Source organism: Myxine glutinosa, chromosome 8 (genome assembly GCF_964187855.1).
Source record: "Myxine glutinosa chromosome 8, kmMyxGlut1.1, whole genome shotgun sequence".
NCBI lineage: Eukaryota > Metazoa > Chordata > Myxini > Myxiniformes > Myxinidae > Myxine > Myxine glutinosa.
Window position 1 is genome coordinate 63052066 of NC_136268.1, and position 122655 is coordinate 63174720.

At 43.4% G+C, this 122655-nt stretch overlaps 1 protein-coding gene across 7 annotated transcripts; it reads left to right on the top strand.

The window, feature by feature from the left end:
- Window positions 1–25131: 25131 nt before the first annotated feature.
- LOC137432534 (angiomotin-like protein 1) lies at window positions 25132–117913 on the top strand. Of its 7 annotated transcripts, none has more exons than XM_078783330.1 (17): window positions 49360–49575; window positions 50875–50982; window positions 56389–56540; window positions 67355–67665; window positions 67780–67937; window positions 89024–89171; window positions 90668–90960; window positions 97816–98110; window positions 101259–101403; window positions 102769–102861; window positions 106740–106885; window positions 110221–110370; window positions 110620–110810; window positions 115315–115440; window positions 115837–116093; window positions 116344–116658; window positions 116738–117913. In XM_078783330.1, exons 4-17 carry the CDS (start codon window positions 67405–67407, stop codon window positions 116857–116859), a joined length of 2700 nt encoding a protein of 899 aa, XP_078639456.1. In that variant the 5' UTR covers window positions 49360–49575; window positions 50875–50982; window positions 56389–56540; window positions 67355–67404; the 3' UTR covers window positions 116860–117913. The 7 variants fall into 7 exon arrangements, with proteins under 7 accessions (XP_078639458.1, XP_078639456.1, XP_067980658.1 ...); XM_068124557.2 differs by having other exon boundaries at window positions 49368–49575; window positions 67358–67665; XM_078783331.1 differs by lacking the exon at window positions 50875–50982 and adding an exon at window positions 52362–52408 and having other exon boundaries at window positions 49453–49575; window positions 67358–67665.
- Window positions 117914–122655: the final 4742 nt, after the last annotated feature.

Sequence of the window (122655 nt, forward strand, 5' to 3'; positions counted from 1 at the left end):
GACCATCAACACCATTCAAGGCAATAATGCTCATATTGAGTGGTTTTGTCCTCTCACCACCCGGACACGCCTTGGATCTACTGTTGCAATCACCTGAAATCTCATTTCCTTTGTACACTGATAAAAAGTGCTCTGATTTCCCCAGGATTGTAAGAGCTTAGATTCCACAGATTCCAGTAGACATACATCTTATGCAGGGGCAGCAGCTCATGGGGGAGAGCAGTACTTCAACGAGTTATGGAGAAAGGCCTCGTAGGCTCTCATTCCAAGTCTTTCCTTAAAAAATCAGATTTGCTCACAAAGGGTGCTTAGTCTGCAGCTGGCTCTGGAAGCCAAATTTGTATTGTGTTTGGTCCAGGAGAGGTCATTGTGAGAAGGTGCGGCCAAGAAGCTCCATATGTTAAACCTCCACCAGCATCATGTGAGACAGGGCAGCCAGCCCAAAGGAGGAAGCACAATTACCATCAAACTGTGGATGAAGTCCTTGTTGTTAGATCAGATGCGTCAAAGAAGGACTTTTGTGTCAAAACAGGATGCACAATCGGCGACTGGCTTTAGAGGCTGACATTGAAATATGGTTTGCCCAAGAAAGATCATGGCTGACAGTGACCCAGGAGTTTGAGTGACTGAATTTCCTCAAGAGGATTGTTAAGAAAGTAGATGGGAGGGTTTGCCAGATGGTCCTTTCCGAAAGTGAGAGTGAGTGTGTGAGATTTGTCAGGATTGAAAGACATATTCCAAATGTTTGACCAGCTTGTGATTTTGTCAAGGTCTGAAGAGAGGGAAGAGGCTGTAGCCTACCTGTCTGAAGGGTGAATGATGTCATAGCAGAGGGTGGAGTCATCAGTAAATAGATAAAGAGGATTTTCCAGAGAGTCAGATAGATCATTGATGAAGCTCTGGAATAGGACTGGGCCCAGAGCACTGCCTTGGGGTGCTCCAGCCTTGGGAAGCAGAGGAGATGAAAGGATTCTGTTGAGGGCCACATGTTGGTTTCACCAGTAGAGGAAGTCAGTAACCCAAGAGTATAGTTGGCCTTGAATTCCATAGGCAGAGTTTGGAGATCAAGGCAGGATGTCAGACTGAATTGAAAGCTTGATATATGTCTAGAGATATGGCCCTGATCTCACATCTGACATTGAGGGCTCCATCCATTGTTTGGAGAGTAGGAGCAGCATGGCCAAGGTGGAGTGACCCGGTCTGAATCGGAGTTGGTCATATGAGATGAGGTTGTTGGAGAAAAGGAAGGATTTCATCCATTGAGAGTGGGTTTTATCCAGTGAGAGTGGGTATTCAGAACAGGGGAAAGGTCCTTTATGTTGTTGAGGAACAAAACTGTGTCCAAGACACTGTCATGGTGCAGTTCAGCCTGATCCACTGGGAGAGGAGAGGAGAGAGTTCCGATGAAAGCAATGTATTGACTGCATGAGTGGATTAAGTAAGACAGTCAGGTGTTAAGGCAGCCTTGTTTTTATGCGATGGGCTTACCAGTGAGTTGTATTAATGTGATGGTCTTACAGGCTTGGCAATGAGTTTTATGCATTGAGACAGTTCTGACCTTTTATTAGAGAGTTAAGGCATCCAATCATAAGATCAACAGCATATCCAGTGTTGAATTAACAGGCCAGAATCCAAACTGATGGTGAAATATCTGGTTGTTTGAAAAGAGCAAAGACCTGATGTCAGGAGCAATTATGGATTCCCTGACTTTATTTACAATTGAAAGGAAGCTTACTGCTCTATACATTGGATGATCCATATTTGCATCCTTGCTGTTGATGGGAGTGCTTTACTCACCTCCATACAGAAGCGAGGGAGCCAAAACAGGATAGATGGAGGAGAGGCCAGAACAGCAGGATTTGAGAACATGGGCACTGCTGCCACCTGAGCCCATTGCCGAAGCAGCTTCGAGGCCGGACAAATAATTCGGATGAGAAGAACACAGAGTCCAGTGGACAATTATGGGGACAAGATGGGGACATAATCCACATTTAAACATTGTGCCTTAGCCCGAGTAGTGTCTGGGGTGATTTAATTTGAGATGTGAGGGATTGAAAGGAGAGGAAGCGTCCACCAGGAATGGAATGGTGTTTGTCAATGAAACCGAAATTACTGTATTACCATAACGCCACAGATTGACACAATTATTCCCTCAGTCCTTTTAGCATTTCGACAAATCGAGTTGCAAGATCGCAAGTTCCTCGTCACAAGGTTTAGCGTACCAGTGCCGAGATGAACTGAATATCTGCACATGGGATGGGATTAACCAGTGAATGAAAGAGTTAGTGTTCCCAAGTGGAATCACTATCAGATGTTGTGGAGATGGCAGTCTATTCCTTTTATGAAGGACGGTTGCAGCCCCTACCTATGGAAACGCATGGAGAGAAGTCCACACAAATCAACAAGACGACTCTTCGCTGAAACTGGAATTAGTCGCACATAACTGTGCAATTAATTCTGAAGGAAGACATTAGCCTTTCTCCTTACAAAATCCAGCTTTTCCAGGCATTTAATGAGAATGAACTCAGGCGACAGTATGGATTTTGTAACGCTTTTCTGAAGCACTGGAAAATGAAGACCTCAGTATGAAAACCAAAATGGGGGGAAAATGAAGACCACCGAGTGCCATATTTACATTAATAGGATGAGGAATAAACGGAATTGAAAGTTTGGGAAGTAGAAACACCTGCTCTCTAATGGAGCAGCCAGGGGGAGCGTCATATTATTAGCTCTTTGTGGACTTAGTCCGAAAAGGGGGCTTATGGATTGGGTCTCGTCTGTCTGTCGTCCATCCGCAAACATATTTCGGAGATGTATGGACCGATTTTGTTCATACTTGGCACAAAGATAATACATGATGGTGTACTATACGCATCATTTTGTTTTGCAATGGGATCAAAGATGGCTGACTGGCGGCCATTTTAGTTGTAAAAATCCCGATGTTGAACACGTCCTCAACCATTTCTCGGACATGCATTTACCAATCCTGTTCAAACTTGCCACACAGATAATGAATGATGGCTTACATATGCACGTCATTTATTTTTGAGATCAGATCTAACATGGCCGACTGGCGGCCATTTTGTTACTTAAACGTGTCCCAAACCATTACTCGGACATGCATAGATCGATTTTGTTCAAACTTGGCACAAAGACAATACATGAGAGTATACATATGCAGAACTTCTTGTTTTGTAATCCGACCAAAGGTGGCTGACTGACTTGGCGGCCTTTTACTCCATACAGCAGAATTGCTAAAATCACGGGGGCTATGACATTTTATGTCTTTTTCTCCGTGATATCCTAGTTATTACTGTATTGCCAATTATTGTTAGGCTGACAGCTGGAAGCCTATTGTTCTTGTAAAGATTTATATGTTAGGCAAATTTGTGGAGAAGAGGAAGAGAAAACCGTCACAGCCAGCTCTACGTAACTAGTGCATGATAAATTTTGTTTTTGACTTTGGTCGACATATTCAATATAAGGAATTTTATTTTTTCATCTTCTCTGAAACCACTGAACCGGTCAATGCAAAACTTTAAACATGATCGAATACACATAGGGATAAAACTTTAAAAAAGAATGTCATCTGTCATGGTTTGACAGCCATATTGAATCTTAAGTAATTTTTCACAATTGAGTTTTTGTCGAAACTCCATCTATCTTTCGGTGTGTGTACCTATAGTGTGTCTTTAGTAAGATTCTCGGTGTTAATTTTTCATACATGTATACAAAATCGTCGGTTAATTCATTCGCGTATTCTGAGGCCTAGTAGGCGACCGTGTCCGACCTTGAGGCTTTGTTTTTCTCTCAGCGGTTCGTCGATTGCACTGCAATTACTTTCGTTCTCTGTTTTTGTCCCAGTCTTTCACCCCATACTTCCTTGTTTAAAATCTCAACTCAAAAAAATATATATATATTTCCTTCTCTGTTCTTATTCGTTTATTTGTTGTTCTTATTTGTTCGTTCGCTCTTCGATCACGTTGTTCATGATCACGTGATCACGTTGTTAAAAATGTTTAAACTTTCCCCTGAAGAACTGTATTCTGTCGTATATTATAACACCTTTTTCTTCTTCTTCTATAAAAGGATGCTTTCGACTTCCTCACCAAATCTATTCATTCCAAAAAAAAATTCCATCTCTTACAGTTCCTCTTTTCTACATTCCCGAAACTCTACTGCACTCCACCCCTCCTTCAGCGTCCTCAAACGTATTTTTGACTCGAAGGTCTCAAGAAACTCATTTTGCAATAAATGTTCGTTTCCCATTAATCGTACACTTTTCAAAATCCAATCTCACCCCTCCCCTCCAAATCTTCCCCATCACCCCTTCCCTCCAAAACTTCCCCATCACCCCTCCCCTAAAAAACTTCCCCATCACCCCTCCCCTCCAAATATACCCCCTTGCCCCTCCCCTCCAAATCTTCCCCATCACCCATCTCTTTCAAATATTCCCCCTTGCTCCTCCCCTCCAAATCTTCCCCATCACCCATCCCTTTAAAATCTTCACCCTTGCCCCTCCCCTCCAAATCTTCCCCAACACCCATCTCTTTCAAATCTTCCCCCTTGCCCCTCCCCTCCAAATCTTCCCCATCACCCATCCCTTTCAAATCTGCCCCCTTGCCCCTTCCCTCCTAAACTCCCCCCACACCCATCCCCTCCGGGACTCTCCCTCGCTCCTCCCCTCCTATACTCCCCTCTGACCCCTCCTCCTCAAAGCGTCCGCCCCGCTTATTCCCCCTTCCAACTTTCACCTTCATCTGCCCCAACCTGCTGCCTCGCTCTTCCCCCTCCTCAAATAACACCTCACTGTGCCACACCCAATCACCATCAAACCTTTTGTCCACCCCATTCTTCCTTTTCTCCAAGCTATTCTGAAATCTCTGACACACCTTCAGCAGCTCTCCCTACCTCTTCCTCCTCTTCCACATCTTACCATACCCCTCCCACCCCCTGTTCTGTATCCGATGCTCCCCCTTCCTCTTCATTAACGGTATGGACCTCAAACATCCGGGGCCTTCGCTCAAACTTGACTGATCTCTCCATACGCATACAGGTTGCTTCTGACAAACCAGACGTGATCTGCTTAACAGAAACTTTCCTCCTTCATGATGTCTCTGATTCCTTGGTATCTCTCCCAGGTTACTCCCTCCTCCGGTATGATAGACCTGAGCCTCGTCCTGGAGGTGGGGTTGCTATCTTTATTAAAAAACTCTCTTCCTCACACTCCCTGCACTGCCCTCTCTCCACCTCACCCCCAGGAATACCTTTGGCTACAGCTTCCCCTTCGCTACCACCTTTTGTTCATATGTGTGTTGTACTGTTCACCAAACAGTGATGACTCCATATACATCTCGCTGTCTGATAATATGGACCAACTTCTATCTACCCATCCTAACTCTCTCTTCCTCATATGTGGTGATTTCAATTGTCACCATGCCAGTTGGCTGGGTGTGGGTACCTCTCTCACCAGTCACCAGCCATGGCTCTTCAGTAAAGGACTTCTGCGACTCACTGGGACTGACACAATCTGTCAATTTCCTGACCCGGATCTCAGTCAATGGAGCATCTTCTCTTCTGGACTTGGTTATGACTAACTTCCCTGAACATGTCTGCTGCTCTTCTTCTGCTCCAATCGGCTCATCTTATCATGTACTTGTTAAAGTGGACATCTCTCTGACCATTCTCAGAGAGCCTCCTCAGCGTTGGCGAGTCTGGCATTTCACTCAGGCCAACTGGCACGGTCTTCAAGCAGCCATCAATCATCTGGACTGGACTCCTATCTCTACCGCCTCTGACATCAACTCATCCTGGGAATTCTTCCAAAGTAAATTGCTCTCTCTCATGCACAGATTTATCCCATCTCGTCTTCAGTTGTCATACCCTTCCTCCCGTCCATGGTACACAGAATCTTGTGGTGAGGCTGTTGCCCAGAAACAACTTGCTTTCGTCTCCTGGAAAGCAAATCCAACGGCAGGAAATCTTATTTCCTTTCACAAAGCCCGAAACAAGTGTGTGTCCACCCTCAGGAGAGCCAGGAAACAATATCTCTCCGTTCTCAAGACCGAACTCTCTTATCTGTCTCCCTCTTCCAAATCCTGGTGGCATCTGGTCAAATCTGTTTCTGGTGTTTGTTCCCCCTCCATCCCCTCCCTCACCTCAAACGGCTACACGGCTGACTCCGCACGTGAAAAAGCTGAATGCATCAACTCTGTGTTTGCCTCTAAATCTTGTGTCCCAAACCCATCCCTCTCTGTACCCACCATACCCAGTCATACCCAGTTGCTCCTGGACTCTGTGTCCTTTCCTCCTGACAAGGTGGAAAAGTTTATGTCAACCCTCGACTCTGATTCTGCAACTGGACCTGTCGGCATCAGCCCACGTGTCCTAAAATCCTGTTCTTCCGCTCATTCACTCCCTCTCTCTGTTCTCTTCACCCTCTCTTTCGCTCAAGGTCATCTGCCATCTGCTTGGGAATCAGCCAACATCACCGCTTTACACAAAAAATGTGCAAAAACAGATCCTAGCAACTACAGACCAATCAGCCTTCTCCCAATTATCAGCAAAGTCATGGAATCCATCATTGCTTCAGATATGAAATCTTTCCTCTTCTCCAATGGCTTGATCTCTGATCATCAATTTGGTTTCAGACCTGGTCACTCTACTCTGGACATGCTGCTTCTGCTTTCTCAACAATGGATGGAGGTCCTCAATGCCAAACAGGAAATTAGAGCTGTCTCCCTTGACATATCACATGCCTTCGATAGGGTCTGGCACCCTGCTCTGCTCACCAAACCTCCTCCTTTGGTATCCATGGAAATCTCCACGCATGGCTGGTGGACTTCCTCTCTAGTCGTAGTGAACGTGTGGCCCTGAATGGGTTTCTCTCATCTCCTCTTCCTGTTCAGGCTGGAGTTCCCCAAGGCAGTGTTCTGGGCCCTGTGCTTTTTCTGGTCTTCATCAATGATCTCTCTGACTCTCTTGAAAATCCTCTCTATCTCTTTGCTGATGACTCTACTCTCTGTCGCTCCATTCCTCATCCCTCAGATCGGCAGTCTGCAGCCTCCTCACTCTCTGCAGACCTGGACAAAATCACAGACTGGGCAAACAAGTCGAACATGTCTTTCAATCCTGACAAATCTCACACTCTTACGATGTCTCTCCGAAAAGACCGACTGGACAACCCTCCCATCCACTTTCTGAATAATCCTCTCCAAGAAGTTCTGTCACTCAAGCTTTTGGGTCTCACTATCTGCCATGATCTTTCCTGGGAAAACCACATTTCAAATCTGGCCTCCAAAGCCAGTCGCCGACTGGGCGTCCTCCGTCGTGCGAAGTCCTTCCTTGGCACACCTGAGCTCCTCACCACATACAAGGCTTTCATCCGCAGCTCAATGGAATACTGCTCTCCCCTCTGGGCTGGTGCTCCTGCTTCACACCTAGCTCGTCTTCACGCTGTTGAAACCAAAGCGTTCAGAATCATTGGAATCTCCCGCGATGAAGCTAACTCGAAGGGCCTTTCTCTCACTCACCGCAGGCAGGTTGGTGGTCTTTCCGTCTTCTACCGACTCCTCTCTGGCCTTGCCCCCCCCCCCCCCAGCTCTCTCTGGGCTCTGTCCCCCAAATATTCCTACAGGTCGCACAAGATCTGCCTGCAACCCTCTTATGGTTAAACTGCCAAAATCAAGACCCTCTGCTCACCTACACTCCTTCATTCCTCTTTTCTCCCGCCTCTGGAACAAACTCCCTCACTCTCTTCAATCCCACTCCACCCTCCAGGTCTTTAAAACAGCTGTTCACCACCATCTCTTATCTTCCCCCATCCAAAACCTTGATCTTTTCTATTTTTTGAAATACCAACTTCTGTCCTGGAAGTCCTTGGTGTCCTTGTGTTTTATACTTCTCCCACCCCCCCACCCCCACCCCCACCTCCCTTCCCACGCCTCCTCCCCCCAAGCCCTATCCCTCCAGAACATCTCCCTGCTCTCAAATGTTGTGTTTGTGTGCTTCCCCTTCTCTCTTCATCTTGTCTTCCGCTCCCTCTTTTTATATATTTTGTTTGTCTGGTTGATTTGTTTGTGAAATAAATGTTAGCTCTTTCACGAGCCTCGATTCAGTATTTAAAAAAAAAAAAAAGTGACAACATTTTAAACCCCTCTTTTCTGAAACCTCTTAACCGATCAATGTAAATTTGAAGATATGATTGGGTAACCATGGGAAAAAAGGTTTGACAATGATGATGCCAACAGTCATGTGGTTTGGCAGCCATATTGGATTGAAGGAAAAACTTAAAAAAAATTTATACAAGCACAGATACATTCAAAGTACACCGCCCCCATGCCAAATAAGCAAATATCCTCTCGTGCGGCATTGCAGGAGTGCCTTCGGTGCCCGGCAATACCACCGTGCAGCTCATAGAGACTGCATTGGGAGGGAGAGGTGTACAATAATTAATTGATTAATTGCATAATTAAAATCAACAAATAATGATCATACAATATTTTCTTAATCAATTGGCCAATAGCATACCTAAACCACCGGTGCTTCATCCAAAGCTGCAACTTTTTGATAATGAATTAAATGAGTCATTAATCGAAAAAATTAAATAATTAATTGATTAATCAATAAATAATTAATCGATTAATTGATTAATCAATAAATCTAAAATATCCTTTATAACCACATCACTTGGTCACTGTCATGTCCAAATATCAGCTTCCTAGCTCAAAAGGTGCCTGAGATATTGCCCAGATGAGAAAGAAAATAAATATATGATTAATAATGAAAATAAATAAATTATAATCATAAAAGAATTAAATAATTAATCAATTGGCTAATAGAATAACTAAACCACCACTGTTTAATCCGAATCTGTAACGTAAAAAAAAAAAATTTAGTCATTAATGCAACAATTAAATAATTAATCGATTAATTGATTAATCAATAAATCAAAAATAACCTTTACAGCTAAATCACTTGGTCATTGTCGTGTCCAAATATCAGCTTCCTAGCTCAAAAGGTGCCTGGGATAATGCTGCCCAGAAGAGAAAGGAAATAAATAAGTACGTACTTAATTAAACGATAAGAATTAAGAAACTAATCAATTAGTTGATTAATCAAAAAACAAAAAATACTATTTTTGACAAAGTACTTGCTCACTATTGTGCCGAAAATTCATAATTTCATAATTTCTAGTGTCATAATTTCAGCTTCCTAGCTCAAAGGATGACTGACATATCGCCTGGACAAACAAACAAACAAACAAGAAAACAAACAAGAAACCGGAGTGAAAAATGAGTACTCGCTTTAAGTGCGCATCATTGCCGGGCCCCCTTCGGTGCCCGGCGATGACGTCATGCAGCGTCTCGAGATGGCATAGGAAAGGAGAGTTGTACAATATTTTCCCAGTGTACATTTTGGAAAAAGAACGTTGATTTATTTATTGGATCATTTTTCTGACCTCCAAGCTTTCATTAGCACAGCAAGGATGATTATACAACACCCTAATGATTTACAGTTCAGCGATCCTCACAGCAGTAGATTGAACAAAACACGTCACTATAGCTAACAAAGATATGGGAATGATTTATATCCTACTGGCAGCACCAAATTATATCCTAAATCGTCTTTCACCATATAAACAGTAATGGTCGAGTAAGTACTGTATTCACGGAAAGTTCTTATGTTTATTACCACCGCCACCAAAGGTGGATAGAGGTTATGTTTTTACCCCTGTCTGTCTGTCTGTCGGTTGGTCTGTCTGTTTGTTTGTCTGTCTGTCTTTTTTCTGTTTGTTTTTCTGTGTGTTTGTCTCTCTGGTTGTTTGTCTGTTTGTCTGTCTGTTTCTGAAAAATATATCTGAAAAAGTTGTGGACGGATTTGGACGAAATTTGGTGGAGGGGTTGGGTGTGTGACAAGGACGAAATGATTAGATTTTGGTAAAGATCCGGATCTGTATCTGTATTTTTTTTTAAATCCTTATAAGTGATTTTTCACTATTGAGTGATAGGGCAAAAACCAATATATAGCACGACATCTCAAAAAGTTATGGACGGCCTCGGACGAACCTTGGTGGACAGGTTGGGTGTGTGACAAGGACTAATCGGTTCGATTTTGTTGAAGATCCGGTTCCGGATACGAGGATTTTTTTAATGTTCAGGTGATTTTTTTTTTACCATACAGAGAGATACGACCAAAAACGATATATTGCATGATATTTCAAAAAGTTGTGGACGGATTATGACGAAACAAGGTGGATGAGTTGGGTAAGTGACAAGAACAAGCAGATTCGATTTTGGTTCAGGTCCGAATCCAGATCTGGACTATCAGTGGGATAAAAAATGTAAACTGTACAGCCTGGCGGAGGTATGCTCTCTACCGAGTACCATTCTAGTTTTCCCACTGCTATATGCAGAATACGGCTGCACCATAACTATCCACCCCTTCCTATCTTGCACTAGACTTTGTGATTCTTCCATATTCACTTCCCGATGTCCCTGCTCTCTAATGTTGTGTTTGTGTGCTTCCCCCTCTTTCCCCATCTTGTCTACCGCTCCCCTTATTATATACTTTGTGTGTCTGTTTTGATTTTTTATGTGCTAAATGTTAGCTCTTTCACGAGCCTCGATCCTGTATACAAAAAAAAAATAAAAATTACAGCTTCTATTAGATTCTTCTTCGCAGATGCTTTCACTTTGTTATTGGCCTACCCATTGACCTTCTGTTGTTCATCCTGCTTTGGTATACGGTATTCTTTTCACTTGCCTTTCCTCCTCCATTCTTTCAATACCTCCAAACCACTTCTGTCTCGATCTATGTATTCTCACACTCACTGAAATGTGTTCAAGTCTTTCACTGATATCTTCATCACTCACTAAATCATTCATTACCCTGCGCTCGTGAAGCGAAAATGAGGTTAAGCACTCTCCTGCGTGCATACGTGTGGCGTACTTACGTACGTATATGTCTGCATTTTTAAAATTCATTTTCTTGACAACGTTGGTCCGATTGACACAATTTTCACCATAGGAGTGACTCCACCTGTATAATTTTTTAATGATAATTATGTCATAGGTCATGTTGTATGGGCACCATCTTGGAAAAAGCGAAAAACGTTGCACATCTATATCTCTGAAACTGCTCAATGGAAAAAATTGAAACATGGTTCATTGTCAAGTACTCCCCATGTGGAATAAGATATGTTAGTGATTATGTAATCGGTGCCTTCATTATGATGACATAATTCAACAAGTATAACGCTTGATCTTTGATCAGTATGATTTTTTTGGTCCGCAACTGTTGTCCAATGAACACACAATTTTCACCGTAAGAGCGCCTCCTCCTGTAGAATTTTTAATGATAATTATGTCATAGGTTACGTGGTATAAGCACCATCTTAGAAAAACCGAAAAACGTTGCACATCTATATCTCTGAAACCACTTAATGGAAAAAACTGAAACATGGCTCATTGTAAAGAAGGCCGCATGGGGAATAAGTGTTTCTAACAATGACGTCATTGGTGTCTTAATTATGATGTCAAATTCGATAGGGACAACGCTTAGTCTGATCAGTTTGAAATTTCTTGAGCATGATCTATGACGCAACCATTATATTAGAGAATGTAAGTTTATGATCTCATCACTCACGTGATCTGGCAGCCATGTTGGATCAAAGAAAAAACCATTCAACAGAAGAGTTGGCTCGCACCAAGTTGACTGCACGGAGTAAGTAAGTATTCTATGAATACCATCTAGTTTTATATTTGTCATGTTTCTAAACAAGTACATTTCATAGAAATTTTTCCTCTCATTTTTTTTTTGTAAGGGTCCACATGGATCATCCATATATCCAAATCAGTGTAACTAGTACTAACTATTCATATTGCATTGAATATCAAGTATAATAACTAGTACTAAATATCCCCATTTTTACCTTTTTCTGATATGTCTCTCCTTTTCCACAAAAGTGACTAAGTTATAGGTTGTTGCAGCTCCCACTTTTCTTCCTTTGTCTTTTGTTATTTTTTAATCAGCTGTTTCAATGGACCCAATATATTGAACTCATTTACTTGTTTTATTTAAATTATGCCTTCTTCTTTGTGTGGGGAATTTGTTCTTCGTGTCTGATCATGAACATTATTTCAGTTTTTTCTTTACTAATTTTTAAACCAAAATATTGGATCATTTTTTCAATATTTAATACTACATAAGAAGCCTGTGGTAAAAATATCACGATAGAAAAAAGGAGGCCTTTTATTCTTGCGTTGATTGAAAAAGCTCAAAAATAGGAGGTTCAATAAGGAATATCTTGAGTTGTTGTATGGACCTGTCACTTCAAGAAACTAAATATTCATAGAATACTTACCCTGCACAGTCAACGAGGTGCGAGCCAACTCTTCTGTTTTTGAAGGGTTTTTATGGCGTAGCCCATAGGGCAAAGCCATCTAGAACAGTGTTTGTCCACCTGTATGTATGTCCTCTCAAACGTATACCAATTAGAGCTGAGGATATAGTTACATGACAGGGTGATGTGATTACATCTGATGTCATTACTGCGGTACGGCGGTTGACTCTCCACACTGGCATTTTGATTCCAATTTTTTCAGGCCGACATATCGTCAAACCTGCCATATATCACAATCGCCATGCTCTACCTTTAATTGTTTCATTCTGTGTGAAACACAAACAAACCGATTGTTAAAATGACCATCAAATATCGAAAGCATGGCATTGCGTCTCTTCCAACAAAATGGTACGTATAGGCCTTAGGCTTCATGCCTCACCTTAGGGCCGTTTCGGACAAATTAAGCTCAGGTTTCTTAATACTGTAGTGTATCATTTCAGTAGTATCGTTTTCATAATAGTAATAATAATAATAATTTAGTAAATATGACCATAACACTTTAATCCCAATGTCGTGAATACAAAGTTAATGGATTGAAGCGGTGTATGGTTCATGAATCCATGATAAGCGGTGTACGGTACTAACAACCGTGGAAGTAAGGAATTCACCTCGGTTTTTTGATAGCATGTTATTAACCCAATCCTTGTGGGGTATATAGATTACAGTAGATCTTCCCTCAGTTCTGTAAGTAAAACCTACCTCACGGATGTTGGGATTCCTCCAAATTTCTTTGTTTAATGTTATAAACAGCATAGCGACTGTTTAAAAAGTTAATCATATGTGTTTGTGGTTTATAATATTTTACAAGCCCAGCTACACCGCTGTTAGACGTTCGGTCTTGTTTTTATTTGATCCATTGTGGTTGCCAGACCATGTGAGTGATGACATCATAAATTTATATTCTCTAATATAATTGTTGTGTAGATCATGCTCAAGAAATTTTAAACTGATCAGGCTAAGCGTCCTCTCTGTCAAATTATGACATCATAATTAAGGCACCAATGATGTCATCATTAACAACACTTATTCCCCATGCAGAGTTCTTTACAATGAGCCACGGGTCAATTTTTCCATGGAGTGGGTTTGGAGATATAGAGGTGCAACCTTTTTCGACTTTTCTAAGATGGTGGCTGTACCACGTTACCGATGATGTCATAATCTTCTTCTATATATATATAAAAGAAAGTTTTTGTTTGTTTGTTTGTTTGTCTGCACGCGCTAATCTCCTGAACAGTGAAAGATAGGAGGAAACCTCTGAAACAAAAAATGTCGGGACTGGCCCAGGGAAGGTTATAGGCTTGGTGGCGAGGCCGGTCGAGGCCGCTTCGGCCGGGCTGGGCCCATTTCGCAATTAAAACCTGAGCTGAATTATAGTAGTCAATCTTCTATGGCCGCGAGTAAAAGCTGAATTATCGTAGTAAATGAACGAAATGCGGCCGCGGCCGGATAGTCAACCTCCGCTGCTTCGCAAGATCGTGTTTTATTCCTTTTTTAGTACAGAAGATTAAATTCTTTCAAAAAGAACCCGGCAACGCCGGGTGCATTCAGCTAGTTATCAATAAAAATTCCACTGGAGGAGGCACTCCTATGGTCAAAATTTGAGGTTTATCGTACGAAAAGTTGCAAAGAATTTTTTTTTCATACTGATGAGATCAAGCATTGTACTTGTCGAAATATGACGTCATAATGAAGGCACCAATGACATCGTCATGAACATATATTATTCCCCATGTACTTGACAATGAGCCATGTTTCATTTTGTGTCAATCGGACCAACGGTTGCTGAGAAAATGGATTTTTAAAATGCAGACACGCACGCACGTGCGTAATGCGTATGCCACACGTACGCAACCGAATGGCTAACCCTGCTTTTAGCTTCACGAGCGCAGGGTAAAGAAGATAGTGACATGAGTTGAACGACTTATTGATCTATTCAAAAACTTTGATTGGGTAAACTTACCATGGAATACTGAAAGAGGGGAGAGAGAGAGAGAGAGAGAAAGAAAGAAAGAAAGAAAGAAAGAGAGAGAGACAGACACACACTGATTTGACTTGGCTTTTAAGGTCTTTTATTACAAAAGTATAAAAAAGCACAACAAACCAAGTAATTCAATAGCAGTCAACAAAATAATTAAATCAAGGAATTGAAAAACATGACATTAATTATAATTAGAGCAGCAAAAAAAGTTCATCTCCCTCCACCTTACACAGGATTTCAGCTTTGCACCATTTTTGAACAAAGTGATCAAGCCGAGAAGTCTCTCGGTAAAAATTAAATTAAATTTTAAGGCGGGCAGCCACAAGGCCTTTAAAGGCTAACAAAATACTGCATTCCGGTGAGCTTGTCCCAGAGACCCGACTCTTCCGCGTAATATATATCGCGAGTTTCGCCTCGGCAAGTAAAAAATTAACGATTTGAGAACCGATATTCTCGTTAGACACAGGCATGTAGTACACAAAAAGATAAGAAGAAAAACAAAAACCGAAATTCTGGAAGACATATTTCAGGAGTTGAAAAAGTGGAGCCAGCCTTTGGCATCCGACATATGCATGGAAAGTGTCCTCGGAGTGATGGCAAAAGGGGCAGTCATCAGATATCACGAGGTTCAGTCGTTTAAGAAACGCGTTGGAAGGCAAAGAATAGTGTGCAAGCCTCCACTGTATATCACCGGCACGTTTGGACACAGGTAACGCGTACATCGACGACCAGGTAGGAGAGGCTGGAGCCCCTGCAGGTAGAAGCTCTTTCCAGTGGGTGGTCAGTGGGCTATTGGAGAGAGAGAGAGAGAGAGAGAGAGAGAGAGAGAGAGAGAGAGAGAGAGAGAGAGAAAGAGAGAGAGAGAAGTGTGGAAGAGCGAGAGAAGTGTGGAAGAGCGACGCCTCATGACCCGTCACTATACTCTACACTCTGAGAGGGAGGAGGTGTGAAGAGGTGGGCGGGAGCAAGATAGAGAGAGAGAGGAGGGAGATGGGAGGAGACAGTGAGGAGGGGAGGGAGGAGTAAGAAGGCTAAGGTGGGAGAGGGAGGGAGAGCGAGGAGGGGTCGAGGAGCGAGGGGGGGGATTTTGTTGACATCATCCGTTAGCAATGGAAGAGAGCTAGGAAGAGGGGGGGGAGAGAAAGAGGCGAGAGAGAGAGAGAGAGAGAGAGAGAGAGAGAGAGAGAGAGAGAGGTGTGGGTGAGTGGGAAGAGAGAGGGGGGAAGTAGGTCCTCGATCTCCCCTCTCATCCCTGAGGCTTTAATAGACTCCCCACTCCAAGGCTTGGAACCCCCTCCCCTCCCCAACAACCCCCCACCCACCACAACTCAGCCTTCACGGCCTCATCCACCACCTCCGACGTGACCAATACAGAAACCGCGATTGAAACAACAACAGCATGGCTCCTACATGTCATGGCCTTTCATGGTCGCCTGTCCAACTTACAATCTCGCGAGCTATGCAGAAACCCCGTGGAATTGCAGCTCCCAAGTGACCATGAGCAGCCTAATTGTGCCAATAGACAATCCTTTTATCATCTTCCTGATGTATAAGTAAGTCATCGGTTTACGTCGAGTCTATTTACGTCGTTTCAATAGAGCATAGTTAACACACTATGGAACAATAGTCGATTCCGTTCATCCGATACCTGAGTGCGTATCTTTGTGAATAAACTGCAGAAAAATGCTTTTCTGTCCTTTGTTCTCCCTCCCAGTTTACTTCTTAAATACACACATGAAGTCACTTGTCCTCTGAGTGATTTGACTTGCCCTGATTGCACGTGGCTTTAGTTATTGAATCATCCATTAAAGGATAGATTGGGATTGGGACAATTAGCATCCATATGGAAAACGCCCTTTATCTGGCGCGGTGACCGCTTGAACCACCATTTTGGTGCTGGATGTGCACGGAGTAGGCCTACCAGCACATCACTTAGTCGGCTCAGACATTCCACCGACGCACGGTAACACCTTCCTCTTCCTCCTCAGGGTGACCAAAATTGTTTACCTAACAATGCATCCCTTCATTATAACACTTTTAGGAACGTTTCGTATGCTTTCCTTCACAATGTCGCGAGATTCCCGCAACTCTTCAAACAAAGGCCTTTATAATGACGGAGTCGTTTAAGAGAATATATTCAGAAACAGACCGCGCTCTCGATCGCTCCCGAAAATAAAAGGAAACCCAGATTTGAAGCAAAAACATGCCCAATGCCTGTGTTCCTATACTAGATATCATGTCTATATACAACAACAACAACAACAACATGCATTTTAAGGCCATTTTCCCTGCTAGAGCGGGGGTTAGCCTTGCGGTCCCCATGACAATCTTCTCCATTTTGCCCTATTTTCTGCATCTCTCCTTGTTAACCCCCTTGCCCGCATTTCTTCTTCCACCATCTTTAGCCAAGTCTTTCTCGGTCTTCCCCGTCCTCTACTTCCTTCTACATTAATTTCCATCACTCTTCTCAACCAGTCACTTTCATCCTTCCTCAACACATGACCAAACCATCTCAACCTGTTCCTCTTCACAGCATCAATCACAGGCAATATTACCATCATCTTTCGCAATTCATCATTTGTCTTCCTCTCTCTCAACGATACTCCGCACATCCATCGAACCATTCGCATTTCCACCCTTTCCAGCCTTCGTTGCTGCTCTACGTTCATTACCCATGTCTCGCTCCCATAAATCATAACACACCTCACACATGCAGCATACACCTTTCCCTTCAGCTTCAGCGACACTCTCCTCCTCATCAGCACGCCACTCAGTTCCCGAAACTTCTTCCATGCACATGTCTATATACCTTGGATATATTCCAATTGCACTTCCTCAGAGGCCTGAAGCCTAAGCACTAATCAGGCATATATGGTCTTCACAAGGCCATGACGCCTATCGGCTCCAACCTTTCGATATTTGAAAAAAAAATTAACAGTCGATTTGGTCGTTTTACACTGAAGGGAAAACTTATAGGGAGGGCATGGCGAGTGTGAATATGACAGCTCCAAAGAGGTCTTTAGCTTTGCAGAGCACCAATAGGGTGGCCGCATGATTTTTTTTTTTTTCATTTTGAAATTGTGGGTGGAGACAGGCCAGCTGTCCAACCAATGGCTGGAGCGGAATGTTACACACACATAGACGGCCAAACCTATTATTATATGGACAGATGTAGAGAGCATGGTCAAATTCCAAAATAATCTTATGTCTTAACAGCAAAGGATATCGCAGCATATTTTCTAACAGCAAAGAAAAATGGATTACAGGAGCGTTCGAGGAGTGGTCATGTTGCCTATACACCGCGCAGGTTCAGTTTTATTTGTGTAATTGAAAATATTATAATTTTCCTGTAGATTTGGATTAATTTGAAACGACTTATACTTCTTTTTTTCTCTCTCTCTCTCTCTGAGGAGTGTTTCCGTGTTTTAAGGTGGGACACGACAGACAAACAGATTGATGGAATTAGCCTATTATGCATATTCTCCTAGATTTGTAGTAAGGATTTCTACTGTATCTGCCAACAGTACAATATAATCATTGAAATCCAGATCTTTCACAGTTTCTTCACCAACTGTTACACCTTCATGTACATGCTCCATTACCTTTATTACTTGCAAAATCGAAGATTTTTTAAAAGTAGATTGGTCGGTTGTGTTTGTTATTCTGTCTGCCTGTCTGTCTGTTTGTTTGTTTGTCTGTTTGTTTGTTACTTGCAAAATCGAAGATCATCAAAATCGAAGAAACCGATCATCATGAAACTTCACCAAGTTGCAGAAGTCATCACAATTGAGAAGCCTATTGATTTTTAGGTGAAAGGTCATCTGGAGGTCAAATTTCTAAAATCGCCATTTTCATCCGATTTATTGGAAAATTGAACAGCATTTGTATATTGAGTCACTAAATTGGAAAACAAACTATTTTTGAGGTCAAAAGGTCAACTCAAGGTCAAACTTCCAAAATCATAAATTGTCATCTGAAAACCCGTCAATTTTCATCCGATTGACTTGAAAATTTAACAGCATTTGCATAGTGCCTCACTGAATTGGGAAACCAACTATTTTTGAGGTCAAAAGGTCAAAGGTCAACTCAAGGTCAAATTTCTGAAATCAATTTTCATCTGAAAAATCGTCACTTTTCATCCTATTGACCTGACCTTTGATCAAGATCGTCAATTATAATATTGATGAAACGGACAATTTGATGGATCAATGGTAACCTTTTTTGGGGGAGGGGGGGTGGATTTTGCAAGTATCGTGCCCTGCATGATGTCTTCTTGTTTTTTTTCTTTTATGTTTCCTATTTTATTTATTTATTTTTTGTATGTATACTAGGTCGAGGCTCGTGTTCCTTGCACATAATGTCATCCATAAATATGTTAAACAATTCCGGTGACATAACGCATCATTGTTTTACTTCTATCTTTGTTTCAAAGCATTCTCCAATTTTTTCATACATATTGCAACTACATTCCCCTTCATATAACTTCTTCAGTGGTCTTACTATCCCCATGGAATTTTAAAGTGTTCTTACATACTCTCCCCTGATCTTCTATTCAAACTGAGTCGTCAGGTTAATCAAGATATTTCAAAGTGATGAACAAGGGTTTTGCATACTCCCACTTTTTAATAACACTAATTTTCACCCTCTGCAGGCGTTTTCCCAAGACTTGGTTAAGGGTGACCTTGATTGCCTAGAGTTTATTGACAACTAGCAGAGTTACCCGGCGTTGACTGGAAAATAAATAGTCAGTCGCGTGTGTGTAGTGGATTTTTTATAGTCAGAGGAAGCCACGCCCCAGTGCCACGCCCCTTGGGCACGCCCCTAGTCTAAATCTGATGTGCCCATGTTTTTTGTCATGAAAAGTTACCCCCCCCCACCCTCCCATGGATCCCCTCTTCCCTCTCTAAGTCACTTCCTTAGCCTGTCCATGAGGCACAACCGAACAAACAGACGTTCACAAATAGGGTGATAGATAACACAACTAATTCTGTGAGATTCAGTGTTGCCAAAGGAGCCTCACTGCAAGGATTATACAATTGTAGAGCAGGACACCATACTGTGTGAAATGCCAAAATTGTTAGTTGTTTGCATGAGATGGCCACCCAGCAGTCTCACTGAAAAAAATGGATAAAATGTGCTGAGAAGGATATAGGTTGGTCATGATGACACACATGGGTTATCCTCTTCCAAAATGGCAGTTGTGCCAGGACTTGCTTGCAGCACTTGCTCTCACCCCCACAGGCCCACACAAGGTAATGTGCGCCTCCCGCAGTCCTTGTACTGGCTTGCTCCGCATTGGCATCGCATATAAACCAGCCATCCTGATCCAGCCATGTCGCGAAGACACCATGGCCGGTTACATTGAAAAGCATGGATATTTTGAAATGTCAGCAGCCAAGGACCTGGCTTACAAATCCTGCACCGGTTGCCATTTCTGGTTGTATTTGAACTTGTGTGTTGAGACTCATTTTTTAAAGCATTTCTCCGGTGGCAACCTGCAGTCACAGTGGAGCTCCTGCCGCTAGTGCTCAGCAACGTAGCACACACAGGCCTCTCCATGGCTATGTGATCCCCTCACTGTTCACATCTCACTCTCAACTACTGACCTGTAACACACACAGACCTCGTCATGGCTGTGTGATCTCCTCAATGTTCACATCTCACTCTCAGCTACTGACCTGTAACACACACAGACCTTGTCATGGCTGTGTGATCTCCTTACTGTTCACACCTCACTCTCAACTACTGACCTGTAGCACACACAGACCTCGTCATGGCTGTGTGATCTCCTCTCTGTTCACATCTCACTCTCAGCTACTGACCTGCAGCACACACAGACCTCGTCATGGCTGTATGATCTCCTCACTGTTCACATCTCACTCTCAACTACTGACCTGTAGCACACACAGGCCTCGTAATGGCTGTGTGATCTCCTTACTGTTCACACCTCACTCTCAACTACTGACCTGTAGCATACACAGATGTCGTAATGGCTGTGTGATCTCCTTACTGTTCACATCTCACTCTCAACTACTGACCTGCAGCACACACAGGCCTCGTCATGGCTGTATGATCTCCTCACTGTTCACATCTCACTCTCAGCTACTGACCTGCAGCACACACAGACCTCGTCATGGCTGTATGATCTCCTCACTGTTCACATCTCACTCTCAACTACTGACCTGTAGCACACACAGGCCTCGTAATGGCTGTGTGATCTCCTTACTGTTCACACCTCACTCTCAACTACTGACCTGCAGCACACACAGGCCTCGTAATGGCTGTGTGATCTCCTTACTGTTCACACCTCACTCTCAACTACTGACCTGTAGCACACACAGGCCTCGTCATGGCTGTGTGATCTCCTTACTGTTCACATCTCACTCTCAACTACTGACCTGCAGCACACACAGGCCTCGTCATGGCTGTATGATCTCCTCACTGTTCACATCTCACTCTCAGCTACTGACCTGCAGCACACACAGACCTCGTCATGGCTGTATGATCTCCTCACTGTTCACATCTTACTCTGAACTACTGACCTGTCGCACACACAGGCCTCGTAATGGCTGTGTGATCTCCTTACTGTTCACACCTCACTCTCAACTACTGACCTGTAGCACACACAGGCCTCGTCATGGCTGTGTGATCTCCTTACTGTTCACACCTCACTCTCAACTACTGACCTGTAGCATACACAGATGTCGTAATGGCTGTGTGATCTCCTTACTGTTCACATCTCACTCTCAACTACTGACCTGCAGCACACACAGGCCTCGTCATGGCTGTATGATCTCCTCACTGTTCACATCTCACTCTCAGCTACTGACCTGCAGCACACACAGACCTCGTCATGGCTGTATGATCTCCTCACTGTTCACATCTCACTCTCAACTACTGACCTGTAGCACACACAGGCCTCGTAATGGCTGTGTGATCTCCTTACTGTTCACACCTCACTCTCAACTACTGACCTGCAGCACACACAGGCCTCGTAATGGCTGTGTGATCTCCTTACTGTTCACACCTCACTCTCAACTACTGACCTGTAGCACACACAGGCCTCGTCATGGCTGTGTGATCTCCTTACTGTTCACATCTCACTCTCAACTACTGACTTGCAGCACACACAGGCCTCGTCATGGCTGTATGATCTCCTCACTGTTCACATCTCACTCTCAGCTACTGACCTGCAGCACACACAGACCTCGTCATGGCTGTATGATCTCCTCACTGTTCACATCTCACTCTGAACTACTGACCTGTAGCACACACTGGCCTCGTAATGGCTGTGTGATCTCCTTACTGTTCACACCTCACTCTCAACTACTGACCTGTAGCACACAGGCCTCACCATGGCTGTGTGATCCCCTCACTGTTGATCTGTATCTGTGATCTATATCTCTATCTCTATGTCTGTCTGTCTGTCTCTCTCTCCATTTGTCTGTCTCTCTCTCTCTCTCCCCTCTGCATATTTAGAGGATCTGACATCCTCCAACACCTTGTCAATCTTGTGTCGAGGATCCAGCATTTGGACACTGACTTACTTGACACGTTTGTGCTCCATGTTTATATGGCCGCACTGCTCCCATCACGTTTCACCTCTTCTCTAGAGCTTTTCTAGTGTGCCCCTGGCACCTGTACCGTCGCCTTCCCCAACACTCTTTTCGTTCACCACGTAGTCCTGTTTGTGCCACCCCCGTACATGAGCCGTGCCACTTGTTCACCATGTTGCCACGTACGTGCCATCCACTACACCTGTATCGAACGAAAAAATATTTTCACTATTATTAACGGAAATTCCATGTGCACTGGCACAATAAAGAAATAAAACAAAGAATATTGCTCCACTTCGATCAATAAATGAATGCATTGTGCAATTGGAAGTGTAATAATGACTCCGGTATGATCTGCATCGAACATCATTTCAAGGAATGCAACAAGTAGTTCGTAATTTTGACGTTTTCTTTACTTACGCGGAGGCCGATTGATCTTGCCGTGGATTCCATGTCAAGATGTCTGGAAGCCAAAGGAAAGTGAGCAGCGACAACGTCGAGCATTAATCCTAGGCAAAGCCATTCCTTGTGGGATTTCGTTGTGAGGTCCGCGCGCGAGGCCCAGGCTCTCAAAAAGCTCGGTTAAGAACATTTTCTGGTCCTTGATGCTATCGGTAAATCACTTTGATGCTCAAGGTATTTAGGTAACTCATTTAAGTGGAAATGAGGTTTTTTTGGTCGGGAGAGCCAGGGAACGATTTGTGTTTTACATCAAATCTAAAATGCAAGGACATTTGTCGGTGGAGCGCCTCTCTCTCTCTCTCTCTCTCTCTCTCTCTCTCTCTCTCTCTCTCTCTCTCTCTCTCTCTCCACCGAGCCAATTCTCTCACCGAAAATTGGACTCCTCTTCTGTCGAAGTTCAAAACAATGTCGGCCCTCTCCGCGCTCCCGAGCCCTATTGTGTCTGGGAGGGACGATAACAAGCGAAAGGCTTTTCTTGTCGAAGGCTGTTGGGAAATGAGGACGATAGCACGGGAAGAAAGAGAGAAGGAATAGATTTTACTTTCCTTTTCTGGCCGTCGCGCATGTGACGCCCGAGCCTGGGAGACGGAGCTCGATGCGGATAGATTACAAGGACGGAGGACACGGTGGTGGGTGGAGGAGTTGCGAGTGGGAAGCGGAGGGTGCGGGGCCCCTATCGGGTAGGGTGGGGCAGCACGTAGCACTGGGCCGTGACCGACCAAATCGGTTCCGACTCACTGAACCGTTCAGCTTCCCTTCACTGCCGACGCGCACAAAAGCTGACCCACAGCTCCCTAGCAATAATCGTTCACTGTCGACGCTTTTTATTCCTCCTTTTTACACTCGCGAATAATCGGCCGCCATCGCGTCCTATTATGAGACATTATATTGTCGCAAAACACACGCGAGTGGCTGGAAAGTTTACCGAGTGCATCATATTTCAATTTGAATTAGCGTTACAAGAGGTGAGATTGATTTGGGCTTCTTTTATTTTTAGCTCACCTGGAACGAAGTTCAAGGGAGCTTATGCGATGGCGCGTCGTCATTCAGTCAGTCCGTCAGTCCGTCAGTCAGTCAGTCAGTTCGTCAGTCAGTCCGTCAGTCAGTCAGCCAGTCCGTCAGTCAGTCAGTCCGTCAGTCAGTCAGCCAGTCAGTCAGTCAGTCAGTCAGCCAGTCCATCAGTCAGTCAGTCCGTCAGTCAGTCAGTCCGTCAGTCAGTCCGTCAGTCAGTCAGTCAGTCCGTCAGTCCGTCAGTCAGCCAGTCCGTCAGTCAGTCAGTCAGTCAGTCCGTCAGTCAGTCAGTCCGTCAGTCAGTCAGTCAGTCCGTCAGTCAGTCAGTCCGTCAGTCAGTCAGTCAGTCCGTCAGTCCGTCAGTCAGCCAGTCCGTCAGCCAGTCAGTCCGTCAGCCAGTCCGTCAGTCAGTCAGTCCGTCAGTCAGTCAGTCAGTCTGTCTGTCCATAAACACTTGAAACTTCTTCTCCAAAACCGCTGATGAGATTGCGACCAAATTTGGCACAAATTATATTTGTTGTGTTGTAACTAAAGTTTGTTCACGACATTAAAAAAAATTGGGGTCTAAGGGGGTTTACCGGGGTCAAAGTGGATCCAGGTTTGACCCCCCGAAATAGGAATTTGCTTTTTCTCTCTGAAACTACACACTATTTCGATGAAACTTTACCACAACCTTCACCACTCGTCATGTACCAAAGTTTGTTCACGGCATTAAAAAATCTGCCCCTGTGGGGATTTACGGGGGCACTGCACCCTAAAATAGGTATTTGCTTTCTTCTCAGAAACTACACACGCAATTTTAATGAAACTTCACCACAACCTTAATCACCCACGATGTACCAATGTTTGTTCAAGACATTAGAAAAATTGGGGTCTTAGGAGGTATATGGGGTTGGGGGGGAGGGGGGTTTCCCCCCCCCCCCAAAATAGGTATTTTTTTGTTTGTTTGTTCAAAGTATTATGATTATGTTTGTATGATTGATTCTACATGCTGCCCGTCTTCTAGAAACCATTGAAATTGGTTTAAAATACCTTTAGTCGGTGCAGTATACTGTTTATTCTAACAGGTGAGCGCCACGGGTATTGCCCCTATGTTTCTTTTTACACCTCTTTAGAAAAATGTTTTCTCTCATTTTTCGTTCACCATACCATGAAAGCGTATCCCACGTGTTTCATGCATGCTACTTCTGATAGTGATAATTTACTGCAAAGGCCATGTTTTTGTACCTCCATTCACGTATTTATTTAAACCATATAGACCTGTAATGTGTTGTTGTGACCTTGTGGGAATGCCTTGTAGGGGGTAACTTTCCATACTATAGGGTAGTTTTCTCCCGTATTGCATGTATTCGCATAATTGTGATACAAGATTTGTGTCGTTTTATGCGTATAAACCTGAAATCTTCCCTATTTTGATATAATATGATATGACAGCTCCTTTATTGATATAACTTGTTCGAAGCCCATTAAAGGTGGGGTGCTCCATGATAGATGACCGGAATGCCAATAAGAGCAGGGTGGCCAACATGGAGCTCCACTTCATGGGGTGGAGCGAAGCCAGGTGGGATAAAGGTGGAGGCAATTTGGAGCGAAAAGAGTGGGACCTTGGAAAAGAGTGGGTAAAGGGCCGTGTGGGTTTTGTGCATAGTTGGCATGATAGGCACACCCCCGGCTACTCGGTGCTTATCCCCCGCCCCATCCAAAACTCCACTACCGCCCTCGCCCACCTCCTAGCGAGGCCTCTGGAACTTGCCGCGATTGTCTGAGCTCCCATATCATCTTACCAGAACGATCCAGCCATGCCAAGGTTGCTTCGGCCATGTTACACTTGCTGCATCCTGCGCCGAGCACAGCCTGGGTATTTCCACCTTGTCCATTCTATCTCCTATCTATCTCCTGTGGTATGATAAAGGCCTTAAAGACTATTTTTGTTCGGGAATACACCATTTGTGTGTTGGCCCGTGGGCACGTACTTTGGTTTTTGGGGTTCATTAATTGTGTTGCTTCTTTTTTGTACACCCACCCCATGTGCCAATACATTTTAAAAACAATCTGTGCTTTCGAGGGTTCCTGATCACGATTATAATTATACATGTCCGTTAAAGTAGAAATTCGGTTCAGGTAAATGGCGCCCAGAAGAAGGCCATGCCTGCACCCAGCAACTCTGCTCTGTCGCTCTTAGAGAATGGGAGTACAGCACCGATCACCGTGACACATCGACTGGCTTGATTGTTCCAATTGGTACGGTATCATGGCAGACAGGCCAGTGATCCAACCCAGAAGGACAGAAACAGTCCACTGCTGTGACAGCTTTGACACAGTTCATCAAGATTCGAACCGGGTAACGCAACAAACCCAACGGCTGTAACAGTATGTTGAACTTGTCCATGCTGTATGTGACGGTCTTTATGTATGATGTCATGTGACGAGTTCAAAAACATGATCTATATTATAAAACAGGAGTGTCTGTCTGTCCCCAAACTACTCCCTCAGTTTTGGGGCTTGCTGCGCAAAACCTCATGTGGAACGTTTTGGGGTCCCAAACCCGTTTGGGGTCCCGTTTTGGGGTTTTGGTTTTTGGGGCTGTCATTTAAAACATTATTTTGTTAAAGTATCAATTTTGGAATGACGTTTGGAATTGAGTGAATACAATTACGATTTTAAATTCGTACTTTTATTCACCCAACCATGTGGAACTACTTCACATCCGGATTTAAATATTTGTTTATATTCACATCACGAATGTTGGTAAGAGTTTATTTTTTATATTAATGCTATTTAATTTGTGATTGGAGTTATACTGTTTGGAATGAAAATGAAGATATTGAGTTCAAGTGAATGACGAAATGCCGTGAGGTTTCTACTTTCTAAGCATGCCATTCGCGGATCGCCATATGCAGATTCGCCATTAACTGGGTATGGACCATTCAAACAGGTACGTTTTTCGTGGAAGTCCTTCACGAACCTGCTGTCCATGCTTGATGTTCGACTACAGATGGCACAAGAATGTGGAATTTATTGGTTCCATGGTTTCACATTCGTCTTTTTTTTTTAACCTACGTCAATCTTGAACCTGCTGTCCATGTCTGACGTGCAACTGAAGGTGCGACAGGAATTTGGAACTTATTGGTTTCATGCTTTGGCATTAACCGTTTTTGCATTGTCTGCTTGCTTATGGCCTCCCACCCATGCGTAGCAGGAGCATCTCGCTAGTACATATATATATATACAGTCACGTGAAAAAGTAAGTACACCCCATGTAAAGTTTTGACTTTTTCGACATACTTCAACATACAGCTATTTGATCTTCATTTCAACAATATTGATAGATAAAGGTGATATAATACAACAAATACCATGAAACATTTACATTTTGTAATCCATTGTATAATTTAAATAAACATAAATGCAAATTTCGCATGTGGAAAAAGTAAGTACACCCTTGGCTCTAATAGGTGGTATTGCCCCCTTTGGCAGAAACAACCTCAAGTAGGCGTTTCTTATAACTGTCTACCAGTCTCTGACATCGACTGGGAGAAATTTTTGCCCACTCCTCCATGCAGAATTCTTTCAGCTGTGCGATGTTTGAGGGGTTTCCTGCATGCACAGCTCGTTTCAAATCCCCCCACAACATCTCGATGGGATTTAGATCCGGGCTTTGACTTGGCCATTCCAGAACCCTCCATTTCTTTCTTTTCAGCCATTCCTTGGTGGATTTACTGGTATGTTTAGGGTCATTGTCATGTTGCAAGGTCCACCCTCGGTTGAGCTTCAACTCTCTGACAGATGGCCTCACATTATCCTCAAGCACCCTCTGGTACAATGAAGAATTCATAGTGGATTCTATGATGGTGAGCTGCCCAGGCCCTGATGCAGCAAACCTGCCCCAAACGATAATATTTCCACCACCATGCTTTACAGTTGGTATCAGGTTCATGTGGTCAAATGCCGTCTTTGGTTTTCGCCAAAGATGTCTTATGGTACTGTGGCCAAATAGCTCTACCTTTGACTCATCTGTCCAGAGCACATTGTTCCAGAAGTGCTGGTCTTTGCCTAGGTGTTCATTGGCAAATTTTAGTCTTGCCCTGATGTTCTTTCTGGACAGCAAATGTTTCCTCCTGGCACACCTCCCATGTAGATCAAATTTGTGCAGCCTCTTTCTAATGGTAGACTCGTGCACTTTGACATCATCAGTGGCAAGAGCTACCTGTAGGTCCCGTGATGACATTCTGGGGTTCTTAGAAACTTCTTTCAGCATCTTGTGGTCTGCTCTCGGGCTGAACTTGCTGGGGCGGCCTGGCCTGAACAAGTTGGCAGTTGTTTGGAATCTTCTCCACTTGTAGATGATCTTCCGGACAGTCGAATGATTGATTTCAAATTGTTTAGAGATCTTTCTAAATCCCTTCCCAGACTCGTAGGCATCTATAAGCTTCTTTCTGAAGGCCTCAGAGAGCTCTTTTGATCGAGGCATGGTGACGCCGCACACTTCAACAACAAAGAGCAAACCAAACTAAATGTCTGAGGTTTAAATAAGACAGGTTCCTCCAAGATCCTCTCTAACGATGTTCTAATCATTTGCACCTGAGTTGGTGCACCTGATTGTTATTTTAGGTATTTGAAGTAGTGATAAATGTAAGGGTGTACTTACTTTTTCTACATGCGAAATTTGCATTTATGTTTATTTAAATAATACAATGGACTACAAAATGTAAATGTTTCATGATATTTGTTATATTATATCACCTTTATCTTTTAATATTGTTGAAATGAAGATCAAATAGCTGTATGTTGAAATATGTTGAAAAAGTCAAAACTTTACATGGGGTGTACTTACTTTTTCACGAGACTGTATATATATAGGTAGTCAGCGTATGTTTTTGCTTCAAACCAAGGTTATTTATTATTTTCGTGAGCGATCGAGGCAGCGGTGTGTTTCCGACTATTTTCTCTTCATGACTCAACCAAGGACCATAAAACCCATGTCATTATAAAGTTATTTGTCCGAGGCGTTCCGGGAATCTCGCAACATTGTGAAATAAAAGATCCGTCATTATTTACTTTTAACAATGTGTATAAAGCAAGTCCCCGACTTACGTCGTGGATTCGTTCCTAAAAACTGCGACGTTATCCGAGACCTATATAATGTTGCGGTTTTGAGTTTGTACAGTGAGTTTAATAAAAGTTAAAATTTGCCCCTCATAGTTATTCACACAAGCAACATGTAGCCTCGCGATAGTATAGTTATATCTTAGTATTTGTGAGCTTAGTTCCTTTCCATTTGTTAGTTCTGCGTTGAGTAGAGCCAAGAGAATAGGCCCTACTGTCACCAACAATCCAGCGTCTGTAGCCTCATGCCCTTTTGCGCTAACGTTGGTTCATTTTGGACCAGTTAATACGAGGCAGGCTAGGAGGACCGGGGCGGAGCCGAGGGCGGAGCGGCAGAAGCGCTGACGGTAAGCACGAGCCGCCAATCAGAGCTGAGAGGTGGTGGCGGTGGTGTGGCGTCACAGGGCATGGTGAGAGGGTTCGAGAGGGATCCAGAAGGTTCGGAGGGGGGGGGGGGCGTAGCTATAAAACCCGCTGCGCAAAGCCCTCGAAAGGACTAGCGCGGGAACACTTAATGAGAAGGACTTGCGTCAGGACTGCTGCCTGAAAGGACTCGCAAGGGGAGAGTGTCAAAGTACATGCGCGAAACGGATTGGCGAAAGGGCGCGCTAAAGAACTCGCGCGCACTCACCAGCTCAGAGGATCGAGGAAGAAGAGTTGGCAGCGAACTGTGAAAGACACGCGGGCGCAGCCAGACGCGCATGATCCGATATGCAGTGCATTTAAGACGCGCGAGTGAGGAAAACGGCTGTGTAATCGCCAGCCGTGCTGAAAGTCCCACCCTTTGCGTTCCACCTCGTCATTTGCCTTGTTCGGGAGACGCGCTACGACTTCCTGCCATCGCCTGCTACCATCTTCACGGGACGTGCTGGGGCCATGGAGGGCCGGACGGGGACCGTCTCTGGACGACCACGTCGACGCGTTGGGGAACATCAACCCATCTGCAATTCCCTGTGTGAGTGTGTGACGGGCCCGAGTCCAAGGGATAAGTTAAGATTGTCTAAGGCTGCTCTGTGTCTCTGCGTCCATGATCATTGTACATACGTGTGGGAATAATTAAACCTGTGTTCTTCCTTTCTTCCATTCGATAATTTCAGTGGTTTCTTGATTGGCTAAGCATGGTACGAATAGGATCACTCGAATCGGGTTCCACTAATTAAGACTGCACGGACCACATGGTACTCAATCCGCTCGGCGTACTCAAACCACACGTGGTTCGTGTGCGGCTTGCTTCCTCGCTTCCAGGGCAGCGCGGGGACTTAGGTATGAGCGAGAAGTGGTCCCGAGACCCTACTCCGCATTTGTCCGGAAGGGACGTTGCAAGTCTCGGTTCCGCCAGGCCCAGAAAGAACGAGGGGATTAATCCCCCCTTTGTAAGGGGATGTAGGGCGGCGTAGAACCGCAACAATTGGTGTCAGGAGTGTGGATTGGACCTGGAGTGCGCTTCACGCACTTGAAATTGCGAGTGGATGAAATTTAGTTTCTAAAATCAAAATTTTAAATTCGTGCCATGGCTAGCCAAGACGGTCGAATGCCGGTGGGGGTAGAAAATGAGGTAGATGAGGAGGAATTAATGGCCCAGGACCCACGGGAAGAATTGGGAGAAGAGGAGGACATTGATGAGGGGCCGGCAGTAGGGGTAGAAAATGGCGGCGCCTCGCACGCGGCAGCGAGAGCCGAGCCTGCGGCACCAGCGGGTTGGGACCTGTATTTACTCGTAGAGCAACTACGAGCATCTATAGAAATGCAGAGGGACGAAGCAAGGCGTAACGGGGACAAATCCACCAAAGAAATGAAAGAAATGAGGGACGAAGCAAGGTGTAACGGGGACAAATCCACCAAAGAATTAAAAGAAATAATGGACGCCCAAGGTGACAAATCCACCCGGGAATTGGAAGAGGTAAAAAAGGGGCTGGAAAACAAAATGGACACCCAAAGGAACGAATTGGAAAAAATGAGGGTGGCGTCAAAGAAAGAAATAAAAGACATGGGGAAGGACATAAGGCGCAAGCTGAGCGAGGAGGTCGCATTAGGACGCAACGAGGTAACGTGGTGTGAGGAACGTGTGCAGAGCGAGGTAGAGCAAAGCGCGGCTAAATTGACCGAGGGAATAGAAATCGCGACTCGGGGTGTAGAAAAGCCGACGGCCACCGAATTGGACAGAAAAATTTTACGCGCGCCGGCGGTCGTCGAGGAAATAATTCAAATAGAAGAAATAAAAGAAATGATTATAATTGAAATTGGGGCCGAAGAGACAGTAGAGTTGGGAAATGAATCGCAGGAGGAAGTGATGGAATATGTGCAAAGTTCGTGTTTGCATCGTGATGTCGGGCTTGCTAACCCCAATAAAAGTTTGCAGGTGCTGCTGCCGGAGAAGAAGGTCCCTAAGGTGAGCGGGAATGTGTTTGGCGGGAAAAGATTTTTGGCGCGCTTGGGATCGAGACGAAACCCGGGCGGTCGTGGAAGGTCCGTGGTGCGGTGTACGAGGGTGACTGGTGCGCGTGTGCGAGAGAAGTGTGCACCGGAGCGCGAGTATATGACGGAATGTGCACGAGAAGGGTGTATGGAAAAAGAGTGTGCGATGGCCGAGGAGAGTGAGAGAGAATGCACACCAGAGCGTGTTATTGGGTGTGTACCAGGAGAGTGCACACCCATGGACGTTACAGAGTACGTATGAAAGAGTGTGCGGTAAAGGAGTGTGTGGAGGAAAAGTGTGTAACAGAGTGTGTCGAAGGTATGAGTGCGCCTAGGTGTGCAGGTGCAAGTACAGTATGCGAGAAAGAATGCACACCGGACCGAGTGGTCCCGAGACCCTACTCCGCGTTTGTCCGGAAGGGACGTTGCAAGTCTCGGTTCCGCCAGGCCCAGAAAGAATGAGGGGATTAATCCCCCCTTTGTAAGGGGAGGTAGGGCAGCATAGAACCGCAACAATATATAATTATTTTTTTCCATATACTGTTACGGATTCGTCACTTTCGTTGTTGTGGTTCTCATCCACTGTAAACATTTTTGGTTGCATGTACTATTATTGTTATCGTTTAAGTGAAATGGAGATCTGTTTCAAAAGGTAAAATAAGTTAATGTTTTAAAAGAAACCGGAAACCGGATAGAAAACCAGAAGAGGAGGAAAAAAGAGAAAAAGGAGGCGGAGCGAGTGAGGTCGGAGAAGGAGCCGAGCTGCTTGGAGGTCTGGAGCAAACGCTGGCGAACGGGGGTCACGAGCGAACTTTGGGGTTTCCTGGGAAAGGGATTCCTGCGACAGAGTTGTTATCGCTGTGACAGATAAACCTGCGTGACAGGTTTTGCGGTTGATTCCGAAGAGAATCATTGAAGTGCCGTTACGTCTCGAGAACGGACCATTGGCTGTTTTGTCTCGCGCCTGATTTCGCATCGCTCCAGGTTTTTCACCTCGCTCCAACCATTTCAACGCATCCAGCCATTAGCCTGGTTTGCATGTGTGACGTGGATTTCGAGTGGGAATTTGCGGTTCGCCGTGTGGGGGGCCGTTGAATATCCATACCCGAAGGTGTGATTTCCCAGTCGCCTCTTGAGGACACCTTTGCCCATCTTTGGCAGTGTGACTGTCAACTGAATGGGATTCTGGTCTCGATACGACATCGTTCTGACGATCACTGGAGTGTGGATCGACTTTGGCTTGATGCCGGGATAGAGACATTGGGGAATGTTCTTTTCGCTCACTTGGAGCACAGTGAGTTATATTGTACAAAACTGATGGTACCATCATAGGAATGATATATTGGTTGTACAATTGATTAATATTGTTTTTGCTGTTATTCTTGTGTGACCTTAATACAATACTTGTTTATTGGTAACAATTGGTGTGGTTTCACCATTGATCTTTGACATACAGAATAACACATCTTTCTGCCGTGACTCCTCTCGGGGCTCGGAGGTACACCGTGACCGGGGTTTGGGGAGGACCACGTAACAGAAATTGGCGGCCCGTCCGGGATCGAATTCCCAAACGTTCCCAAAATTCCCAAATTTGGAATTTTCTAACATTCCCAAATTTTTTCAAAAATTGGAATTTTTTTGTGTGAAGGTTAACAGGTGCTAACTGATAGTCACCATGGTGTTTGACGCAGAAAACTTTGCGGCGTCCCTAATGAGGCACAGTTCCAGGCGTTAAAAAGATCTGAACTCATGATATTGGCCAAATATTTTAACTTGGAGGTCCGAGTTAGTATGAAGAAAGCAGAGATTCAGACATTGGTGGTGGAGTCTCTAGTGGGACAAGGAACATGGGAAGAGGTAGCCTTGGATTGGTTACCCGAGGAAAAAGGAAATGTGGAGCAGCAGAAAAAGGAGATGCAACTGCAGAGCCAGGAAAGGTTAAAAGAGTTGGAATGGAAAGCTGAGGAAAGAAGAGCAAAGGAAAGAGCAGAACAGGAACGAGAACTCGAGGAAAGAAGAGCAGAGGAAAGAGCAGAGGAAAGGAGAGCTGAAAAGGAAGCCGAGGAAAGAAGAGCAAAGGAAAGAGCAGAACAGGAACGATAACTCGAGGAAAGAAGAGCAGAGGAAAGAGCAGAGGAAAGGAGAGCTGAAAAGGAACTCGATGAGAGAAGAGCCGAGGAAAGAGCCGAGGAAAGGAGAGCCGAAAGGGAGTTAAAGGAACGGGACATGGAGTATCAGAAGGAACTTAAACTCAAGGAGCTGGAATTACTGGGAGAACGGAGAGAAGTAGTATCCATGCCGGCTAATTCGACAACTAGTGAGAACTCTTGGGATGTTGGTAGGCATGTGAGACTCGTTCCACCCTTTAATGAAAAGGAGGTAGCCAAGTTTTTTTTTCATTTTGAGAAGGTGGCTCAAGAATGCCTCGATTGCCTCGAGTGCCTCGATTTAGTATACAAAAAAAAAAAAAAAAATGCTAAAATGGCCTGTGGGGTCCTGGACTATGTTAGTGCAAAGTGTTCTGGTGGGTAAAGCTCAAGATATATTTTCAGCTTTACCGATTGACCAATGTGCAGATTATGAGATAGTGAAGAAAGCCATTTAGTCCAGCGGATAGGTGAATAATCGTGCATTTTATGATTAAAGCATGAAACTTGGTACACTAATACTAGACATTATGGGGAACATTTTAAAGATTGGAGGCATTCTGGATCTGTCCTGTGTCACCCGTGGCGGCCATTTTAAAAATGGCCGCTAGTCAGAATCATTATTTAGCTAGAATAAATTTATATTACATCAGAAAATATCAAATTGTTATTTTAATATCATCTGCACACTAAAGTATCACCAAGGATTATATATGATAACATAAATATTCATTTTTGATTGTTTTGGGGACCTCTATGTGTTACTTTAAGGGCATTTGGAGGGGAAAAATGCAAAATTCCAGGAATAAAGTAACACAAACTGGTTTCGATAAACTAGTTTATTTGTACAAAGTGTTATTTTCCTTTCATTTAGGAAAACACTTCAGAAAATTACACTGTAGTAGTACAAAAGTTTTTTGGTGTGCATGAGATAGAACAATAACGTCCAAGAACACTCATGTTTCAATGTCAACCGTTCTCTTGTCACCCTTCTCGCTCACAACCACCGCACTTGCAGAGTAATGCACAGGGTAGATTTTCTTCCGCACATTTACATCTTCCTCTGCAGCCTTTAATACAGCCACACTTAATAACAGCACGGCATGCTGCACCAGCAGGGGGCAGGTTCCTCCACATCACTTCCCATTCGGCCAAATTGTTCTTTCGCATCCATCCAAACTCTGCTGGGCTGGGCAGGTGAGGTGCTTTTAGCAGGGCCTGACCCCATACATGGCCAGCCTGATAACCAACTCGAAGTAGATGCTGATAGAGAACATCTTGAGTCGGAGGTATGTTTTCAATGCTCCTGCCTTTCTGTGTGAACAGAGTCTTCCATGCCATGTTCACATTATCATCAGAGCTTCCACGGTCGTACATAAGCACAATGTACCTCTCGATGTTTGGGAGAAGCTGGGTTATGCTAGCTGTTGTTGGAGTCTGTGCAAGTCTGCACAAGTCTGGCGTGACATCAACAAACGCATTCCATTATGACCAGGCTGTTCTTTTTCCTATGCCGGTGAAACTGGATGTGGTGTCACACCCTGTCAGTGCATGAAAAGCAAGTATTGCATTGCACTTATCATTTCCCAGCGTCTGTGCCATGTGAGTTGCGTCTTGGTAACGGAACGATTTTCCCATTCCAAATGCTACAGTTAGCTGTGCACTGTCAAGCTTGTGAGCAAGACTGACGGCTAGTACAACTACATCTGTGTCAACAGTTCTAAGCAAGATGTTCTTGCAACCTTGCCTGGCCCCATCTGCTGCATGCAGCAGCATTCTTGTGTCTCCTTCCTCCTGTGTAGAAGGGGACAACCAGTCTGAGTCAATTGTCTCTGAACAACGCAGCTCTTCTCTGTGAGTCATGACCACTATACCAGGAAATGTTTCATTTGTCACTCGTTGACTCAGGAGATTAAAAAGTTCTGTCTTGTTATCATCTTCCCGTAGGAATTGTAAACCGTTTCCAGGCAGCTTCTTGTTTCCTTCCACTCTTATCCGTATGCCCTTCCCTCTCTTCTTTCTTGTGGCGGCCTTCAGACTATCTTCTCTGTATACATCAAATACCACATCAACATGGCAAACAGAGCCTGTGAATTGCCTCCGTACATAGTTCATGACCTTCTTGCCAGATTTTGTGAAAGGTATGCGCATTTGCTCAGTCCCACAATTTTCAGTGTCAGGGTGCTGAAACAAGGAGATGCCCGTTCCATGGAAAGATCCATGCGCACTTGTTGCTGTCGGGTCATGGTCAATGTTGTCGACTGCTGATGTTGTGAATACTCCAATTTGGAGTGCAGGTGGGCACACTGTTCCAATACTTTCAAAGTGGCTAATGGCAGAGTTTCCTAGATCTGCAGACATGCCTAGCACACAGTCGTATGAAACTGACAATCCAAGCCTATAAAGTGTATCAACTAGATCGCGAGATCTTGTCCTTGAGTGGATCAATGATCCGAGAAATAGTGGAAGTGGTGTCTCATGCTGTTCAGTATGTCTTGTTTCCAATGATGGTTGTTGTCGTCGACGCACACAGCTGTTATATGTCATCAATTGTGATACAGACAAAGCTGGCTGTGACAAGTAGTTTTCTTGGTTTTGGATATCTGTCCCATACATGATCATTGTGACCAGCATCAGCAGTGAGTGAGGCACAGAATTTTCTTGACAATCCTCTTTGAATGAACCACTGAATGGTAAGCATTTCATTCTTAACATGTCTCTACGAACAATGTTTGCAGCACGAGAGATGAACACTGCTTCACTGTCACCGTCGAGCTGGCACGAACTTCTTAGCGATTTACCAATATTTGCATTGGCGACAAGAAGCACATCGCGACCTTCATTGTGCGCTTCTAACTCAGGAAAGTAGCTTAGAACTTTATTTTTGAATCGTGTAGAGTGAACTACAGAGGAGCCCTCTCCCAGCTGGTTAACTCTATCAGTATATAGTTTTTTCAATACAGATAGTTTGAAAACAGGGGCAATGTTGTCATCCTCAAGAGCAGTTTGCATGTATGAAATAAGTTCAGCAAATGCAGTGTTATGAGCAATATTTGTGTTGCATTCGTCATGTGATGTTGTTGGTCTATCTCGATCTCTGTTATACAATTACACTAAGCATTGGCTGTGGTACTCAGCCTCTGTAGCGATTAAGTCTCCTTCACTGAGCTTTGCCAACAGACGCTCATCTTGTAGATTAATTGCACACTGTCACACTCGAGTGTCAAGGCCAAACGTTGAGGCTCTATGGAGAGGTAGGGCATCAGATGCGGGCTTCTCACAGATGAAACAATGGGTAACAGCATCACCAGTCCTGGAGACCTTTTGACGTTTGAATTTTTCCTTTTCACCAGAAGAGGAACTCTTGTCCGTTACACATATCTTCCGCTTAGCTGCACGTTTGAGTTCATTTTGCTTGAATTTAAGTCTGCATGTTTTATGAAATTTTGCTTTCCTATTTGAAAAAGTTTTCTCCAGTCCATTACCATCGTCCATTCGAGTCAACTTAAGCTTTGGTGGCAAGCAACCGAGTTCGTTGAATGCTGATAAAGTTTGAACAATAGACGTATACCCAGCTCCTTGGAACCTTTCTGCAAAGTCTGCTGGGCACGTGAGTTTCTCACTGGTGCTTTCCTGGCAGATGAGACACTTATTCCAGTCCATCGGTGTATCGTCCTCATTCACAGACATGGTGATATCACTGCTAGCTTGAACTTGAAAGTTTGAAGACTTTCTTCATGATGATGAGCAGTAGATTAGATTAACACTCACAACAATCTGAAACAGACAGAAGCAATGATTATTAGAAACACAACCACACCAATTCAATAAATTATAGAAAATTATATTTCTTAAATATTGCAAGAATTCTGGATCTGATCTGCAAAAAAAACACCTTAATTAATCTACTTAATTATTTAAAACATGGTTTACTTATAACATATAATGATTAATAACAAATATAACAACTTATATCTAATAATGACTACTAACAATTTCTACTTCTAAACTTATAACTAATAATATAATATGATCCTTATCTTTTAAAAAAAAGAAAGTGATATTAAGGAATTTGTTCATTTTCTTTAATATTTTGACCATCAAAATACCTATATTGGTCCATATATCCATTAAATATATATTCTTAGGGCATATTTATAATTCTTGTGTTTGAGTAAGTTACTATATATATAGCATGAACATATATATTTTATGTTAATAGAGGTATTTTTGTCATTCACTTATCGGCAAAATCTCCTCGATGGCAGCCATTTTGGAAAATGGCCGCTACGGTGGACACAGGACAGATACAGAATGCCTCCAATCTTTAAAATGATCCCCATAATGTCTAGTATTAGTGTACCAAGTTTCATGCTTTAATCATAAAGTGCACAATTTGTTCATTTTTTAGCACCTATCCGCTGGACTAATTCTCAAAGCCTATGAATTGGTCCCTGAAGCTTACCGGCAAAAATTCGGGAATGCCAGGAAGAGGGAGAGTGAGACCCATGTGGAGTTTGCCACAATGAAGGAAACCATGTTTGATAGGTGGTGTGACTCGAAGGAGATTGGGAAAGACTTCAACCTGATACGACAATTGATCTTTGTGGAGGAATTCAAACAGTGTGTCCACGTGGACATTAAAGTACATCTGGATGAAAAAAAAGTACGGAGTTGTATGAGGCAGCAACTGTGGCAGATGACTATGCCTTGACACACAGGATGGGGTTCCACAAACCTAACTCCCCGCCTAGAGTTAGCCAGGGGAGTTATGGTAAATCAGGTTCGGAGAACAAATTTTCATGGAGGCGGCCTAGAGAGGACTATGGGGACAAATCTGATACCGCGACTTTTAGGGGTCAGAAGACTACAGTTCCAAGACAGGCTTATCTTCCGGGGGGCCCGAGGCAGACCACGAGTTTTTCCTCCGGGCCTACTTGCGCTTTTTGCAAGAAACCTGGGCATTTGATGTCCCAATGTTATGCCCTGAAAAGGAAAAATCAGGAGCGGAGTCAAACTAGTGCAACTCCGAATGCATTGGCAAATGCGAGAAATCGTCCTTGGAGGACAGTGTCTTGTGAAGGTTCCCATGCCAAAGTTACGGCATCACAGAACGACCTTGTCCAAGAGGGTTACAAACCTTTTATTTCAGAGGGGCTTGTGTCACTGGATGGAGACTTAATGAACCAGAGACCTGTTAGGGTATTGAGGGACACAGGAGCACATCAATCTTTGATGCTTGAGGGCATTTTGCCATTGTCAGAGAAGACGGCAACTGGTGTTAGTGTTCTTTTACAGCGGGTTGGTGGCTATGTTAAAACTCCTCTTCATGTCATCCATTTGAAGTCTGATTTGGTGTCAGGACCGGTCACCGTAGGTTTACAAGCCACTCTTCCTGTAGGGGGGATCTCTTTTATTATCGGGAATGATTTGGCTGGTGGTCGAGTTTCTGGTAATCCAATGTTGGTTGAAAAGCCCAGTATGGAAAATAACACCGCACAGTTAGAGCAGGAGATTCCGGGTATCTTTCCATCCTGTGCAGTGACTCGTGCGAACCGGGGTCACTAGCGAACTTTGGGGTTTCCTGGGAAAGGGATTCCTGCGACAGAGTTGTTATCGCTGTGACAGATAAACCTGCGTGACAGGTTTTGCGGTTGATTCCGAAGAGAATCATTGGAGTGCCGTTACGTCTCGAGAATGGACCGTTGGCCGTTTTGTCTCGCGCCTGATTTCGCATCGCTCCAGGTTTTTCACCTCGCTCCAGGTTTTTCACCTCGCTCCAACCATTTCAACGCATCCAGCCATTAGCCTGGTTTGCATGTGTGACGTGGATTTCGAGTGGGAATTTGTGATTCGCCGTGTCGGGAGCCGTTGAACATCCATACCCGAAGGTGTGATTTCCCAGTCGCCTCTTGAGGACACCTTTGCCCATCTTTGGCAGTGTGACTGTCAACCGAACAGAATTCTGGTCTTGATATGACATTGTTCTGACGATCACTGGAGTGTGGATCGACTTTGGCTTGATGCCGGGATAGAGACATTGGGGAATGTTCTTTTCGCTCACTTGGAGCACAGTGAGTTATATTGTACAAAACTGATGGTACCATCATAGGAATGATATTGTTCTGGATCTCAGAGACGGCACTCCCCTTAGCAAGGGGGGGTTAATCCCCTTGGCCTGTTGAGCCGGCCGTCTCTGGTCCTGGTACTTGTAATGCTCTTCTGCAGGGTGGGATTGATCAGGGTTATTGGTCCAGGTGTTATCTCGAATACCTTTATCAATCCCTCCGCAAAACAGGGAGACAAGTACCCCTCGAACCACGGACAAGATGGTATTTGCCGAGCGGTTTAGCAATCCGCGATTCGAGCCGTTATCAGCCGACTAAACCCGATTATAAAGCGGTTGACCAAATCGTGCCATCTATCTATAATTCCAGTAATCTCTGTCTGTCTGTACGTTTGTTTGTCTGTGACCGCTGTTTCTCGACAACCACGGGTCCGATATACTTTTAACTTGCCAGGTATATTGCTGGGGACCCGAGGATGTGCCTTTTCAAGGTTTCATATTAATCGGACAATTACTTACCGAGCTATGTCCAAAAAACGATTCAACCAATCAGAGAGCAGCGAACGATCGCGTGTGCCGAACGTGGCGGGCACACTCTGCCTCGGATGGCACATTTGAGAGCGTATTCATTTATTTCACGTTTGCAAACTATGTTGGCGTTAAACTATGTTTTACAACTAATAAAAACGAATTTGCGTTTCATTCGCTTTCCTGCGCGTTTGTGCACGCGATGGCGATTTCTTTACCAAACTCCGGAAGCCGTTCGCTTTGGACCAAACCATTGCATGTAAATAGAGGGGGGGGATTGTCACCACTCGCAAGCCGTTCGCTTTGGACCAAACCATTTCATGTAAATAGAGGGGGCGGGGGGGGATATAATTTTAGATATAGATATAGTACGGGCATGCCCTAGTGTATATTCAAATGAAAGAAGGGACGAAAACGATCGAATGAGAAAGAAACCAAAGGTAAGAAGGAACACGGGTTTATTACTATCTATAAGAGGAAAACGAAAGAAGGGCATTTACAAGGAGAAGAAGAAGAAGATACACAGGGCAGCCTTAAAACAGTCTTAATTATGGAATCCCAGACAACAAAAAGGACAGACACCAGACTTACACGACAAAGGGAATTGCAGGCGGGAATGGCTGGACTAAGGTTCGGAGGAAAAGCTCAGGGAGGAGATCCGCTTCAAATCCACGCTCCGGGCTGGAAAACGAGCAGCCGGCGGCGGCCCCACGTATATGGTTTCAGCGGCGAAAACCCGGCAGGCAGCGCGGTTTATGTTGCCGCTGTCTTGGCGACCCGAGCGCACCGACTCTTGCACCCCAACGATGCTCGTGCTCAAACAAGCTGCTCGGTGCTCCTCTCTCCCTCCTCTCTCGGTTCTTCCTCCTCGGTCCTCTCTCATGAACCTCCTCACGCGTCTCTCCCTAAGCAGTCCCTCGCAGTTGCTTTTATTGCTGTCGGCCGTATCAAGCCGCCAGCCCTGAGAACACGCCTACCGGTTCGCTCACCACGGTGCTGGTTGGCCGGTAAGGGCTTGCTGACTCCACCTCTGATGACGACGACGTGCCACGCCCGTTCTGGTGGCTCCTCCCCCTTCTTCTCTGAGATGGAGCACATGGCAATGGTGTCTTGTGGGGATAGCAAACCACTCGCACCGCTTTTGAAGGGAACGAAAGGGACCTATCTTATTTAATTAATGCAACGCAGATTCAACGATTGGAAACGCAGCCTTACCTGAAACACATAATAATGAAATAACTACGAAGAGGGCCTATGGTTCGCTACGTGTTGTTCATGGACTAACTAGGGGACGACCTTTGACCTTAACAATGAAATGGAGGTATTTACACAGAGAATTACTTGCAAAGGGTATATTTACAACAATTTACTAAGTGCGGGGTTCTCAAAACGTCAACAATATATTGGTTGTACAATTGATTCATATTGTTATTGCTGTTATTCTTGTGTGACCTTAATACAATACTTGTTTGTTGGTAACAATTGGTGTGGTTTCACCATTGATCTTTGACACACAGAATAACACATCTTTCTGCCGTGACTCCTCTCGGGGCTCGGAGGTACACCGTGACCGGGGTTTGGGGAGGAGCACGTAACAATACATCGTGTCATAATAAGGGGATACATCAGCAGGGAAAAACATTTGGTCACCCTAACTTCAGTACATATTCAAAACAGAAATTAAACATAAATACAGAACACGATTGAAATCATGTGCAGTGTACACAAATCGGCCTGAACCCAATCTGTCTTTTAACGGATGATTAATAACTGAAGCTTTTTGTGATCAGGGCAACTCGAATCACTCAGAGGAAAAGTGACCATGTGTGTACTTCATAAGTAAACTGGGAGAGAGAACAAAGGACATAAATCTTTTTTTTTGCACAATTTAATAACAAAGGTACGCACCCAGGGTATGGGATGAATGGAACTGACTATTGTTCCATAATGTGCTAATGACATTCTATCGAAAACGACAGAGATAGACTCAACGTAAATCGCGACTGACTTAAAGGAAAAAGATAATTGGTTTACAGTTCATTGGCGCAATTAAGCTGCTCATTGTCACTTGTGAGTTGTAATTCCAGGGGTTTCCGCATCTCTCACAGGATTGTGAGTTGGACAGGTGACTGTGATGGCCCATGACCTGTAGGAGCCATACCGTTGCAGTCTCAATTGCGGTTGTGGTGGGTGGGGGTTGAGGGGAAGTAGTGGTGGAAGCAAGTTGGATGGAGGGAGGGTTGAAGGCTTGGAGTCGGGGGGAGATTGAAGCCTAAGGATTAGACCCTAAGGTCAGGAGGGGGAGATTGAGCACTTGGGGTTGGTGGCGGATGTTGAGGATGGGTGATTGAGAGATGGAGTTTGAGGACCTGAGGTTTGGGAGGGAGGGTTGATAACGTGGGGCTTGTGAGTGTCACATTTTACATTGCGTTGATGTTCTGTGAGTCCCTGCTATATATATGTATATATATATATATATATATATATATATATATATATATATATATATATATATAAATAAATAAAACACAGTTTGTGTTTGTGTGTGTGTGTGTGTGTGTGTGTGTGTGTGTGTGTGTCCGAGGACAAGATTGATATATATTTATATATATAAAACACAGTTTGTGTGTGTGTAATGTTACCGATAGACTCCTAAACGGAGAGGCGCACGTGCTTGATATTTGGCATAGACATGGCCATTGAGCCTGGGAAGGACATGGCCTACCTAAAAATATTTGACGAGATCCATATTTTTTATTCATATTTACCTCAGCGCATTTCAGCGAGGAACATTATACACGGAATATCAGCATGTGCCAGAGCAGCTCGCTGATTCGCTCATAGCGATCACGTGATGTTCCATCCTCGCCGCCAGACCATTGAACTGAAAATATATAGAATGACCATTGCCATTCACACCACATAGGTGGAGATGCAGCTACCGGGCGCCATCTCGGTTGGCACTCGATGCTGGGCGATGGTGATTTCCGTCATGCGTTTGCACGTAATTCAGAGCGAAAAGCGATTGCGTTTTTTCACCTTTTGTGCGATCGTGTTTTGTGTCGATATTTGTCGATTTTGTGCGATATGAATTAAACGTCTTTGAAACAGCTGTGAAACGTCTTTCCACAACCCTTCCGTAACCAATTGGAGCAGTTTATTGCCGCACAAAATGGCATTTTAACAGTTGTCTGGCTTTTAAAATCTGGGACACGTTCAAAACAAACGAGATCCACGAATGGAGCTGGTCGAGTCGTGCTAACCAAGATGGCGACACGGCGGCTACACTTTTCACGGAGTATGAGCGTTCTATATATTTTCAATTCAGTGTGCCAGACTCGCTCACGTACTTGATTTGTGGCATAGACATGGCCATTGGGCCTTCATGGTGTAATTTGTGTGAGGCTTTTGTCCGAGTGAGCTAGAGTCGAGAGGGCGAATGTACGGGTTTGGAATGTATGGGTCTCCCTTCCCCCGCCCGGCAACGCCGGTACTGGAGGGCGTCATGGGATCGCTGAGTCTCCAAAATCCACTTCGTGCTGTTGTTGCGAAGATGCAGGACGATGTCGCGATTGTTGTGCTGCTCTCCGACCATGAGAACTGCAACGTCATTGTTGACTGGCCCTCCCCTCCCCTTCCTCCCCTCCCCTCCCCTTCCCCCTCCCCCCTCTTCCTCCCCCTCCCTCCCCCCTCTCTCTCCCCCGCTCCCTCCCCTTCCCTCCTCTCCCCCTTCCCCCTCCCCCCTCCCCCCTGCCCCTACACCTCCCCCTTATATTACTTACAATACTAGTACTTACAATAACAAAGGGGACTGCAAGGAGGATGATGGGGTGCATACAGATACAATGACATTGATTATTGAAGTACTGCACAATAAAAGCTGTATATTAAGAGTTTAAGAACGAATGCTTTACTGGGCAGGGGTGAAATTACTTTCAGGCCACTCTATATTATAGGTATATTCATATATTTCAGGTGCTTAATAATTGCCTTTGGTTGGTTCTCAATAATCCACCAGATTTTTATTTACTTATTTAATTTTGCAAATGAAATAATTAATTATTTCCGCCAAAGAATCCCAAATTAATGGTGAATAATGTGTTGGGCCCGTAGCTGTGTCAAATCTTCAATTCAGGAAACTGGAACATTCCAGCAGCTCCTTACAGCAGAAAACAATAGGGGTGGGCAACCAATCTCCCTCAATGAGATAGGTGGTCAGTGATAGGTTATATGTGCTGACACTCCATTTGGCCCCAAATCGAGCTTGTCTGCACCTGCATCGATTCCCACCAAGCTCTTCCTATACATGTCCACAAATATAATAGCCTTGTTCTTCCAAATACTTGCACATGCTGTCTGCTGAATGTGTGCACTCACAGCAGAAGGGTCATGGCTGGAATTAAGAGTATTTGGGAAGGGTGACAAATAAAGCAGGGAATGATGCAGGGTTGGAAAGGTGCAGCAAGTTGAATCAATTGAAAATAATTGTTTTCTAACAGGAAAGCTTCTCACTTGTTTGTTTTCATTATGGTTCTGTAAACATTCCTGCTTAGACTTCTGTGATCCTTCATAATATAAGAAACGATTAGTTTCCATTTTCCTTTTCTGCATGAGACCCATCATATCCACTTTTATGTACATTTACAAACGTAGAAATATTATTTTAAAGAATCTAATGTACATTTACCAAAAGTACATAAATTTACTAAACCTTTTCTTTAAAAAACCAAAACATTTACTGTAGATTCAAATTAAACTGAGATGGAAATTACTGATATAAAAATTACAGAACTTTACAAAATTGTATGCATATTTACAAAACATTCCATAAAGCTCCAAACATTTACACAGATTTACAATAAAGTTATGTAAATCTACAGAAGTGTACATAAATTTGCACAAATTTACAAATTCCATGTTTAAAAAATTCACAAAATATGTAAGTTCAAAAAAATTATGAATGTTAATGTTTTATGTAAGCTTACAAAATTTACAGAATGTAATTGAATTTACAAAAAAGACAGATTTATGAAAATGTATTTACTTAAATATTTTTACATGAATTATCAAGTTTGCAAAATATTTACATGTACTTACAAAAAATACATTCACCAGAATTTACAAGGTATGAGGATTTACAAAATTTCCATAAACTTACAAAATAGCAAATTTACAAAAGTTTATGTATATTTACAAAATCGTACAAAAATTTCTATTTCCAAAAAAATTAACTAGTTTACATGAATTTACAAAAATACACAAAATTTACATAGACTGACAAACATTTATGTACATTTACAACAGTTTTGCAAACATTTATACAAGTTTAGCAAAGTTACCAAAACTACATTTTAATAAATTTACAAATGTATATGCAAATTTATCACATTTTACCAAAACACGTAAATTTACATAATATACATTTCAAAAACGCATTTATAAGAACTAGGGCATGCCCGTACTATATATATATATCTAAAATTATATCCCCCCCCTCTATTTACATGAAATGGTTTGGTCCAAAGCGAACGGCTTGCGAGTGGTGACAATCCCCCCCCTCTATTTACATGAAATGGTTCGGTCCAAAGCGAACGGCTTCCGGAGTTTGGTAAAGAAATCGCCATCGCGTACACAAACGCGCAGGAAAGCGAATGAATCGCAAATTCGTTTTTATTAGTTTTAAAACATCGTTTAACGCCAACATAGCGCCAACATAGTTTGCAAACGTGAAATAAATGAATACGCTCTCAAATGTGCCATCCGAGGCAGAGTGTGCCCGCCACGTTCGGCACACGCGATTGTTCGCTGCTCTCTGATTGGTTGAATCGTTTTTTGGACATAGCTCGGTAAGTAATTGTCCGATTAATATGAAACCTTGAAAAGGCACATCCTCGGGTCCCCAGCAATATACCTGGCAAGTTAAAAGTATATCGGACCCGTGGTTGTCGAGAAACAGCGATCACAGACAAACGTACAGACGTACAGACAGACAGACAGAGATTACTGGAATTATAGATAGACTAGGGCATGCCCGTACTATATATATGCCCGTACTATATATCTATCTAAAATTATATCCCCCCCCCCTCTATTTACATGAAATGGTTTGGTTCATTCGCAACGCCAAAGCGAACGGCGAACGGCTTGCGAGTACAGTGACAATCCCCCCCCTCTATTTACATGAATGGTTTGGTCCATTCGCAACGACCACAGAACCCCCCCCTCATGCAATGGTTTGGTCCAAAGCGAACGGCTTCCGGAGTTTGGTAAAGCAATCGCCATCGCGTGCACAAACGCGCAGGAAAGCGAATGAATCGCAAATTCGTTTTTATTAGTGATACGAATTGAATTGGGAGAAATTGGGAGATGAATGAATTGGGAGAAATAATGCGCATAAGAAATCGAATTACGTACCGTAATGGCGGTCAGCTCGTAACGCGCTCAGCTCCGCTCGTGCTCGTCTCACATCGGCCACGCCTACGCAACAAAGCGTTCTGTGATTGGCTGCCGGAAAGCGTGCTGCCGGACAGTCGTCACTGTCCGGAAGTTCGCAAATCGCAGTTAGGATGAATCGTTTTAATTTAATCGCAGTTTGAATTCGTTTTAAAACATAGTTTAACGGCAACATAGTTTTCCAACGTGAAATAAATGAATACGCTGTCAAATGTGCCGTCCGAGGCAGAGTCCGATCGCCACGTTCGGCACACGTGATAGCTCGCTGCTCTCTGATTGGTTGAAGCGTTTTTTGGACATATCTCGGTAAGTACTTGTCCGATTAATATGAAACCTTGAAAAGGCACATCCTCGGGTCCCCAGCAATATACCTGGCAAGTTTCAAGTATATCGGACCCGTGGTTGTCGAGAAACAGCGGTCACAGACACACAGACACACAGACACACAGACACACAGACACACAGACACACAGACACACAGACACACAGACAGACACACAGAGATTGCTGGAATTATAGATAGATTACAAACATTTATGAAATTCACGGAATTACATGTATTTACATGCATTTACAAATCTATATCATTAGAGAGCTGTATGTGTGTGTCGCCATGTTTCTCAGAGATAGCTGAACAAATCTTCATGAAGCTTTCAGAGGTTCACCAGTGAGTGCTGGGGAGTGTTTGTGGCAAAAAAAAATTGGGGGAAATTTTGAAAAAAAAAGTTCGTTATAAAAAACAACACTTATGCCTTTGTGCTTATGCCTTTGTCGATATGTGAAAGGTAATATTAGGTGATACCTGACCCCCATTCCTTTTGGGTACAACAACAACAACAGGCATTTTAAGGCCATTTTCCCTGCAAGAGCGGGGGTTAGCCTTGCGGTCCGTATGACAATTTTTTGGGTGTAGGGAAGTATTTAGGCACTCACAAAAATGAAAAGAAAAACCAAATTGGTTTCTTCAAAATGCCAACAGGATTAGAACAGCACCGGGCAAAGCCGAGTACTCATGCTAGTATTACATAAATTAACTAGAACAGCACTCGGTAGAGAACATACCTCCACCAGGCTGAACACTTTACGTTTTGTATCCCACTAACAGGTCGGATCTCGATTCAGACCTGCATCAAAATCGAATCGGCTTGTTCTTGTCACCTACCCAACTCATTCACCAAGTTTTGTAATAAGACATCCACAAGTTGTGCAAATATCGTTCTTGGCAATATCACTCAATGGTGAAGAAACACTTTAAAAAACAAAAAAAACAAATTCTTGTATCTGGATCCGGATCATCACCAAATTTGAAACAATTCTTCCTTGTCACACACCCAACCTGTCCACCAAAATTCATCCCAATCCGTCCACAACTTTTTGATATATCGTGCTATAAATAGTATTTTGCCCCTTCTCTCAATGGTGAAGAATCACTTAATAAATTCTCAGATTCAAATCTGGATCCGGAACATCACCACAATCTAATCATTTGCTCCATGTCACATACCAAAGCTTTCCGCCAAATTTCGTCGGAATCTGTCCACAACGTTTTGAGATATCTTGTTCACAGAGAAACGGACAGACAAGGGTGAAAACATAACCTCATCCACCTTCGATGGCGGAGGTAAAGATCTTCCCTTGCAATTATGATATCCTTTGCTAATGCCATATTTCTGCTGGTAGATTTTCCAGATATATGGGGATCTTGGAGTGCGGGAAGAGCAGGAGGAATTTTTAGATTTGATCGAGGATTGTGACTGAAGTCAGTGTATCAATGAGTCTGCATGAGAGTTTAGAGGCTGGGTTGGGGGGTGGGGGTGGACAAGTGGGTAGGTGGAGGATATGGTTGAGGGGCAGTATTAGACCTTTTTAAAGGGGCATTTATCCATACATGGTGAAGCATTGGACATTGACAAGCTATGGGGTTTTCGGCCTTATGGTGGTTACCTTTTGCCTATGGACAGCGCCGGCAGGACTACCTGACACCACATCTCAATATGCACTTTATAGCTCCCTTTGGTGATTTCAAAACGGATGTCAAGGCCAACCTGTGGTCCCTTAAAACCTAACCCTGATTCTGAAGTACCTGCACCCAAAATTTGGGGCCTCTCCGTGCTCTGGTTCGGCGGTGAAAGAATTACGTACAAATCCACAAACAAACACACAAAGTCACAAACAAACACACAAACACTTGAAAATATTTACAATATAATAGTGAAAAATACCGCTTTCACAAAAAGAGCAACAACAAAGTTTTTATTTGTTTATTTATAGATTTTCGTGTTGTGCCAAGTTTCTGTCTGCTTTCAGGTGGTTTCCCTCCGCCAGGATGAACACTGTGTTTTGTATCCCACTGATAGGGATATATTCGATCGGCCAGATCTGGATTCGGACCGGAACCAAAATCGGATCTGCTTGTTCTTGTCACCTACCCAACTCATCCACCAAGTTTTGTCACAATCTATCCACAACTTTTTGAATTGAAATATCATGCTATATGTATACCTCTCTCCGATCATCCCTCTTTCGCTGCCTTTCCCAAACCATATCGTCCATCACAGTTTAAACTCGTGGCACGGCGGCCGTGTGCCTGCGTGTGCCTCACACATCATCGCGAATCTGCAACCTTGAACAAGCGACTGACGAATCGGCCGATCACGATTCACTACTTTAATGCACGTCACGCGCTCTTTTACCTTATTGTATCTCTTCCTAATCTCCCACGTTTCCTCTTTTCTGAATTGTGCTCCTCGATATATACTTTATATGATATATTTTAATCAACGGTGTTTCACTATCCACTCAGAAACGTATGCGGCTTGGCGAACGCGGAAAATCAGGCGGTGTATATAATTTGTATATATAATAGCCGATAATAATTAATGTGGCCAATTGTTTTGGAATTTAAATCCAATCAAAAGATATTAACTCGGTGGTTGTAACTTCGTAAGTGGATGACACATTGTATTGCTTAATATTAATACAAGTTCGATTCCTTTGGCCGTTTCTTGTTTGGTTTTTCAGTGGAAAGTGGAGTGGATGCGTACACAGTCAACCAGTGTACGCTGAAAGATCCTGGACCGTGGTGCTAGTTGAGAAAGAGTAGGCCATGGCCGTATAATAATAATAATGTAAAAATAATTTTGCAGGCCAGCGTCCGCCTTGCGGTTTATGAAGGTCCACCCGCACCCACTCTCGCCGTCTCGCGATTTGTGAAAATAAGCTCCGCCCCCTTTCTTCGCTCGGTGACGTCATTTCCTCTACCTTATATATATATATTTATTTTTTACTCCCTTCTTCTTCTACATCTTCTTCTTCCTCCCCTCCTTCGGCGGACACATCGTTAAAACAAATACGAACCCGGCTTCCATCGTACATGCGATTACTTATTGGTTGTTCTCTACCGGAGGGTTGAGTCTGTAGAGTACTTCACTTAGCTGGGAATCGTGCATGTGAGTTCGAACCGTGCACAGTACACCACAATCCTAAATGTCGTCATTGTGTTAATTCTTTGCATTCCGGCTTCGCTCGTGTTGAACAAATAAATGTTGCTGTGACGCCCATGACTGCATGAGCTCGAATCACTTTTGCCCGTGATTGTCGTGGCCTTAACCTCGATCGCTCCAAGTTGCTCGATTTGATCCGGTGCGGTTTGGGCCGAAGTTACCTCATCGTAATACTAATAGTAATAGCGCCTTTCGTTGCCATGTTACCTCAGTCCCCGTGAAATGAACTGTTAACTGCTGTAAACTTTGCTGGTCGCCACTACTGTTGGCCCATGTTGGCTCTGAGTCTGAGTTCACTACTGTTGGCTTTGCTGGTCAAGCCACATTACACCATGTAATATGTATATTCACCATTTATCACGGCCTTGGAAATTGATGATCAGTTTGACTATAAATTTAATCCGCCAAAAGTAGTGGAGGTGAGATTTCTGTCAACGCTGAATCATTTTGGGGACAACAATAGCTCCTCGACAACAGACGATGTGCAAAAACAACTAGAATGGCACTCAGTAGAGAGCACACCTCCGCCTGGTTGGTCCCATCTCCCAAAGGTGAAGAATCACTGGAAAAATTAAATAATTCTCATCTTCGAATCCATATTCAGATCTTCACCAGAATCGAATCGTCCTTGTGCGATACCCAACCTCTCCACCAAGTTTCGTCCAAATCCGTCCACGACCTTTTGAGATATCCTGCTATGTATCGTTTTTGGCCCGATCTCCCAATGGTGAAGAATCACTTAAAACATTCTAGTAGCTGGATCCGAATCCGGATCTTCATCAAAATCTAATCATTTCGTCCTTGTCACATACGCTACATCTCTGCCAAATTTCATCCGAATCCGGCCACAACGTTTTGAGATATCTTGTTCACAGACAAACAGACAGGGGTGACAACATAACCTCCATCCACCTTTGGTGGCGGAGGTAAATATACAAAGAACCCTATACACTATTTGGGGTCATGCTGATCCCATGTAGCAAGTCTGGATGTGATCAGGCCAGAACTGTAAGAGGAGTAACGTGAGAAACAAACACACGTTAATGCACACACACCGGTCCGTGAATCTTAGTGAGGCTTATTGTGCAAAAGTCTTCAGCTTTGAAAATAAATGTTTTTATTAGCACATTGGCATATTTTGATAAGTAAAAGGTGATTTTGCCACCAAAGGTGGATGAAGGTTGTGTTTTTGTAGAAATTATGTGTGTGTGAATTTCTACTTATGTGTGGTCATACGGTGGTTAGATGCTGAGAATCCTCTGTCTCCGTTACGCTCGACGAACGTGGAGAAACGGGAGTAAAGGTGGATTTTCCACCGCGATGCAGCCAATGCTCTCCAGAAGCTGGTTGAAGGTCTCGTCACGTAAACCCGGTCGTGAAATGTTTTTTTTCAGATGAAAATACCAATGCTTTGGGGGTGACCAGAGGGGTGGTTAAACAAAATGAATATTCCACCGGTAAAAAGCGATCTATAATGGCGGAAGAAAAAAAATAACCCCAGGAAGTAGAAACATTTGTCAGGTTGTCATGAACAGCGAGCAGGTGATGAAGTAGCACTTTGCTGATAGTCGCAAGGGAAACCAAAGAACAGTGAAGTACAGTATTCACTCACTCCACTTTATCATGCCTTTTAGCTCGAAACCCCTCGAGAGGAGAAAGTCCACGTAAAACGAAACCTATTCTTCTTCCTCGTGCTTCGTCATCTCTATGTACTCAGAGTTCATTGGTTGTTCCTGGTTTTAAACCACGCCCCACTAACCGAATGTTTGCTAGCAGCGCGTCACGATGTGAGGAACAAGCTTGGTGAATTGATTCTGCCTGCACTGTGTTTATGTAGAAAATGATGCATGTAAATATAGAAACCACTACATTTTCATCCCTGTCTGTTTGTGAACAACATATCGCAAAAGGTTGTGGACGGCTTCGGACGAAATTTGGTGGATATGTTGGGTATGTGACACGGAAAAAATGATTAGATTTTGCTGAGGATATGAATCTGAGAAGTTTGAAAGTGATTTTTCACCATTCAGGGAGAGGGCAAAAAATAATATGTAGCACGACATCTCAAAAAATTATGGACGGATTTGGATGAAACCTGTTGTGCAGGTTGTGTGTGTGACGAGGAAGAATGGATTCAATTTTGGTTAAGATCCGAATGTGGATCAGGATACGAGAATTTTAAAATTTCTAAGTGAATCTTTACCATTGAGTGATCGGGCCAAAAACGATATACAGCATGATATTTCAAAAAATTGTGTACGACTTGGGTGGAAGAGTTGTTTAGGCGACAAGAACAAGCCAATTAGATTTTGGTTCAGGTCCGAATCCAGATCTGGCCTATCAGTGGATACAAAACACAAACTGTTCAGTCTGGCTCTACCGAGTGCCATTCTAGTGATGATCATGTTTCATTAAAGGCACAAAAACTAGAGCGAAGCCGATGGCACACTATCACAAATCCTCATGTTTCCCACCAAAAGCAAAGTTTGTAGATGGCAAAAAGTTCCTCCAGGAATGACCCAATACCACATTTTGAGTTAAAAAATGTTTTGACCCCTGTGACCCTAAGTTGCCACACCCTGAGGCATGAACCAGGTGTCAAGTCCAAAAAAAGAATGGTTACATATATTTCATGCGTCCCCCATTGTTGATTGCATACACAACGTTTAGTTTTAAAATGTACCCGTAATGACATTTATTTCGGTTTTTTTGTCCTTTTGACCCCGCCCCAGAGCGCGGGGCCATAAAGGATACTGCTATTGCACCGTCTTGCCACGTGGTGATCATAATTACTAAGTTTGGTGAATTTCTGCACAACTGTTTAAGAGGAAATAGCGAGACAGACAGAAAGACGGATGGAGCCGATTGCAATATCCTTTCTTTTTTTTTTTTAAAGTGCGGGGATAATGAATTGAGTTTTGCAATGCTTTTGCAATGCTCAATGCTGATGCATGAAATTTCAGTATTTGGTGTGACCAACGTTTTCATACAAAACAGCAGATATAACTTTTGGAATGCTTTCCTGCAATTTCTGGAGAATTTTCATTGGGATTTTGTTCCATGCATTGTGCAATGTTTCCTGTAATTCGTCAAAATGTGCATGAATCGCTTCGCGGAGTCTGCCAATGGGAACTATTCTCTCTTCGTTGTGCAAACGTCATCCAACAACTCACCTTTCTACATGAGTTCATTTGCCGTGATTTGTGCCCTGTGAGCTTGCGCTACAAACCACCAGTAGATTTGGGATTTCGCTAAGGACATCATCGCACACTTTGGCAGACAAATGCTACGTGCTTTGATTAAAGATGCACATACCGGACGATCCTGTTACAAAACGGAGACAATTTCCTCCAAGCTCAACTGCCAGGCAATCCTCGACAATGACCGCATCAAGCAAATTGAGGAAGTTATCCACGTGACATGTTAAGGACGCCATGGTCAGATAAACCAACTCTCCACCCAATCGGATCGCTTGCATACAACATCATCAACAACAACAACAAAAACAATGGCTTCACAACCTCTGCAACAGATCTCGAACAACAACAGAAGCCCATTTCCGTGAATGCGGCCTCAACTTTGATACAGCCGATGCTGCTGAAAGCACTTTAAAGTCTCCGCCAGGAGAAATCCATCATAATAGTGCCAGCCGACAAAGGCTGTTCCACCATTGTAATGAACCTTGTTTATTACAACCATAAAGCCAAAGCTCTGTACGATGACAACACCTACCATGCAATACCCTGTGACCCCATGCAGACCATCGATAAGCAGGTGACTACCTCCTTACAGGAGCTACATGATATAAACCTCCTCGCAAAACAGGAATGGGATGCCATGAGACATACTGACTCCGTCATTCCACGTTTCTTCGGATTACCAAAGATACACAAGATTGGTGTCCCCCTACGACCCAGTGTCGTCCACCGAGGAGCACCCGCGTACAATGTCTTTTCTGCCGACTCCAGCATTTAACAACCCATTCAGCATAAATCCAAAGAACTTGAAAGATTTTATCGACCAAATCAGAAATGTCCACCACGGGAGTGAGAGATTATGTTCTCGTTTGACGTGCTTTCATTGTTGCATCCACCGTCTGCGACGGACGGAGGTTGGTTTCTCTCACCCCTGTCGTTTGTTTGTGTGCAGGATGTCTCAAAAAGTTGTGATTTTGGTGAAGATCTGGATCCAGATACTGTAATTTTCAAGTGATTCTTTACTTTTTAAAGATAGGGCCAAAAAACGATATATAGCACAATATCTCAAACTGTTGTGGATGGACCCAAATCAGGGCAGCAGAGCTGATTGCTGAATTTGTTTTGCAATGCTTTGAAGAACAAAAGCAACATGGCGACCCTTCCCTGAGGTTGTGCCTATGACCCTTCCCTGTTACGTTGATGATACATTTGTCATCTTGAAGAAGGATGATACGTAATGTAATTTGTTGATTATACATAATGGAGTTGTAATCCTATTCCCAATCTTCATCAATAATCTCTTTGACTCTGGAAAATCCTCTTTAACTCTTTGCTGATGAATCCACTCTCTGCCTTGACATTGCTCATCCATCAGACAGGCAGGCATCAGACAGACAGGCCCTCTCTTCAGACTTTGAAATAAATCACAAACTGGTCCAACACTTGTAATATGTCTTTTAACCCTGAGAAATCCCAGATGCTTACTTACTCTCTCCTTTGAAAGGACAGTACTGCAAATCCTCTCATCTACTTTCTCAACAACCCTCTCAAAGAAGCCCAGTCACTCAAACCTCAGGTCTCACTCTCAACCACAATCATTTTTGGCCAAACCACATTTCAAAGTTGTCATCCTCTGTCGTGCAAAGCCCTTCCTTGGCACACCTGAACTCTTATCCACCTACAAGGCTTTCACCCGCAGCTTGATGGAGTACTGCTCTGTCCTCTGGGCTGGCTCCCATGCCTCACATCATGCTCAGCTTGACGCCATGGACACCAAGGCCTTTACGATTATTGGCATCTGTTACGGATTCGGCCCTAATTATGGTTGTTATTGTTATCATTGTTGGTTCTAGAGATTATGCTTATTGTGGCTTAAGGGAAAGGGTTATGGTGGTTAAAAGGTTTAAAAGCGCTCCTGGTAAAATGTGGCCGGAAATCGGATGGTGACCCGGAAGACAAAGGGAGCGAGGAAGAAGAGCGCGGGAGGCAGAGGTGAAACGAGGCGTTTTGTAAAAGCTCCAGACCCAGCGTGGTCGAGCGTCCATGGAGAGTGAACCTTGAGGCCTGGAAAAGAATCTCGTGCGATCGTTGATATCGCTGGGGTCGTGGAAAAGCCTGCGAAGCCAGGTACAGGTGGGAGATTCCGGAGAATCTTCGCCGAGAGGCTGCGGCCCGAGGAAGAACCGACCGCCATTTCGGGGACCTCGCGCATCGTTCGCGGACCCTTGGTTAGCCGCGTCCGTTGGTCCCGCCCTCCGGTGGTTTTCCGAGGATGTGTGTGCGCGACAGCGGCCTTTGAAGAATACGGTGCGGTTCGCGACTGCACGGTGTATGTGCACGTTTGGATCGCGTCTTTGGGATTCCTCTTTCCACCGCCAATTGGGGGTGGCTGGGACCACGTGACGGTCCCCGCCTGACCTACCTCTCCTTACCCGCCTCATCGCCAGCCCCTCTTCGCCGGGAGCACCGTTGTGTTCTAGAGACATTGAGAAGGGCTCTGCTTCAGTCCCTGGGGGTGCCGTGAGTCTGAGCTAGGGTACCATCTTAAGATTGGATTGCAGGGTTGATTGCCCCCATTGTTGTATGGTGCTTTTTGTGTGCTTTTAATATATTGTTTGTTCATAACCCTTGGTGTGGTTTCATTATTGATTAATTTCCACCAAGGATAACATGTCTTTCTGCCGGGGACCCTCTCGGGGTTCGGAGGTTTACCGAGACCAGGGGATAGGGGAGGACTCCGTAACACATCTCCCACGATGAAACCGAGTCTATGGGCCTATCACTTCACCAACGCCGGCATGTCGGTGGTCTCTCTGTCTTCTTCCGCCTCCTTTCTGGTCTTGCACACTCTGCCCTCTCCATACCTTGTCCCTCACCACCCCCATGCATCTTCAAGCAGCACGCAGTCCCCCAGCAACCCTCTTTAAGTAAAGATCCCAAAATTCAGAATTACTGCTCACCTCCACTCACTTGTTCCTCTTTTTTTTCCTGCCTGTGGAACAAACTTCCACATTCTCTTCAATCTCTTTCTTCCCTCCAGATCTTCAATGCGCTGGTTCACCACCATCTCAGATTAACTCCCATCCCAAACCATGATCTTTCCTACACCTGTTAAACCACCCCTTCCCCCAAACTTTGCTTCCATCTGGTCCACCCCTTGTGTTCTCTTCTACCCCTCATCATAACCTGCATCCCTTGTTTGTCCGTCTCCATCTATTTTCTCTGTTAGCCCTACTGTTGGCATTTCTCCCTTCTCTTTCTGCTGTTCCTTTTGTTATGTTGCATCTTTATCCATTCTGTGTTCCAGCTCTTCTATGAGCCTTGACTATGTATATAAAAAGGCAAATGTCGACCTTTTCCACGCAAACATTAACTCGACATGGCCAGCAATACAGCACATCTGAAGTAGAACAAGCCGGGACTTTTCCATTTCTGGGCGCGCAACTTTCGAGGGTTAAGAAGGGCAAGTTAGACTCGCAAGTGCTCGGTAAACCCACCAACAAGTATTGGACTACCGAAGTTGCCACGACACCTGTCATAAATGTTCTTCTTTTTTTTGCAGCTTACTTGACCACTCAAAGACACTGCAGTGACCGTGAACAACGCCGTCAGGAGATAATGTGCGCGACTCAACTACTGCTAGAAAACCACTGCCCAAGTGCGTTCATCAAATCCTGTCACTGGAAACCCAACTGCAACAGGCCAACACTCAAGGTTGTACTACTATTATACATACAACACACTTTAAAACCACAAGCTGCATACGACATCGGTACAATGTTAACATCACCCACAAATCACAAGCATTCTTGGGGACACATCTGTCAAAACATGACAGAGAGAACATCATCTATATTCTATAACATATCACGTGAAGATTGTGAAGCCAAGTGTTTTGGCCAAACATCCACATGCTTAATCACACGGCTAACTAAATACCATGTTGTAAGGCGACAAGACACACAAACACACGCACACACACGCACACACACGCACACACACGCACAGACACATACACACAGACACACACACACACACACACACACAGACACACAGACACACACACAGACACACAGACACACACACACAGACACACACACACACACACACACACACACACAGATGCACACACAGACATGACAGACACAGACAGACAGACACAGACAGACACAGACAGACACAGACAGACACAGACAGACACAGACAGACGCAGACAGACGCAGACAGACGCAGACAGACGCAGACAGACACAGACAGACACAGACAGACACAGACAGACACAGACAGACAGACACAGACAGACAGACACAGACAGACAGACACAGACAGACAGACACAGACAGACACAGACAGACAGACAGACACAGACAGACACAGACAGACAGACAGACAGACAGACACAGACAGACAGACAGACAGACAGACACAGACAGACACAGACAGACAGACACAGACAGACACAGACAGACAGACAGACAGACAGACACAGACAGACACAGACAGACAGACACAGACAGACAGACACAGACAGACAGACACAGACAGACAGACAGACACAGACAGACAGACACAGACAGACAGACACAGACAGACACAGACAGACAGACACAGACAGACACAGACAGACAGACACAGACAGACACAGACAGACAGACACAGACAGACACAGACAGACACAGACAGACACAGACAAACACAGACACACACACACACACGTAATCAGACCTCTGGCCTTGGCACAGGATTATCAAGGGGAAATTGGAAGACAATCACGGCCTGGTATTCCTGTGAGAAGTCAATCAACAGACACGTCGACTCGCATACCTCATATAAAGCATTTTAAGTAATCAACTACAATGCCACCAAAGGCCGCAATACAAGTTAAACACAGGAAGCACTGTGATTGGCGAGGACTCCAATCAGCATTTCATGACGCAGAACCAACCGTCTCCAATGAAACTTAATGTTGATAGACTTAATGTCACACCGAAGGTGGATGGAGGTTATGTTCTCACCCCGTCTGTCTGTTTGTCTGTCTGAACAAGATATCTCAAAAAGTTGTGGACGGATTCGGACTAAATTTGGCAGAGAGGTAGCGTATGTCACAAGGACGAAATGATTCGATTTTGGTGAAGATCCAGATTCGGATCCGGCTACTTTTTTTTTTTTCTCTTTTTTTTTGTATACATAATCGAGGCCCGTGAAAGAGCTAACATTTATCACACAAACAAATCAAACAGACAAACAAACAAAGTATATTATAAAAAGGGGAGTGGTAGACAAGATGGGGAGAGAAGGGGAAGCACATAAACATAACATTTGTGAGGGACATCGGGAATGTGTGGGAGGGAGAGGGATTGGGGGGAGGCGGCGTGGGAAGGGGGGGGGGGTGGGGGGGTGGGGGGGGGGGTGGGAGAAGTATAAGCACAAGGACACCGAGGACTTCCAGGAAAGATGTTGGTATTTCAAAAAAGAGGATTTGGGGTGAAATTAGCGGGGGTAGAACAGATCAAGGTTTTGGATGGAAGATAAGAGATGGTGGTGAACAGCTGTTTTAAAGACCTGCAGGGAGGAGTGGGATTGAAGGGAGTGGGGGAGTTTGTTCCAGAGGCAGGAGAAAAGAGGAATGAAAGAGAGAAGGTGAGCAGAGAGTCTTGATTTTGGCAGTTTAACCATAAGAGTGTTGCAGGCAGATCTTGTGTGACCTTTAGGAATATTTGGGGGACAGAGCCCAGAGAGAGCTGGAGGAGCAAGGCCGGAGAGGAGTCGGTAGAAGACAGAAAGACCACCAAACTGCCTGCAGTGAGTAAGTGAAAAGCCCTCGGAGGTAGCTTCATCACGGGAGATTCCAATGATTCTGAACGCTTTGGGTTCAACAGCGTGAAGACGAGCTAGGTGTGAGGCAGGAGCACCAGCCCAGAGGGGAGAGCAGTATTCCATTGAGCTGTGGATGAAAGCCTTGTATGTGGTGAGGAGCTCAGGTGTGCCAAGGAAGGACTTCGCACGACGGAGGATGCCCAGTTGGCGACTGGCTTTGGAGGCCAGATTTGAAATGTGGTTTTCCCAGGAAAGATCATGGCAGATAGTGAGACCCAAAAGCTTGAGTGACTTCTTGGAGAGGATTATTCAGAAAGTGGATGGGAGGGTTGTCCAGTCGGTCTTTTCGGAGAGACATCGTAAGAGTGTGAGATTTGTCAGGATTGAAAGACATGTTCCACTTGTTTGCCCAGTCAGTGATTTTGTCCATGTCTGCAGAGAGTGAGGAGGCTGCAGACTGCCGATCTGAGGGATGAGGAATGGAGCGGCAGAGAGTGGAGTCATCAGCAAAGAGACAGAGAGGATTTTCAAGAGAGTCGGAGAGATCATTGACACAACAACAACAACAACATGCATTTTAAGGCCATTTTCCCTGCTAGAGTGGGGGTTAGCCTTGAGGTCCCCATGACAATCTTCTCCATTTTGCCCTATTTTCTGCATCTCTCCTTGTTTAACCCCCTTGCAAGCATTTCTTCTTCCACCATCTTTAGCCAAGTCTTTCTCGGTCTTCCCCGTCCTCTACTTCCTTCTACATTCATTTCCATCACTCTTCTCAACCAGTCACTTTCATCCTTCCTCAACACATGACCAAACCATCTCAACCTGTTCCTCTTCACAGCATCCATCACAGGCTCTATTCCTATCATCTTCGCAAATCTTCATTTGTCTTCCTCTCTGTCAACGATACTCCGCGCATCCACCGAACCATTCGCGTTTCCACCCTTTCCAGCCTTTGTTGCTGCTCTACATTCATGACCCATGTCTCGCTCCCATAAATCATAACACTTCTCACACATGCAGCATACACCTTTTCCCTTCAGCTTCAACGACACTCCCCTCCTCATCAGCACGCCACTCAGTTCCCGAAACTTCTTCCATGCACATCTCACTCTAGCAACCGTTGCCGAGTCTGATCCACCTTCTCCATTCAGCATGTCTCCGAGGTAGCAAAATGTTTTCACACCTTCCAGCTTCATGCCGTCTCCAAGATCCAACTCAACATTTCCTCCATCTGCAGCTCCCTCTGTGCACACCTTACATTTGAATGTAGCTGCCACACTGGTTAATGACCCTCTCAGACCACAACATTTTTGATGAACCCACTCAGCGCACATTGTACATTGAATGGAGTTCACTCCAACACCCTTCCTGCACACAGCACATGGCCACTTCCCAGTTCTTTCCACCTCACCACATGCTTTACCACTTGCCATCACCTTCGTCTTTCCTATATTCACCTTCGGACCTTTTGTCTCCATACATTCCTTCCACTTGTTCATCTTTTCCTTCAGTCCATCCATACTTTCCGCAATCAACACCAGATCATCTGCATACAACAACTTCCACGGTAAACCCTCCTTTACGTTCTGAGCCAGCACCTCCATCATAGCTACAAATAGTAGTGGACTTAGTACCGACCCCTGGTGCACTCCCACCTTCACATCAAACTCACCACTTTACTCGTCCTTCGTCCTTACAGCTGTGCGCGCTCTTTTGTACATTGCCATCACTACTCTGATCAACCATTCCTCCACTCCTAACTTCCTCAATACCCATGTCAATACTTTGCGTGTTAACCCTATCGAATGCTTTCTCCAGATCAACAAACCCAAGAAACAACTTCTTCCTCTTCTCCATGTACTTCTCCTGCAACTGCCTCACAATAAAGAGCGCATCTGTCGTTCCTCTTCCTGGCATAAATCCAAACTGCATTTCATCGATCGTCACCTTCTTCCTTATCCTCCTCTCCAACACCCTTTCCAATACCTTCATTCCATGCTCCAATAACTTTATCGCTCGGTACGAGCCACACTCCAGAGGGTCGCCTTTCCCCGTGTGTCGAGGGACGAGGGTACTCAGTTCCTAATCCACTGGAATGCGGCCTTCTTTCACCACCAGATTACAGATCTCTGTCATTCTCTTCACACCCCCAACTTCCTGCTGCCTTCAACATATCTCCCTACAACTCCCGTCGGCCCTCCCGCTTTTCTTCTCTTCATTGCTTTTATCACTTCCTCAACTTCCTTCTCAGTTATCTTCTCTGCCGGTCCTAAAACTGGGTTACTCTCTATGTTGCCATCCCATTCATTCTCTGTATTCAACAGCATTTCCATATATCTTTTCCATCTTCCTTTAATTCCATCTGGGTCCACAACGATTTGTCCCACTTCATCCTTCAAGCAACTCACCCCCATCACATCACACCTCTCTTTCGCTATCTGCTTTTCAATCCTGAATACCGCTTTCTGACCCTCTTCCGAATCCAAGCGTTCTCCGAACATTTTCCAACATGCCTCCTGCGCCTTTGCTACCTCTTTCTTTGCAGCCTTCTTGGCTGCCTTATAACTTTCATGCTTTGCTTTTTCTGCTCCCGTACCCTTCGCCTTCTGCCACTCCTTGAACTTCTTTTCTCGTCATTCCTCTTTCCAACTTCATCATCCCACCACCATGTTTCCGAGTGCCTCGGTGGTCCTTTTGGCCATCCACATACCTCACCAACGGCTCCCAACAGACTATCTTTCATTGACATCCAACCACGTTCAAGCTCAATCACATCATCCTCTACCCTACTCAGCCTCTCTTTTAATGCCTCCCTTACTGTCACCTCTTTCAACCTCCACACCTTCATTCTCGGTTGGTACTTCATCCGCCGAGCTCTCCTCGCACCTTTCGCCCTTATGTCGCAGACAACCAAGTGGTGCTGTGAAACAGCCTCCTCCCTCGGGATCACCTTTGTGTCCCGGAGGTGCCCCCTATCTCGCCTACGCACCATCAGGTAGTCAGTCAACGGTTGTCGTCGACCCACCTGACGTGTATGTAACAAGCTTATTATCCCCTTTCTGGAACTGAGTATTACAAATCAACAAATCAGCTCCATCAGCAAACTCCAAAATCCTTTCACCTTCTCCATTTCTCACACCATATCCGTAACCCCCATGAACTCCCTCTAAACCGTCCATACTCCTTCCCACATGTCCATTTAGGTCTCCTCCTACCACAACAACTTCCTCATCTTTCACGTTTTCTATCAGCTTCTCTATTGCACACCAGAACTTGTCCTCTTCATCGCTCCGACCAACCTGCGGAGCATATCCCGAGATGACGTTCACCAAGAGCTTTCCAATCATCATTTTCACCATCATCAACCTGTCACTCACTCTCGTCACACTCACCACACTGTCTACAAACTCCTCAGAAAACAGGACACCAACACCATTCATGCCCTCCGGTCACCCATGCCACACAAACTTGTATTTCTGTCCCTGCCTACCCTTCACCATTCTCACACCACTTCTCTTCCATCTCGTCTCTTGCACACAACATATGTCCACTCTTCTTCTGACCAATACTTCCACCACTTCACCTGATCTCCCTGTCATTGTCCCTACATTCCATGTCCCAAACCTCAGAAACCGATCTCCACTTCGGGCTGTACCCTGCTCATATGTCGTGGTAATTGTCATGGTTCTCTTTTTGAGGCAATGTTTTTATGGCCGGATGCCCTTCCTGACGCCAACCCTCTTAGTCGCCTCTTACGACACGCAGGGATACGGTGTACCTATTCTAAACAGGGTACACACCGGGAGAGATCATTGATGAAGACCAGAAAAAGCACTGGGCCCAGAACACTGCCTTGGGGAACTCCAGCCTGAACAGGAAGAGGAGATGAGAGAAACCCATTCAGGGCCACACGTTGACTACGACTAGAGAGGAAGTCCGCCAGCCATGCGTGGATATTTCCATGGATACTTGTATTTCTATGGATACAAGTAGCTCCAAATACTGGAATTTTTAAAGTGATTTTTCACCATTGGGAGATAGGGCCAAAAACTATCTATAGCAGGATATCTCAAAAAGTTATGGAAGGATTTGGACGATACTTGGTGGAGAGGTTGGGTGTGTGACAAGGACTAATCAATTCGATTTTAGTGAAGATCGGAATCTGGATTCGGATACGATAATTATTTAATTATTAAGTGATTCTTCGCCATTGAGAGATAGGGCTAGAAGCGATATATAACATGATACTTAAATAAGTTATGGACGAGTTATGACTAAACTAGGTGAATTGGTTAGGTGACAAGAACAAGCCAATTAGATTTTTGGCTCGGGTCCGAATCCAGATCCAGCCTATCAGTGGGATACAAAACATAAACTGTTCAGCCTGGTGGAGGTATTCGCTCTGCCGAGTTCCGTTCTAGTTACCCTCGCCAGAGGAGAGGGTATTGCATTTGAGTCCGTTTGTCTGTCTGTTTGTTTGTCTGCACAGAATAAATATGATTTTCTCTGCAACCGTTGGTCCGATTGACAGGAAATTGCCACCAAAGGTGCAACTCCACCAGTATAATTTTTTTAAATGATAATTTTGACGTCATAGGTCACGTGGCATGGGCGCCATCTTGGAAAAACCGGAAATATTTGCACCTCTATATCTCCGAAAGCACTGCATAGAAAAAATTGAAACATGGCTCATTCTAAACAACTCTCCATGTGGAATAATATCTGTTAATAATGATGTCATAGGAGCCTCCATTATGACATCATAATTCGACAAGTACAAAACTTTATCCGATCAAGATGAAATTTCTTGAGCGTCATATTGGGATAAATTGGTGGAGAAAAAAGATGACCATCAGTCACGTGGTGCAGCCGCCATATTTGTGTTAACACAAAAGCCTTAAAAACCACTGAAAACACATCCTGGTGATGGTTTGCAATCTCTGATTGCTCTTTATTGTTTGTCGATGTTTTCTTTCTTTTTCCCATGCTGTTCATGGGAATGTTGTAGACTGTTCGTCTCAATACCCTAACTTTTGAAAATATCGGTCATAGAACACCTAGCCCTACGAGCGCCAACATTTTGTCGCCTTTCAAAGTCAGACAAGTTTCTCATTTTGGCAAATTGCATCTCTATAAATCTGAAACAGAAAAGGGCATTTATTATACTTGCATAAACTTTGCAATATTTGTTACACCAATAAACATTATAAATTACATAAAGCAAGTTGCTGTTGGCTGCTATCTCCACACGTGGGTTGGTTTTTGGAGATGAAGCAGAGACCTAACAGGTCTCAAATATCTGCGTGCGGGAAAACAAAAAGGTATATTCAAATCTCATCTGGAAAGATAGTCAATATGCAAGCATACTCACCTTTGACCTTTTTGGATTGTTTGAATGAAGGCTCGGCTATTTAAACTGTCACCCTGGTGTTAAACAGGCAAAGTGCTTCATCAATGTGTGTGCCATCCCTCAAATGGATGTTAAACTGGGTGTCCCATTTGCCAGCATTGGTTGGTGGATGTTAAATATCCCATGGTGTCCTTCCTGAAGAGTCGGCGATCTATTGCCTGGACCTTGAACAAATTACAAATTGTTGCCCCGACTAACTGCTTTGAAGGCAAGAGCAAACAACCCAGAATATAACCCGTGCCAAGAAACTGCTTTGGCAGTACCACGACTGTAAAGAGTATGGGACAATTTATTGGGGCAGCTTAGGTAGTGGATGGGGACATGCCGGATAAAAGCACCAAAATTTTATCAGGCAATCTTCAGGGTCCCAGCTATGATTCTATATCCGGCGCCAAGCGATACGACCACTCTTATCTGAATTTTTTTATTATTTGTGAAAAAAAATTTTGAAAAATTTTGAAACATTTTTTTTTTGGGGTTTTTGGAAAAGAAATGTTTTTATTGCAGAAATGAGAATCTTTTCCGATCATTTTGGTGTAATTGTTTTTAAAATTGAACATCTAGAAGTATTTTAAAACAATATTTGAAAATTAGGTGTCTTGGGTGCATTTCCTCAATTTTTTTTAAACGTTCTAATTAACGTAGAAACATGAAATGAACGTCATTTTAACGGGCTCGGGACAGCGCGTTCAATGCCGTTGGTTTCAGCGCTCTAACCTAATTAGGAAAAATATTATGCCCGAAAAACCTGAAAGTCGGAGCCTGCCCTTAACACATACGAAAATCAAGAAAAATGGATACTCTTTCAGACCGTGCGTATATTCACCCAACATGGTGCAAAATTACTTCTCGGCTAAGCTACTTCTTACATCGGCAGCTGCATAGTTCGAAATTACATGGACATGTGAAGCATGTCCTTCTATCTGCAGTCTGATGAATGACGTGATCTGCCAACTTGGGGCCCTTGTGTGTCACTTGGGGCTCTCTGCTCACGCTTCTTGGTCTTCTTGCAGTTGTAAAGGATGACCTGTGAAGCTGTGAGACAGGCCTGTGAATCCGCTGTGTCCTGGTCTTTCAGATCAGCCCCTTTCATCAGCATGGTTATCAGGGATTTGAGTTGGGTTGGGACAGCCTTCTGCTGGCAGTCACTGGGGAAGGCACCATCAAAGTTGAACCCGCTTGAGCTGAAGATTTCATTTCGTACAATCCTGGCAGCTTTCGCCAAAATCAGAGCATCTCCCTCAAAGTCCTGTTTGAACGCCTGCTTCAGCATTTCCTGCATTCCTTGTTCACACATGAATATCACTTGTTTCCCATCACTTTGCTCTTGGGCGTGGGGGAAGTGATTCAAAACTTGCTCCTTGAAACAGCCCTTGTTGATGTCACTGGTAATACCAAAGTCTGCAAGGCGCTTCTCGTAGAGGTGCCTCAATGAGGCCAACTTGAAGCAAAATGTACCTTCTTCTATCTCGTTTTCAATGTGTGTGAGGAGTTCTACGAAAACTCTTGCTTTGAACTTCTTCACATTCGCAGGTTCATCCTTGGAAGTTTCTCTTTGTCTCACTAGAGACCGATGACGATTCCGAAGACCAACGAGGCAAGCCAGATGATACTTTGCTTCCAGGGCAATAAGGTCACCGGCTCCTTCAATCCTGTCCATTAACTCTGTCTCTTGCAGATCGCTGGCCATAAACATGACGTTATCATCTGCGCCTCGAGTTCTAAATTCATGCAGGAGTCCATCTTGCTTAGTGCAAAATATGCAGATGGTCTTGTCGAGCGATTGGCGCGGCCGCCGGCGCCTGCCTTCAGTAGTGCCACTTTCAGGGGTAACATCTCTCTCCCTCTTTCTTGCTCTTTCCAGTCTGTTTGCATTGAACTGTGAATGACAGGATTTGTGCCACTGTGCACGATTCCTGATGAGGTCATCCACAGTGATATCACTGCCGAAATGCAGCGGCACCGGCAACGAGTTCAGTTCTCTGAAGTGAGCCACATTTTCTAGGAATGATGCATAGGCCGCTGGTGCTGATGTGTCTGCTCCACGTGCATTCAAGGGGCAGCGCAGGGATTCAGGTGTAGTTTGTTGGCAAATTATGCACTGTGTCCATTCCATCTTCATGAAGTCGAGCCCTCGAAACCTGCAACACAAGGAAACACAATACAAGGAAAATTGCAACATATAGCAACATATAGCAGATATAATTTCAACATATAGCAGATTTAATATAATATGCATGTAATTAAATAAAAATATATAAATGTCTATTGTGCATGCATCTTGCTGTTCGGATCGTTTGGTGCCGGTTCTAGAATTGAAGCTTAGATGCTGAGGAAATGCACCCGAGACACCTAATTTTCAAATATTGTTTTAAAATACTTCTAGATGTTCGATTTTAAAAACAATTACACCAAAATGATCGGAAAAGATTCTCATTTCTGCAATAAAAACATTTCTTTTCCAAAAACCCCCAAAAAAAAAAATTCCAAAATTTTCAAAAAAAAAATTCACAAATAATAAAACATTTCAAATAAGAGTGGTCGTATCGCTTGGCGCCGGTTATAGACTCATAGCTGGGACCCTGAAGATTGCCTGATAACAGTTTGGTGCTTTTATCCGGCATGTCCCCATCCCTTTGAAATTCGGTGCTAAGCTGCCCCACTAATTGGGACATCATATCATCATCATTTAAATATCTTGGCGTGCTTTTTTTGGGACCTAATTTGATCGATTAAAGCAACATTTTGTTAATTTATTTTAATGATGTTGAGAGCAGAGTCCTTGTTTTCAAGTGTTTTGAGGTCTCATAATTCATTCTGTGGATTGCTCTTAAGGTTCATTTCTCAGAGACAAACCAAATCTAATTTTGATTCATCGTTGCATGTATGCACATGTATCTGCATGTGTTTTGCAGTGTAGTCATTGAAATGGTTTGTCTTTAAGGGAAACTTTGATAAAATCATGACAAAAAGTTTGTTTTCTTAGCAATTATCTTATCAGAATTTTGTCAAAGGATGTTCTTTTACTGAAAGTCTGGAGTGTACTTTCAGCTGACTCGTTAAGCCAAAAATATACCTTCCATGGCATGTTTGGCAGAAGAATAAATTTGGTATGAGTGGGCTTTTCATGCGCTTTGCGTGAGTCCCTAAAAGCTATTACCTGGCCATAAACCAAACTAGGCTTGTTGTGTTTTCTCAATAAAATTTAATTTTTTGACTTTTGCTGGAAAGTATTTTATGCAAAATATAAATGGATACTCACTCTTTATCTTGTGTCGTTCTTCATTGTGTCTCTACCCAGCAGTGGAGGATCAAGGTTTACTAGACAGACATCTGCATGCCACCTGCAACATGAAGTCATCCAACGAGGGTGCTGGAGGTGTGCTTCAACGGCTTTTGCAGGAGAAGTTGCGCATTGCTGGTCCTGCCGAACAACGCAGCTTGCTCACCCTCCAACACCAAGCTGCGGGGGCTGTGGTACAGGGTGTCACTGGGGTTGCCTCGCAGACATCCACTGTGCCATCCACCACCATACAGCCCGTACTTGCATCTGAACCGTCGGTGTCTTCTAATGAAAGTTTGGCTTATGAGTCCCGCCAAGTAGCAAGACAGGTGAGGGTCAAGGTTATTGGGACTTGAACTTAGAATTAGATATTATAATTACTGTAGCTTGGTAAGTTATTAGCTGCAAAAGAGGGGAGGAAAATATTCCACCTTTGTTTATAGGAGCCACAAGGCCAAGAACATCAAGGAGGGGAGAGTTTGGAGAAACAGTCACAGTGGGGAGCCGCTGCTCCTACTCCAGCACTACTTCAGGAGGAATTGCCTTCATACGAAGAGGCAAAAGCACACTCGCAGCTCTACGGAGGTTTTTCAACTGCAAGGTATGGCACATGATTTCATACCACAGAACTGTATTTAGTGATGGAGCTTTAAATGTCCTGATGATACCAGGTAATATTATTATTACCCTCGCCAGAGGAGAGGGTATTGCATTTGAGTCTGTTTGTCTGTCTGTCTGTTTGTTTGTTTGTCCGCACAGAATAAATATGATTTTCTCTGCAACCCTTGGTCCGATTGACAGGAAATTTTCACCATAGGTGCAACTCCACCTGTATAATTTTAAAATTATAATTATGATGTCATATGTCACGTGGTATGGCCGCCATCTTGGAAAAACCTAAGAACTTTGCACCTCTATCTCCAAAAGCGCTGCATAGAAAAAATAAATTGAGACATGGCCCATTCAAAACAACTCTCCAGTCTCCATGTGGAATAACATGTGTTAATGATGATGTCATAGGTGCCTCCATTATGACGTCATAATTCAACAAGTACAAAACTTCATCCGATCAAGATGAAATTTCTTGAGCGTCATCTTGGGATAAATTGGTGGAGAAAAAAAATAATGACGTCATTGATCACGTGGTTCGGCCGCCATATTTGTTTTTAACACAAAAGCCTTAAAAACCACTGAAAACACATCCTGGTGAGGGTCTGCAAGCTCTGCTCTTTCTTGTTTTGTAATGAAATTGAGCAACTTCGCTGAGCTGAATTAGTTAGTTTGAGAAAATGGCACGAGTGCAAGAAAGCTCTTCAGAAAATATTTTTAATGCATACTGTTACATATTTATGTGAATGTATGTGAATTACCATTCAGGTCTTTGCTTATCCGTGTGTAGTATATTAAGTTGTTGTGTAGTTGTTGTGGTTGGAGGGTCAGGAGCCCTTCTGAGGGAGTGGCCGGAAACGGAAGTGACCGGAAACGGAAGAGGAAAAGACACGAGGAAAAAAAGGACGAGTATTATTCTTCCTCGCCCCGCTCCGACAAAAGGTGGGATCGATCGACCTTGCGCTGCGTGAAACAGCGGCGTTCCGAAGCCTGTCTGGCGAGAGGAATTACCGGAACGTGTACCGGCCCGGTGGAGACGTCAAGTTGACGTGGGGCCGTGCATCGAACCCGCGTCTGGCCTCGTTCGCGGCACCGTCCGAACAGACGCGTGCGGGTCGCACGTTGGGGCCTAACGCGCCTTGCAAGCGGCGTGGGGGTGGCTTGCTCTACCGTATCCGCTTCGCGTGGCCACGAGGGGCTGCAGCCTCGGTGCCTGGTACGATACCTGCCCGGTGGAAAAACGTCCACCCGGGGTTCGTTCTACCGCCCGAGTGCGGTGACGGCGACCATCATCTTGGTCAGGAGGGGCCCAGAGACATTGTGCGGGACCGAGACCAAAAGGGTGTCGTGAGTACTCACCGGGACACACGTATATAAGATGGCCATCTTACTCATAGGAAAGTGCTTGTGAATTGGGAATTGTTGATGGTTGTATATGGTTGATTGCTCGGGGAAAATCTCCGTGGTTGTGTCATTGCAATTGTATGGTCATTCCCATTGAAATATATCCTTGAACGTCAGTTGTCTCCTGGGGTGAAATTCATATGGATTGCGTGGCGAAAGCGCATATTTAATACAGCTTTCTGGCGAAGTTCCTCTCACGGTCCGGGGGTCACCGAGACCAGGTATTCACCGAGGGGACCACGTAACAATACTAAAGAAGTCAAAAAAATTTTACGTACGTTTTCTCCTGCTTTATACGTTATACTTAAAAAAATTATTGACGGAAGTAAAATTTCTTAATTTTTCAGTAGATATCGATTTTTAAAAACTTCATTTCAGTAATAAAGCTGCCGGCATGATAGCGTATGGTCTCGGATGTGAGGAGATGGCTGACAGACTGAATTATTTCTTTTCAGCCAATCAGCCAGCTCTTTATAGTTTGCTGCTTTTGCTTATTGCCATTATGTCAATGGCAGGCATTGTTATATTGAACTAAAACAAAATGGATTATGGCATTAAACACTGGGGAAATGGAAATGACTGAAGAGAGAAATATAAGCTGGTTTTATGATCACATGGGACACCAAAACGTTTCAGATTTTTAGATGAAAACTCCTGTGTACATGTGTACAGTCACGTGAAAAATTAAGTACACCCCATGTAAAGTTTTGACTTTTTCAACATATTTCAACATACAGCTATTTGATCTTCATTTCAACAATATTGATAGATAAAGGTGATATAATATAACAAATATCATGAAACATTTACATTTTGTAGTCCATTGTATAATTTTAATAAACATAAATGCAAATTTCGCATGTGGAAAAAGTAAGTACACCCCAACATTTATCACTACTTCAAATACCTAAAATTAGAATAAGGTGCACCAGCTCAGGTGCAAATGATTGGAACATCGTTCGAGAGGATCTTGGAGGAACCTGTCTTATTTAAACCTCAGACATTTAGTTTGGTTTGCTCTTTGTTGTTGGTGTGCGGCATCACCATGCCTAGATCCAAAGAACTCTCTGAGGCCGTCAGAAAGAAGGTTATAGATGCCTACAAGTCTGGGAAGGGATGTAAAAAGATCTCCAAACAATTTGAAATCAATCATTCGACTGTCCGGAAGATCATCGACAAGTGGAGAAGATTCCAAACAAAAGCCAACTTGTTCAGGCCAGGCTGCCCCAGCAAATTCAGCCCTAGAGCAGACCGCAAGATGCTGAAAGAAGTCTCTAAGAAGCCCAGAATGTCATCACGGGACCTACAGGTAGCTCTTGCCACTGTTGATGTCAAAGTGCACGAGTCTACCATTAGAAAGAGGCTGCACAAATTTGATCTACATGGGAGGTGTGCCAGGAGGAAACCTTTGCTGTCCAGAAAGAACATCAGGACAAGACTAAAGTTTGCCAATGAACACCTAGGCAAAGACCCGCACTTCTGGAACAATGTGCTATGGACAGATGAGTCAAAGGTAGAGCTATTTGGCCACAGTACCAGAAGACATGTTTGGCGAAAACCAAAGACTGCATTTGACCGGAAGAACCTGATACCAACTGTAAAGCATGGTGGTGGAAATATTATGGTTTGGGGCAGCTTTGCTGCATCAGGGCCTGGGCAGCTCACCATCATAGAATCCACTATGAATTCTTCATTGTACCAGAGGGTGCTTGAGGATAATGTGAGGCCATCTGTCGGAAAGTTGAAGCTCAACTGAAGGTGGACCTTGCAACATGACACTGACCCTAAACATACCAGTAAATCCACCAAGGAATGGCTGAAAAGAAAGAAATGGAGGGTTCTGGAATGGCCAGGTCAAAGCCCGGATCTAAATCCCATCGAGATGTTGTGAGCGGATTTGAAACGAGCTGTGCATGCAAGAAACCCCTCAAACATCGCACAGCTGAAATAATTCTGCATGGAGGAGTGGGCAAAAATTTCTCCCAGTCGATGTCAGAGACTGGTAGACAGTTATAAGAAACGCCTACTTGAGGTTTTTTCTGCCAAAGGGGGCAATACCACCTATTAGAGCCAAGGGTGTACTTACTTTTTCCACATGCGAAATTTGCATTTATGTTTATTTAAATTATACAATGGACTACAAAATGTAAATGTTTCATGATATTTGTTATATTATATCACTTTTATCTATCAGTATTGTTGAAATGAAGATCAAATAAGCTGTATGTTGAAATATGCTGAAAAAGTCAAAACTTTACATGGGGTGTACTTACTTTTTTCACATGACTATCTATACTCGTGGGGTATGCTGACACATTGTGGAAGCAATAACAAACCGTGCTTCATAGGTACGTACATAATAAATTGAAGTTTTATGATTATAGGCAAGCATCACCGACCAACCTCCTGCTCGATATCAATTTAGGTTATTTATTTATTAATGTTACACCTTGTTATGTTATGTTATGTTATGTTATGTTACATGTTATGTTATGTTATGTTTAGCGGTTCGGGTGCCGGCTTGGGATCCTAGAATCCTGGGTTCGAATCCCAGTCAATCGCTGAATTAACACCAGGGGGGTTGACTCAGCCTGTCATCCTTCCGAGGTCGGCAAATTGAGTTCACTGGTAATTCCCTGGGTGTCGCAAGAGGTGACTAACAGGGATGGCGGCAGGAAGGGCATCCGGCCATAAAACATTGCTTCAAAAAGGGGACCATGATGCCCGAAAAAGGCCAACCCCTGCTCTGCGGGGAAAAATGGCCTCCAAAGGTGGTTCTTTCTATTTATTTATGTTATGAACGCATTTGTTATTATTATTACACACTTTTATTACATACTTTTATTTAACTTCATCTGAACTTTGTTTGTCCCGTTTCAAATCTTTGAGCCGTTCATTTTCTCGGTTCCGTACGTCATAGAGAGCTGAAATTTGGCCCACAGTCCTGTTTTCTGGTACATTTTCATTTATCAAAATTTAATAAATAAATTTTAAAAATGTAAAATATAAAAATATATAAAAAAGGTTTAAAACTTTAAAAAAGAAAGTGTGTAGCCCGAAAACATGTTTTTTCATTTACTTGTTTTTTACGTAAATTTTAATTGAGATTTTTATTTCACAGTTTCCAGTTATATAAATTAGTTTTCAAATGCTAGATATTGATTGAGGTTTTTATTTTTTTTACAGACGCGTTGACGGTTTTCTACGTAAATCCTCATTCATGGATGTTTTTTCTTTTTTTTCATTTAAGACATTATTGTCATGTTTACTTAACAGTTTACAGTTATATAAATTACAATTTTCAAATGCTAGATTTGATTATTTATTTATTTTTACATATGTGCTTACGGTTTTTTACGTAAATTTTCATTTACAGACGTCTGCCGGCATTAGTTGGTGGATGTTAAAGATCCCACAGTGTCTCACAAAGAGTACGTAAGGTGTCATCGGTACCATGAACAAATTACACATTCCTGCCCGAACCTAGGTCTAACATCGGGCTTGGCCAGCTAGTTCATGAAAGACTTGGGCCAAGCTTCCCACTGGCCAACCCCACAAGAACGTGGAAATAATTGTGGCCATTAAACAATAATAAGAAATTGAGAAAGCATGCTGTTTGACCACAATCGTCTCGCCACAGGATCCACTGTGTCATGGCTGAGAGGATGGATAGCATACCTGCAGAAGAGATGGGAAAACCTATGTAGGAGAGAAAGTAGGCCATTGTGAAAATATTCAGACAGAGCGTTAGGCAGGACAGACAGACAGTGATGAAAACATAATTTCCATCCTTCGGTGGCGGAGGTAGCAATGGCGGCAGGTGTATTTACTCTGGCAGTGCTGCATGTTATAGATTTTCCGCACAGTTTTTATTTTTCATAAAAGCCTTCTCCAGGACAAAGAACACTATAACTAATCATTGTTAAATAGGGCAGCATTAAGCGAGGTATTACTGTATATAGAGGGTCATCATTTGGTGGATCATATCCCACACAGTCAATATATATAATTATATATATATATATATATATATATATATATATATATATATATATATATATATATACATATATATATATATGTGGGGAACAAACTCCTTGATCGTAACAGAAGTTCACCAACAGATTGAGAATGACGAATCTTTATTAAATACCAATTAATACAGATCTGGAGGAAACGGAGACGTCTACAGCACGAACCACCGTCATGCCATGTCCACCTTCCTGAAAACACATTGATTCACAGTTCAGTTATATAGGGACACGCTTTATCAGAGGATCTCCGAGAGGACAAAGGAACTGCCGAGCCCCCACCGTCATCAGTCCTTTCATCTTGGGGGAGTGAAGCACGCACCGTCAGGATCCGGACCAGATGTGGTTTCAAGGCTCCGAGGTGACAGAAAATATAACTCACCGAAGGGGGATTGCATTCTTGGTCCTGATAAGACCATAAAGTGTATGAGGGCGTTCTGATGAGTTCCAGGTGTTGAATGTACCTTCCAGTTCACATTTCTCATTTAAACTTAAATTCAAAGCATATTTATCGTAACTCAAGCGTCACTGTGATTATACAAAATATAGTTAATGTTTTAACAGTTTATCAAAAGGTTTATGTCTACGATCCAAGCATCCTACGTAAAGTTTCACATTCCACGCGCATATAATCCGTTTTCCTGCCCGCGGCTCGAGGCGCCGTCTGCGGAGAAGGGAGAGAGTTTACAACTAGGCTTATCTAGCCTTCAAGGGGCGCACGTATACAACGAGGCCATCTGTTCAGCACAGATGAAGCGAGTATTTTCTCATTTTAAACTATAGCAAGGCGAAAACCCTTTATTAACTTATGAAATAGCATTTTTAAACAGCATTTAAAACATAACATATTAGTCAAACGACATCTATAACAGAGCATTAAGCAGTAACAAATCTGCGACCTGACATCCCTTCCTCTTGTCTCGTCGAGACAAAGTATCTCAAGAGACAACATGCCGCATCGGGCTTTATTGAAAGACAATCGTGTAATGCGGGTATCTCCCAAGGGCATACCGTGCGCCCATAGCGCCTCGCCCGTGCATTTGGGGAACGTGTCGTGTGGTGCGTGCTTGGAACCTGAGGGCTCAGAACATGAAAGTCCATTAACGTTTCGGATCCACAACGAAGGCGTCTGGTCCAGATGAGGTTCTGCCCCGCCAGGGGGCCAACAACCTCCCCTGCGGAACTTGCTCCCCCCACCCTTTGCAGACGCGGTCCTTGCAGATCTTCGAAGTTAATCAACGATCATGCCCATGAGATCTCTCACGTGCTGCTGTTCTGGGGAATACATAATGTTGTCAGTATCTTGTGTCTCATCTTCCTGGTCAGGGTACAGAGCGTTAAAATCCGAATCACTTGAAGCATCTGAACTTAGAACTTTTGAAGCAAAGAGAGGGACTTCCTTTATGTCAAAGTCTCCCATGGACGCCTGGTCGGCTTGCGGGTCTAGGATATCCACGTCGGGTCCCTCGACTGCCAGACCCAGCGTCGCAATCAGATCCATAGTTGGGTCGGAAGGGGGTGTACAGCTGTGAGCTTGTAATACATAAGAGGCGTTAGCCAGTACACGCAAGGGGTTTACAGCACAAGTATCACAGTCATCACAAACATCAATACAGGCAGCAGCCAGTTCCCACATGGGATTTTCAACACAAGTATCACAGTCATCACAAAAATCAATACAATTTTCTGGAGCGCCGGTCACATCTGCCTTGTTGAAGGACCCATTCAGGTCGACGGCCTCTGTGGTCAGAACCATTGTCGTTGTCGGCGGCTTCTTCACTTTCCATCCTGTAAAGTACTTTCTCATACAGAGGAGGACTAAAGATTTCATTAGTGCCCCCCAAATTACTACCCCGATTATCACGGCCAGTGCGGTCAATAACCACTTCACTATGGTGCCCGTCCATCCCCGGAACCAGTCAGTGAGCCAGATAAATTTATAAGAGTTCTCGCGCGCGATCCGATCGATCGTCAGGGCGTGGCTAGTTTCCCTTAGTCTCACTATTGCGGCTGACACTCCTTCGGATGGATCAGGTATGTAAGTGCAACATTTTCCCTCTATTATTCCGCATACCCCTCCTTTCTCTGCCAGGAGCATGTCCAAAGCCACCCGATTCTGCATCACCATTGTACGCATGTGAATTACCGTGTCCAATAGTATGTCATGAGCCCGTAGCGGTGTCGTTTGCCACCTTTTCTAGGGCCAAAGCCAATTTATCTATCCGGAAGCTGTTCATGGCTGTGCCCGCACCTGGGAAGAAGAAACCTAACACCTTTTCCCATAGGCTCCCGTGTAGTTTAGTGGTTCCATCTTCGTTCATGACTGACCTCTTATGTCGCCTGTCCAAGGACTTTGGGTCTAGCTCATCCAGTATCTCAACGTCAGGAAGGACTGAACCAAGATAACATGTGCCCCCTCAATTATTTGGTAAATAGGGGTAAGCCTTGTCGCCGCATATAAACATTGTCCCATGGGGTGGGACCAGGTGGGTGGATAAGCACTGGAGTCCCTTTATCACCCCATTAATCCTACTAACCCCCCTAGAGAATGTTATAGCCGTTATGTTGTGGTTGTGTTTATCTTGCAGTACTATTCGTAATGTAATCCCCGAGCTCCCTTGTCCCAGCTTCCCGGGGAGAGTGTAGGCGCATTCTGATTCTCCCATACGCAAGTGGCCGGAACCCTGGAGGCAGACCGTCCCTTTCTGTGGTTTGACCCAGACGGGGGCAGGCCTCTCGGCCACATGGGCAATCATTGACGGGCGATAATTAAATTGTCGATTGCAACTCTTGCCGTTGCCAACCCCTTCTCTTTCCAGCGTGGTGACTAAACATGGGGAATCTATAGGTTGTGAGCAAAGGTCGTTGAGGGACAGAGGTAGCACTATCATGTGTATTCCTGTGGTGCCTGCTTGGGGAAAGTGCATGCACGACCAGCAGTGTGTCCTATTTTGAATTGTTGCCACCTCCCTTGCCACTTTCCAATATGTGTTTTCACCCTTCTTTGGGGCCTTATCCTGGGGTTGCGGCGTGAGTATGTATTCGATGCATGGTGTGTATTTAGTTTCGCCACTGGCCGCGCCAGGGGTCCAGACGCTGCACCGGACCTGCATAGTCATGCCTTTCTCTAGGCGTGTGCGTGTTTGTAGCTTAAAATCAGGGGTTCCCCATTTGTATCCTGGTTGGGCCAAGGTCTTAATGCTAGCTTGCCCGTCTTCCCGGAACTCTCGTTGCTTTCGTAGTACAATGCCAACGCGTCCAGGCCCTGCCGACAGTGCTAGCCATCTTACGCTTACCCAATTTGTGTGCAGGGCTTTCTGTTCGAAACATGGTAGTGATACTCTTTGTCCCCATGTTACGGTGAGGTGTCGGGTTTCGTTTTCGCATCTATTGGAATCGGAGCTTCCCCTAGCTGCTGTCGCTATCAATAGTATCGTACCTATGATTAGGCCCATCCTTACTGTGGTTGCTGTGGTGTAGTGTCTGGTGCTTGTATGGCCAACTTACAGTGCGTGGCGTGGATCCACGAGGTCTTGCCCTCGCAAAAGACAGCCGTTGGTGTAGTCAGCAATACCTGGACTGGTCCCTTCCACCTTGGTTCCAAGGCGTTCTTGCGGGTGAAGTGCTCCACGAACACCTGGTCTTTTTCCTCTGGTGGAACACCTGGTCACCAATTTCCTAATCCACTTTTTTCCAAGTGGATCCAATTTTATCCAATATTCGATTTTAAATTCAATCCAATTTTCTCTAATCCTTCTCTCAGCATCCCATTTGCCTGTTTCCTACATCAATAATAAATAAAAATAAAAATTAAACGAAAATTATTTCAGCTAGAGTTTCAACTAGAATTACCACAAACAAACCACCATTAACCTCCATTAACACAAACAAACCACCATTAACCTCCATGAACCTCCCCCTATTATTTATTTATTTTCACGAATAAACAAATAATAGAAATAACCTGGTCTAATTCCAATTCCAATTCTGGTCAGTTCTGGTGTCTGGTCACACACAATGTTTTTCTCACCCACTGTGATTCGCTCAAAATAGATTCTCACTGTTATGTCTGAAATTCGTCTCATGAAAACCCATTCAAGAGTCCGGTGTAACAAACAGACAAACACATAGACACGCTGAAGACCCCAGGGTACCCATCAAACAAGCTTGTCCCCAGATCAACAAAACAAAATTTGTAACTTACTCAATTTTTTCTTTTCAATTGTCATCCCAATTGTCATTCCCTGTGCAAATTAGAACACTCCGGACTATGTCAACAACTGAACTTCCAAGACAACAACGATAACACACACCACCTGTCATTCACAGTAGACAACTGCATCTCCTTTCTCTCATTCATCCAAAGCAAAATTGATGACATCTACAACAGCTCAATCACCACAACCCGCTCTATCCTGACAAACTGCATCACTGAAATAAAATCCTGGCTTCAGATCAACAACAACCAACAACGACCTCAACCACCCATAACTCTGCCCTCAACATTGATGGTTTCCCAGTATCCACCTTCCCTCACATCCGGAATCTTGGCATCATCATTGACCAAACCCTCTCCTTTGACAAATACACTAAACAGATCATAAAGACAGCCTGCTTTCACCTTAAAACATCGCCCGTCTCCGTCCATCCCTCTTCTCCATGGCTGCAGAAACCCTCATCCACGCTTTCATCACCTCCGAATCCATCTCCACCGCCTCTTACACTTAAACAGATCACAATTACTCACTCATACACTGTTGCATCATCGAAGCTGACTACTCCCTTCTGAGACCTGCGCTTTCCGATGTTTAATCCACTAATCTGCCACGTCCTCCACTACCGGCAACTCTCCCTCGGCGAGCTTACACTGCCATATTTCCATTACCTATAGCTTATTTATGCTATATTTCACACCTTACCTCCATGGGACAATGACGCCTGAGCACTCAATTAGCCCTCCATAGGATCGTACCACTGACTTACAATCAGACAGACAGACAGACAAATAACAGAGGCATGTCACCAGCCTCAGCACAGGACATCACCTCTCCAGACAGGCACAATATAATCCACAGTATCGAAATGCCAACTTCTACCTGGAGCCTCGCAAAGCCAAAGTCGGGCATGTTCACTGCATTTCACGCAATTGCAACCTCCAACCACACGGGGTGTTCCACCCTGCTCCATGCTCCATGCATGCTCCAAGCTCCACCAAGCTCCATGCTCCATGCATGCTCCAAGCTCCACCAAGCTCCATGCTCCATGCATGCATGCTCCACCATGCAACCCGATCTGTACTTGGTGCGCCCCCCATAATCAGCAAGTTATAATAACCACAATACACCTGGGTACCCACCTCTTGATACCACAACTTAATCCATGTTACTTGCATCTCTTTGCATCCTCCCAAATGTCCTGCATTTAACATGACTATCCCCAGAGCTCGATCAAACACGTCACTGTACTCGGCCCGGTTAAATTAAATTCAAAGCATACTGTACCTGACGCTTCCGGTCGGCACCGGAAATCTGTTTATTTCTTGAGTCCCCTGAATCGAGACGTCAACGACAACCACAACAACAAAAACAGAACTCGATATTCTCTGTTCACTAATTACGTACATGATTTCAGTTTTAACCAACAATATATGCCCTTTCTTTCCAGATTTAAGTTCTATATCCTGCCGTTAAAGCAACACCCAGTAGACTGACTCAGCCTGTCGTTCTTCCAAGGTTAGTGAATTACCTCTGACCTCTTTCCCTTGCATATCTCGAACAAAGGTCAAATAAACTTCAAAAGGTCAAACTTCAAACGGAGAAAGGTGGTACAAACGTCGAATTGGGGTAACCAGCGCTTTCATCCCACAAATAATACAAGTCCGGCGACATTCCGCCCCTGCAAGAACTCCACATCCGGACAGACAAACGACCATTATTGAGGCTCCACATTGCAAAATGCTAACACCCTACGAATCAAACAACCGTCAACAATCCGCCCAGGAACTTCTGTGGGAGACGTGCTCTACCATGCAGCACCCTTACTACCTGGTGCACACCTTTCGCACATCCCTCCTCGTTCGCACACTTCATCAACACACCTCCTCGCGCCCGCTCCCCCTGCACTCTCCTGCGCGCACACACAACTGCAGCCCCCAGTGCCCACCCAGAGTGCCCAATCTGCGACCCACAATCTTCTCGGGGCACACACCTCCTCCTTGAAATCCACGCCTCGGAAATATAACTCCACATACAGACACAGCAATGAAACCACAACCTCCGCTCTCCCTTCAGATCAAAGGTGTGTATTTCGCACCTCTACCATGACATTTCACACCATGACATAATTTCACACCAGCAAACTGTAATCTTTCTCATTACACGACCCATTGACTCCCAAGGTCACATCGGCCTCAGGGATATACTCGTACAATCCACAAGTCACCAATACACAATATAATCGTTAATCGCATAATTCCTGCCATTAAATTCTAGAAACCCTTTGCCAACCATTCACGGACCTCCCACCGTGCGGGGCACATCCTTTTTGAGTAGGCAGGTTATCACCTGCACTCTGAGCAAACTCCGTATTCTAAATTCAACTTCTGAATTCAGTTGAATTGACTGAATTCTTCAATCTGCCATTGAATGAACTCTTCAATTCAAGTCAAACACACATTTCGATTCAAATTCTGAATTTAGTTCAACAAATTCCGAATTTCTGCCCGACTGCCACTCGAAAGACAAAGGCAGCCCATCTTGTAACCATCTCCAAGAAACCGCTTCATATCAACGTTCCTCCGAGTGCTCTCCTGACCCGATTTATATCAAATCGCTCCCAAACACTCCCAAACAAATGAAAATCCGGACTCAGTTAAGGACCTCACCTGGTCCCTCGGATAGACGCTAAAATCGACATTCCCGGCCTGGATTTCCCGCACGTCAAGCAGACCACTTACAAAGCTTCATACCGAAACCCTCTGCTTTGCATATGTCATACAGACAAATACATTGGCCAGATACACACGTCAATTAATATCCCAATATACATTCATTCCTCATTCGTATACCAGTGAGTCTCCCAGACTTCGCGCGAACATCAGATCGACTCAAATCATGCCCCTCCTCCAGCCACTCCCATGTACAATCTTTGTTCATTCATATTACGTCTCTCATTCAAGGAAAAAGGATTTTTGGGACGGGTTGGACGGGGTGGGTTGAGGTGGAAAGGGTATGGCAGGGCGGGGGGTGTTGGGGTGTTGCCTAGAGCCCCGGGACTGAGCTCAGGTCTTGGGGGGGTGGGGGGTCTTGGTCCGGATCTTGGACCAGAGGCATCAGCCGCTGATTTGCTTGTTTAACTACCTCCCTAATTGTTTTGTCCTGAACCTTGTCTGCTTGTTTCTTTTGGCCCTGAAGCTTCAGTACTTCCCCTGCCAAGCTAGCCTGTCTTGAGGCCGCCAGTCGCTTCATCCCTTCCTTTTCCCACCACCCATACACCTTCCAATAATCGGTTGGGAAGTGTTTCCTTTCCTTTTCTAGCTTATCCAAAGCTCCGTACAGCACTTCCAATTTGTCAAGTGCAAACGATCCCTCCTCTGGCCAGGGATTACTTAAATCTTTAGTTAAAACAGCCCAGTCCTTTCCTGGTCTTACCGCGGCAAAATGATGCCTCTTAAACATGAAAGATGCCGGGGTTCCCTTGAGGGGTTCCCCTTCTTTCGTTAGCTTGCTTCCCATCTTATTGCTCTGGGCTGATCCTTCCTGGAAAGTTCTTGGCCACCGGCGCAGCTTTATGGCTGTCCGACCTCACATTTCCCCCTCCTCCTTGTTAACTGTAACGTTATCCTTACTGATATCCTGCGCAAATTCTACCCTTAGCGTTACCCGTTACCCTCTTAACGTTATCCTGGTGAATTTAACAAAGGCTCGTCATTCTAAGGCTGGTAATTAGCCTTTACTTACAATTTTTGTTCGGAGAGCAGGCAGTGCAGATGACAAGGAAACGGACTGTGCCCGTTCGAGGGAGGGAGGTTCGAATTTGGAAAAGTAGCCCTTTAATATAAGACAATGCTCACCTTAAAACAAATCAGCGTGCCGGCGCCGGCCTCAGTCAGCCTCCCTCCGGTCGTTCAGGGTCCACTTCTCTTGTCCCTGCTCTGCTGCAATCCGAGTCATGGCACCATAAAATGTGGGGAACAAACTCCTTGATCGTAACAGAAGTTCACCAACAGATTGAGAATGACGAATCTTTATTAAATACCAATTAATACAGATCTGGAGGAAACGGAGACGTCTACAGCACGAACCACCGTCATGCCATGTCCACCTTCCTGAAAACACATTGATTCACAGTTCAGTTATATAGGGACACGCTTTATCAGAGGATCTCCGAGAGGACAAAGGAACTGCCGAGCCCCCACCGTCATCCGTCCTTTCATCTTGGGGGAGTGAAGCACGCACCGTCAGGATCCGGACCAGATGTGGTTTCAAGGCTCCGAGGTGACAGAAAATATAACTCACCGAAGGGGGATTGCATTCTTGGTCCTGATAAGACCATAAAGTGTATGAGGGCGTTCTGATGAGTTCCAGGTGTTGAATGTACCTTCCAGTTCACATTTCTCATTTAAACTTAAATTCAAAGCATATTTATCGTAACTCAAGCGTCACTGTGATTATACAAAATATAGTTAATGTTTTAACAGTTTATCAAAAGGTTTATGTCTACGATCCAAGCATCCTACGTAAAGTTTCACATTCCACGCGCATATAATCCGTTTTCCTGCCCGCGGCTCGAGGCGCCGTCTGCGGAGAAGGGAGAGAGTTTACAACTAGGCTTATCTAGCCTTCAAGGGGCGCACGTATACAACGAGGCCATCTGTTCAGCACAGATGAAGCGAGTATTTTCTCATTTTAAACTATAGCAAGGCGAAAACCCTTTATTAACTTATGAAATAGCATTTTTAAACAGCATTTATAACATAACATATTAGTCAAACGACATCTATAACAGAGCATTAAGCAGTAACAAATCTGCGACCTGATATATATATATATATATATATATATATATATATATATATATATATATATATATATATATATATATATATATATATATATATATATATATATATTAGGGTGGTGCTCAAAATAATTTTTTTTAAATATTTACTGGGACATGGCTTTATGTTGTTCCTTTTGTTCCAAAATGAAACGACACCAAATATGAAAGCAATCTGATTTTATTTAGGAGTGCCACATCAGCCTTCAAACTAAAGGTGTCTACAAAACTTTTCTATATATGGCTCGAAAGCAAAACCAGAAGTTTGTTTGATGAAAATCCACCCTCCACTCACTTTCTTTGTATTCTAGCAAACACAAGTTACAATAGCTGCACAAATAGCACTATATTGCTATGAAAACTCAAATTCAATGATAACAATCCAAATGTTCAGTTCATAAAATGAAGAGACACCATATCACATAATATTAAAAAACCCAAATATAATGAGAAATGTAACTCCTATTTCTGGGCCTGTTTCACCACTGTTGCCTTCTTGGCATCGGGGTACATCTTCCTGTGAGCAGCAACAACTTGGAGCAGAGCTTGCTTTTGCTCTTCATCCTTTGTAAGGAGCTTATTGTAGTCTTGTATCAATGCGACACCCCTTTCTGCCCTGTCGTTCACCACGACTAAGCCACTGGCGGCTTTCTTTGCTTCCTGAAAGCTGGTTTCTTGCTCCCATGAACCAGGATCCTTATCCATCCAATCAGTTGGGGTCCCTAGGATGCTGAAGAAATGCTTGGTGTGTTTTGTTATGAGGCCAGCGATTGACAGGGCGGTTCCTCGTTTGATAGCTGGTCTCTTTGGAGAGGGGTTTTCACCGTCATTTTTCAATGCTTCAATCATATTGATCTTGCTTTCTTTGTCAATTCTGGTGTCAAAGAATGCAAATGCCACTAGTACTGGGCTCATGTACCACGTGTGGCGGCCAAGTGCCTTCAAGGCTGCCTGAGCCATCTTCTAATTGATTTGTTCAAACTTTTCCAACTTCTTGAAGAGGTTAATGTCATTCAGGGGAGCCTCAATAGCTTGTGGAGCCCGAAACCAAGCCTGTACATACACATACACAAGGCAGACAAAAATGTTGAAGGCTCGGAGTTCTCTCGCCTCTCGAAGTGTCAAGTGGAACTCTGACCGAAACATGAACACCTGTAGTGAATATAGTGCTTTTGCCATCCATCTGGCTCTGTGCATTGCTCCTGGAGCCATGATCCGGATTCCACGAGGTGGGATTCCTCCCATGTAGATGACAGTCAGTTCTAGGAGTTCACGATAATCATCTCGTGGCTGCTGATCTTTCAAACACACAAGAACGTTTTTGCTTCCAACACAGTGTCTACAGATCCCATTGAAGCCTTCCTCTCTGAGAATTGATCGTGAAGAAACTTCCTGTCCTCGGGGTTGGTGATTATGGCCTCCGAATCTGCATGCCTAAGATCAAACGTCTTCTCCAAGGAGGCCTTGAAGGATGCTTCCTTTTTCTCTTGGGTCGCACCACCCCGCTTTGCACCTTTTTTGAGGCTCCTCCATTCTTCATATAGCCTCTCCAAACGATGGATGCAGTGCTGCTTCGTCGTTGTAGGTAGGTGAGCTTTTTCCCAGAACTTCACAACCTCTTCAATGGTGAGGGTTGCACTCTCCCGGGCAGTGCGATTCTCCTTCTTCAGGTGATGGAAAAACAGGACAAGAGATTTATGCACAGTCGGGAGCTTGGCACCTTTGATGGCATCTCCAGAAGTGGACCCAATGAGATACACATTATCCTGAGCCCGAGTTTTCAATGAAACACTGGTACTAGCACATGCCATATCTGCAAAATAAGCAACAATGTGGGTAAAATCCTGTTAATTCTTACTCCACAGGGTCACTCTCTACAAAAGAGCCACAGTGAATAAGTTAGGCCTACATATTACACACTAAAAAAGCGTACCCCTGACCCCGGGAACCTGTACAAAACATGCATGAAAATTGCCCAGATAGTGATCATAGGAAGTCTCAAAACTGTATGTATAATATATTGTATATATATAATGTATAATGTGTATTTATGTATATTTATTATTTAATGTATATTTACTATATATTTATTTTTAATATTAGATTTAATGTATATATATAATTATGTATTTATTTTGTGTATATACAGCCCAAAAAATGGGAATTCCTATTTTTGCATGGGGGAAAATTCATCACTGATGTGGCACCCCTACATATTATTGGATTCCATTCAAATTTGGTGTGGTTTCCTTTGACACCAAAAGGAACAGAAATAGACCATGTCCCGGAGAAAATCTGCATTTTGATTTTTTGAAGCCCACCCTAATATATATATATATATATATATATATATATATATATATATATATATATATATATATATATATATATATATATATATATATATATATATATATATATATATATATATATACACACACGGATAACATGCACAGGTTTGAGCTGGGAGGGGAGGTGGTTCCATCATTGGTGGAGGCCCCTGTGAAGAGTTTGGGAAGATGGTATACAGTGGAGTTGAATGATGTGGGAAGAGTGGAGGTCAGAAAAAAGCTTTTGAGAGGTTTGAAGAGGATTGATGGATGTGGTTTGCCAGGTAAGTTGAAGGTATGGTGTTTGAAGTTTCGATTGATGCCACGAGTATTGTGGCCATTGATGAATGAATGAATGATCGTTTTAAGGCCATTTTCCCCGCTAAAGTGGGGGTTAGCCTTGCGGGCCCCATGACGATCATGGTTCCCTGTTTGAGGCAATGTTTTTTATGGCCGGATGCCCTTCCTGATGCCAACCCCTTGGTCACGCTCTTATGATGCGCAGGGATACGGTGTACCTATTCTAAACCGGGGTACACACCGGGATCATTCATCCCAGCAAGCTGGTACTCAATTTGCCGACCTCGGAAGGATGACAGGCTGAGTCAGCCCCCCTGGCGTTAATTCAGCGATCGACCGGGATTCGAACCCAGGATCCTAGGATCCCAAGCCAGCACCTGAACCGCTAAGCCAACACCAGGCTGGAATGAGAAAAGAAAAAAAAAAAAAAGGAAAGGAGTAAGAAGAAGAGGTGAAGAAAAGAACATGTGGGATTGAGTCAACCCCCCTGGCGTTAATTCAGCGATCGACCGGGATTCGAACCCAGGATCCTAGGATCCCAAGCCAGCACCCTAACTGCTAAGCCAACACCAGGCTGGATGATGATGTATGATATTGCGATTGGGCATGTAGAGAGGATGGAGGTTGTGGTGAGCGGGTTTGTGAGGAGGTGGTTGGGAGTGCCACGCTGTTTGACGAACATTGCCTTTTATGGTCAGGGTGGAAAATTCCAGTTTCCCTTGACATCATTAACCGAGGAGTTTAAGGTGGTGAGGATGCGGAAGTTCATGATGTTGTGGGATTCAAGTGATGCAGTGGTAAAGAATGCTCTCCCAGAGAAGAAGGTAAGTCGGAAGTGGAATGCAAGAGCAGAGGTGGACGAGATGGAGGAGCGGTTGCAACAGGAGGAGGTCATAGGGATGGTACAGCACTGGAAGCATGGCGGTGGATGAAGCATGAGCGATGGGGAAAGGCATGTGTGAAAGAGAGGAGGAAGATGGTTGAGAGGGAGGTGAGAAGAAAGGAAGAGGAGGGGAGATATGTGAAAGCAGTCGGTCAGGCACAGAAAGGTGCTTGGACTAGGTGGGAAGGTCTGCGGGTGAGGATGTTGAAGTGGCAAGAGATTTGGAGGATGGAGCCAATATTGTTTAATTTCCTGTTGCGGGCAACGTATGATGTGCTTCCGTCACCAGTAAACTTGAGATTGTGGGGGTTGTTGCAGGAGGAGAGATGTTATTTGTGTGGAGGTGGGGGAACGGTGCAGCATGCACTGAGTGCATGTTCAGTAGCATTGTCAGCAGGACAATACAGGTGGCGACGTGATCAGGTGCTGGCGGTGGTGGTGCAGATGGTGCAACAAGAGGTGCTGAGGTCGAGAGAGAGGAGTGGAGAAGGAGAATGATGGGGGAGTGGTGTGGTTTGTCAAGGAGGGCCAAGTGGTAAGAGGTGGAAAGAGGAGGGGGTGGAAAGCAAGAGTGCTGTCAGATGCTTGTGATTGGCAGGTGGTGGCAGACCTAAAGCCACAATTGGTATTCCCAGAGGAGATCTGTTTGACAAGGTTGCGGCCTGACATTGTCATTTGGTCAGGTGCAACAAGACAGGTCATCTGAGGGGAATTGTCTGTACCTTGGGAAGAGAACATGGAGGAGGTGCACGAGAGGAAGAGAGGAAAGTTCAGTGAGCTGGAGGCAGAGTGCCGGGAGAAGGGTTGGCGAGTTTCGTGTCAGCCATTTGAGGTGGGGTGTAGAGGGTATATTGGCAATTCCTTTTCTGCATTTCTTGCTCGGCTTAGAGTGTATGTGACAGAAAGAAGGAGGATGTGTGACAAGGTGGCCCAGATTGCCTTGAAAGGCTCATTTTGGATATGGAGGAAGTTTATGGAGGCATGTCGAACGGTGTAGGTTGAGGTTACGGAATAGAAATGGAGGTGTGTGTGTGTGTGTGTGTGTGTGTGTGTGTGTGTGTGTGTGTGTGTGTGTGTGTGTGTGTGTGTGTGTGTGTGTGTTTTGCCGGAGTGGGTCATGAGTGGGTGTGGTTTTGCATGAATGGTTTTGCATGTTTGCATGAGTGGTGCATGTTGGTAAGGGTAGGTGGTTGGTTGTGTGTGGTTTTTTTATTATTAATTTTTGTTACTATTATTATTTCTCATTTTGTGTATGTATGTATGTATGTATGTGAGTGGGTGAGTGGGTGAGGGTGTGTTTTTTTGCATGAATGAATTTTTGCATGAGTGTGTGTGTTTTTGTATGTTGAGTGGTGTATGTTGTAAGGTTTGTGGTTGGTTGGTGTTGTGTGTGTATGTGTGTGGATGTGTGTGGATGTGTGTGTATGAATGATCTGGCGTGTTTTGTTGGTGAGTGGTGAAGGGTATAAAGGTGGGTGTTTGAGTGTTCCACCAAGTTTGTTTGGTGCTGTGGATTCTGGAGGATGTGGAGGTGTTGCTGTTGTATTCTGCGTTCGCACTGGCTGGGGGTGGGGGTATGTACGCATTCAGGTGTAGTTGCTGCATGTGGATGTGTATGTGCCCCTGCTGGCCCACCTCAGCTGACCGTATCGAGGTTGAAGGGCCGAAACGGGATGATGCTGAGGACTTGTGACCAGGTGTGTTTTGAACTTTTATATATATATATATATATATATATATATATATATATATATATATATATATATATATATATATATATATATATATATATATATATATATATATATATATATATAGTATATATATAGTATATATACAGTAAAATATATATATATATATATATATATATATTTTACTGTCACATACATATTCCAGACAGCAAAGAGGGGTGAGTGTGGACAATGGAAAGTGAAGAATGGAGTTCTTAACATAGACAACAACACCACCACTTAGGTGGGTTTTGGGCCTGTCAACAGAGAAGAAAGAAGTCAGGGAGAGATGGAGATGAATCAGAGACATCTTGTGAGAATAACACTTCCGTTCAGAACTGCAACAATAACATGAAAGGAAAGATCAGCTCAATATTAGAACGAATACCTCAAATATTGGTTGACCACTGTTAGGGATGCGGAGGAAGAGATGAGGGAGTATATGAGCGCATGGTGGTGGTGGAGAGATGCTCGGGAGGTGCGGACAGGTAACGGTTACCAGCCACAATTCTCACTGCAGACCAAATTACTTTTCTGGATCCCAAGTTCTACCAAATAGCAACCAGGTTTTGTGGAAAGCACGGAGGAAAGTAGTACTGTAAGATCGCAATAGCGGGACACTGGGCATATATTTGTGAGTTTGCCAGAAAGGAAACAAAATGTGGGAGAAGTAAATTGTCAAACCGTGATACATTTGGAAAGAACAATAAAGGGAGGTGAAGATTTTAATGTCATTTTAAAGGGTTTCAATAGAATTAAGAAGCAATTGGTTTGATAAGTAAGGAAGAAGGAATTAAAAGAAAAGGAAGTAGGAACAGGGGGAGGGTGGCATGGGCAGGTGTGGGATTTGTCTAAAATTAAATGTAAAAAAAACACCTTTTAGCTTTATTTGAGAAGAAAAGGGAGAAGTATCATGGAGAGAACGCACGAGAAGAGGAAGTCCAAGAGCGAAGAGATAGAAAGCATGCAATCAAGTGGAGGCCTTGCCAAACAGTGTGAATAAGACTCGTGAACTGATTCACAGAACGATGAAAAGCACGGAACAAATGATGACCGTTAGACAGGACAGGTCTGATCTGGCATTTGTTGCTTTTGAAGAAGTATTCACATAGCAGAGAGAACTGCATCCACTCCTAGAGAAACCAGAACCAGTTTTGAGACTTTGCCAAAGACTTTCTCTGGACAATTCCACATTAAGGTGGGAATAATTTGGGCTGCTCAAAATGTAGTTATAGTAGATATTTCTATGCACGTATTTTTTATTTTCCTTCTTTATGTGCACATATCTCAAGTACAGAATTGCCTTTTTCTGCACCAGACTTTGTCTTTCTCTGAAATAACAGCCTGCAGGTTCAGCCTGGGAAGGCTATGGGAACAATGGGAACACAAGGCCAAGCAACCTTCTACTTGGCTGGTACGCTTGGTAGCCACAAGGGCCGTACAGAGGGTCGAGCATCACTGCAGAGGAACAGCCCATTGCCAATTGTGCAGGTATACGAAGCTGTGGTACATTGTCAGTTTAGTTTGAGTTATCTACATTTACAGAACATGTGATTGGACACACAAACAGGTCATTTTCTGTTTTTATCATGTGATTATAATTTAATTGTTGCCTTGTTGTATAGTTGCAGGAAATAAAATTAAGACATTCAGATTGTGGGAGCATTTGAAGCTTGTTACACACCTGCCATTTAGCCTGGTGTTGGCTTATCGGTTAAGGTGGCTGGCTTGAGATCTTACGGTCCTGAGTTTGAGCCCCTGTCGTGCCGATGAAATAATACCAGGTGGGTTGACTCAGCCTGCCATCCTTCCGCGGTCGGCAAAATGAGTACCAGATTACTGGTAATGGGGGGTACTGCAGCAGCGGCACAGCCGCGCCCCCAGAAAAATGTTGCAGCCAGCAGCCACGGACTGCATAAGAACCACCACCGCTTGCTATTTACTTTTTTTTGACTGGATTTATTATTTTATTTGAATTCAAATGTGACCCTTTACTGGGAATCAGAATCCCTTGCTGGGAGAGCGCTAAGCATAAAACGGCTCTAATCTGGGCTTTGGACGGATAAGACATACATACGACTGTCGCCATAACATCGTGAACTTTCAAACCCCCCTTGGATGGTCACATGGCATATTCCAAAGCTTTCAGCTCAATTAAAATCATAAATGTCTTGAATGTGCCATTTTTCCTTCTCCTTCACAATTTACATCAGCAGATGGATGTTTGTGCTTTGACTCACTTGCTGCTGCACAATCTGAAATAATCAAATTTAACTAATCTACCACTTGCCTTGAGGACAGACAGATCGGAGTTAATTGCCCTTTCCTTTTTATTAATAGTGTTGCCTGTCACTTTCTCATGGGTGTTGAGATCATTAACAAGGCAATTTGTTCTTCTTGATGTAGTACTCTTTTCATGGTGGTGACCACTCTGCCTTTATTGGCAGATGTGAGCACCAAATCATCCCTCTCACTTAATTCTCTTAAAGTGCTCTGCTCATTCATTGTGAGGTTACACCTTTCATTTTCCGATACCACATGAAGGTATTAAAGGCTTGCAATAGTGTTGTTACCTAACGAATCAGTTTTGATTAACTTAACTGTAGATTTTACACCCGTTAGCATGGATGCATGCCCATTTCAGAATGCGTACTAAGTTTATTTGAAGTCGTGTATCATTTTTGGGGGATTCACCATCTAATGGGGTTACTACTTGAGCTTGCTGTATAATCTATCACAAAAACAGAAGGTGAATGGTAGACGGTTATTCGCTCGGTTATTCCTGTCAGTGATTCTGTTGCGTTCAAAGATGCCAATTTGTGCCAAATTACACCGGGCAGATGTGGACACTTGTTTGTCCCACACCCACTGGGTGGTGTGACGGAATAAATTAGCATATGAAATTAAAACAAATCATAACACTATTTTGATAACAATAGCCTTGCGGTGTATGTGTGATAGCTACCTTCATGCATTTTCATACACAGGATGATGGACTGAAGGATCTCAAGCAGGGGCATGTTAGATCATTGAGTGAACGACTCATGCAAAAAACGCTGCAAAACAGTGGTGCCAAGACCTCTCAGCCACAGCCTGATTCTGTGCCTGAGGTCTATGGTGCATCATTCCGTGGACCACCACCAGACTACCCTTTTATTTGGGGGCCCAATGGCCCTACAACTTCACTCCAAAGCATTTGGAGCTCCCCACCTCTACCTCCTACACCAGCAACGGCAGAGATTGTTCGTTATCAGGCCCCACCTGAGTACAGTGCAACAAGGTAGGCAAAGAAGAGTTGGTTTCCCAGGAATGTTAAAAAAATTTTTTATTTATTTATAACTTTTGGACTAAATGAAGCTCTTTTTAATTAGGTACCTTAACGTGGATCTGATTTTTCTTTTCTTTTTTTGCAAAAAGTCTGCATTTCTTCTTTGTCTGCATTTTGTTGAAATCTTAATACAATATACTATTACATGTTTGACTTTTAAAATGTTGCTATAAGATTTTATCAGCAAGTCTATGAAGTATTCAAATGCAAAAGTAGAAAAAGGTGGATTTGTTCAATAAAATATATATTTTTTCAAAATAATATTGCAAGAAAATATGGTAAAATAGTTTTAAACTAGAACGGCACTCTTCGACGTCATGACGTCGACTGATATGCCTCCCCCCACATTATTACATCATTACAATACTTGTACCAAGTTTGATTTAAATCCCTTTAGCTGTTCACAAGTTATCACATTTTTACCTGACATGACCTCTGACCTTTGGCCTTTGATCTTGGGATCCTTTAATCTTTACATCATTATACATACCTTTACCAAGTTTGAATAAGATCATTTCAGCCATTCTCAAGTTATAGACCTATAACAGACTTTGACCTTTGACCTCTTGAACCCAAAATCTAATCAGTTAATCTTTTCATCATTCTACATAAGTGTACCAAATTTGGTCAGAATCCCATCACTGGTTCACAAGTTATTGCGGTAACAGGATTTTTACCTAATTTGACCTCTGACTTTGGCCTTTGACCTCATGACCCCAAAATCTAATCAGTTCATCTTTACCACATTATACATACCTACACCAGGTTTGACTAAGATTCCTTCAGCTGTTCTCAAGTTATTACGGCAACAAATACCTATCACGGATGGACGGACGGACAACCTGAAAACATAATGCCTCCGGCGACTTCGTGAATACAACAACAACATGCATTTTAAAGGCCATTTTCCCGACTAGAGCGGGGGTTAGCCTTGCGGCCCCCATGACAATCTTCTCCATTTTGCCCTATTTTCTGCATCTCTCCTTGTTAACCCCCTTGCCCGCATTTCTTCTTCCACCATCTTTAGCCAAGTCTTTCTCGATCTTCCCCGTCCTCTACTTCCTTCTACATTCATTTCCATCACTCTTCTCAACCAGTCACTTTCATCCTTCCTCAACACATGACCAAACCATCTCAACCTGTTCCTCTTCACAGCATCAATCACAGGCTCTATTCCCATCATCTTTCGCAATTCATCATTTGTCTTCCTCTCTCTCAACGATACTCCGCACATCCGTCGAACCATTCGCATTTCCACCCTTTCCATCCTTCGTTGCTGCTCTACGTTCATTACCCATGTCTCGCTCCCATAAATCATAACACTTCTCACACATGCAGCATACACCTTTCCCTTCAGCTTCAACGACACTCCCCTCATCATCAGCACGCCACTCAGTTCCCGAAACTTCTTCCATGCACATCTCACTCTAGCAACCGTTGCCGAGTCTGATCCACCTTCTCCATTCAGCATATCTCCGAGGTAGCAAAATGTTTTCACACCTTCCGGCGTCACGCCGTCTCCAAGATCCAACTCAACATTTCCTCCATCTGCAGCTCCTTCTGTGCACACCTTACATTTGAATGTAGCTGCCACACTGGTTAATGACCCTCTCAAACCACTACATTTTTGATGAACCCACTCAGCGCACATTGTACATTGAATGGAGTTCACTCCGACACCCTTCCTACACACAGCACAGGGCCACTTCCCAGTTCTTTCCACCTCACCACATGCTTTACCACTTGCCATCACCTTCGTCTTTCCGATATTCACCTTCAGACGTTTTGTCTCCATACATTCCTTCCACTTGTTCATCTTTTCCTTCAGTCCATCCATACTTTCCGCAATCAACACCAAATCATCTGCATACAACAACTCCCACGGTAAACCCTCCTTTACGTTCTGAGCCAGCACCTCCATCACAGCTACAAATAGTAGTGGACTTAGTACCGACCCCTGATGCACTCCCACCTTCACCTCAAACTCACTACTGTTCCCGTCCTTCGTCCTTACAGCTGTGCGCGCTCTTTTGTACATTGCCACCACTACTCTGATCAACCATTCCTCCACTCCTAACTTCCTCAATGCCCATGTCAATACTTTGCGTGGAACCCTATCGAATGCTTTCTCCAGATAAACAAACCCAAGAAACAACTTCTTCCTCTTCTCCATGTACTTCTCCTGCAACTGCCTCACAATGAAAAGCGCGTCTGTCGTTCCTCTTCCTGGCATAAATCCAAACTGCATTTCGTCGATCTTCACTTTCTTCCTTATCCTCCTCTCCAACACCCTTTCCAATACCTTCATTCCATGCTCCAATAACTTTATCGCTCGGTACGAGCCACACTCCAGAGGGTCACCTTTCCCCTTGTATAGAGGGACAAGGGTACTCAGTTCCCAATCCACTTGAATGCGGCCTTCTTTCACCACCAGATTGCAGATCTCTGCCATTCTCTTCACACCCCAACTTCCTGCTGCCTTCAACATATCTCCCACAACTCCCGTCGGCCCTCCCGCTTTTCTACCCTTCATTGTTTTTTTTTTTTGTTTTTTTTTTTGTTTTTTGTTGTTCTATACTGAATCGAGGCTCGTGAAAGAGCTGACATTTACTTCACAAACGAATCAACCAGACAAACAAAATATATAAAAAGAGGGAGCGGAAGACAAGAGAAGGGGAAGCACACAAACACTTGAGGGCACACAACATTTAAGAGCAGGGAGATGTGTGGGAGGGAGAGGGCTTGGGAGGAGGGGGGTGGCAGAAGTATCAAACACAAGGACACCAAGGACTTCCAGGACAGAAGTTGGTATTTCAAAAAAGTGGAATTGGGGTGAAATTAGCAGGGATAGAAAAGATCAATGTTTTGGATGGGGGAAGATAAGAGATGGTGGTGAACAGCTGTTTTAAAGACCTGGAGGGTGGAGTGGGATTGAAGAGAGTGAGGGAGTTTGTTCCAGAGGCGGGAGAAAAGAGGAATGAAGGAGTGAAGGTGAGCAGAGAGTCTTGATTTTGGCAGTTTAACCATAAGAGGGTTGCATTGCTTTTATCGCTTCCTCAACTTCCTTCTCAGTTATCTTCTCTGCCGGTCCTAAAACTGGGTTACTCTCTATGTTGCCATCCCATTCATTCTCTGTATTCAACAGCATTTCCATATATCTTTTCCATCTTCCTTTAATTCCATCTGGGTCGACAACGATTTGTCACACTTCATCCTTCAAGCAACTCACCCCCATCACATCACACCTCTCTTTCACTATCTGCTTTGCAATCCTGAATACTGCTTTCTGACCCTCTTCCGAATCCAAGCGTTCTCCGAACATTTTCCTACATGCCTCCTGCGCCTTTGCTACCTCTTTCTTTGCAGCCTTCCTGGCTGCCTTATAACTTTCATGCTCTGCTATTTCTGCTCCCGTACCCTTCGCCTTCTGCCACTCCTTGAACTTCTTCCTCTTCTCGTCAATCCTCTTTCCAACTTCATCATCCCACCACCATGTTTCCGAGTGCCTCGGTGGTCCTTTTGTCCATCCACATACCTCACCAACGGCTCCCAACAGACTAGCTTTCATTGACATCCAACCACATTCAAGCTCAACCACATCACCCTCGACCCTACTCAGCCTCTTTTAATGCCTCCCTTACTGTCACCTCTTTCAACCTCCACACCTTCATTCTCGGTTGGTACTTCACCGCCGAGCTCTCCTCGCACCTTTCACCCTTAAGTCGCAGACAACCAAGTGGTGCTGTGAAACAGCCTCCTCCCCGGGGTCACCTTTGTGTCCTTGAGGTGCCCCCTATCTCGCCTTGCAACATCGGGTAGTCAACGGTTGTCGTCGACCCATCTGACGTGTATGTAACAAGCTTATTATCCTCTTTCTGGAACTGAGTATTACAAATCAACAAATCAGCTCCATCAGCAAACTCCAAAATCCTTTCACCTTCTCCATTTCTCACACCATATCCGTAACCCCCCATGAACTCCGTCAAAACCATCCATACACCTTCCCACATGTCCATTTAGGTCTCCTCCTACCACAACAACTTCCTCATCTTTCATGTTTTCCATCAGCTTCTCTATCGCACACCAGAACTTGTCCTTCTCTTCATCGCTTCGACCAACCTGCGGAGCATATCCCTAGATGACTTTCACCAAGAGCTTTCCAATCATCATTTTCACCATCATCAACCTATCACTCACTCTCGTCACACTCACCACACTGTCTACAAACTCCTCAGAAAACAGGACACCAACACCATTCACGCCCTCCGGGCACCCTTGCCACACAAACTTGTATTTCTGTCCCTGCCTACCCTTCACCATTCTCACACCACTTCCCTTCCATCTCGTCTCTTGCACACAACATATGTCCACTCTTCTTCTGACCAATACTTCCACAACTTCTCCTGATCTCCCTGTCATTGTCCCTACATTCCATGTCCCAAACCTCAGAAACCGATCTCCACTTCGGGCTGTACCCTGCCCATATGTAGTTGTAATTGTCATGGTTCTCTTTTTTGTTCTCTTCGTTAATGGAGGCATAAAAAGGCTGTGTAGATAACTAGATGTTTGGTCAATGTCAGATGTATTCACAGTTTACAACAGACCAAAGCTTACCTTTTGGAGGCAGAGCAGTTTTGTCCGATACAGGATTGAAATTAATGGGAGAGTTGAGTTGACAGGCTATAGTTGAGTTGAACTGTCAGTGTGGCAGTGGGCCAACATTGTACACAAGCAAGCGAATGAACAAACAGGAAAGGGGGAGAGAAAACACTTAAGCCTACAAATGGTAGAAAAGCTTCCATGTACGAATTGAGGATGACATGAGATTGAGATGGTAGTGCACTGCCTGCTTGAATCCCTGAAGGGAAAAATAGGTTGCTTCTGGAATACGATTCCACAAAAAGGAGGAAACAGTGGAGTGTTCAATAAGCCTGGCTTGGCTTCAGAGGGAGACCAGTTTGAAAGATCAATCAAGGTTGGACAAATGTTGTTTTCTGGCTCCTATTATATTGCTGGAGAAGTACGGTACCACTTTTCATTTTTACGGCGTAGCCCGTCGGGCAAAGCCGTCTCGAACAATGTTTGTTTGTTTGTCCGTCCATGTGTATGTATGTACGTATGTATGTATGTATGTCTCCTCAAACGTACACCAATTACAGCTAAGGATCTGGTCACATGACGGGGGTGATGTCATGTCATTACGGCGGTACGACGGCTGACCACACACCGGCTGACTCCACACACCGCCATTTTGATTCCTATGCCATTCAGGTTCATATAAATGAACCTGTTATGTATCCCAAGCTGCATGCTCTACCTTTACGGTTTTCATTCAATATGAAACACAAACAAACACGTGAAACACATGGAGTAAAACACATGAAAATAAGGATCTTTTATAACACTCGATTGTTATCGTGGCTGTAGTTGTTGTTGTTTGTGGGTTAATTCTGTGTAGTTTTATATATTTTTCTATTGCTTCATAAAATATCACTACTGTATATATAATTTTGTATGCTTTTCCGTGTCCTTCTAAACAGTTTCTACTGTCGTAGAATAATAAATGTTTCCGTTCAAACTGCTGTGTGAATAAACCATATATTAGCACTTCTTCCTCTTCTTCAAACTAGCAAAGGGGCTTTTAGAAATGGCATATTCGTGATTAAACAAACAATTTTTTATGGCGTAGATGTTTGGTTCCTGTGTTTATAGTGTTTGCCTCTCCTTATGTATGTATGTCCCTCACATATTGATCCTACATATTGGGTGAGTTTTATAGCCGACAATTGTGCTTCTGAAAGGTAGAATGTAATGCCATTTGGCTTTGCCAGTTATGTTTCTTTCAACACCCTTTAGGGAACATTCATATTTAACGTCATGTACCTGGTTGGGGCAAATTATCACACTTGATGATTGGGTGGAACTGAAATTATGACAACAGGGTGATGATATATGACCGGGGTTGGGGGAGGGGGGAGGGGTGCATGCCCCCCAGATCATACATAATTAAAACTTTGATTAAGTGCTCTTCAAACATTGAAGCATTTCTTATGACTGCCTCCAACCACCCGAAGCCTGGTGTTGGCTTAACAGTTAGGGTGGAGGGCTTGGGATCCGAGGGTCCTGGGTTTGAATCCCGGTCAGCTGTTGAATTCACACCAGGTGGGGTAGACTCAGCCTGTCATCCTTCCGAGGTTAGCAAAATGAGTACCAACTCACTGGGTCCTCTTTCATGGAGGTTGGTGGCAGGATTTGCACTGCGGCACCGTAAAACACCTCATTCCGTAACACACACAGTGGTGTGTGTTGGCATGGTGCTGAGGTCACTTTGATGTTGTTGACGAACTGACCAACATATAGAATAAACCAGGGGCTCAATGCAATCTTTTCATTTCCATGGTGACAGACAGCTTGGATCATTAGAGTTCTTCAAAATAATTAATACTTACATTATTTGCAAACTGGTATCTCCACCCAGGTCATACTATCCTCTTCAACTAAAATATCAAACAAGCCCGGCTATGCCACTGTTAGATTTTCAGTCTTGTTTTTAAGGTATTCATACCTGACATAGAGATCTTGACGTAGAGATCATAAACAGGATCTTTTTTTTAATATACCTGACATAGAGATCTTGAAGCTGTACAACCAAATTTCACAATTTTATTCCTTCAGCACTATAAATACTTAATTGAGTTGCATAATATGGAAAACGTAGTCATGTTAACTGTAAGTAAAATATAGCAGGCACACCAGGTCCATTTGGCATGGAGGTTAATTGAATGAGCTGATACTTGTACATTGCAGACAAGCCACATCGACGGTGTCAGCAGCAGCAGCGACAGCACCTCATCTTCAATTCCATAGCCCATCCGGGTCGCAAGGTTCTGTGAGCAGCCTTTCTGGGATGACCGTCCTCTCACCAGCCGGACTACCACCTGTTTGCCCTTACGGCAGCCTGGGGTTCACTGGAGCCTTTGGCATGCATGGCCCCGAAGCTTTGGCTCGGGTCCAACACACAGCCAACATTTTGGCAGAAAATAACAGAGTCTTGCGCTCTGAACTAGATGTGGTGTCTGAAAAGGCCACTCGTGTTCAGAAGGTCAGTTCGACATTGTCATCATTCCCTTTTTTAATATATATTTTTTGTTACTTTAATATTTGTGTAATGTATTGTCATTTTCCTATGCACCATTGTTTCATTGTGTTTAGTTCCATTGAGTTGTCATTCTGATAAACGTGAAAACTATTCTATTAACTGGTAGTCAGTTCAAATGGATGACGTGTGTTTGGCAGGCATTAGAGACTTATGCTGACTCTCAAATATTGACCTATTTTCACCTTTACCTTGTTTGACATTCAGATGAATGCAGAATATATGAAAGAACTAAATTGTCAGGGTGGAGGAGAGGGTGTTGAGGGTAAAAATGAAAGGATGGAAGAGGGTGTGCATTCTCCTTTTTTCAATAAACAAGCTTTCAGTTCTTATTTTTGGAAAAGTATTAACCCTTTTATATATTGTACTTACAAACCAGGATGCTTCTGTTCTTTATTGTTTGTCACTTCAGCATGTTTTGTACAGGAGCAACATGCGAGATTATTACCTCCACCAAAGGTGGATGAAGGTTATGTTTTTACCCTTGTCTGTTTGTCTGTGAGCAGGCTATCTCAGAAATTTATGGATGGATTCAGACGAAATTTAGTGGACATGTTGGATTTGTGAGAAGGACGAATTGATTAGCTTTTGGTGAAATCTGGAATAGTGCGTTTTTTTAAAATTGTCAAAGTGATTCTTCACACTGAGAGATGGGGCTAAAAATGATATTTAGCCTGATATTTCAAAAAGCTGACAAGTTATGACAAAACTAGGTGGATTAGTTGGTTAGGCGACAAGAACATGTTGATTAGATTTTGGTTCGGGTCCAAATCCATCCTATCAGTGGGATACAAAACGTAAACCGTCAGTATTAAGGCATTGTTTTTGGGTGGTCTGTCTTTTCGTTACCGTGATTACTTGAGAATGGCTGAAGGGATCTAAGTTAAACTTGGTACAGGTATGTATGATGATGTAAAGCTGAACTGACTTGATTTTGGGGACACAATGTCAGAGGTCATGTTGGGTAAAAATTCTGTTACTGCACTAACTTCTGAACCATTGATGGGATTTTGTGCCAAACTTGGTACAAGTATATATTATGATGAAAAGATGAATGGATTATATTTCGACGTCAGAGGTCATGTCAGGTAAAAATGTGATACTTGAGAACAGCTGAAGGGATTTAAATCAAACAATGGACAAGTATGTAGAATGATGTAATGTGTGCCGAGGCATATCCGTCGACGTGGAAGAGTGCCGTTCGTGCTTCTTTATTTTATAAATCCATTCATCCCAAAAACAAATAACAAGGAAAAGAGCAATCAGAGATTGCAAACCCTCGCCAGGATGTATTTTCAGTGGTTTTTAAGGCTTTTGTGTTGAAACAAATATGGCGGACGAACCACGTGACCGATGACATCATTATTTTTTTCCTAAACGAATTTATTCCTAGATTATGCTCAAGAAATTTCATCTTGATCGGATGAAGTTTTGTACTTGTCGAATTATAACGTCATAATGGAGGCCTTGGGCCTAGAGAGTTAAAAATTGGACACAGTCTATTCCAGGGCAAGACACGTGTGTGTAAAGTTTGGCGATTCTATGTGCAATGATGTAGACGTAGTACTGCGCACAAACAGACAAACCAACCAACCAACATATTTGCCGGAATCTTTTCCGGCAAGTAACAAACAAGCAGACTCAAATGCAATACCCTCTCCTCAGGTGAGGGTAACTGGAACAGAATTTAGTAGATGGCATACCTCCGCCAGGCTGAACAACTAAGTTTTGTATTGCACTGATTGGCCAGATCTGGATTCGGATCTGAACCAAAATATCTGCTTGTTCTCGTCACCGACCCAACTCATCCACCAAGTTTGGTCATAATCCATCCATAAATTCTTCAAATCCCATGCTATACAGTATTGCATATTGTTTTTGGCCCTATCTTTCAATTATGAAGAATTGCTTTTGAGATTAAAAAAATATTGCATCCGCATCCAATCGTCACCAAAATCTAAGCGATTCCTCCTTTGTGCACACACCCTACCTCCATCAAATTCTGTCCAAATGCATCCATAACTTTGAGATGTCCTGCTCACAGACACACAGACAGGGGTGAAAGCATAACCTCCATCTACCTTCAGTAGCAGAGGTAACAAATGTCGTCCTTACTTTCATGGATACTACGAATAAATAGGACATCACTTGTAGCATATAAGAGTACAGTGTAACACTCAAAACAGTCTTTAATGGGCACTCATTTACTGAATCCTGCACTACATTGTGGCCAAAATAATATCTACATAACAGCTTTTTGCTGTATAACATAAAACATATCATGTTTCATACCAAATACAATAGACAATGGTTGTCTTCAGGTGTAAATGATTTGCTTCCTGACATGAAAAGACGAAAATATAAATTGTAAAGGTTTTGCTGCATTTGGCTGAATATAATTTGGTGGTGGTCAGTTAAATCAGGTTTGACTGCATTAGCATTGAGGAAAACATTGAAAGTGCATTTTAGTTTTGAAATTGGCAAGATTTTCCAAATATTCATTAAATTTTACTTAACCCTTTGAGTACGGATGACGTCCAGTGCCGCAACCCGCGAAAAAGTTTTGTGTAAGGATGATGTTACTACACGTCATCGACTATACCTATAAATAGATCGTCAGTACGTGGTTGCATTCCCGTAATGCCAAATTAATCCCGTACCGGGGGTATTTTTATCAAAAAAAATCCCGTACTCAAAGGGTTAATATATGCAAAATACTTTTATTGGCAGATTGCCATTTCATTGTTGTTTTATTTATTTGTTTTTAGGTGGTCAGCAATGACATAAATTGTCTTTTATTCAGTAATAAATATTCAATAGAATGCAATTTTTAGGAGATCTTTCTTAATGACTGATGATGATGACTTAATCTTAAATAAGTCTAAGTAATTAATAAGTCTTAATTAAGTTTATTAAGTCTTAATGACTGATGTCAGATGTATTTTGTACAACAACTTTTTATTTACGGAAGGGTTGAAAGTTTTTCCCGTTAAATTGCATTCTTAATTAAATCTGAAAAGTTTTTGTTTTTGTGATTACAGGGTTGTTGTAAGAATTATTCTGTTATTAACATGTTGTTTTGTTTGTTTCACAGTTGGAACAGGAAATGCAGCGTATTGTTGAGCACTATGATAGTCTGGTGATGTCTACGTCAAAACGTGAAAACTTGGAGAAGGCTATGCAGATGAAGCTCGAGTCAGAAATCCGACGGCTCCATGAATCCAACAGGGACTTGCGTGGTAGGTGGTAACACATAAAATGCTTATTTTTTTTCGAAGCCAACACAATATTAGTTTGTGTTTTTTGCTGAAGGAATACCAAGCACAAGATGCCTTGACCTTTGCAACAAATTGTAATTGCATTTCTTAGGTGTGCCCACGTCTGTGCATGCGTGTGCTTGTTCCATCCACCTCAAGTCTGCCATCAGAATTTTCTTCTATATGCTGCCATTATTCTCTTGGACTTATTCTGTAGTGTCGTTTTCTCGCACATTGGAGAGAATATTACTTTTCAGATAGTTCTAAAGAACACTGTCGGGTGCCATTTCAATATTTCTTCTGCTCAAGATGTTCCCTCGATACTCAAGAACTGCAAGAAGATGGAGCTTATCAGTACAGACTGTTTTCCACAGATTATGACTGCTTCTAGTTTTTGCAGCAACTTTATCAAACATTACTTGAAATATCGTAGGCAGAGGCATCTCATGAATTGACGTGTTTAGGATTCGAAACATGGTATTTTACATTCGTCAAAAGGACGTCAAATTTCACGTTTCATGCTTTGATGAAAAATGATATCACAAAATTAGTAATCAGCCCATACCTTTTGTTTCCTTCCTCTGATTGGTTGCCCATGTTGCCAGATGGTTGTTTATTTCATGCTGAGCACTTGATAAGCTATCAATCATTACAAAATCAGTCACAATTTGGAGCAGAGCAAGAGACGGTACACAAATATATTTTTTAATGAAATGATGGATGTTTTGCTTTTGGATGATTAAAAACAAAACTAAGTCAGAGTTGTGCAATTGTACAATCGATGGAGCGATTGGAGTAGTGAACGTTTGCCGACTTATCTTTTGGACTTCTGGTATGCACACATGACGCCCGATTCATTTTTATCTCAATATTATAGTTTTAGCACACATTAATGAATCACCTTGCCTGTGAAACATCAGGAGGGTGACCGTTTATAGCTGGGCCAACATTCAAACCCCATGGCGAGACAGCTTAGAGGCGAGTGTGCGTTCCTCGAGGCTATCCTGCCTGCACTGTCCCAATATGTTTCATAATATCACGTATATTCTAAGCATCTACGTTGTAGAGCTATATAGACCAGTTATGGTGAACATTGAATGAGATGAATGTTTTTAAGCTCGACAGCGCTTGCATAACACTCAAACCTTTTGACCGAAGAACATTCATGTGTTCAGCTGTATGTGTGTTGTGGAAGTTTTTCCATTATTTTGTTTCATCAAAAATGTTCACTTCCTTGGAATTTCTTTAGCGTTTTTCATTGATCACATAACCCATTAAACATTCTCTTTCTTAATTTGTATGAACATTTTGGTGATGGACAACCGAAAGTTGACATTTGTGTTGCAGACCGCCTGGAAACTAAGAGCAAGCAATTGTCAAGCAGGGAAAACGATGGTGCGGAAGAGAACAGGCTTGTAATTGCCAAACTCGTTACTCAAAGTGCGTCACTACTGAACTTTTGTGCAAATGTTTTTTTAATGTTTTCTTGCTGTTTTCCATTTGCTATTCACTTCCTTTATTTGAGGATTGTGTCAGTAGATTTTTGATTATAGAGATCTGGAACTGTTTGTCTGGTTTTTTTTTTTCTGGAGAGGGTCTTGCCATCAGTGTTTGTGTTGACACAATTTGTTGGCAGGGTGGTTATGTTTTTGTAACTATAATGTTTGCCATACAACAACAACGACAACAACAGGCATTTTAAGGCCATTTTCCCAAAGCCTGGTGTTGGGCTAGCGGCTAGGGTGACAGCTTAGGATCCCAGGATCCTGGGTTCGAATCCCGGTCGATCGCTGAATTAACGCCACGGGGGTTGACTCAGCCTGTCATCCTTCCGAGGTCGGCTAATTGAGTACCAGTTCACTGGTAATTCCCTGCTTGTCGTAAAAGGCGACAAAAAGGGTTGGCGGCAGGAAGGGCATCCGGCCGCAAAACATTGCTTCAAAAAGGGGACCAAAAAACAACAACAACCACGGTCCCCGAAAAAGGCCAACCCCCGCTTTGCGGGCAAAAATGGCCTCTAAAGGTTTTTTTTTTTTTTTTTTTTTCCCCTGCTAGAGCGGGGGTTAGCCTATGTTTGCCATACCATAAATGATAATGCAAGCAGAATCATTTGTGAGTTTCTTTGAAAGCTGAGTGCAGCTCAAAGTCTTGGCTACGCTGAATAGTAGTGGTGGGCGACACCATCGATTCTTTGTAATCGCGATTACTGATTACTTTTGCAAGGAATAATCGAGAGTAATCGACTACTTGGTCTGATTTTTGTCACTCAGTTTTCCTTTTTGTTTTTGGGGGGGGGGGTGCGGGGGGGGGGGAGCGGGGTTCGAGACGGGTTGCTGTTTGTTGTTAGAGACGGGGACTAGTTATTTATTGTAATCTTTGAGTTGATTTTTTTGAGTCGAGGGTTGACTGCCTTTTCTTATCGTCTTTTTTGGGACAGTTTTTTTTTGAAGATGCTGATTCATGCTCTGCTGGGTGTTTGAGCTTCAAATGTTTGAACAGATTGGACGTATTGTTGGAGTGCTGAAATTTATCTCCGCAAAGTTTGCATTTGGCCTTTGATGGATCATTGATTAGTTTGTCAAAGTAGTCCCAAACAGGGCTTCTTGCCAAGGTGCCATCAGAGTGGGGTCGTTTTGCAGCTCGGGTGGTTTCAGCCATTGCTCTCTTTAATCTGTTGAATAGAAAATAGAAACAGATTTGGTGTCAGAATGAGAAAAATAGAAAAAGAGAAACGGTGTCAGCAATGAAAGCAAAGATACGAAATGCGAGTGAACTCGGTGTACAATGCAGCGAGAACATAAAATTAATTACAATTTAACTAGCTAAATCTAAAATAAATCTATATAAAACAATTTAATAGCTTTTATAACAATTTAATAGAATTTGGAATCTGTCAATCACGAGGACATCGGCGACCATCGACTCATGAAGTAACCGATTACTCCACCATTCTTAACAGTAATCAAAGTAATCGATTACTTGTAATCGATTGCGCCCATTACTACTGAATAGCATATAATGTGTGAAAATATGCCTCACCCCTGCTTTCTCAGCTGTTGATTTAGGATCTAAACTCAACATAACATAAATATTAATGCTTCAAATGATCATCAAATTGTAGTCAAAGCTTATGATATCGTCATTGGCACATTAAGCCATCAGCCAGCTGAACGTCGGAATGTGGCCAAAAAAAGAGCGTTGTTCCTAGCTGTCCATCTACATGTTCTTGGTCACTTTTTGTTGCCAAAAGCGTGCCGGGCTCTATATTATAAGTTATCCATGAGATATCTTGCCAAGACGCATCACCATGAGCTTCAAATGGTCATCGTGGGGTCAAAAATAACATTTGTTGTGCCCGAAGCCATGTTTGTCATTTTGTATCCCTGGAATATATCCCTGGATCCTAGATAATATTTCTGTCAAAGGCCCATGGCACTAGTTTGTATCGATCCTCATATTATAGTGGTTCCGTTTGCACATGGCCACATGATGGGAACTTCAAAATGGCTTTTTTCACATTCCGTTTGAGAAAACGCCCATTCGGTTGGATACAAAACATAAACTGTTCAGCCTGGCGGAGATATGTGCTCGGCGAAGTTCCATTCTAGTTACACTCGCCAGAGGAGAGGGTATTGCATTTGAGTCTGTCTGTTTGTTTGTTTGTTTGTTTGTTTGTTTGCACAGATAAATATGATTTTCTCTGCAACCGTTGGTCCGATTGACAGGAAATTTTCACCATAGGTGCAACTCCACCTGTAGAATTTTTAATGATAATTATGACGTAATGGGTCATGTGGTTCAGCTGCCATCTTGGAAAAAACGAAAGACTTTGCACCTCTATATCTCCGAAAGTGCTGAATAGAAAAAATTGAGACGGCTCATTGTAAAGAACTCTCCATGGGGAATAAAATATGTTAATGATGATTTCATATGTGCCTCCATTATGACGTCATAATTCGACAAGTACAAACCTTCATCCAATCAAGATGAAATTTCTTGAGCGTCATGTCGGCATGAACTGGTGTAGAAAAAAAATAATGATGACGTCATCGGTCACGTGGTTCGGCCGCCATCTTGGAAAAACTGAAAAAAATTGCACCTCTATCCGAAAGCGCTGAATTGAAAAAATTGAGACATGGCTCATTGTAAAGAACTCTCCATGGGGAATAAAATATGTTAATGATGATTTCATATGTGCCTCCATTATGACGTCATAATTCTACAAGTGCAAAACTTCATCCGATCAAGATGAAATTTCTTGAGCATAATCTCGGAATAAATTAGTTTAAAAAAAAAAAATGATGACGTCATCGGTCACGTGGTTCGGCCGCCGTATTTGTTTTAACACAAACGCCTTAAAAACCACTGAAAATACATCCTGGCGAGGGTTTGCAATCTCTGATTGCTCTTTTTTTTATTATTTATGTAACTGGCAGGGTACCATGGATACTGGGGTAATCAAATTTTGGTTGTTTATTACTTGCAAAATCGAAGATTTTTCAAGTATATTGGTCAGTTGCATTTGTTATTCTGTCTGTCTGTTTGTTTATTTGTTTGTCTCTCGCCTACAGGTCACAATTCTAAAACGATCGTCATGAAACTTCACCAAGCTGTAGAGGTCGTCACAATTGAGAAGCCTATTGATTTTGAGGTCAAAGGCCAAAGGTCATCTGGAGGTCACATTTCTAAAATAACCATTTTTCATCCAATTGACTAGAAAATTGAACAGCATTTGCGTATCGAGTCACTAATTTGGTAAACCAACTATTTTTGAGGTCAAAAACCCAACTCAAGGTCAAACTTCCGAAATCATAAATTTTCATCTGAAAAACCATCAATTTTCATCCAATTGACTTGAGAATTGAACAGCAATTGTATATTGAGTCACTAAATTGGGAAACCAGCTATTTTCGAGGTCAAAGGTCAACTCTAGGTCAAACTTCTTGTTAATTTTATTATAAATTGCCTTATAAATACCAAAATATACATTTCGTCGAATTAAATACTTGAACATTATGATGTAAAAAAAAAAAATGCGGGGAAATCCTTCAAATACGAGGTTAAAGGTTAAAATGATAACAGATGTATAATGAAATGAGACATAGCATTGCGTATATTTGGGGCTCTATATTTAAGATCAACTGAGCATACAACTGTCATTTTGTTACAATTTAAGATCGTTTTGTGAGTAGCCTGTTTAACCTCTTTCATTCTTGCAAGACTACTTTCAAGTAATGCTGGATATATATTTGACAAACCACCATAATAAAAGCAAGTGATGGTCTGTATGAGTTCATCTTTTTCATGATTTTTTTTAGACAAGGAGAATCTTGTGGCAAAGGAGAAAATGGATGTAGAGGTTTCAGCTATGCGAACAACCAACAGTGACCAACGTCGGCACATCGAGCTCCTCAATCAAGCACTTAATACTGCTCAAGCCAAGAATGTCAAGTTAGAGGAAGAGGTAAAGTTGTACTCGTGCTTCCATTTTACACAGATGTACAAGGAAATGCTGAAAAACACAATTCTGCGCAGTTTTATACAAAATATAATGCATTTTCGGACATCTACAGCATTGTGCAAAAGTTTGGATTATTCCAATGATGTTCATACTTTCGGGTAAATTCATCAAATTATCAGTGATAACAGTGATGTGTTATTGTAAATTAACAGCCTTCACAAATGCGCCTGAAACAAACTGCTTAAGTAAATAGCTAGAAGTGTCATTTTATAGTAACAGTCAATACTTTGTGTGACCACCCTTTGCCTTCTTGAGTGCCATCATTCGTTATGCCCCTGTCGCCGATGTCGCCGGAGGCATTATGTTTTCGGGTTGTTCATCCATGCATCCGTGATAGGTTTTCATTACTGTGTTAACTTGAGAATGGCTGACGAGATTTAAATCAAACTTGGATAAAGTATGTTCTATGATGTAAAGATTAAGTGATTATATTTTGGGGTCAAGAGGTCAAAGGTCAGAGTCTGTTATAGGTTTTTGCTACCCCGATAACTTAAGAACGGCTTAAGGGAACTGAGTCGAACGTGGTACAAGTAATCAAGTATGTATAATGATGTAAAGATAAACGGATTAGATTATGGGTCAAGAGATCAAAGGCCAGAAGTCCCGCCAGGCAAACATTCTGTTATTGCGCTAACTTGTGAACCAGTGACGGCATCTTGACCAAACTTCGTATAATTAGATATTGTGATGAAAAAAAAATAACTGATTAGATTTCTGCATCAAAGGTCAGAGGTCATGTCAGGTAAAAATGTGGTATTTGAGGAGATCTGAAGGGATTTAAATCAAACTTGGTACAAGTATGTGTAATGATGTAATAATGTGGGTGGAGGCATATCAGTGAAAGTGTTGCATTCTAATTTACCCATACTTCCTGTTTTCGACTGAAACACCCTTCCAATAATATTGTTCCAAATATCCTGTAGTGCATTCCACAGTTCTGTAAGGTTAGTTGGGTTCCTCTTGTTCTTCTCTGTTTCCAGGTAATCCCATATCTGGCCTCGATGGGCCTTGTTTCCAGACTCTTGGTTACCATTCTAACACTTGGAGCACACCAGCTGTAACCATGCACTTCAAATACAGTTTAACTTTATTGAAAGTGTGCTTTGGATCATTATCTTGTTGGAAAATGAATCCTCTTCTGATTCCACTAGGAACTGCATGGTGTTGCAGCATCTGCTTGTACTTCTCTTTTGCTGGCATCACATTGATTTTAATAAGTTTTCCGACACCAAAAGCTGAGATACAACCTAGGACAGTGACAGAACCTCTCCTGTGTTTAACAGTATGCTGCAAACATTGCATGTCGTAACTTTCTCCAGGTCTTCGGTGTAAGGACTGCAGTTTATTAAATCCAAAAAGTTCAAACTTTGATTCATCAGATCCTGAGTACCCGATACCATTGTTCAGTCACCCATTCTTGGTGTTGATTGGCAAATTTCAGTCGTTTGTTCATCCTTGTTCATCCTTAGACTGTTCATCCTTACTCCTCGAATTTGTTTATCATTTCTATTTCCAGCATACTTCCTTTGATGTACCCTTTTTACCCTTTTGTTGGGATTTACCCTTTTGTAATTACACAATTAATCAATTATTGTACACCTCTCCCTCCCAACACCATCTTTGTGCTGCATGACGGTAATGCCACGCTGGAGGATGTTGTTTATTTATTTGGCATGGGGGCGGTGTACTTTGAATGCATCTGCACTTGTTAATTAATCTTTTCCTCTCACTCTAAAATGTTTTTGTTTTCAACCTTCTTCTTGTTAAGACTCTTGTTTCATTTAAGCTCCTCTCCAATAACTTGATTAGGGTTACCACATGTCAGGTTTTCCCCAGGCATGTCCTCCTTTTTGGTCCTTCAATCTCCACCTGGTCAGGTTTTTCTTAAAATATCTAAAAATGTCTGGGATTTTGCCATTTTTTTGCTTTTGCATTTTCAAAGGGATAAATTTTAAGATTTTGATTACTTATTAACCTTATTTAAATGGTTAAACCTTAATGCATTTTTTTACGGTGATAGAATGTGGTTATGTAATGTTTGGACCAGGACAGTTTGGTACAATTGTGTATTACTCCGTCATGACTTAATGGACATGTTTGAACTTCCACACGTGCTCGTCCAATGCCTGTCCAACCTCACAGTGAGCGAGAGTCCAGTAACGTGCGAAGTCTGCAATTCAGTGTCTTTTCTGAGTCCATACCATACACACTTGTTTGATTTTCATCAAGAGCTCTTTGTTTGATATTTTATTTTACTACACCCAAACAATGCCAAAACGAAAGTGACCATTCACTGCAGAACAAATGACAAAATTCCCGTGTTTTTGAAGTGGTTGAGAAGAATGGGAAGCCAAGTGTTTGGTATGAAGAGCTGGTGCATATGTCTGTCTCTGTGGCAAATAAAGGTGCTATTGATTTGCAATCTCATGTGGATTTGGTCAGGCATTCTGACCTGAACCAAAATCTAATCGCTTGTTGTCACCTAACCAACTCATCCACCTAGTTTTGTCATTATCCATCCACAACCTTTGGAGATATTGTGTTCACAGACAGACAAGCAAACAGACAGGGGTAAAAACATGATATTTTCCCACCTTTGGTGGCAGAGGTAATTAATCGAGGTCTCGAACACACCTAATGAGACTGCCGATACGATTGCTCAATACGTAATATACAGAAAACTACTGAAAAGTGTCCCCCTTCTTTTTTTCCCGGAGTATCCCTCTCCGGACAGAGTGTCTCCGGACAGAGTCCTCCAAAAGTGTGTTCTCTTTTTATTTTTGTTGAAAGTTCAAATATGGTAACCCTAAGTTAATACGAGTTTTAATTTAATTTTTTTTTTTAAGTTCGTAATAGTTTTAAACTTTTTATTCTTTTTGAAAGTTCAAATATGGTAACCTTAAGTTAATACGAGTTTTAATTAAAAAAATTTTTTTTAAGTTCGTAATAGTTTTAAACTTCTCATTTTGTTTTCTGTTCACACCAATAATATGATTGATCATCAACAACCCTTCTGTCCTTGGTTGAGCCTACTTAGAATTCCCAATGGCTCTTTTAACTAGGAAACCAGGTTCACTTATCTATACAATATGTATTTGTCCATTCTCTATAGATGTCCTTGAAAATCGTGTTAAAGTGCACTGATGTCTGCGAATGTCTTTGTCCTACATCCGATTTATGGACAAGGTCCCCCTTTAAGCTTGAGGGGAGAGTTAAAAGGTTTTCTGTCCTTGAAACATGATTTTTAAGAACATTCATGTTCATACTTGTTCCTGCAGCTAAGGAAAAAACAGTTTTATGTGGAGAAGGTTGAAAAATTACAACAAGCATTGAGTCATCTTCAGGCGGCCTGTGAAAAACGTGAACAGCTGGAGCGCCGCCTGCGCACCCGACTCGAGAGAGAGCTCGAAACTCTCCGAGCACAACAGGTGTGCTTCAGGGCTTCATAACCATCATTATCAGACTTGCACCTTGGTCCCATTTTTATACAGGAACAAAACTTGTTGTGTGTGTGTGTGTGTGTGTGTGTGTGTGTGTGTGTGTGTGTGTGTGTGTGTGTGTGTGTGTGTCCGTCCGTCCGTCCGTCCGAGTCTGAATTTGGCACTGTTTTGACAAAATCTTTATACTATTCCAGCTTATTTTACAATTGTTTTTAATGTTTGTCTGTTTTTCCATAGCGTAAAGGCTCATCTTCACCATCTGGCATCAATGAGCAAAATGCTTCAGGCCTCATGGAACTACTTCGAGAGAAAGAAGAGCGTATCTTAGCCCTTGAAGCTGACATGACACGCTGGGAGCAAAAATACCTTGAGGAAAATGCTATGCGATACTTTGCCATGGATGCTGCTGCTACTGCTGCCACGCAGAGGTTACTGCTGCTTTATGAAGTTTGTAGTTTATTTTTTTTAACAGACTTGTTCGGAATCTAAGTTTTCATTCAAGTCTAGGAGGAAATAAGAGTGGTTTCCATAATTTGATCAACCACATTCTAGATGCCAAACTCATTACCTTTTTATTGAGGAAGAATGTGCTATTTGAAGGTTTCCTTTTCGTCTGTTTACAAAAACATTTTTGCTTTGACTTTGGCAAAAATACAAAAAAAATTGGTAAAAATACACTACAGGTGAGCAGTACAAGGTAGTGCAAAATGGTGTCAATTGGAGAAGGATTGACACTGCTTCATAAATAATGTTGAATGGTATATTAATGGAAAGCCACTCTGAAGGTGAAATGCTGGACATCTGAGTCATTGTTCACACAAAAACGTTTGCTTCATATGCATGCTTCAGCGAGTCACGTGATGACTTACTTTTAAAATCCGAATGGGCCTTGAAAACAACAACAACAACTACTACCACAAAACATGAATTAGAGAAGATTTCTATTGGAGTCAACACTCTTTCTGACGAGATGAACCCGTGTTATATCCTGCGTGATGTGGAGGTGAATTCAACTCGCAATCAGATTGTAAATCTTAGCTGTGATGGAAGAAAGAACTTTCATCATCAAGTGCAGTATATAAATCAGATTAACTTAAGAGTATAGCTTTGCTTACTGATTTGACAAAACGCTGCTGCGAAACGCAAGTTGACCGTACTCTGCAGTAGGCTGTGAAAACACTGTAGGGTAAATGTAACGATTAAATATGCATTGACGAAAACATGTTCTGAATGTCACAATCGTTAAAAGGGGTGTTCGTTATTAATCAGGGTTCCTCATACAGAGGTCCTACTGTGTATATGAACATACAATTATTATTATTTTTGTAGACGTAGTCGTCGTTCGTGTAAGAACTAACACATAGAACAAATTATAAAGGGAGCAGGAGACGAGAGGGAGGGAGGGTAGCACAGCAACAGTAGAAAACAGGGACATCAGGAGATCTGTGGGAGAGGGAGGGCTGGGGTGGGATACACGGGATAAACAAGATATACACTGCAAGGACTTTCAGGAAAGAAAACAGAATTTGAAAGAGGTGGTTTTGGGGTGGATTAACAGGGGTAGAAAAGATCAAGGTTTTGGATGGGGAAAGATCATAGATGCTGGTGAACAGCTGTTTTAAAGACGGGGAGGGAGGAGTGGGATTGAAGAGAATGTGGGAGTTTGTTCCAGAGGTGGGGAAAAAAGAGGAATGCAAGAGTGAAGGTGAGCAGAGTCTTTATTTAGGCAGTTTAACCAGAAGATGGTTGCTGGCAGATCTTGTGCGTCCCGCAGGAATATTTGGGGGCAGAGCACAGAGCAGGGGGAGCGAGGCCAGAGAGGAGTCGGTAGAAGACAAATACCACCAACCTGCCTGTGGTGAGCGAGTGAAAGGCCCTCAGAATCAGCTTCATCACGGGAGATACCAATGATTCTGAAGGTCTTGGTTTTTATAGCGTGAAGCCGAGCTGGGTGTGAGGCAGGAGCACCAGCCCAGAGGGGAGAGCAGTCCTCCATCAAGCTGCGAATGAAAGCTTTGTATGTGGTGAGAAACTCAGAACTGCCAGGGAAGGACTTTGCACGACGGAGGATGGCCAGTCGGCGACTCGCTTTGGAGGCCAGCTTGGAAATGTTGCTTTCCCAGGAAAGATCATGGCTGATAGTGAGACCCAAAAGCTTGAGCGACAGAACTTCTTTGAGATGATTGTTGAGAAAGTAGATGAGAGGGTTTTCCAGACGGTCTTTTCAGAGAGACAACGTGAGAGTGTGAGATTTGTCAGGATTGAAAGACATATGACACTTGTTTGACCAGTTTGTGATTTTATCAAGGTCTGCAGAGTGAAGGGGCTGCTGTCTGCTGATCTGAGGGATGAGAGATGGAGTGGCAGAGAGTGGGGTCATCAGCAGAAATATAATGTGGATTTTCCAGAGTCGGAGAGATCATCAATGAAGATTAGAAAAAACACAGGGCCCTGAACACTGGCAGAACACTGCCTTGAGGAACTCCAGCCTGGACAGGAAGGGGAGATGAGAGAATTCCACTCAGGGCCTCACGTTGACTGTGACCAGAGAGGAAGTCTGCAAGTCATGCTTGGAGATTTCCATGGTTACCATAAGAGGGGAGTTTGGTGAGCAGGGCGGGCTGCCAGACCGTATCAAAGGCACGTGATATGTCGAGGGAGACAGCTCTGATTTCCTGTTTGGCGTTGAGAACCTCCATCCATTCTTGAGACAGCAGAAGCAGCATGCCCAGAGTCGAATGACCTGGTCTGAATCCAAATTGATAATCTAAAGATAAAGCCATTGGAGAAGAGGAAGGATTTAATGTCAGAAGCAATGATGAATTCCATGACCTTGCTGATTGTTGGGAGCAGACTGATTGGTCTGCCGTTGCAAGAATCTGTTTTTGCACATTTTTTGTGTGAAGTGGTGATGTTGGCTGATTTCCAAGCAGAAGGCAGATGACCTTGAGCAAAAGAGAGGATGAAGAGAACAGAGAGAGGGTGAGATAGAGCGGCAGAGCAGGATTTTAGGACCCGTGGGCTGATTCCATCTGGTCCAGTTGCAGAATCAGAGTCGAGGTTTGACAGAAATTTCTCCACCTTGTCGGGAGAGAAGGACACATAGTCCAGGAGCAGCTGGGTACGACTGGGTAAAGTGTGTACAGAGAGAGACGGGTTTGGGAAACAAGCTTTTGAGGCAAACAGGGTTGAGGTATTCAGCCTTTTCATGGGCAGTGTCAGCTGTGTAGCTTAGCCATTTGGGGTAAAGAAGGAGATGGAAGGGGAACAAACACCAGATACCAGCTTGACCAGATGCCACTATGATTTGGAGGAGAGTGACAGGTTTGAGAGTTCATTCTTGAGAGTAGAGTGTTTACTTAAAAGTGTTAATACTTACAATATGCACCTCAACACTTACCACTGATCACCATCCATAAACGATAAATATTTACTTCTTCCTCCCTGTACACCGTCCATATACAACAAAAACCCACAGACACTTCTCGATTCATAGCTCCATAGAAACTTGGAAATTTGCACTCCCTGGGGAGCGATCGTGATGTGTCATTCTCATTGGTCACATGACCCTCCATGAGTGGGAGAGAAGCTACACCAGCTGGGTTTAGTTTACGGATGTTTTCATTTACGGGCATTTACTGACAGTTTTGGTGATTTTTATTTTCCTGGATTTGTGGACTCCAGTTGTGTCAATGTGAAAAATTCCAACTTTCCAGCAAATCCTATAAAGTAATAAACATTTTTATGAATTGCAACCCGACCATGTTTGAGCAGGGACTGAATGCAAGATTGAGGAGGATACATGAACCAACTGCTACTGTTGACAATAGAAGTAGTGAAATAAGAAAGGCCAAACTCTCCAGAAGTTTTGTTAACCATATCAGGGTATGCTCTGTAATCTATGACAATCCAGTCGAGATATTGCAAATGACCAAGCGGAAAGTGTGGTTGTTACCATTTCTTCGAACACAGTAAGATACACATGAGTGCAAAGTGGTCACAATGGACGTGAAGTTAACCAAAAACCTTTGAAGGGAGGCAGACAAACAAAAAGGTTGAAATGGGAATCGGAAGTGAAACGGTGAAGGTGCTCTTTATGGATGAATTTGAACTGTTTGGCAATAATAAACGGTATTTTGTTGAAAGGCAGACCGGAGAGTTGTATAACAATCAGTGTGCTACAACAGTTGCAGTGAAGCATAGGGGTAGATAAATACAAGTTGGCTTCTAAAGCTGAGAATACCTGTTCAACATTTGTCTTGTTGACTGTTGTTTTTCTTTGTTGGTGCCCCAAGTTCTTGATTTTAATGTATTTTCACATCTGAGTGCCTTTGCGTGTGCGTTTGTGTTGGGTTTGTGCTCTTGTCTGGGATGTATGCTCTTGTTGACCTCGTTGCTGTGCACGTTTGTTGATGTTTCTTCTTCTTCTTTTCTGTTCATTCATTCCCTTGATTGTCCTGCTGCCCCATTGTAATTGTGCTGCTTTTTTGTCCCCTTGTGCTTCCATGATCTGTGATTTCGTATAAAAAGATAATGTGCATCAGCAAAAATTTCATTATAGACAATTCCCGGTTTAAGAACGAGTTGCGTTCCTGGACCCTGTTCTCAAAGTAAAATGGTTCTAAAACCGGAAAATTATAATTTGATTGAAACCAATGTATATAACACCACATTAATAGGTAAAACAATGTAAAGTCATAAAGGAGAATTAAAAACCAGAAAAAGTGCAGTAAAATAAAGTAAATACAGCACGATAATACATGCATGCGGCCATAAAACAGTACAAGGGCACTTAAATAAATCAAAATGTACATCAATCAGCCAGTCACGTGGACAAAAATGACATTCTTTGTAGTGTACGTTCTCAACCCGAGAGTTTTCTGTATTTACAATGTTGTTTCAAGATAGCTACTCATTACAACTCCCCTTTAGGGATACCACTCTCATCACTCACTCTCCACATGGGAGTTTCTCTGAAAGCTCACTGGAGGTGTGTATGCCAGAGGAGGAGGATGGTCTATTGCTCTCCAATCGCCGCTGCCATGAGATGGAGAGCAGGCAAGTACCGTTTGTTAGAAAGGGGACAGCAGTAGCGTATGTGGTTCTGAAATATTTGCCGAGCCACCATGAGAGTAGTGCTGTGTACATACACTCAACACACCCTCTATTCACTGGTTTGTTGAGTTTGAAAATGAATCTTCTTCTCCCCTTTTGTAGAGTGTTTTAAAAATCGGTATTGTTACCATGAAATCAGACTCAATTGAACTTGTTTTTTTGGGGAGACACAAAACTGCTCAAAATTGTATTATAAACTGACATGTCTGTTTGGTATCTCTCTCAGATAAAGCTAAGGTGTTAATGACTGTCATTAGCTTGGTACTTGCACGGCTATTTTCTGCTCGCATTTTGCCTCAACCTTTTGATCCCCAATTTTCATCTCTGGGTGTGGCACAGGATAAAGACACTGCACGCACAGATAATTGAAAAGGATGCCATGATAAAGGTGCTGCAGCAACGCTCACGCAAGGAGCATAAGGCTGAGTCATCACCTGCATCCTCTGGCCTGCGGCCTGCAAAGTCGGTGCCGGCGATCTCTCCGATGTCACTGATGCCACCAGGAACAGCACCTCTACATCGGAAGGCCATTATTGCTGCTCTACCACAAAGCCCACTGCCCGAGGAGCAACTCAGCTTACGCACTGGAAGCTTAAGTTTGTGTTGGGAGAATATTGTGGGGTGGGGGGGGGGGGGGGTGGTATTGGGTCACCAAATTGGTTCACTTTAACTCCGTACAGCAAAATTACTAAAACCATGGCGGGGGCTATGACATTTTGTCTTTTTCTTCTTGTTTCCAGTGGCAGCAGTGAAACTTACGCTTGGATTTGTTCATGATTCTAGATATCACAATGTGTTATGCTTGTAAATGACATTCTTCTTTAACCATCACCACCTCTTCCTCAGGTGGGTTAACCACAGCTAACTCAACTGAAGATGCTAAAGCATCTCTGCCACCAACTGGCCCTTTGGCAAGACTTGCCTCCCCACCACTGCTCCATCGCACAGCATCTCCTTCCCAAATGTACCGCATTGTTTCTTCACTGCAGCCATCACTGCACTCCAAGTCTAGCAGTAAAGACAGCAGCACGCAGACAGAGGCGTCTCGGAACGCAGCCATTGCAGATGCAGACCGCCGCAAGTGCAATACCCTGCCACGTGGAAGCAAGTGCATGTCGGGCTTCTCTTCTCTGTACACTTCTGAGAGCCACGAGCGCCTCGGTGAGTTTTCAGCACAACACGTGACGGCGTTCTTGTGGGGCTTTCTGTAAAACTAATCACTACTCCCTTTATCCATCAGATCTTAAATCGGTGAATGAGAAGATAGTTCACGAGTGCCGTTCCCTTTTGAGTCTGAGTCTGACTGGTGCTGCACTTGCAGAAGATACCTCCGATGGTGAAACTGTTGAAATTCTTATTTGACACGTGATCATGTTGAAGAAAAGAATAAAAAAGGGTGGAATAACCTCAGATATGTGCAGTCATCGTATCCACTCAAAGCTCTTTGTATTAATTTTTGAACGGTGGGGAGCAGTGATGTTGAAAGGAGCGATGATTAGTGTTTGGACTGGACAAGGATTGGCCCTGGATTCCATGAGCATTATTTTAGTACAGAATTATTATGCAATAATCCCAAGTAAAGAGAAAACTATTAATCTGTGAAAAGAATCAGTAATCAATTTTACTTATAAAAAAATAAATAAAAGAAAGTGTAGCCATCACAACAATGTCTTTTCTCCTTCCTTCTTTCTCCCCACCCCCTTTAACTTTTAAACCTCTTTTGTTTGTCGTTCATAACATTTTCATGTAAGAGTAAATGACGACTGTAAATGTTGTCATCACTCTATTTAATAAATAAAAATTTTTTTACAACTGTCATTTTGACGACATATTTAATTATATGATGTTTAACCTCACCTATCATAAAAAAACTGTCATTTTAATGACATATTTAATTATATGATGTTTAACCTCACCTATAATCAAAAAAATTGAATATTCTGAACCTCCCAAGAAGCTAATGAAAGCGAGTAATGACAGATCTATGTACCCCGTTTTCTGCCCATTAATCTTGAAAGGGCTAATTGTTCACATTTTCCCAAATTTTGTTTTCTTCAGAGCATGTGATGAAACACAATTATGAAATGAAGTCATATTTATTAATTTGATTGGAGCTCTTCTCTGCAATGACAGGTATAATAAACTATCATTCGTTCATATTATGTTTATTATGTATTTTATGTACATTTATTTTAATTGTCCCTCCAATCGAAACTTGCTGTCGAAGTTACCGGGCACTAATTGGATTTGTTGTTCGCCTTTTTATTTTATTTTTTCTTCAAAAGCATTTTGTTCGCTCCCTCCTTTTTCTCTAACCTTTTTCTCTTTCCAAAGCACTGTCAAGGCTATATCTTAAGTGGTAAGAGTGGCCTCCAATTTTATTGAGATGTCAATAAAAAAAATATTCAGATTCATACATGGGCTAACCTCTTTTCTTGTCTTTACAAGAATAGCCTAATCCTTCTGGGCATTATGTTGTATTTTAGCATGGGATTCCACAATGCAGATAATAATAAAAATTTGTTCCATTTTTATTCTGCGCTCGTGAAGCGAAAAGTAGGGTTAGGCAATCAGCTGCGTACTTGTGGCATGCATGTCTCCATTTTTAAAATTCATTTTCTCGGAAACTGTCGAGTGCCTCCACCTGTAGAATTTCTTAATCCATAATTATGACATCATAGTCAAATCATGTGGTACGGACGCCATTTTGGAAAAACGTTCCACCTCTATATCTCCAAAACCGCTCAATGGAAAAAAATTGAAACATGGTTCATTGTCAAGTACTCCCTATTGGGAATAAGATATGTTAATGATTATATTGTTACGGACACGGCTAAAGATGTTGCTTGACCGAGCGGAATGGCCGCCGTGTTCGTACAGTTTACCCGATTACCCCGAACGTTGGCCAAATCGCGTCACAGATATTCAATTGGGGGAAAACTCTAAAGCGATCGAATGGAAAGAGGAAGAAGAGGACGAAGACGTACAGAAGAGGAACAGGATTTATTATTTATACCACACAAACGAAAAGGAGCAGTCAAGGTTATTTACAGCATGTGACACAGTGCAAAGATTAGCTTATCTAACTGGCTTACTTAATCCCGGACAGACCACGGACAAACGGACAAGGCTGACTCACACAGGGATTGATGGCAGGTAGACCGATGGCACAAGGTGCACCTTGGCTCGGGGACAGGATACAGCTCAGTCTTTGGGAGGTCTTTTTTAATGGCAGAGGTCTCTCGGCGCTCGGAGGGTGCGTCCTTTCTCCTTCAGCTCTGCGCGCATCTCACGTCACCACTCCCTCTGCTGCGCATGCTCAACGGGGAGTGACACGCCCTCGGCTGGTTGGCTCCGCCCCACTGGGGCCGGTCCGCCGCTTCCATTGGGTGCGGGGGTTACCAGGCTCCGCCCTTGACGAGGAGCTCACAGGGAGCCCCTATTTGGTAACCCCGTCGAGCACATGTTAGATGGCGGCTCGTTGGGAAGGCCTAGTGCCCTCCCAACACCCCCTACCAACCAAGCTGGAGTGAGGACGCGCACTTCCCGCGCCCGCCGCTGCTGTTGTTGTTGTTGTTGTTGTTGTTGCTGTTGTTGTTGTTACTGAGAACTGTGAGGAAGAGCTGCGGGGAGGTATTGGGAGGTCCTAAACTTCCTAACGGTGCCATACAATCACATTCTGGTGCAACAAAGGGTCAGAATTAATGTAAACGAGTCCTTAACTGACATAGACTAAGAATAACTAGTAAGATGTCCTATAGTTGTCTTACATGAGATGCGGTGAACCTGGGCACGACATTTAATGGGGGAAATAGGGGGAGGTCGGGTCTACAGAGTGTTGTTTACAGAAAATGGGACTAGGGAATGGGGGATTGGGGATAGTTGGGAAGTATTGAGGAAATAGGGGAATATTTACAAGCGGATATGGATGGATGCAAATCCCATATCCGCAACAATATCATCGGTGCCTTCATTATGACGCCATAATTCGACAAGTACCACGCTTGATCTCTGATCAGTATGAAAAAATAATTTCTCTGCAACTGTTGGTCTGATGGACAGGAAATTGTGATCAAATTTTCAAATTTTGAGCAGTTTGAAAATCAAATTTGGATCATTTTGATCATATTGATCAAGCCTCCTGTTGAATATTTAAATGATAATTATGACATCATAGGTCACATGGTACAGGTGCCATCTTGGGAAAAACCGAAAAACGTTGCACCTCTATATCTTCGAAACCACTTCATGGAAAATTTTTTAACATGGCTCATTGTAAAGAACTCTTCATGGGGAATAAGTGCTGTTAACGATGACGCCATTGGTGCCTTAATTATGATGTAAATATTCGACAGGGACAATGCTTAGTCTGATCAGTTTGACATTTATTCAGCGTGATCTATGCAACAATTATATCGGAGAATATAAATTTATGACGTCATTGCTCACGTGGTCTGGCAGCCATATTGGATCAAAGAAAAAGAAAACCCTTCAAAAACAGAAGAGTTGGCTCACACCAAGTTGTCTGTGCAGGGTAAGTATTTCATGAATACCATTTAGTTTTGTATATAAAATCAAGGTGCACACACTGTTGTGACAATGGGACCACATTTGTATACAACAAGCACTGCTCAACTATTGGCGACACCTCTTCGCAGTGGTTGTACAACGGAAGTCTGTGGCCAAATCTTCTGCATTCCTCTCTGCTGCCCAGATTTTGTCAGTGCAGCACAGTCACGGTCAAAGTGCTGATTGGTCCCCACAGACCGGCCCTCTCCTTCTTGTCTCTGTCTCTCTCTCTATCTATCTCTCTCTATCTCTATCTCTACCTCTCTATCTCTCCCTCCCTCTCTTTGTCTGTCTGTCTTACTCTGTTGTGGCCCTGACTTTGTGAAGGTGGTGTGGGGGTACACCATCCTGGATGTGGAGCATCTCTAGGTCCACTCTCAGGAGATCAATTGGCTATCTTCATGCCGCGGGCTTGTTCGAGAGAACTGTCCGGGGTTATACAGCAACAACAACAACAATAAGCATCAGAATGAGTTGAGAATAAAATGTGTATAGCGATGGAGGAGAATAAAGAGTAACCTGCAAGTAGGAGAGTTGAGTGAAGCTGTGTTAATGGGGCTAGAAAATATTGCAGGTAGGGATGGAGGATGACGTGAAATGATTATTTACCAGTTGCTTGAAACCCTGGAGGAAATGGTGAAATTTAATAATCCCCAGAAGGTGGTTCCATGGGGAGGTGGAGAACACCAGATTAAAGATGGGCAGAAAGCATGGATTTTGGGAGTTCAACCAGGAAGTGGTTACTAGAAGTACGTGTGCATTCTGGAAGACCTGGGTAGGGTCAGAGGACTGAGATAACATGACAGAGCTAGACCGGAGAAGAGGCAGTTGAAAAATAAATTGACAGGCCTTGACTTTTGTTGTGGCAAATGCCAATAATTGTTGAAAACTCTACATTTCATAAAATTCAGGATAGATGGATGTGATGCTGGTGCCTCAGGCAATTGGGAAGAGTTGTACTTCATCGACGTATGGATGAAGGCCTTGTTTAATTTGAGGGGAAAGTGAGGGGATAAGGGATTATCTACCAGTTACTTCTGCAAACATTGTGGTAATTATGACTCCTATCCCCTATTACAGATTGTAAGCAACGTCAAAACCTGCCTCCAATGTCGTACACATAAAGCATTAGTATTTCAACACGTCAGATGCAGTCCCATGCCATCTTCACTTGTGAAAATGAGTGAGGGTGGGTGTGGCAACAGCTTCACTAAGCGTAACTTTTGTGTTCAATTTGTTAAACCCATGGTACTATTCCAAACGGATATTTGACCAGAGCAAAAGTTGTGCAAAATGCTCTTAATTTTAAAAACACGTTTCAGCCAAAAGAATTTGACAACAACAACAACAACAACAACAGGCATTTTAAGGCCATTTTCCCTGCTAGTGCTAGAGCGGGGGTTAGCCTTGCGGTCCCCATAACAATCTTCTCCATTTTGCCCTATTTCTGCATCTCTCATTGTTAACCCCCTTGCTCGCATTTCTTCTTCCACCATCTTTAGCCAAGTCTTTCTCGGTTTTCCCCATCCTCTACTTCCTTTTACATTCATTTCCATCACTCTTCTCAACGTCACTTTCATCCTTCCTCAACACATGACCAATCCATCTCAACCTGTTCCTCTTCACAGCATCAATCACAGGCTCTATTCCCATCATCTTTCGCAATTCATCATTTGTCTTCCTCTCTCTCAATGATACTCCACACATCCACCGAACCATTCGCATTTCCACCCTTTCCAACCTTCGTTGCTGCTCTACGTTCATTACCCATGTCTCGCTCCCATAAATCATAACACTTCTCACACATGCAGCATACACCTTTCCCTTCAGCTTCAGCTCCTTCCACCTTTCTCTCCTTCCATCTTTCTCCACCTCTTCCCTCTCCCCTTCCCCCTTGTAACTTCCTCTCCCTGCCCCATCTCCCCCCCCCCCCCAACTGCCTAATATTTTTCCTCATCCCGTCCCACCCTTCTGCATTTTCCTCCCCCACTCCCCCCACACTTCCTCCCCTTCCCATTCCTACTCATCCTTACCCTTCCTTCTTCCCCTTCCTCCTTCCTCCTTCCTGACCCATCCACCCCCATCCATCCAAATCTACTTTCTGAACACAAGTTTGAACTTTGGTAAGAGCTAGAACACAGAACGGATCGGGATACAACAGAACAAAAGGAACAGCAGAAGGAGAGGGGAAACACCACAACAGTGGTGAGGGACGAAATGGAGAGAGATTTGAAGCCAAGGGATGCGAGTAAGAATGAAGTCTCGGTGAGGACACGGGGTGAACAAGATTGATACAGAAGCAAACTCTCAGGAAGGAAAACAAGAAAGTTGGAAAGAGGTGGCCGGTGGGTTTGGAGAGAATTATCAGGGAGAGAAAAGATCATGGTGTTTGGATGGAGGTGAAGACTGTGAACCATTTGTCTTAGATCGACTGTCTTTAAAACCTGGAGGAAAGAATGAGTTTGAACAGGATGTGAAAGTTGATTCCATCGGTGGAATCAATGAGTGGAGGTGAGCAGTGATTCTGAATTTTGGGAGTTTCCCCATAAGGGGGTTGTTCGCACCTCCTTGGGAACCCTGCAGAAACCT

Coding starts and splice junctions, on each gene's coding strand:
- LOC137432534 (XM_078783332.1), top strand. CDS start 67,405: ATGAAGTCATCCAACGAGGGTGCTGGAGGTGTGCTTCAACGGCTTTTG. Junction 89,172..90,667: donor GCCCATTGCCAATTGTGCAG/GTATACGAAGCT, acceptor TTTCATACACAG/GATGATGGACTGAAGGATCT. Junction 106,886..110,220: donor ATGTCAAGTTAGAGGAAGAG/GTAAAGTTGTAC, acceptor TTGTTCCTGCAG/CTAAGGAAAAAACAGTTTTA.